The following is a 130,268-nucleotide window of genomic DNA, read 5'->3' as shown; positions in this document are numbered from 1 at the left end:
CCGATCCCGAACCTCACTGTCTGCTGAACTTGCTCAGAAACATCAAAATAGACATAACCAGCTTTTTAAAATTGTTTTGAAAACTCGACTAGCGCTAGGTGGCGTCACCTCGCCCCATAGGATCCATAACAAGCCGTATTTAGAGCTTTTGTTAAATAAATGCTTCGTTTATAATAGGAAGGGCGTCTTAAGCTATGAAACTTTGAAAACGAAACATTTAGACTATTTTAGCACAAATTATGAGCTTATTTGCATAAATTAAAATATAATAAAAGTTTCTTTTTTTCTGTTTTTTTATTTATTTTTTTTGAAGAAAAGTTTTGGGTGGTTCTGTTGAAAAGTGGGTAGTCCTAAGCCCGTCAGGCCCACCCATAACGCTGTGTCTGGTCTGACGCACCAACCGCTAGCCTAACATAACACAAAACATAACATGTAGGCTACACAGGAAAATGTCGGTGTTATTTTGGCACTTATTGGGAGCAGTATGCTACCTGGAGCCATTTACCTCCAGTCTTTGTGCTAAGCTAGGCTAGCGGTGGGTGCGTCAGACAGAGTTACGGCACGCACGGAGATGAAAAAGGTATGTATGGACTTATCTAATTCTGGGGGATACGGAGTGTTCCTTTAAGAATACAGTAATAATGCTGTGAAAACGACAAAATCTACAATAACATACTGTCAACAGCTTATACTGTAGGGAATTGTTGAGAATACAGTAATATTACTGTGAAAACAACAAAAATAATTTATAGTGTATGGTAGCGAAAATAGACTAAGGGCCCTATCTTGCACCCAGCGCAATTGACTTTGTACGCTGACGCATGTATCATTCCTATTTTGCACCCGCGCAAAGCGCGCTTTTCCCTCCACAGAAGCACGTCGCTAAACTAGGGAATGAACTTGCGCTCCCTGGGCGGTTCAGCGCAAAAAAGGAGGCGTGTTCCGGCGCAAACGTTCCTTCATGCTATTTTGCAGGTTTAGAAAACAATTGCGCCACTAACCAGGAAAAAATAGTTTAAAGTCAGTGGCGCGTTGCGCATGTTATTCATATGCTATTTTAAGGGCGCATGCTTGGCCATAATGAATGTAGCGTGTGCACAACGCGCATACACTTTGATTCTCTCATCTACACAGAAGCAGCAGTTTTCATTTTTGCAAATCATACATTATTATGATAGATAGATAGATAGATAGATAGATAGATAGATAGATAGATAGATAGATAGATAGATAGATAGACAATTTATTATAAAAGCATACATCTAGCTTACACATTTACCCAAATTATCATACACCTTTTTAACCGAAGTTAATTTGGGTGGGTTTCTCCATCCCCAACGTCCCTGACGAGAGCGTTGCTCTCCTTGGCTGTGAACCGCTCCTGGCGCGCGCCTGGCAAATCCGCCGTTATAATAGGAATCCGCTTTAGAGCAAAGCGCGTCTGCTCTTAAAGGGAATGTGAGATGACGCTCTGATTGGTTTATTTCACGTTACGTCCAAACCACACCTATGAATAATGAAGCTACTTCAGACCAACCCATTTTAGATTTGCGCCTGGCGCAAGAGTTATTTATTCCGCTGGGAAAATAGCAACAGCGCCAAGACCCGCCCACAAAGTTACTTGCGCTTTGCGCTTTGACACTTGCGTTTCAGATCGTTAAAATAGGGCCCTAAATCACATTTTGAAAGTAACTTGACGCTTCAAAGAAAGACTGTATCAGTTGCTAAATTACACCGGTTGGCGACAAGTGAATGTTAAAAAAAAAAATATATATATATATTTTCATTGAATTATTCAAGAGATTCATTCAAAAAATCATTCAGTAATGCAACAATTACATTTATATTTAATAATTTAAATGTACCACAAAACCACTTACAGTTACCATCACCTGTTTTTGCTTGACTGCTGCTTCCTAAAGTCTTTATGAGTCATTGAATCAGTAAAATAAAAATAAAAAAATCTTTTTTAAATACTCTGCAGCAATTCACATTTTGAACCTCTGATAAATTATATTTTATTTAGTTGTCTAGATTTCAGAGAACTTCCTCTAAAAGTTCAGCTCTTAGGAACACTGCCAAAATGAGTCTGTTCTTAGACACAGATGTTGGCTACGCCAAAGGAATTTGCCAGATTTGCCAGATTTCTCTGCCGCTAAAATCAAGAAACATTGAAAGAGAATCAAATTACCATGAACTAACTAACCTTTTTTATCTCCTTCTCAGACTGATGGGGCTGCATCAGGATAAGCCAAAGGGAAATTTGAAAACTATTCTTTCTTTCTTTACCTCCAAATCAAGAGTTGCAGATGCAAGTGAGGATTAAAATTAAAGTATTGAAGTTTAATGCCATTGCATGGGCAAAACATTAAATTATATTTTCAAATCTCTATGTCACTTCTTGTATTTCCTCATATTAAAATTTGTCAAATAAAATCTGCTTAATTATCACGGCAATATGAGTGTCAAATGTGTTTTGGTTACAATAGTATCACAGAGGTCAGAGGTTATTTGAACGCAGAGGAATATACCAGTGGTTGTGGTAAATGGCAGAGATTTCTACCCCTTTTCTGATGTGCGTCTGAGAGCAACTCGTTTTGGTGCGGTCTCTTTAAATACAATTGAGACACTTCATACCCCGCCCCCTCTCCAGTTTGCAGAGGTGACACTCGGTTCAACTCCACCCCGTTCGGCCATTTTTGTAGTTTGATAGCAGAGATACGATTATCTAGCGGCACATAAACTTTTAATTCACACGTTATTAACAAAATGTCAACAACGGAAGACTTGTCCAGCCAGCCTTACATGTTCGAGTCAGAGTCGGAGCCATGAAAATGAAGACGACGAACCTGCAGAACAACGTCTTCATGGATGTATCGCAATGGTGTGTTACTGTATTTACACATGAAACTTTGGTCTTCCGACCTTTTACCACCGTGTCGATTTATTTTGATTAATATGTGCGAGGGAGAGAGAGCAAGACAGCGTCTAGTTTGGAGACGGTGAAGTCTTGTTTACACTTTCGCCTGGCTCCGAAGAGAGGGAGTGCGCGCGCGTGACCGGCTCTCTCTCTCTGCTCGTTCTTTCAGTTAAACATGCGCCCTGTCACGCGCGGCAGTTCATCTACATTAGACGGTGTAATGAAGCGTGTGGGTTACAACATCCAACAACCGAACATTTTAACTTACCCTCTCGTAACTTATGCATCCTTTAGCTTGGACTACAAAATTGCAGCGAGAAATAAAAATGACGGATTGCTCGAAGTGTTGGGCCGGAAGTCAATGTCCTTATTTGGCAGTTCCTCTGCAAATACTGTGACGTAATAGTTCAAAAAACGTCATAGAGAACAGAAAAATCGGAACAGGGTGAAAAATATGACCAAAACAGAATATGAAGATATCAACGAAGCACCTGAAGAGAATAATTTCAACTTTTCTGTACTTCTAAACACTCCAAATATACAACAACATGCATTTAAGGGCTAAAAAAGTGGATTTAGCATGATATGTCCCCTTTAAGAGGCAGTAACTGTGTATGTAAATGTATATGTATACACACACACACACACACACACACACACACACACACATATATATATATATATATATATATATATATATACAGTATATATATATATATATATATGGGTGTTTCTGCAACTACGGGCACTTTTAAGTCCCAGGAGTGAAATTTTAGATATATGTTAAAATTTGTCATTTGATGTTTCATAAGTATAAACGTAGTGTCAATACACACCTTGACATAAAAAATAATGAATAAATAATATGATTTAATGTAAAATTATGAAGCATTTATAGGTCCAAACACCATTTTTGCTCATGTCCCACACCCGTGGTTTCAATGTTGAGATACTTAAAATTAGCTCATTCTTTTACAATATGACATTATTTCAAATGGAATTGTTTAATATACAGATTCATTTACTGCATCTTAAAATTCTTTGTATTATTTACTGATCATTTTTATGATTTTTTTAACTAAATGTACCTGTCCCACACTTTTGAGTCCTTACCGCAACAATGAAATAAAGCTTTTATTATGAAATTTTATCGAACACAAACAAGTCTAGTTTCTATGGAAACAGAAATTATCACTTGAGCACATTGCTGACAGACTGGGCCACCACACTACCTCACTCACAAGATACCAAAAAAATAAGGTAAACATCATCTTTTCTGCTCTAGTATTTATTGTGCGTCCTTACCATTCAGCTTAATAATTGTGTATTTTTGAACTACATTTTAAAAATAAATGTATATTACTGTTGAATTCATGTATATTAAGATGCTAAGAGTCAAAACTAATGTGGTAGGCCTTGCTAGCTGCCAATTAGCTAAAATATTAGCAAAAATGTCATTTCCGCAACATGTCTTTACCGCAGCAAATTTAGGTGTTGCGGTAAAGACCTTGTGTTGCGGTAGAGACAAATTCAAGGTTTACTGTATATTAAATGACAAATATTCAGTATATTATTAGTACTGAAGTATATATTAGTATATATATATTAGTATATATATAAACATGACATTTTTTACATAAAAAAAATTTTTTTGTCCTTACCGACACAAGATGTCATTACCGCAGCACTGCTCTATTTTCATTTTTTTCACATTTTCATTTGCAAAAAAATATTTTTACACTTAAGTTGAGATGATTAACACATTGAAATTGCAACATCTGTCATAAAAAGTGAATTATGTTATCTTTTGTGTGTATGGAAACAATTGACATCTAAGGTTACTGTACATTTTTTACATGGCATAGAAAAAAACATGAAATTCCCTATTTTGTATATTATTTTTTTTATATCAGTATTTACAAAACTGCATCAAATTTGAAAAAGCTATTTAAATACATTAAATTTTTTAAAGAAATTACTAAAGAAAAATTTATAAAATGAACGTTATTGTAACATTGCGGTAAGGACACTTTTTAAGAAGATGACCCGAAAAACATAAAAAATAAACATGTTCCAGATTAAAATCTTAACAGCTACATTCTATTTTGTGTACATTTTTATATGTATTATAGACTGTGATGGTTAAAATTGAAATTCATAGAGGTTGATTTTTAAAAAATTGGGATAGTCAAAAGTGCCCGTAGTTGCAGAAACACCCATATATATATATATATATATATATATATATATATATATATATATATATATTATAGTCTGCAAAAGTTTTTGCAGTTTATTTAAATTAGGATAGTTTAATTGTACAGGTTTCGTTTGGTAGCTGTAGCTTTTTTTTGTTTGTTTTTTCTCTCTCTCTTCTCAGGTGTGGCTCTGTTTTGGGTTTTCTGGTTTTCTTAAGGCTGAGAATTGGTACCTACACTAAAACCTATTTAGGCCCACTGCAGATCCAGTTATGGGTCAGTAATTGTCTGAGACTCGGGACAGTTATGGCTCATGTGTGGCCCATGTGTAGTTCTTTAAGTATTTAGTCAAGCATCTAAGCTGATTGGTCAAGTGCAAAGTTCACAACGTGAAAATCGTCATACTTGCCGAATTTCGACTCCCTTTGATTCCAAATTATTATTATTTTGGGCATGTCAGATTACTCTCTCAAACTTGAGCGTGTGTGCAGGATCTCTGAGCAGATGGCGCTGTGATGTTCTCCTCCATCTCTCGGTGAGTGTGTGTGTGTAGGCTACAGAGCTGAGGTCTGTCCGCCGAACACACACACGGCTTCAGTTCTGAGGCGTTTCTTGTGTTTACGCGGCTCTCTGACGCGCGCACGCGCCTGCCAAACAAACACAGGTGCGGAAATAACAGGGATTTCTGGGATTTTTGCGGGCTACCGGTGGAAAGACGGGAACAAGGCGGCTCTCTGTGACACCATCAGCCGCAGAGTGTGTGTGTGACGGGATAAATAGATGCAGTGAGCGAGCGATCGGTCACTGCTGAGGGTGTGACTGTTTTAAGATGGAAGGTTTTACCTGTAAACCGTTAAAGACAGCGCTATCAACATGACCTTTGAACTGTAGCGATCTGGATATCAGCCATTAGTTACTCAATTATCCTGTCAGCACTAATTGCTATACCACACTGCAAATATATATATATTATTTATTTATTTTTTCTGTAAATAAAGTTGTAAAAAAATAATGTTGTAAATAAAGATTATTGGAGTAGCCTATGTTTTACAAGAAAATAGTAGCCTATTGAAGACTTTCTTAGCAATTTCTATGTGAACATTGTTTCTTATTTATCTGCAAATCTCTTATCAGATTATATTATTTGACATCCAGACTGGCATGAAATTTATGATTAAAAAATCACTAAAATACTTTTTAGATTAAAACAGTTTTATAAATAATGATACAGATGTTTGCACTGATACATTCAAGAAAAATATGTTTGTAGCATAATAAAAATATAATAGAAAGTGTCTTAAAATTAAACTTTATGAAAATGAACTTAAATGTTTTAAACCATATAGAAGCACAAAGCATAAAGATTAAGTGTCTAATAACATGATTGTCAAAATGTTTTCCTCTTCATCTTCTCGGATCTTCGTATTTGGTATTGACCCCTGAAGGGAGTCACAATAATAATCATCAGACCCTCGCAGGTCATGTGACACTTCTCTGTGTGTGTGTGTGTATAAGGGTGTTTCCGGCGCTGTCAGGTGTGTGAGTGTGTGTGTTTAGGGAGTCAACACAGCAGTTCCTGTTCTGGGTTAAAAATAACCTCAGAGACTAAAATTCCTCTCTCTCTCTCTCTCTCTCTCTCTCTCTCTCTCTCTCTCTGCTGGTGTGGAGCAAGACGGTCCAGCAGTGTGTTACACAACCTCCATAATAAACCCTCTTTATCTGAACCCTCTTCATTTTAACAACAATATTTGGCTTCATAGCATTCTTGAGATGTGATATGTGGATATTTCATTTCATACTCTTCAGATCAGTGTTTTTATTAACTCTCCATTACGCTGTGCCTCGCTTACAAAGTAAAATGCTCAAACCAACATATAATTCTCATAGGCAAATGTCAGCCGTTAAGCAATTGAACGCCAGTGGCCGAGGCCTATGGTGTGATGATGTATAACTATTGGTTGATGTCTTGCTCTGGATGGGCATATGCAAATGTATTTTACCAGTGTGACATCACAGATCCCACAATATCAAAACGAGCTGTTTTTGGAGTTTGATTAAATAAATGCTTTGTTTATAATGAGGAGGACGTCTTAAGCAATGAAACTTGCAGGATGTTTTAATGAAGACCTCATATGTCAAAAGAACAAGACAAATTAGATTTCTCGTGTCATTTAAGAAAAATTAATAAGTTCATTTATATCACGCATATGCAGAAGACTTGTGTACAGATTTGCACATGAAGTACTGTATAAATATAAATATGTGGTAACACTTTACAATAAGGTTCATTAGTTAACATTAGTTAATGTATTAACTAACAATGAGCAATACATTTGCATTTATTAATCTTTGTTAATGTATAATAAAAATGCAGCTGTACATTGTTTCTTCATGTTAGTTCACAATGCATTAGCTGTTAACTAATGTAGTTAACTAATGAACCTTATTGTAAAGTATTATCAAATATGTCTTTACACATCAAGTATCTATTGCATAAGTATCAATAATGACATCAGATAATAAAATATTTGTTGGTTCTAAGTGTATTTGATGTGTTATGTGATGAATACCTGTATGGAAACATTTCATACACTTTCTTTCCCGTTAATTCTGTCGCTCTGTGTTTGTTTTGCTCAGTCTTTCCCTCCGGTTCTTACACTCAACCTCTGCCCTCCATCTCTCTCTCTCTCTCTCTCTCTCTCCGTCTGTTTGATCTGGTCCTCACATTCCTCCACCCACACCTTTTTCCACATCACTCCATCCATCTCTCTCTCCATGTGCAGCGTGTTGGACATGCTGAGCTTTTCCACTCCTGAGGAAACGACTCAAAACACCACCTGACCTGAAATATCTCAAATACACCCTATGGTTTATTTATATTCAAATGTATATTTATAAATTCTAGAAAGAAATATATATATATATTTTTTTTTTTTTTTTTTTTTTTATTATAGCAAATAATTTTAATGTTTATTGTTCTTTGTTATTGTTATATTGTATATATTTTTCTTGTCAAGACTTGTTTTGTGCATATACTGCTTTGGCAATATTGTATGTAAACACAATCACAATCAATCAAGTCCTTTTAAAGTCAAATTGAAAATTGATAAAACTCACAAAAACATTGAAAAATTAAGTGAACGTGAGGAGGCGAAGGAAATAATGTGATGAATCAGGCTTCGCTGTGACTTCTGTTTAATTCATCTGATCCATCTCTCCATCAGTCTTCTCAAGCAGGAAATCTGGGGCCTGTTTCAGAAAGGAGGTTAAGTGAAAACTCAGTATGTTAACCCTGAAATGAGGGAAACTCTGAGTTTTCTGTTTCAGAATGGGAGGTATGTTAAACCTGAGAAAGCAGAGTAAGTCAAGCCTGTTTCAGAAAGAGAGGTAACTTATACTCAGAGTCAGTTACCATGGTAACTTACTCTGTGAACCTAACCTGGTCGGGAGCAGGTTTTCTTCAGTAAACCCAGAGTTTCTTTCGGTCTCCTCCCATTTTTTAAAGAGGAAGTGGTGTTTAAACACCTCATTCATTCTTTCAGTACATTTTTATTAATAAAATTAATCTTTTATTAATAAATAAAATATTGCTATTTTTTTTTTTTTTTTTAAATAAGATGAAGTCTATATAACTCCTTAACTGGCAACTGAAAATACAGTAGTAGATTAGAGTTACATAATGTAGTTCTAAACAAATTCTACAGAATTAAACTGTGGCATTTACTGGAAATCACTGAACTGTTCATCTGTGCAACAGAAGTTGATGGACCGTCCTCCTGCTGTTCTTCCACACTCTGGGGGAGGGGGGAGAGATAAGAATACCCGTTTATACTTAGATTTAAACTTAGATTCTATAGGCTACTCCACATAAAAATGTGAAAAAATGTGAATGTGTAGATTGTTTGATGTGTAGACACATAATGTTAACATTACCTCTGTAGGCCTCTCTGTGGCATTTGGTTGAGAACACTTTATAACACTATTTGTCATAATTTCTGGTGTATTGAGTAGGCGACTTACAACTGCCTGGGGTTCTGTTGGGACAGGAGGCTCCAAAAGACAGATATTACCATCAGAATCTGTTGGGACCAACAAAAATCCTAACCCAAAGTAAAATAAAGGCCCTTGGATCTTTGGGACTGGCTCTGAAGTCCGTCCAGGAATTCCCTCAGCCAAAAATGCTGCTGCACTGCTAGACACTGTCACATGTTTGTAAAGTCAGGTAGCCTACACCCATACTATGCTCAAGCCTCACTTGACTGAATTATGTTTTTATATTTAAATTTCAGCAGCTGCCATGTTCTTTTAATGCCTGCAGGATTGCACCTTCATGAAAATTAAAATTAGGTTTAATAACATACTGTTCTTCCAGTTTCACCTCTGATATTATAACAGTTGGGCAAGTTACTTGTATTACTAACTACAAATGACATCTTCAACAGTGTAATTAGATTAATGTAATATGACTATCTTTAGAAATTATTGGTCTACTTATTACTAATTGTCAACCTTAAACACTTACAAGGAGAACAATTCAAGGAGAGACAAGAAACAGCACTTTTAATGCTTTCAAATAAACAATATACAATTGCATGAATTATTATTGAATTGACCAAAGTGTGTAGAGGGAGAAGGTTAAATTAAAAATATAACTTTTAAAAATGTATGTTAAATAGCCTATAGCCTACAGAATTGTTCTATAGTCTAATACAATTACATCAGATTTAACTTTAAATTACAGAAGAATTAAGAGTAATCCCTTTAATTAAATTACAGTATTTAGATTACTTGGTAATTAATTACACCCATCACTGTATAACAGTAATTAAAATGTGAAGAAATATGAAGACCTCTTTTTGTCTGGCGCTGTTGCCATGGTGACTCATAATATCTGTGCTCCATTGATAATGGCTTTTTATAGTTGTGGTGCACACGCTTAACTCAGAGTCAGTCAACTCAGAGTTGATTGAACTAACTAATTTCAGCTGTTCTGAAACCAAAAACTCAGAGTTTCCCATCTCAGGGTAAGTCAACTCAGAGTTAAAGTTTTAACTCAGAGTTGGTTGAACCTCCTTATTGAAACAGGCCCCTGCTCTATTAATGCTGCAATTTGCAAACATCACACAGCTGAGTATATTTATCTTGCCTTGCACAAAGCACACAGCGGACAGAGCTGTGCGTGTGAAAGAGACTTTAAAGCATCCATAATATTTTTATTAAAACTTAAGTCAATAAACAGCAGACAGCAGCTCTTCTCTGGAATGGAGTCGTTTTTATGAATGACTGCATTCATCGCTGGCCACGCCTACAATCCGCCCGGATGGCTAAGCCACGCCTATTTATAAACGTATCCGCACAGCCGCGTTCTGATTGGCCGAGAGGGCGGGACTGCGATGATATCACAGCACAGCCGTATAAAGATTCACTGCAGTGTGAAAACAAGTGTTAGAAACTTCTGTGCTCGACTCACTATCTCGTGCTGGAATAAACGCGCCTGTCTGGATTATTAACGCTCGTCTGTGAGAGTTGACCTGTTTTGTTTCGGTTACAGTTTCACTACATCGTCCGTGGACATTGAATGGTTTATTATGAAGATGAGGGATTTAATGTGTCTGTTGGTGTTTGTACTGATCATCTGCACGTCGGTAAGTCACAAGAGTTTAATGTAAACAATGTGTTCCGCAACAGTTCGTTTCATCAAAAAAAAAAAAAAAAAAAATATATATATATATATAGCCTATGCTTCATTTATGTGTGTGTGTGTGATAGTAATAAATTGTATGTTTTTTTTATAAACCTTAATCAACTCGCATGATCATATATCGATTAATCGCATTAATATAAAAGTTTTTGTTTAGTTTTTGCAATTAATCGATTTGACAGCACAAATATATATATATATATATATATATATATATATATATATATATATATATATATATATATTCACACAATATTTTATATTAAAATTTTATATATATTTGTTTTATTATTATTATTATACCGACATTTGAACAATATTGTGTGAATATTGTAGTGTATATATATATATATATATATATATATATATATATATATATATATATATATATATTAGCATAATTGAATAAAATATCAGCACAATTGAATAAAAAGTGAATTGTGTGTGTATGTATATATATATATATATATATATATATATATATATATACAATTCACTTCTTATTCAATTCACAATTTTATATACAAATATTATTATTCACACAATACTGCATAATAAGATTAATCATATTTATAATGTCATTTACTATCAATATATAGATTGATATCTATTTTTAGTTCCCTTGTCATTTCTTTATGTCTTTAGTCCATTTTAGTGCAAAATCAATTCAGCTTAAAAGTCCCACTGAAGACACAGTCTGTGATCCATCATAACTAGAAAACATTTGGACTTGGATTAGTCTAGTCGTGTGCGTTTGAGGCTGGAGCTGTTGCCTACGATCTGTCTGTAATCTGTACAGACTGTATTCTCTTTATGGAGTATGAAAGCAGCACGATGTTCAATGTTCAATTTATTTATAAAGCACATATTAATACAACAACAGTTGACCACAGTACTGTACATGGATCAAAGCAAAATAATCATAAATAATAATAATAATAATAATAATAAAATCACATTCAAATTCTATATCATTACAACACAGTCACAGATAAAACCAGAAAATCAGCACGATGACACCAAGGAGCCGCTCAGAGGTTCTGGCCCTGTTAATGAGACTCAGATCTGCACACCTGAGAGACTCAACCCATCCTCATGGCTCCTGTGGATCAGAAATAGACCAGCACAGGCTCAAAATAACCCAGGCACAACAACCCAGCCCCACATCCCGCTCCATTGACCCCTGCTCCAGAACCGGCCCCGACTTATGCTTTGATCTCAGATCCACATATGGGTCTCGAGTGACTCAAGAGCTCGTCTCCTCCGGTTTTAAGATGCCGGGCGTTCTCAGAGGACTCGGCTGGGTATTTCACAGAGCCATCGGGATGCCGGGGAAACAGGTGCAGCGCTTTAGGAAGTGATCCAATGGAAATTGGCTTCAATGGAAAAACCCTTCGGAATGACGTGGATCCCGGACAGGGAAACACTCCTTTGAACCCGATTCACCTTGACTTTACGAGAGCCGATCGAATTTCTAGCAGCCGACCATATCACAGTGTATGCTAATGCAAATTTATTATACATTTAAATTATATATTTAAATGTATAAAATCACTTTAAAAATGCTAATGAAAATTTATTTAAAATTATATATTGCTGTTTTTATATCAATATTATGTTAATGCAAATTAATAAAAACATTTTTACTAAAATACTTTAATATCTAAAAATCATACATTTGAAATATGTGACCCTGGACCACAAAACCAGTCACATGGGTCACAATTTTGAAATTGAGATGTGTGCATCAAATGAAAGCTGAATAAATACGCTTTCCATTGATGTATGGTTTGTTAGAATATGACAATATTTGGTCGAGATACAACTATTTGAAAATCTGGAATCTGAGGGTGCAAAAAAATCGAAACATTGAGAAAATCTCCTTTAAAGTTGTCCATTTATGTTTTTTTTATGTCCATTTATGGCGATTATGCTGCATCCACTCACAAAAATAAATGTTTTATATATTTCCAGTAGGAAATTTACAAAATATCTTCATGGAACATGATCTTTACTTAATATCCTAATGATTTTTGGCATAAAAGAAAAATCGATAATTTTGACCCATACAATGTATTGTTGGCTATTGCCACAAATATACCCATATATATAGCAACTTATGACTGGTTTTGTGGTCCAGGGTCACATATGCTAATGAAAATTAAGTTAAATGTAAAAAATGAATCATATATTTAAATAAATGTTTATATATAAAGAAAATGTATTTAATTTAATAAGGTATATTTTTATCAAAGTTGAGTCAATTTGCAATATCCTATATTGTGACATATACACTAATGTATTTTTTTTAAGAACTCAAACATTTTATAGCTATATTTAAAATAACAGACAGACAGGGAAACACTCCTTTGACCCCAATTCATCTTCAATTTATGAGAGGCGATATACACTCACCTAAAGGATTATTAGGAACACCTGTTCAATTTCTGAACAATTATCTAATCAACCATTCACATGGCAGTTGCTTCAATGCATTTAGGGGTGTGGTCCTGGTCAAGACAATCTCCTGAACTCCAAACTGAATGTCAGAATGGGAAAGAAAGGTGATTTAAGCAATTTTGAGCGTGGCATGGTTGTTGGTGCCAGATGGGCCGGTTTGAGTATTTCACAATCTGCTCAGTTACTGGGATTTTCACTCACAACCATTTCTAGGGTTTACAAAGAATGGTGTGAAAAGGGAAAAACATCCAGTATGTGGCAGTCCTGTGGGCGAAAATGCCTTGTTGATGCTAGAGGTCAGAGGAGAATGGGCCGACTGATTCAAGCTGATAGAAGAGCAACTTTGACTGAAATAACCACTCATCACAACCTTGAGGCGGATGGGCTACAACAGCAGAAGACCCCACCGGGTACCACTCATCTCCACTACAAATAGGAAAAAGAGGCTACAATTTGCACGAGCTCACCAAAATTGGACAGTTGAAGACTGGAAAAATGTTGCCTGGTCTGATGAGTCTCAATTTCTGTTGAGACATTCAGATGGTAGAGTCAGAATTTGGCGTAAACAGAATGAGAACATGGATCCATCATGCCTTGTTACCACTGTGCAGGCTGGTGGTGGTGGTGTAATGGTGTGGGGGATGTTTTCTTGGCACACTTTAGGCCCCTTAGTGCGAAATATATATATATACATATACTATATATTTACAAACTTTTACGTTAGATGCGATTAATCGATTTGACAGCACTAGATTTGACAGCACATTTAGATTTTCAAAAAATACATTCTATAAACTTAAATTAATTTTATATTACAGCATTTGCTTATGCAAATTTATTTAAATGTATAAAAATGTGCATTATCATACATTGTGTCCAAATTTATAAGAAATCAAACGTTTTCTACATTTAAATGAACAGGCATCTTAACGAGAGGCGATTTCATTTCCAGCTGTCAGCCATCCTGATGCATTTAATTCAGATTAACCACAATTATATTCATGTATTAAAAAAAAAAAGTAAAGTTATAAGAATCAACCATTAGACGTATGCAGAAGTTTTATGTGGCAATTCATTTTCGCCGAACCTGATTAACCACAATTATATTAATGTATTTTTTTTATTAAGTGAAGTTATAAGAACAACCATTAGATGTATGCAGAGGTTTTATGTGGTTGCAACATTCAGTTGCACCGAGCTCAATCTGAACCCCCTGTGTGTGTGTGTGTGTGTGTGTGTGTGTGTGTGTGTGTGCAGGTTTGTGCGAGGTGTCCTAAGGTGTGCCGGTGTCCGGGTGAGCGTGCCGTGTGCCCGCCGGGTGTGAGCGCGGTGCCCGATGCCTGCGGATGCTGTACGGTCTGTGCCGCTCAGCTGAACGACGACTGCCACGACCACAGACCCTGCGACCATCACAAGGGCTTGCACTGTAACTATGGCAACGATGTGGCCAGTCTCCACGGAATCTGCCGGGGTGAGTCAACAATACAACACAGACACAAAACAATATTTGATTTCTGGGGATTTCTTAAAAAATCATACATTTTATACGTGTAAAAAAGCACGATATATGCTAATATAAACTCACGATATATGCTAATACAAACTGTTTCAATTTTATACATTTTTATATATATATATATATTAGTAAAGCTTTCAATGTGTAAAATGTATGATTTTTATATAGATTTTCATTAACGTATTTAGATGTTTAAAATTGATACATTTTATAGATTTAAATAATGTAAAGAAAATCAATTTGTATGCAATTTCATAGGCACATATATAACAATACAATGCTACTACCAATTAATGTAAATTTCTATAATGTATAATTTTTATTTACTGAAAATTCATTAAAATTAAAACACTCTATTCTAATTCTATGTTCATCAAATGTATTATTCCTGAATATATTTATCGAAAATTTGTACATTTATTCAAAGGTTTGAATGCATTCACGTATCAAACCTTTCAATAATTATCATGAATAATTAATTTAAAGACTAATTTTTGAATAATTTAACTCTACTCGGGGTTTACATAGAGGACTGGTGTAGTCTGGCCGCCCTCTGCTTGGGGTTCTATCTTTATTAAGACATGCACATTAATTTCCTCACATACAGAGGATATTTTGTGCACTGGGGTAGTTGCTATATTAAGGCAGGTATTTGGGTTGGACTAAAGGGGGGTTTAAGGGGGCGTCTCAACACACCCAAAGACCATCTGACGCTCGACAGCATTGTAAACAAGTCAAAATTCCACTCGGCCCTAAACATAGAGCCTCTCTCATAAAAGCAGAGGATAGAGTGTCAATCTCTGTTTAACCCCTGACTGTCACCCTGTGCAGGTCATCTTCTTTCAGGATAATAACTCAAATCATTCAAGCTTGAACCCTCTGTAGGAGGTCAAAACAAATGGCAGTTGATCTAAAGGATGTTTAGATAAGCCCGGGACACACCAAGCCGACGGTCGGCCGTCGGGCAGTTTTTGTGCGTCAGCCGACTAAGTTTCCTCAGTGTGTTTTGCACAGTCGGCTGAAATTGGTCTTCGTCTGCGTTTTTTCAGCCGATTCGACATGCTGAATCGGTGTCGGGCCGTCGTTGAGAGAGAGAACTCTGATTGGCTGTTCAGCTTAGTGAAGGAGTCACTGCTCAAGAATAATAGCAAAACAGCGAGCAAAGAAATCAAAACGGTACAGATAGACGCTGTTCTAATGTTACGTTATCTTACCTGAGTGTTCCTTTGCGAATATTTCAATATTAACACGAGCGGAGTGGAATAAAGAAAGTATTTAGCAGGATTGATATTCAAAACGGTAAGCACACACTGCTTTGTTTACGGTTTGTGTATCGGCAGCCTTCAGCGTCGGTTTCCCTTTTTGAATGAGGAATATAGACGAATATATCAGCAGAAATAGACAGTTGTCTCATTTACACGCAGGCGCAGAACGCGGATGCTAGCTGACAGTCGGCTGTAGTTCTCTCGGTGTGTTCAAGTGCAGCTTTTCCCCGACGCAGACGACGCGAGGCGACTACACAGTCGGCTTTCATAGGCACTAGTTCTTTGGCGTTGGTTTGGTGTGTCTCGGGCTTAAGATATTTTTACTGGAAAACAACACACAAAACTCCAGCTAACACACATATGCCCTAAGAATGTTTTGCTTATGTTCCCATTAAGTTATGCAAAAAACAAACAAACAAACAACAACAACAACAACAACGTTATTTCTGAATATTCTCTGAATGTTCAAAATGTCGAGTATTTTTAATGTTTCTTGGTTATGCAAACTTTAGGCCAACATTCCATTTTATCATTCTTCCGTCCCCATTGGTAGATATTTTTTCTTGTTTAAAGCAAAAACTAAATTTATATAAAATAAAAAAAAATCAGAAATCAAGATTAGGGCCAGATTTACTATCAGCTTGCTCCAACGCAAACCCTCTTTAGCCGTTTAAAAAACTACTGACACGCAGTGAAGAACGAGCGCTGAAAAGGTGTGGACACAGTTCTTTTTTAGCTGACCTTATTGCATATTATGCATTTGTGGCCGTTACCATTTCAGATGCAAAATGTATGGGAGGAGAGTATTTAAATTTATCATGCAAGCTGATTTACTAAGGTTTGCGCTAGTCAATTTACTAGTATTTGTGGCATTATTTACAGCCCCCAAAAAAGCATGTCTTAAACCAGACGCTAATTTTGGTAGATTGTGTTGGTTATTAATATGGAAATGATCCGGTTGCATCTGTGTTCTTCAATTTGAGTAGATCAGGCGCTGAACTTTCCACTCCCATCAGCGCTTTTATGGGGTCGTCTCTCACGCTAATTTGGCCTGTTTAGTAAATCTGGCCCTTAATATTTTGTGTCGTTTTGCATCTGAAGTAAATGTATCTGTTTAAGAAAGTTGCCATATTTGTACTGGAAAACAAGATAAAAAGTAACACATTAATTTTTGCAGTGTACCAATAATGGTAGGACTTTATAATAAGGGGTCATCGGATGCAAAATTCATTTTCATAGGGTGTTTGCATTTAAATGTGTCTTTGCAGTGCGTGGACACAACTATACAATGAAAAAAATCCATTCACTCCTTTTTTTTTAACCCTCAAAAAGCCTAAACACTCTCAATAATCAGGCCGTTTGGATTTTCTGATCAATATGATGTTATAATGCTCATGCTCCGCGACCACTGACGGACTGTCCCGTATTAGCATATTTACGGCCATTAGCATATTTCTGCCCTCAGCTATTTGTATACTGTCCACCAAGGCATCACTTTACGTGTCTTGTGTCGACACCCCAATGGAAGAGAGGGGTGGGGTGAGCAGTTGCTCATTATCATTTAAAGAGACATGCACCGAAACGGGTCGCTATGAACAGAGCTGTTTTTGAGGAGGTAAAAAGGGTGTTTTACACAACCATTGATGAATTTTAACCAAAGTATGTTACAAACTTTACATAAAGACCCTAAAGAATCATACCAACTTGTGGAAAATGGGCGTCCGATGACCCCTTTAACATTAGTTACATTAGAACTAACAATACTTCTTGTTTTGGAGAGATTGAATGTAATTGTAATTTCCAGTTCCCTACTTTCCTTTCCCGTCTTTCAGCTAAACTGGAAGGTCGCTCTTGTGAATATAACGGCCGGATGTATCAGAACGGAGAGAACTTCCACGCAGGCTGCAAACACCAGTGCACTTGTATCGACGGGGCGGTGGGCTGCGTGCCCCTTTGCCCCACAGACATTCCCCTGGCGTCGCCGTCCTGTCCCGCACCTCGACTGGTCAAAGTCCCAGGCCAGTGCTGCCTCAGTGTGGACTGTCACGGCGAGTCCTCGGTCCTGCCGCCCGTGTTCAGGCGCCCACGGCTGCCCCCATACCTGTTCCCTGACCTGCACGCCTTCAAGAAGCCCCGACCCAAGCCGTACCCCTACAAGCCCAAAGACCCCCTGAGCAACGAGCTCACAGAGGTGGAGCACAAGTGGGACAAACCGCGCAGTCGAAAACACCTGCCAGGTGAGGGCGCTGTTCTGGTCTGTGTCCCCAAGTTTTGTAACGATCACTAGTTTCCTTGGTCAACAAGTGTTGTCATTTGCATGTCATAATCATGACTTGCACCAAACCAGCAGTGTGGACCAGCATGTAAATGCATGCATATTTAAGAGGCCAATCTGTTAAGACAAGACATTACAGGTAAAACCATTGTTTGTTTTTCATGCACTGGTCAGTTTTGAGATTTGGCTTACGTAACTTCTTTCAGACTAGTGAAAAGAAAACACATTCAAGTGTTTATTTTCGTCACTTTATCCATTTGTGTCTGTAGATTTCAACTATAGTACATATCTTTAAAGTTTGTGAGTTTTTTCCAGCACTTCAGCATTACTTGCACACACACCAAACTTTACAGTTTTATTCCTGTCTATATTCTGAAGGCTTTTACTGAGGGGTTTCTTCATATATCATTCATCTGATTTTATGCAACATTTTATTCCTAAAACATGATGAAAATGTATTTTCTTCTGTCCGTTGACAGTATTTTCTGATTTATGAAGTGATAAAAAGAGATATCCAAAATCCCTTCTGTAAAAACCTTTAACACGAATAGGTTAACAAAATAAAACAAGAACTTTGAATCTGGCTTCATCCAATATTCAGATTAATCTTCTGGATTTTTTTTTGTGCTAATTAATGCAAAATTAATTAGAAAATTCCTCATTTGAACATTTCAGAAAAATTGTTAAACAAAAACAAACTGTGGTTAATCAAGTATGGTGATAACTATTGGTTAAAATGTTTACCAATTCTAGTATTGTTTTATTCTAGTATAATTGAGGTACTATTTTGTTTTAAATATTTATTTTTGCATTTTCCATTTTAATTTTATTTAATGTTTTAGTAATTTTATTATGTGTTTTTGTCATTTTTTATCAGTTTATTGTTTTAGTTTTTTTTTAACTGTCTATAGTTTTTCATATTTTTATTTGTTTTTTATTATTATTTTATTATTATTATTATTGGTGTTATTTTAATACATCAATTTAATCAAAATGAAAAATGGAATGTTTTTTTTTTACATATATATTTAATTTATTTTAATATAATAACCCTGGCTCAGGATGTATTGCTGCCGTCATAGACGTCTGATTAGCATATGTTTACATAAACCAACAATTAAGAGTATTGCAGCAGAGTGCAAGAATGTGTCCTGTGTGGGTTTCGGTTCAATTAACAATCAGTCCCAATGTGAGCTGTGGCGGTTTCTTCTGCATGCACTTCTGTGTGAGTGTTTGTGTTTAGCAGCCCGCCGCTTCTTTCCCAGTAGATCCTTGTGAACCAGTCCCACACATGCTCCCTAATCACTTTCTCTGTGCGTCAGTGTTCCCTGTTGGGTGAATGGTGCCTGTGTACTAACTTACCCTCTCTCTCTCTCTCTCTCTCCCTAGCGTGGAAGCAAGCTGGACGGCAATGTGTCGCTCAGACGACAAGCTGGACACCTTGTTCCCGCAGCTGTGGGATGGGCGTCTCGTCTCGGGTCACCAATGAGAACGCTCAGTGCAAACTGCTGAAGGAAACCAGACTCTGCAACATTCGTCCCTGTAGTTCTGTGGCTGTGCCTATAAAGGTAAAGATATCAGAAAGCATCTGCACATTTACCACACGATCCCACTAAACAGACCAGTATATCTCTGCATGAAGAGCTTGAGAAATCTTCATTGCTTCACAAAAAGAGAAAATCAGCTTCTGAACAAGTATTTTGTCTTGTTTTCCAGTACAAATATCTCAAAAAATTCTTACATTAAGATACAATTACTTGAGAAGCAATATTACGCTGTTTTCTGAAAAAAGGAAAGAAAAAAATCAGTTAAGTGACTTTGCACTTAAAGTTTGCTAGAAAAATATCTGCCTATTAATATCTCTATTTTTTTCTTACCCTATTGGCACTTTTTTCTTGTTTTAAGAATAAACAAAAATTTTCAGAAAACAAGACTTAATATCTTAAGTAATTTTGCTTCTTAAGTAAATGTACCTTGGTGTAAGAATGTTCAGATATGTGTACTGGAACACAAGAGAACAATACTGAGAAATAAAAATTTTTTTGCAGTGTATCTTGGTCCATCACCTACAGCAGAACCAAACTTGTACCAACCAACTAAAAACATTAATTAAATTAAATCCATAAATTTAAACCATGCAATCATTATTTGGCCTTTGGCTCTTTCTTGCCAAAATCATAAACATCAGCTTAAAGTAGAAAAGGAAGCCCAATAGTTGTTTACTGTCTTGAGTACTTCTTTTTCTAGTTATAGTATTCATAACTAGCACAGTCTCACAATGCGAATGTTGTTCTTGCAACGTTTTGCAGTGTGTAAGCAAAATGCTTCTCCACGATTATTTTGGAGGATTTTTTAAAAGCCTTGCTTGTAAATGAAAATGATTAGGAATCCGGTATTAGAAGCAAGCAAAATACAACAATAGTCACATTAGCAGTACTTTAACCCTGAAGTACATAAACTGACTACAGAAGCAACACTGCATAAGAAATTAGGACTTGTTTTAATCTACAAAAGTGTATTTTGTCTTTCTGCACTGGATGCTTTTTCACATGCGCAAGACTGTCCCAGGTCTGAAAAATGACAAAGCGCTGTACACTTAACTCATAATACATCCGACTTATCTCTATTAGTGCTTCAGAGCACTACTTGAGGCTAAGGCCCAGTTTACACTAGTGTTTTTTTTCTCAGCAAAGTCACATTACTAAACAAAGTCACAGGCAGTTCTGTCTCCATGTTATTGTTACATGGTCGTCGAGGCTGGTCTGTTATTGTTGTGTTCTGGTATAGCGTAATGTGGGCAGCCACGCCTTAGTTTTCAAAAGTATCCGTTTTGGTCCATTTACACTGAAATGCAACCCTGGAGTTTTCAAACTAAAGCATTTCCTAAAGTCTCTGGTTTCGAGGGTCAGAGAGAGAAGTGTAGACACTAAGTGTAACTGTAGCAAAAGTTATGTGTTTTAAAACGAAAAGGCACTAGTGCAGTGGTTCCCAAACCTGTCCTGAAGGACCCCCAACACTGCACGTTTTCTTTGTCTCCCTAATCAAACACACCTGATTCAACTCATCAGCTCATTAACCCATGTGATAATGAGCTGATGAGTTGAATCAGGTGTGTTTGATTAGGGAGACAAAGAAAACGTGCAGTGTTGGGGGTCCTTCAGGACAGGTTTGGGAACCACTGCACTAGTGTAAACGGGGCCTAAGTGTATCCCGTTATTCCCCAGGCAGCAATATAGAGTCGGCCTAGATCCGGCCCAGCGACACTGTTGCTTTCTGGGTCATTCTTTCGTTCAGGAACTTGCATACACTGATTTTGCGTCATGTCTAGGAAAACTTTCCAGTGCAAGTTAAATTAATTAGATGTTACATATTGGTGCAGAGACTGCAGAGATTATATGAATTTTGTAAAATGTTTGTAAATGAATCACCACAGTCACACGCTGAAGTGAGGTGCTTAAAGGATTAGTTCACTTCAGAATTAAAATTTCCTGATAATTAACTCTCTCCACGTCATCCAAGATGTTCATGTCTTCTTTCTTCAGTCGAAAAGAAATGAAGGTTTTTGAGGAAATCATTCCAGGATTTCCATCCATATAGGATGGAATATAGATCCATATAGTGACTTCAATGCGGTCCAACGGTTTGAAGGTCCTAATTGCAGTTTCAGTGCAGCTTCAAAGGCTCTACACACGATCCCACCCGAGGAATAAGAGTCTTATCTAGCCAAACCATCACTCATTTTCAAAAAAAAAAATTTTTGGCCGATGGTTTGGCTAGATAAGACTCTTATTCCTCGGCTGGGATCGTGTAGAGTCTTTGAAGCTCCACTGAAACTGCAATTAGGACCTTCAAACCGTTGGACCGCATTGAAGTCCAGTATATGGAGAAAAATCCTGGAACATCTTGGATGGAACATCTTGGAGCTAGTCCCATTGAGTAAACAAAAGTCTTAAAACTCTTGCTGTCTTCACGGCCACGGTATTCTGCAAATACATAATTTAAGTAGAGAAGTGGTGCAAGTGCAATGACCACAAGTGTGAGTATTGGGACAGGGACTTAGTGTTTCAAAAATATGGTGCACGCTGCTAAACTGATGTTTCCTCATGAAGCCCATTGAAGTCATCACTGCACACTTGCTTTCCAGTGCAGATGTGAGTGTAACCTGCCTTGTGTTTGTCCAACAGAAGGGGAGGAAGTGTTCCCGTACCCAGAAGTCTCCCGAGCCTCTGCGTCTACGCTACGCCGGCTGTCGCAGCACGCGCCTCTATCGGCCCAACTATTGCGGGATGTGTCTGGACGGGCGATGCTGCTCCCCCCGCCGCACCCGAACGGCCCCTGTGCTCTTCGCCTGTCCCGACGGCGAGCGCTTCGAGAGGGCCGTCATGTTCGTGCAATCCTGCAAGTGCAACGACGAATGCGGGCACCTGAACGACGCTGCGCTCCCGCCCCAGCGCTGGCTCTACGGGGACATGCACAAGTTCGTCGATTAACGGCTCGTTCCTCTGAAGACCTGACCCTTTTGTCCTTCCCCGTCCAATAGAGTAGCGTTTCGAAGTGTAGACGCCAGGCCGAGGCCTCATTATAACGCAAATCCACGTGGAAAAGAAAGGGCCGTTTTGGTTTCCGATCCCTTGTACCAAGACCCTTAGAATAGATGCGCTTTCCCTGAGGATCTGGGACGGGACGTGTCCCTTGTCGTGAATATATACAAATACAAATGGATTTTCTGGTCCTCACCATGAACAGTGATGCATTATGGAGCACCTGCACAATCTAAATGAGACTTTAAGCAGGTTTGGAGAATAAAAACAAAAACAAGATTAGACACTTAAAACATGGTGGGACAGACTCTCAGCTTCGCAAGGGCTGGTCTTTACTTCTTTTTGTAGTGATTGCTTTGCCTTGACGTTCAAAGAACCACCGGCAAATACAAGGGGAAACTCAACAGGGAGTCGTTTTAAGCTTTGGCTCGGCTGCTTGTGGACTCGACGCTGAGCCATTTTGTGAGCGCATGACTCCATCAACTCTCCGAGGGATACATGCCAAGCGCCGCAGCTCCCTGGCGTCAAAACGTCGGCTCCTCTGCTCCCAGCTAATTACAATCCTCTTCTATTGGGGCAGAAAGAAACCCAGTAACCCTCTGGTTTGCAATAAAAATATGTTTAAAACACCAGCATCTGATGTAAACATGTAATTTGAAAGTAATGGGTGGGACAGTTCTCTCAAACGCTGCTCCAGTCTGGTCTTTAATCTACCACGTGATGGCAGAGCCTCGTGCAAACGGCACTGTTGTCGGTGTGTTTTATGATGCAGCGCTCTCTATTTTTGCCTGGCATTGGTGCATGAACTGACAGAGGTGATGTCGTGCCATCTGCCCTGAAGAACAAGGGTTTGAACAGGCTTTGAGACACAAATAACCAAACTTCTGAGGAAAAGAGAAGCCATGTTGTCATAGAATGATTGTGATCTTGTTTGCTAAGTTATGTTTCTCAAACATGTACCTCAATTAAGTAAAAAATAATAATAATTTACATTTTTACATGTCTACCATGTTCGTTTCATCAGCATTTCGGAGAATGAAGTTGTGGAGAAATCTGCTGACTGAATGAACAGCATAAAATTGGAGTAGCCTACAACATGTAAAGTGATGAAATTGAACGGCTTTCTGTTGTTTAGTGTAAATTAACTATATTAATTGCCTCATCGGATCAATTAAGTTATTAAGGTGCGTAACATTTACCGTTCAGCGAATTTTCGCGGGCAAAATCCAGTCAGGAATCTGCGCGTTCGTATTCACGGGCAAAATATTTCCACGTAGATTTCGCATTTATAAGGTAAAGTTAATCACGTGTTAACCCCTTGTTTTATACAGTCTATGGTTAACCCACAGAAATATTGTTGAACATGGTTCAAATGACAGGTGCAACTAGTTAATTTCTGCAATGCATCGTACGGTTAAGCAGCGAGTTTTTAAAACGTGTTATTGTCTAGCTGGATAAAGTTGTTAGACGATTACAAACCAAGCATAATTGCAATCGATCTGATTTAATTTTAGCTGATGTTTGTATGCTTTTATTAAAACGTATTTTTGTACAACAAAAAACAGTCTTTATAAATTTATATAGGCTACTCAGATATACTGACAGAGTAGCCAATATGTGATTAATGCTTCATAAGTACCACATCCATCATGCTACACACTTATTCTATTGAAAAAAATACTTACCAAGGTTTGGTTCTGGTCTAAGTTTTGCTCTAGGAAATTCCTCTCGTTTGTGTTTTACCTCTGAAGACTGAGGACAACCACTCACCATGTTTCAAATAAACTGGCTTGTAAAAACTCACTGCAGGCATGTGATTTTTTCTAATTTGTTATATTGCAGAACAAGTATAATTATAATAATATAGTTTGTTAGATTGCGTAATAGCCTGAATTAACTTTTAATTTAAAAATGGCAGTTTCTAAGTGAACAAGACATTAAATAAAACTATTTAATGTGAAAAAAGCAAAAAGTTGCATCTTATGGTCACCATAATAAATATGAATACATGTAAATATTATATAGAAATTACAAGGATTCTTCAGTTTAAACAAAATTTTAAGAGTAGTCCAGTCAACTAATGATTGGATGGACATTGAAATCATCCTGTTATAGTCCAGGCATTTTAAGCCAAAATGGGGGTCAACCTTGAACAAATTGCAACAGAAGCAAACTCAACTGATCTTGTATCCTCAATATGTCCTGAGTAAGGAAAAAAAAGCCCCGAAGAATCCCATTAGGGGAAGTCTCGAAAAAGCCCCAAATATACCCTATTCATTATTTTTCTCAAGTGAATAAGGTAAACATTTTAACCTTTAGATGTCACCATGAAAATTACTGAGTTGATTACTTACATCAAGACAAAAGAAAAAAAAAAAAAATATTACAAGTTTTTTGAAATTGTTAATATGGACAAACGGTGCATAATCTAATTCCGTATGTGCTAATTTGCATAAATACCACAACAGATCTAAACATTGGGTATAGCCAGGTGAAAATGTCTTGACATAACAGTAAATACTTAATGTTAAGGTCTGAATGTAACCCATTTAGGCTACCCATGAGCATTAATACAGAGGCAGGAAGAAGTACTTTAGAAACTCAGGACATAGGATACAAATCAGTTGAGTTTGCTTCTGTTGCACTTTGTTCAACCTTTTTTCATAAAATGACTGAGTATTAGGACACTTTACAAAGATGACTGTTTGGAAATAAGAAAGGTTCATTTTCTTTGCAAAAATGTTGTTTTTATTTTGGGTTGACATGACCCAGATACAATTAACAGGAGTAAAACAATCAGTTAACCTCAAATAAATGGAGGTTATGACACTGGCCTGCAAGTTTCACAACATCCAGATGAAATATTTTAAAGCAAGGCATTACTAGAAACATGTACTAAAGAAATTTGGAAACCCAATAAAAACCACTTTCAAAAACGACACTCGAGAAGACAAACCCAGCCAGCCAAGGTGTGGTATATAAAAAGTTTTAATTTCATTAAAACCCAAAACAAAAACATGATTTTATGACAAAATCAACACAGACATCTAGCCCGATCCTCCGACGAGAAGCGGTAAAAACAACTGTGGGTTTGAGGTAAAAAGGAGGCTTTAAAAACAGAGGTTTGTCGTCCTGCCGCAACCAAACAGCTGCGGTTCTGGAAACGCCAAGACCTTCATCTGGACTGTTCAACTGCACAGAGAAAGAGAAAACATCACTTTACACGCAAAATACCACATTCTTTGGGTTTGAAAAATTCAGAAGCACTTGCTAACAATGGGACGCACCAAACTGGGAAAGATAAACCAGTGACACCAATATCTGGGACAACCGTTTTAATTAGTTTAACACTTAAATTTGACCGATCCACTGAAGAAGAAAATCATTTTATTCTTGGAAACCAACAATGCCAATAACCTCAAAATATCCAATAACCTAGCCTCGGCTTTAGAGACCGCATCAGCGTCCGCCAATATTACAGTTATCAATTCATCACACCGCTCGGGTTGCATTCAATTTGGAAGCAGATATTATCAGGGTTCATTCCTTCATGCTCAAAACACAAGACCGAAGACTCACTGTAAGTGGAAATGTCGATCTCCTCGGGTAACTCGGCCACGTTGACCTCGAATCGGTCCTGCACGTCGTTCAGGATTTTGGCATCGGTTTCATCTGACACGAATGTGACGGCCAAACCCTTGGTGCCAAAGCGCCCGGCACGAGCCACCTGAGAATGAGACGAGACAGTGTGAGACGCGGGTCCTCAGAGATCTGAAACATTCACACACGCGGTTGCACTCGTACCCTGTGGAGATACGTGTCTGAGTCCTCTGGCATGTCATAGTTGAAGACGATGTTGACCCTCTCGATATCCATTCCTCGACCGAACAGATTCGTGGCCACTAGGATCCTCCGCTGGAAGTCTTTGAACTGCTGATACCGGGACAACCTGCGAGCAGAGATTCAGACAGAAGCATTAAAACATCCAGTCCTGAAAGAGTCTGAGCAGACCCTCGCGTTTACAAGCTCTAAACAAAGTGGTTCATCTCATTTTCTGAGCTCGTAAAGAACATTTAAGGAGACAAACAAAATTTCTGTAATAACAGCAAGTAGGCAATAATTATATAGAGACGTAACAAGCAATTAAACAATTAGAGGCATTAATTGCATGTTTTGCGTCTTTCAGGACTGACTTTAAAAACAAGGGTTTCATAAAACTGGGGTTCATGAGTTCATAATTTAAATTAAAAAAAAAACTAAAAACCATAATTTAATGATGCATTTAACAGTTTACCATGAAGGAACAGAGACTGACAATGAGGGTCTGAGGACTCCAACCATGGACAATTGATAATTTGGCATTCAAATGATTTATATAGATTATATAAATGTTATGGTAAATATTCTACAAATGTCACTTACCTTTTGTGTCAAGTTTAAAAAAGTAGAACTGTTATTCAATACATACAGTGTAAATGTAATTTGTCAATGTCATAAGATTAATTGAATAAATACAGTATATTGTAACCCACAAAAATCAAACTACATGAAAAATTAGATAAGTTAATTATATTGTAAACCAAAAAAAAAAAAAATTATATATATATATATATATATATATATATATATATATATATATATATATATATACACATTTGCATGTTCATTGTTAAAATATAAACTTTTAAAGATGTTTGGGCTGACAAACACTTGGGAATGTCTGGTTTCATGTGTCAATAACCGCAGTGAATCAAAGCACACACACACCTCTCTTCCTGGGCCATTCCTCTGTGGATGGCGATGGCGGGGAAGTTCTGCTCCACCAGTAACTGTGAAAGAGCCACACAGCGCTGAACAGACTTCACGAAGATCACCACCTGCAGGACAGACACAGAATCACCCTCAAGAACACAACCTCAAGCACTTCTGACAGAAACCATAATCTACAGGAACCAGGGAGAGTCTCGGATGGAAAGCCAATGCATTTAGATGGACATCATAAAAAACAAACTTTCTTTGGGAACAACGAAGAATCACAACAAAATTTGAGTAAACGGGGTCGAGTTCGATCAGAAGCATCTGCTAAATGAACAAATGTGAAGACTGGAATGAGCATGAAGTTAAGTGCTCACCTGGTTGAACTCCAGGACGTCGAGCAGGTCGAAGAGTTTGCGGTTCTTCTCGCTGTCCTTCAGTTTGCAGTAGTACTGTTGCAGACCGTGAAGAGTCAGCTTCGTCTCGTCGTCCACAAACACTTCCATCGGCTGAAAACACCACAACACTTCAGACTATGACGAGTGAAGAGCATCCGGTCTCAACCAATAACAATCATCACGGCTAACGCAGCGACAAATACAGTCGGACAACTTAACGCTACATTTAATAAACCTGCCACTGCACCCAAAAAGACTCAATTCTCAAAATACAAGAAACCAAATTGTAGTTAGTGGCATTTTAACTAGTGTTGTTTGCTTCCTTGATTCGGTTAAAATGATTTGTGTTTTTTTATCATAAAATGGATAGTTCCGTTCCCTGATTCTGATTGGTTGAGCCAAATACAAAGCCATTGTAAATTACACTACAAACACACAACTGTGACCTCGTTACATCAAATATTAAAAATAAATCTTTCTATGGTCTAACCATTTTATTACAGCAATAAACCCTGTGAATCCGTGGCTTACAGTGAATTTCATATCGCTTTATTAAAGTGTCTATATATAGTTTTAAGTTTGTTATATTAGTACAGAAATGAATATAATAAAGTTGCCTTGGAAATTGGCTGAAATAAGTACTAAAATAACACTTGAATTGTGTGTGTCCATATAGTTAAGTTTTCTATATTAGTACTTATTTCAGCCAGTTTCAAGGCAACATTTATATATTCATTTAAGCACTAATATAACAAACTTGAATTGGTTAAAGTGCTGTGTCCATTTAGTTTTAAGTTTGTAATATCAGTAATTAAATATAAGAAATGTTGCCTTGGAAATTAGCTTAAATAAAGTACTAATATAACATACTTAAAACTATATGGACACAACAACATTTGAACCATTTCAAGGAAGAGAACTGCACAAACGTTCACCATGTGATCACCAAAACAAGGTAGCCTCACTAAAACGGACAGACGTCACTCACGTCCTGCATGAACTTGCGGCAGACGGGGCGTATCTCTTTGCTGAGGGTGGCGCTGAACATCATGCACTGCTTCTCATGAGGCGTCAGTCTGAAGATGTCCTGAACGTCACGCCTCATATCTGACACAGAAACACACATATGAATCGTCAAAGACTCGGTTCGACACAAACGCACATCCAGCGCACTTCCTGCAGACGCTCACCGAGCTGCTCCAGCATCTTGTCACACTCGTCCAGGACAAAGTGCTTGACGTTCTTCAGGTTGAGGGTTTTGTTGCGCACCAGCGCCAGGATTCGGCCCGGCGTCCCCACCACGATGTGAGGGCAGCTCTTCTTCAGCACGTCCTCGTCCTTCTTGATGGACATGCCGCCGAAGAACACGGCCACCTTGACTGTGGGCATGTACTTGGAGAAGCGCTCGTACTCCTTGCTGATCTGAAAGGCCAGCTCACGCGTGTGACACATGACCAGCACCGACACCTGCACCACAGGAACACAACCAGCTCAGAGTTAAATTAAAGTTTGGCACGTTACACTCCTGTAAAACCGTAATTAGGGCCACTTGAACACCAGCATTAATAACTGGCTGACAAAACGTTTGGTAAACCTTCACAATTGTTCAACCAAACCCCAAATAATTTAACACCTGCATGTTTACGGGTCTGTTTATACACACGTCAACGTGATCAATAACTTGCATTAAAAAAAAAAGTTTTCATTTTGATGGTTTTGTCTTCAATATTAGAAATGATTTATTCCTTTTAAATTTACATTATGATTCAAGCAGTTTAACTAAATTAATGGTCACATGACATGCAAAAAAAACCACTTTAAATATTTTTTTCATTAAAAAAAAAATCTACAACAGTGAATATTTTAATTATTTAACACCACAAATAACATGATCAGTTTGTTGATTGGTCACATGAAATCATATGAACATGAAACAAATTGAATATTTAAAAGGGCCTAAATCAATGTAAAGTTAAAGAGACTGCTTCAATTATTAGACAGGTGCTCTTTTTAGTGTTTTAATAAGTGAACAAACTACAATTTATACACTTTTATAAAATGTGTTTAAATTTGGCAGAGACAACATTTCAATAGTTAACTTGCACAAGATACAAGCAGACAAAAACTATTTCAAATGTAATAAATTAAAAATTTACACATTCACCAAGTTTAATTTTAAAATGATGCATTTAACTAACTTTGATTAAATTCAAGTAGTCACATTTTCACAGATATATTAATTCAATTAAAGTCTGTTATGCAAAAAAGTATTTTAGCGAGTCTCTAAATAAAATGTATATATATTATGATTTAATTAATCAGTTCAGTTTAATTATTAATCAGTACAATTGTACATTGTAATTTTAATTTAATTGACAAGGTGCAGGCAGACAAATTTCATATATAATAAATATTTAATTTAAAGAAAAAAAATCAAATTTTACATTTCAATTTGGCATTTACACGTGCACGGTTTAATTTTAAAAAGATGAACTAACTTTGATTTCACATTTATATAATTCAATTTATTTGACACATTCAAACTATACGTCAATTAAAGTTAATGCTATGCAGAAAAAAAATCTTTTAGCGAGTCTTTAATGTAAAAACAATTTTAATTATTTAAAACACATTAAATATTTATTTTAAAAGGACTTCAGTCAACATAAAGACTGCTTCAATTATTAAACATGTTCAAGGTTCTTTTTAATGCGTTTTAATAAATGAATAAATAATATTTTTATAAAATGTAAATTTAATTGACACTAAATATTTCAATAATTAACTCGCACAAGATGCAGGCAGACAAAAACATTTCATTTGTAATATTTTATTTTAAAATTTCTATTTAGCATTTATACAATCACATTTCATTGTAAAATGTTACATGCATTATTTAAATAAGAAATCAAAGTTAGTCACATGTCCACAGCTATATGATGTCACTTAAAGTTCAAGTTATGCAGGAAAAAATATGTGAGTCTTTAAAAAAAAAAGCTGATTTTTTTTTAATAAAAAGTATTTTATAATTATGAGTATTTTAATTTAAATGTTTTGTAATTATTAATCCGCTCCCTGAGTTAGTGATTTCAAACTCGTACCTCCGAGTCCTAATGTTTCATCTCTAAACAGAAGCGTCACACACACTAACCTGTCCCTCCACCGGCTCGATCTGCTGTAGAGTTGCGAGCACAAACACGGCAGTCTTCCCCATACCGGACTTGGCCTGACACAAGATATCCATGCCGAGGATGGCCTGCGGGATGCACTCGTGCTGCACTAAAAACACAAACGCCATGTTTACCCTCCGGAATAATCAACATACACATCAATGCCAACAGAAGCAGTAGGGCTGGGCAAACAGTGATTTTTCGATGAATCTTTTTTTTTTTTTTATGTGGTCGACTCAAAATCAATTCTCAAAGCCAATAAATCAATTTTTTCCAATATTTAGTTATCTATCACCCAAAAGCTAGTTTTTATGTTAGTTTTCCTCCACTGTTCATAGGCTTGCTGCCTCCATGTTACATCTAATGCTGTGGGATTTTATGTTTGTTTTCTCTTAAACATAATAACCGGATCCTGCTTGATCAAGGCATGCGACTGTTCTGACTTTTTTCAGCATCAATTTTTCATCTCGCATCAAAATCCTGTCTATTCAATTTATGCATTTGAAATATAGAGTTAGGTTCTGTGTTAATGCACCTAAAATAAAGGTTTGTGGCTTAATTTTTTATTAATTAACCAATTGTAAACTTATGTTCACTGTTCTTTTTTATAAATATAGGACTTGTATAAATTCTATATTCATTGAGTCGAATAAGGAATCGAAACATCTGAAATCGATAGCCCTAAGAAGCACACGTGTCTGACCTTCAGACGGATGCTCGAACCCGCAGTCCACGATGGCCCTCAGCAGCTCCGGCTTGAGCAGGAAGTCCCTGAATCCCGAGCTGTGGATGGAGACGTACGAGCCCTTCACCTCCTTCTTGCCCACCGGAGCGACGCTCTCCGGGGCTCCTTGAGGCTCCTCGTCCTCTTCGTAATCCAGCAGCTCATTTTCAACATCATTCTCAGCCATTCTGGAGACAAAAGTAGTGAGAAGACTGATCATAAAGCAGCAGGGCATTTAAAATCACACCTTCACCAGATTCACACTTTCACGGTTAGCAGTGAGCCATGAGGGAACACATGGACAAGAGTTAGAAAGTCCCACATAAACCCACACAGGACAGAAACCACGTAAACAAACCAGCCTGATCACTACTGAGTGACAAAAGTACACAACTGGATGTTTTAAACATTCACAAATAATGATTTCATAACATAATAGGACCAAATGCTGTTGGAATATATTGAGGTGACAGTTACACATTACTACATGTAATTACTATAGTAATAACATTGTTTTGGCATAAATAAATGTAACGAACCCTAAACAGTAACTCCAAGTAAACGAAGTTAATTTGTATTAACGTGCATCTACTGTAATAACAGTAGTTTATGCATAATTAAATGTAACGAACCATAAACAGTAACTCTAACGTTATAGTAAGTACATGTAGATAATTATGAAATGGCACTTATTTGAGCAAGTACAATGTAACTACGTCACATCAAAATAAAGTGTAACGTATATTTTTGTTAACCGATTACATGGTTCATCGACAAATTCAAAAAGCCAAAGCAGAGCAAAATAAACATCGTAATATCGCGGTGTCTATTGTTACTACGCAGCGAGTTCAGCGAAACTGGACCGGGCCCCGGTTACAAACCATACGACCATTCACGTCAATGTTATGAAGACTTAGTATGAAATTATACGTTAATATTCAAAACAATCACGTTCTCGCTTTTGTGTTGCTGAGCAACAGAGAAATCTAAATTAGTCTAGATGTGAAACTCCTGTAACTAGCGTTTAGTCGCGAACGCGCGGCGGACAATAAAGCGGCGTTTACTAGCATATATTAATGACGGAGACGCTTAAAATTGACTAAATCTCACACACGGGCTTATGTTTAATGCGGCTTACCAGTACCAAAGCCGCGAAACACTCAAATATCTTGAAACAACGGAAAAATAAACTCTCGCGCGTGCTCTCTTCCTATCGTGCGCTGTTGTTAGCACGCGCAGCTAACATGCTAATGGCATCGCGCTTCGATCTCATAATAAACTTCACTGTTAAATACAACACAGATATGTATATGTATCATAAATAAAGCTATGAGGGGAAACCATGCTAGGTTTAATTGAGAAATCATCTTACATTACCTGTATGTGACGGTGCGCGAGGAGTACGTATGAAGAAGCACTGCTGTCTCTCAAACCACACGCGACGACAGGCCGCAGTTTATACTACCGCCCGGAAATCCCGCCTCCTGAAGAACAAGCGCGCCCATTGGCTGGCGAACGCGTCAGTTTCATACGCGTTAAATGAAACCGTGTCGTGATTGGATGTTGGAACTTGAACTTTGGGGCGTTGAAGTCGTGCTCGCGTTGGGCGCGTTTGAGGTAGGCGGGATTTTTGTAGCTCTCTTCTGAAGTTTCTGAAGGTGATTGAAACGTTTGATTATATTTGCAAGTAGTTTACGAAGGAATATTAATATAAATGACTTAAAACAGTACATGTATGCTATTAAATGATTTATATCTTGCGCCATATTATGGAAGCACATTTCCGCTACATAAAAAATCATAACTGTGATATAAAAGTCGAAATGATGACATACTAAACCAAAATTATGACTTAAAAGTCTTGATTTTGACAAAAAAAAACAAAAAACAAAAAAAACATCGAGATTATGGCTAAAAAGTCACAAATATTACATATTGATGTAATAACATGATGTAATTGTAGAAATTATAGGCCTATGACATTTCTACTTTTTAATCTCATATGACTTGGTATGTCATAATAATGACTTAGTATGTAATAATTTCGCCTTTTTATGCCATTATTTAGATTTTTAATCATAATTATCATGTCGTTTTTTTAATAATTAAGATTTACCAAAACAATGTTTTTCTTTTTGTGGCTTCCATAACTAAACCAAATCAAATCAAGACTAAAGAAAGACTATCACAGATGTAGGTACATTTCCAAAAAATACATGGTAATACCATGGTACGTTTTAGTTACGGTAGAAGTTACGCAAGAGTTTTGTGTGTTTTGACTACCTTTATCAATTTTCTAAAGTGTTGAAGAAGTATTTTAGTATGAGAGACAAAATAAAATGTTAGGTTGTAGACTATACTGTACTTAAAACCTCATCAGATGCTTAGCGTGTTAATTGATAGTGTAAGGATGAAAACAAACAGCATCTTCATTTTTTATTTAACAAGATGCTATAGGAAACTAGCCAATTTTTCTACATCATGACTAACCTGTTAACCTCACTCACTTGAGCATAGACCTGGTTTGAGTGATCTTAGCCATATATTACCAATACTGTTCACATACTACTATTTATGAAGGAGACATTGTATTTTATGCTTGAATTCAACATCTAACATACGTAAAAAGGACATGTGGAAAGCAACCAGACATGCATTATAGTTTGCATTGAAGACATAATGCATCATATCTGTCAATATTTCTTTATATTTTAAACATTTTTAGACACAAAACTAGAATGTGCATCACTATTTCATAAAAAAAGGTCTGAAATCGCCTTATGACTCCGATTAGTTATCACAAATTAATAAAAAACAGTCACCAAATATGAAAACTTGAGTCGTAAGAGCTTTAAAATGATAGCCTATAGTTTGTCAAGATTAGAAAGGTTTACAAGGGGGTTAATTGGGCCTCACACATTGGGTCAGTGACATCAACCTGTTAATTAAGGTAAAATGTTTTTAATTTTGTCAGTCGTCACATCAGTTTATCCATAGATTGGCTCTTCCTTAGTTTAGTAATATAATAATAATAATAATAATAATATAGGAATAATATAATCTTAAAGGTGTATTAAAAAAAAAAATATATATATATATATATATATATATATATATAATACTTTCAGATAATATAATATTAATGAAAAAGGCCACTTTAGTGAGTGAAAGTAACTTTTCTTTAAGTACAGTTTAAAAAAAAGTTCTGTAATAAAACTTAGTAATAATGCCAAATTAAAAGTTTAAGTTCAAAGTACATTTTAAACCATTATGCTTTGATGATCTTGTCATGCTTTAACAAAGTACACTTATGTAGTACACTTCAATTGGTTTATCTATAGAACTTTAGGGTTCTTGACCCAATTTTAAAGAAGCCTTTAGGCCAAAAAGGTTATATAGGGAGAAATTATTGCATAATTCTTTCATGTTTACAGGTTATTTAAATTTTGCCTAGTGATAAAGTATGTGTAAGAACTGTTTAATTCATACAATTGAATTACAATTAAAAATGAATAAACAAATTAAAACGTAATCCATACAATGATCTCATGATAGGAACACATAAAAGGTTCCAAAAATGATGTGCCTGGCATAATCCTTCAAAGTTCAATATAGAACCTTTTCTTCTCAGTGCACACTCATTTCACACTTAAGTATATTCTTTTAAAGAATATACTTGTTTAATAATATATTTTTCGCCACTAGAGGTCGTTTATTCAAAACCAAGGTGTAGCTTGATGAAGCCTTGATTTCATGGAATCATAGGAGTTGTTGTCTTCACCTCTACAGAAATCATATTTATGGATGACCGGTAATGTATTAAAGATTTATTAGCGTTATGAAAGCCGTTTGAGCGAAACGAGGCCGCTGTAGCGATTGCTAATGAGAGACAAGTGCAACACACAACCGTTTCTGCTTCTTCTGGTCATTCGTATGTGGAGTAACGCAGCGCTGTTTTATCATATTAGATACATTTGAGTGTGTTGAAAGTTGTTATAATGCTACTTTGTGCATTCGCTCGACGGCTACTATATGAGACACTTGTTGCACACTGCAGTGAGCTAAATCGATATTAGGCATGGTAAATATGGCAGTTGCGGTAAATCAGAAAACGAGATTTAAACAAAAAGACTAGGCTAAGCGTGTTGAGCTGTATAACAATGATTCGTTTTCTGTCGATGAATGTATCCAAATAGTTGCTCACCTGTCTAATAAACACATTATATTAAAGCGTCTTTGGTGTTTCCATGGTTTCTATGAAATAAAACTGGAAATAGAGCGTTACGCAGGTATGATGTCTTTGATAGGCGACGCACGGACATAGCTCGTGTCCTGGTTAAAACTTCTAATTTCTCTGTATTTAAACATTCTTAGAAACATTTGGGATAATGTAAGTACACAAATCAACAAAATATGTAACATTGTTCTAGTGGTTTTTTTATATTTTGATCCAAAAATCTTACATAGTATGCCTTTAAGTACTCTTTTTAAAGGTATACTAAAGTGTAAGTGAATCCATTGTATCAACAGCGCTCGGATTCGCTTCCATGGTGCTGTCAAGTACGACTTGCAGTCTGTGAGGTAAACTAAATGCTGTTGGCTATTTGAAAAGCTTCCTGTTTCAGTGGGAATTACGTCAACGCATCAAACAAAGCTTCAAAGGCACTTTAAGTATATTATTTTATAAACTTAATCCATAAAATGATCTCATGAAAGGAACAAATTAAAGGTTCCAAAAATGATGCACCTGACATAATCTTTCAAAGTTCCATTTAGAACCTTTTCTTCTGAGTGCACACTCATTTCACACTTAAGTATATTCTTTTAAAGTAAATAGTTTCCTTAAGTACTGTTTTTAAAGGTAAACCCAAGTGTACTACTTTTCCCACAAGGGCTGTTAAATATTGTTTATGAAAAAACAAACCCCAGAGTCCGTAAGTTCACTTTGAAACTATCGTTTTATATCCGAGATTCCAGTGCGGAGTGAAAGCTCCACTGCGCCGTTGAAAAGTTAGGAAAACAATCCGAATTGGGTCGTGACGGAGGTTCAGAAGAGCCGGTCTGCTGCAGGACGTCCCTGACCTGTCGAGGTAAGGTGTGCATCAGCCAGTTTTCCGCAAGAAACCCGCCTCCACGGAGCCCAAAACAGCACCCCAGCTCGACGGGAAGCTCCTCCAGACTGTTTCCCCGCACATCCAGACGAGACAGCTGAGTCAAGCCGCCCAGACCTGCCGGCAAAGATCCCAGCGAGTTATTCGCGACGTTCAAGTTGCGAAGTTCTACGCAGCTTCCAAACAGCTCTTTGGGAAGGCGTTCGAGCCGGTTAGCGCTGAGGTCCAGTTCGCTAAGCAGCGTCAGAGCGCCGACCTCCGCCGGAAGCTCTTCCAGAAGATTCCCGGCCAGCAGGAGGCGTCGCAGTCTGCGTAGCGTAAAGAGAGCCGACGGTAAGTTTCGCAGCTGATTGTGCGCTAAATCCAAGAGCTCTAGCGAACGCAGCACTCCTACACTAGCCGGAAGAGCCAAGACATGATTGCAAGCAAGTCGTAAACAAGACAAACGGCGCAGATGCTGCAATCCCAACAGCTCCTCTAAGGTACGCAGGCTATTGTGTTGCAAGTCCAAAATACGCAGACCTGTAAGCGCTAGCAGCGCTGATGGCAACCTTTCCAACTGGCATCCGTTCAGCTGCAACTCTGCTAATCCGGTTAAGCGCCTCAGTCCCGTAAGAACCAACAACCTAGTGCCCTCATTGTATATCTCCAGTTTTAGCAGACTCCCGGCTAATTCGCTGAGCTCCCCCGGGATTTTCTGGAGTGCGCCGCGCAGCACCAGGACGCGGAGGTGCCGCAGCTGTCGGAGGCTAACGAGGGCCCAGCCGCGCCCCATCCCACCCTCGCTGCTCAACCTCCCGCTCAGGTGCAGCTCCTGCAGGCCGCGGAGGGAATAGACCCAGGCCGGGATCTCGGAGGCGAGGGTGAAGGTGAGGTGCAGAGTCTCCAGGTGTTCCTGAAGGTGTTGCAGGGCTCCGGACTCCACTGAGGCAGTGCAGTGGTAGAGGTGCAGCTCCCTGAGGAGAAGACAGGCCTCATCAACTCATACAGCAAACTCTGATCTTCAGTACATCTCAGAAATAGTCTGTGTCAGAGTCTTTAGTGCTCATGTCACATTATGTGGAGTCTATCTATCTATCTATCTATCTATCTATCTATCTATCTATCTATCTATCTATCTATCTATCTATCTATCTATCTGTCTGTCTGTCTGTCTGTCTGTGTATCTATCTATCTATCTATCTATCTATCTATCTATCTATCTATCTATCTGTCTGTCTGTCTGTCTGTCTGTGTATCTATCTATCTGTCTGTTCATCTATCTACATGTCTGTATGTTTGTCTGTCTATCTATTTGTCTGTCTATCTGCCTGTCTGTCTATTCATCTATCTGTCTGTCTGTTTGTCTATATATGTCTATCTACCTGTCTGTCTGTCTATCTATCTGTCTATCTATCTATCTATCTATCTATCTATCTATCTATCTACCTGTCTGTCTGTCTGTCTGTATCTACCTGTCTGTCTATCTGTCTGTCAATCTACATGTCTGTCTATCTATCTACCTGTCTGTCTGTCACTCTGTCTATCTATCTATCTATCTATCTATCTATCTATCTGTCTGTCTGTCTGTCTGTCTGTCTATCTATCTATCTATCTATCTATCTATCTATCTATCTATCTATCTATCTATCTATCTATCTATCTATCTATCTATCTATCTATCTATCTATCTATCTATCTGTCTGTCTGTCGTTCTTGCTCTGTCCGTAAGGCCTATAAACTCCTTTTTTTCTAGTTAAACTGTTTACTAGAAAAGTTTAATTCTAAATGAATTTAATTCCAGTTAATTTGAATTCTACTTCCTTACGTTCAAATTTGAAATGCAACTGGAATTTGAAAAGCATTCTCAATTCAATTAAGCAAACCCTAATATCAGCTTATGTATATGTGCACTTTTCTATCTAGACATTGTTCTGTGCCTAAAGCTAAAGGCAGTCTTGTGTATCAGCATAAATACCCACCTGAGTGCGGTCATGTTAGATATCTGTGCTGTGAGTTTGGCGTCTCCGATCAGCTCCAGCTTCAACACCTGTAACTGGCTGAGGGTGAAGAGGGCCGGTGGCAGGCGAGGAAGAGCCACGAGCTGCAGCAGAGATTGCCCCTGCGTGTCACTCGTGATCATCGACCGCAAGCGCTCTGCTCCCCAGCGCCGCTCCAGGCTTTCCTCCAGCAGGCGAGTCTCGCTGACCGGAGACAGGAACACAGACAGACGCTGGGACAGCAGAGGGTCGTACTGGTCGGCCATGTGCAAGAGGAACGCCAGGTCATTGTGAAGGTCAGGTGCGTCTAGCATGGGTCCTTTCTCACGTAGACTCTGGAAAGAGTACTGCCTCAAAGACCTGAGGATTAGGCATATTCAATAAGATTTCATCATAGTTTCATCTCAAACCATTATAGATTGCAACAGTTGGGTTCAGGAAGTAAAAATGGGAAAAAGATTTGTGACATTGACTTATTAACCTTTATGAACCTGTAAGTTAATCGATGGTAAATGCTTCTGTTGAAGCCCTATTTTTAACAGTGGAATTCCTGGTGCAAAACTGTACATTACCCATAATGCTGTACAGAAAATTCCACCAATCAGAGAGTCGCTGTGAGCAAATTACGCCAAAAGAACTCTTTATATTTTGCAATGAGCTTGAAATATGTTGTTTCTACAGATATAATGAACTATTTTAAACTCAAATATATTTTTGGTAAAAGTTTGTAATGTTGTGATTCAGGTTTTGTTAATGGCTTATAACTTTTAAACTAAAGAGTCTGAAATTTTCGTAGGCGTTTTTTTCGTATTCTACATTGTCAAAACACCTCTCAAAATGCTTGCTACGGATGCGAAAAACGCAGAAAATCGAACCCGATCCAATTTTTTTTAGGACGGACGAAAGTTTCGGAGGCAGTGTTTAAACGTGATTGACACAACGTGAGGTCGTATTTATTTTTTATCAAAAATTTCGGACGAGAACTTCAGACTTTTTAATATTTCTATGGAAAAAATATTTTCTGAACCAATGCCGCTGAAAAGTGGGCGGGGCTAATGCACTCCATTTGCATTTAGAATTTCTTAGAACACAAACAGACACGTTGGTTCAGTCACCAGAATCTCTCGACACTCACACATGGAGACAGACTACAGACTACATGGACACAGTCCTCTCCTGTCTCAGGACACCCGTACTTGTGGAAGATCCAGAAGAGGGCGTAGACACCCAGCAGACCGAACAGAAACAGCAGCGAGATGTAGGCCTGCATCAGCTTGCGCAGGACGGAGGACAGCGAGTGACTGCACTGGAAGAGGCTGTAGCCGGTCAGAGCGTGAGAGTGTAGCTGGCAGACGTGACTGAAAGAGATGGAGCTCAGGAGAGGAGTAGCGTAGCTCACGATCAGGATGAACTTCAGGACCTTGAACACCGTCTGAGCAGTGTACACCTACAGGAGGAGGTGTGAAACGTGTTAAACTTGTTGTTAAAGGGATAGTTCACTCTACTCTATTATATTCTACTCTGGTCTATTCCACTCTACTCTATTCCACACTACTCTATTGTATTCTACTCTGTTCTATTCTATTCAGTATATAACAGTATTTTTTTCCACACTATTGGGGACCAGCAACTGTCTGAATACCCACATTCTTCTTTTGTGTTCAACAGAACAAAGAAACCACATTTGTGGCTGGTAACCAAAAGTTGCTGTTTTGAGTTTAACAATGACATGAAACTGAAACTAATTCCACCAGTGGTGATAAAGAAAGATTATATATTGTACTCTGTTCTGTTCTACTCAACTATATTCTATTCCACTCTATTCTACTTTATTCTACTCTGCTATATTCCACTCTATAATATTCTTCTCTGTTCTATTCTATTTCACTCTATTCCTCACTACTCTATTCACTCTAATTTATTATATTATACTCTGTTCTATTCCACTCTATTCTATTCTACTCTGATATAATACAGGTTTAGAACAATTTAAGGGTGAGTAAATGATGACAGCATTTTTACTTTTGGGTGAACTATCCCTTTAATGCAGTATTTGTATTATTATTATTTTTAAATAAGTCTTAATATTCTTTAAACTATAGAAGCTTGTTTCAATGATGGAATAACAAGGTAATTGTGAATTTTTTTTATCTCACAATTCTGAATTCTCAATTGCAAGGAAAAAAGTCAGAATGAAAAATAAATTCCCAGAATTGAGAGATATAAACTTGCAATTTACGCAATTTAAAGTATCGTCAAGTTATGTTTACCACAGATCTTATTTTACTCATAAATTTAGAAACCCATAGGAAAATCTTGAGGGAAACATTAGCGAATTAGGGTCTGCTTACATGACACCATTTGCAGAAGATTTTTATGCGTGTTGGTCATTCATTTGCATGACAACAGTGTTTTGGGTGCCTGAAAGCGCAAACTTTTGAAAACAGATTTCAAGAAGAAGTGCAAGTTTTTGAAAACGGTCTCTGTGTAAACAACAAAAACACGAATTTCTGAAGACGATGACGTCATGCACATGCGTATTATGTGTTCAGTCTATAGTGTTTCATCGCCATCTACTGGCCTGACAGCAGAATACAGCTTTTTAATCGTTTTCGCGGATCTGTGTGAATGGGAATCGTTTTGACAACGGTGTCGTCTGCACGCGGAAAACTCAAAGGAAAAACGTCTCTGTTTTAAGCGTATTGTTGTCGTGTAAACGTACCCTTAGTCTTCCTTGTTTTCCCATCACCTCTTTAATAATAAGACAAAACTGTAAACGTGATGAACTGACTTATAGGTTACCTTATAGATAACATCCGAACTCTCACAGTGAGTGCGAAACCTGCGCACTCTCTCGAACAGCGCTCTGGCCTGCTCCCTGTCGCTGCGGTCCAACGTGGCTCCCGGTCTGGACCCATCCGGGACGACTTGCGCCGGCAGAAGCGGCTCCTTGAGCGACCGAGCAGAGAGCGTAGAGCAGTGGGATAAAGTGGAGGGACATGGAGATGGTTGCGTTGTAGTGGATGCACTATCAGTCCTTGCCAGCAGAGGGCTGTCCGTCCCAGAGTCCAAACTCGAATTGCGTGTTTTGTACGAAGATGTTACCTGAACTTTGGGTCGCGTTACTTGCTCCACCTCCGAAAAGCGAGTGTCCAGTTTGGCCGTGTGCGAAAGCGCTCTTGTCGTCCAGGGTGATTCGCAACACTTGGCGAGGAGCGACAGGAAGTGCTCGATACGAGCAGACGTGAGCGGGAAGTGGAACCAGAAGCAGCCGCTAGCCAGCAGAATCAGCGTGTGGAGCAGAGTCACGTACGGTAGAAAGCGCGAGAACCAGGGCAGCGCCTCGTGATAGCAAACCTGGCTGATGTAGACGTACTGCTGGAAGTCCAAGTTGGTACGTCGCCCCTTTGCCGGACTCCCGAGAGACTGTTTTATGCCTGTGTAAACAAAATCAGACATGGGCTCCATAGGAGAGCTGTAGTTGGTAGAGAAGGAGTGTACGGGGACGCACACGACTCCGTCCCGGGACAGCAGAAGAGTCCCGGCGAGGATGGACACCATTAGCATTAGCACCAGCAGGTAGTCCATGAAGACTTCCCACCACGGCTTCAGCAGCTTATAACTGCCCTGACGCTCGTTGCCTGACCATAGCTCAGACAGCGTGAACATCTACAGTCGGAGAGAGAGGAGAAACCACATTCAATCAATTCAACACTGCATCAGATCTAAGAATCTAAAAGCAAACAGCAACTGTTTGTTTAAAATGTCACATTCAAAAATCACTCTATCGATGCTCAGGTTTTGTTAGTGGTTGCCGGGGCATTGCAATTCAGTGGTTCTGAGTGTTTGGTAGGCGCTGCTATGCGGTTGCCAGGGTATTCTGATTGGTTGTTGGTGTGTTGCTATGTAGTTACTAGGGTGTTAATGTGTTTCTATGCAGTTGCTTTGATGTTCTGGGTGTTTTTAGTGTGTTGCTATGTGATTACTAGGGTGTTCGTGCATTGCTATGCAGTTGCTTCAATGTTCTGGGTGGTTGTTAGAGCATTGTTTTGCGGTTACTAGGGTGTTAGTGCATTGCTATGTGGGTACTAGGGTGTTAGAGAGTTGCTATGCAGTTGCTTCAATGTTCCGAGTGGTTGTTATTACATTGCTATGCGGTTGCCAGGGTGTTCTGATTGGTTGTTGGTGTGTTGCTATGTGGTTACTAGGGTGTTAATGTGTTTCTTTGCAGTTGCTTTGATGTTCTGGGTGTTTGTAGTGTGTTGCTATGTGGTTACTAGGGTGTTAGTGTGTTGCTATGCAGTTTCTTCAATGTTCTGTGTGGTTGCTAGTGCATTGCTATGCGGTTACCTGAGTGTTAGTGCATTGCTATGTAGTTAGTAGGGTGTTAATGTGTTGCTATGTAGTTTATTCAGTGTTTTGGGTGGTTGTTAGTGCGTTGCTATGTGGTTATTAGGATGTTATTGTGTTGCTATGAAGTTGCTTTGATGTTCTGGGTGGTTGTTGGTGCGTTGCTATGTGGTTACTAGGGTGTTAGTGTGTTGCTATGCAGTTGCCAAGGTGTTCCGATTGGTTGTTGGTGCGTTGCTATGTGGTTACTAGGGTGTTAGTGTGTTGCTATGTAGTTGCCAGGGTGTTCCGATTGGCTGTTGGTGCGTTGCTATGCGGTTACTAGGGTGTTAGTGTGTTACTATGTGGTTGCTTCAATGTTTTGGGTAGTTGTTAGTGTGCTGTTATGTGGTTACTAGGGTGTTAATGGGATTTTATGTTCTATATGTTGGTCTCTAGAAATGAGTCCCTCCTTTAATGTGCATCTGTGGGTTTTGTCAGCTGTTTTCTGGTCCAGCAGGTGTGAAAATACAACATCTGATCACTCAGTAAAGTAACAGCAGGACACTCAGTGTGATAATATTAATGTAATGTATAACTCAGTAAACACCTCTAAAGGAGCTTCTAAAGTTACGTTTAGTTATGTAGTTTGCTGTAGACTATTGAAATGAAAATGTTTTCTGCTAATGCATTTATAATGAGATCTGATTCGGCACATAAAGCTGAGCGCATGAATCTAGAAACCCAAATCCTGCAGAATCTCATCACACTACATCATCTAACCTATATGCCAAAAATACAAAAAGTTAGTGAAATGCACTTACTGTGATGCACTGTAACGTCGTCAGAACCGAAGCCACACTTCACGGAGTCTTGAAAGGCCCGGTCCGGTGCAGGCTGGTTTGTTCTCGCACACTAACTTTCCCCTGTTCTCACACACACAAACACACACACACACACACACGGGCCCCAAAGCAGCTTTCAGGTCTCCATGGCAACCTGCACACAATGGGCTCATTCACATAACAACATGACAGAGAGCCGCTGGATTCACAAGCAATACACAGAAATAACAACATGAAATAGCATGTAAATATCAGGTTTTCTGTATTTACTCAAGACTCTTCTTCAGACCTTTGAGAACTATCTTATTCCTCTCAAAGCAGTGCAGCAGGTGGCGCTCACGAGTCACTTTACATGAGTTTGGACACATCAAAGCTTTGAGAAATTAATTTACTGTAGTTTTATGAGTCACAGGCTTTTGTTTGGAAAGCTAAAATTATGTCCTGAATTACGTTCAGTCAAATTTACTTAAAATGATAGATCTTCGTGTATAATTTCAATCACAAGGCCACTTTTTGAAAGTTAAACTTACATGTTTGTTGAAGCAACTTGAAAACTTAAATAAATAAAAAAACTAAATAAAAATATAGAATTTAATACATTTAATTAAATAATACATTTAATTAATGTATATGCAAATAATGTAGTTGTGCAGGAAACCCCCGATTCCCCGAATATCATCTTGTCACACATTTTTAGCTATCTTGCACCGGGGATTTACACAAAGCCCACACATCAGATTGAGACACACGCTGAAAGATTTGTGTGAAAACTAAAAGGATTCTCAGATAATATTTCAGAAAAAGAATGATGCCGTTTTAACCAGTCAATAATCAGGAACATACTTTTCAATTAATATTTTTAGAAGGTAATGCAAACATTTTTTGTATATCATCTTTAAATTAAAGGTTGAAAGATACAAAGAAAAGGCTGGTTTTGGGTGGATGCTGCAGAGCACGGTGTCATATTTCATAAATAGAACAAACAGACATATATATATAGAGGAATTTTTTTATATATTTGATGAGCTCACGTGAATGATGGAAACACTTGTGAATTGTTAGAGCTTTAGTTCTTAAACTCTTTGAAGAAAAGGTTCTATATGGAACCTTAAGCGTTTCGTCAGACACATCATATATAGAACCCTGGGGGTTCCATCATGGGATCATTTTATGGATTCATTTATTTAAATGAATTAATTTATATTATGTTTTAATTTATTCATTTTGTTTGAACTATTTTTTTTTTTAATTACATTTTATGAATTAAGTAGCTCATAACACTTTATAGCTAGAAAAAAATTAAATAACCTTTTAAACATGAAATAATTGTGCAATCCCTTAAGAAATGTTTCCTTATATAGAACCTTTTTGACATAAAGTGTTCTTTAAAATTTAGCATTTTTCTAGAGGTTATATATGGGCTTTCTGGAGGTTCTGTTCAGTGTTTTCACACACATCTGCAAGTTTTCATGTTAAATATTCAAAGTGATACTGAATGAAAAACTCTTCTTTCTGTTCTTAATTCTTAATTCTTTCTGCATCACTCCAAATGTCAGACAGGTCAAACATGTTTGGAAAGACATGAAGGTGGTCATTTTTATTTTTGGGTGAACACTCCATTTAATATTCAAATTCATGCAGTTGAACATTGCTTTTTGCATTTTTTTAATATGCTGCCACAGAAACATAATTCTCTTTTTCACTTGTTTGTTTTTTTGAAGTTGACTTTCTAAACTTAAGCACTACAATTTCAACTTTCTTAGCTTTATCAATTTAGACTCATTACAGACACATCACTTCACATTTAGTTATGTTCTGATTACAAATCTATCATGCAATCTGATCACCATAACTTGAAATGGTTGTGCCAAAGGCCTGAGTTGACATGCCGTTTAGTTTGGTGATAGTTCAACTTTTTCACCTTTGTTGCCATTGGCTTGGCTTGCTTAGTTGGGGACATTCAATTTAACATTAAATTTAATATTCAACAATATTATTGTTCTGCCTGCATTGACACCATTATATGAGCACTGAACTGAGCTGGACGATGACATCACTGTTTTATCCAGAGCGGCTATATATATAAATGAACTAAATTAATAACTTTTTCACAACAAAATTAATCATCACTGAACTTACCTAAATGAACATGCCGACTTTTGGGGACTTTAGCTTATTCACCGTATCCCCCAGAGTTAGATAAGTCCATACATACCCTTTTCATCATGTCTGACGCTGCACCGCTAGCCTAGCTTAGCACAAAGACTGGAGGTAAACGGCTCCAGCTAGCATACTGCTCCCAATAAGTGACAAAATAACGCCAACATTTTCCTATTTACATGTTGTGATTTGTATAGTCACAGCGTGTACAAATAACAAGGTCACATGAGACACAGCCATCTTCTAACCGTATACATACTGGGAACTATATTCTCAGAAGGCGGAGTACTCATTGCTAGCTGGAGCCGTTTACCTCCAGTCTTTGTGCTAAGCTAGGCTAGCGGTGGGTGCGGAGTTACGGCACGAACGGCGATGAAAAGGGTATGTATGGACTTATGGGGGACACGGTGAATAAGCTAAAGTCCCAAAAAGTTGGCGTGTTCCTTTAAGTTGGACCGTGACACTATTTTCTTCTAGAAACAAACTTTGTTGCATTATTTTCCTGTTATCTCTGTAAAGCTGCTTTGAAACAATCTGTATTGTAAAAAGCGCTATATAAATAAAGGTGACTTGACTTGACTTCAGCACAGATTCATGAAGCCTGAAATATATGATCAGTCAGTCACACACATGAATGTTTCAGCATTAATGTTCTCATGTTTGTATAAACACATATCTGTGAGAAATGATCTGCAGTGCGCGTGTTTGTGTGACAGAAAAGCGTCCATCTCCATGCCTCTCGGACGTGTGGTTTGACACCTCTCGACTCTCTGAACCAGCAGGGTGTGTGTGTGTGAATGGGCAGGACTGCACACACCCTGCTCTGCTCCAGGCCTCTGGGGCTTTTAGAAGAAGCCCCTGGTATTAATAGAGCAGGTCTGCGGTTTCCCACGCAAAACCTGCGTCCAATCGCCCCGCCTGAGATTCACATCAATCCTGCATGGATATATAGAGGTTCTGTAAGAAACTATTGAGATTTTTGCTTGTGTAACCAGACCATCTTTGGCTGTGATGCTTTGAAGAACGTAAACTCACAATCACACACAGCAAGACTCATGAGTCCACCAACAATAGTTTTGTGTTCACTGTTCATTCAGCTCATGATTTCATTGTGTTTGATACTTTTATGTGTTGTCTGAATGTTTTCTATACTTTCAATTGCCTGAAATGTTTTGCACACATTTTATTTTCTTTAAAAGAAAAAAAAATGTATATACATTTAGATTTTTATCACTAGAAATTACATATTTTCATTTAAATGGCTTTATTTTATTTTATATTTTTATTATATTTATACTTTCTTTTATTTCTTTATTGGTTGGATTTAAGTTGCAAGGGAAGATATGCAAAACATTTGAATAAATATCAAACTAGAACCATAACCATTTTTGTTAGGCTACTTGAAATAAAACAAATATTAAATTATATAAAATATAACATAAAAAATAAACATTTTATTTCAGATAGTTGCCAAAGCAACATTTCTCATATTAATTTATTTTTTATCTTTATGTAAAATAACTAAAACTACAACTGAAATAAAAATTATAAGAATAGTATCTGTGTGTGTATATATATACACACGCACTTATTTTATAATTTTTATATATACATATATATATATATATATGTATGCATGTCTTATAAGTCTTTATCTTAATGGTAAAATAAACACTGTTACAGTGAATTTTTTCAGCTTATCATATATAAATGACCTAAAATGTCTAGTAAAGAATCATCTTCAAACTTAATTCTGTTTTTGTTTGGTTTCATCAGGCAACATGATCACACCAGTCTGAAGTGGAAATGTCCCAGCTGAAACTGTCTGATGTGACTCTCTGCGAACACAGCGCCAGATTTCCATCTTAGATGGCAGAGAGTGTGTGAGGCGCAATGATGTCATCGCCCGGTGCCTGCAGTGAAACTGTGAGTATCTTGAGTACGGTCGAGCAGTGCGCTTCACACACCTCCATACACACCTACTCTAGTGCACTCGACAGACAACAGAAAGCCCAAAAGAGCGAGGTGGAGTGAAGTGATGCCAGGCCGAGGAGGTCGTGGGTCACGGAAAAGGCCATTCAGTTCCAGTCATTCTGACTCTGTGACACGCCGAAAACACGTGTGGGGGGTTTTCAGACGGTCTTATGAAAGTGTTCTCATGCTATATGTCATCTTTCATTACATTCACCAAGGTATCATCTGGTTGTCTGCTTTTATTTGTTCAAAATAGATGTTTTATGTGTCATACATACATACAGCGCTGACACTGAAATCCCATCTGAAACGTCTCTATCAGTGTAGAGAATCACTATCAACACCACAAACACAACACTGACTGTCCTCATGTTTAATATCTATTGTGTTAGCACTTTAAACCAACAAATGTTTTGCTTGTAAAGTGTGTATGTGCTTCTTTCTTCATTACAAACGACACTTTCAGTAACAAAATGTGCCATTTTCAGACTATCATCTGATCATTATCTTCTCTGCATCTGTATTTAAAGGCTGCTATTTAGTCAACACACATTAGGCCACCGACAGTTTTTGAGAGAGGTGGGTCGTGAGAAAGTTACACGTTTGTTTGTCACCCTTCCTCTTCATTTTCTCACTGAAACCACAAACAGGTTGTAATGCAGAGCAAGAGAGACAGTGAGGGAATGATATTACACAGTCCAGAAGGGTTATGTTTTTGGATGAATTTCTATCTGTAACTTTCGCAGTTTGGTGAGGTTAAACATGATTTGATTTTGTGCTAATGAAAATTGCGGTTCACTTTAATTCCTTTGCTGCAAATGTGTTTGACAAACACACAGCAGCCAGAAAAGACAAACATATATTAAGAGTTATGATCCCTACTAATGGAAACACTGATCACTGTTATGGTGACTTCAAATAAAACACATTAGAGTTAAACCTCTGTTAATTCTCAATAACAACTTCTGTAGACGTCTGACAGAGATAAAGTCAGTCTGGTTAGTAATAAGTGAAGCTGGTAATGATGTTTGTGGAGTTGTTTAATCCTCCTCTGCTGAGATCTTCACAGATTTAATGTCTTCTTTTCTCTTCAGTTGATTTCATCTGAGGCTGTGTCTGAAGTCAGTTGTAGTTCTTGTGTTTCTGCTCGTCTCTTTTTCTGTTCTCTTCTTTCTTTCAGTGATTCTGCTTGTTAACAGGCTTATTAAAGCTGAGATGACTCCATATTTAATATACACAGATTTTGTGGCTCAGATAAGGTCCAGTTGTGGTTTATTTCTTTACTCTTGGCTGACATGTGGCATTGCTATGGCCTGCTTGTGGCCCAGATCTGGCAAACAGGAGTGGGTCACCCAAGTGCCGTCATTCCACGTTGCATGTGGGCCAGATCCACATTCCACAAGTGCCAGATGTGGGCCGGATCTGGGCCGACACAATGTTGCTATCTGGGATGTATATATGCATGCTCATTATAAAAATGACGATAATTGATAACAATATCTATAAATAGGCTATATTAGCGTCCACCACACCAACAGACAATAACTATGATGATAACAATAACAATAAGGCTATAGCATCCGCAACTGAGATTTTTTACCAAAATTATGTCGCGGGGCTGTGCCAAAAAAAATATATCAGAAACTCTAATAAATTAGCATAGCAAAACATTACACTCTACTAAATCTTTCACTTAACATTAATCTCGCACACCAAGGGCGTAGGTTTGATTTTGAAATTGGTGGGGATGGGGACATCCCCAGAAGCTGAGCTGCATCTGTCATTAAAGAGATCGTTTACCCAAAAATGAAAATTCTGTCATAATTTACTCACCCTCAAGTTGTTTAGAACCTGTATGAATTTCTTTCTTCTTTTGAACACAAAAGAAGATATTTTGAAGAATGTCGGTTCAGCAGAGGAAAGAAATGCATACAGGTTTGAAACAACTTGAGGGTGAGTAAATTATGACAGAATTTTCATTTTTAAGTGAACTATGCCTTTAACGGAAATGAACTGTTGGCATATTTGTTTGACATCAATAATGTCCAGTTTGTCCTGTTGGACATGGCACACAGCAATACTGTTAAAAAAAAGTTTTTTCCACAAAAAAAAAAAAAAAAATTCCCCACAAGGACAAGTATTTCAGATATTGCCATCTTTGTGGGGACATTTTGTCACTATAACTGTTGATTTCTCCCTAGCTTACCGCATCTAGGTTTCCTTCGGAGGAGCATTGCCGCTTCACACAAGAGCCTCTCACAAGTTAGAAAGAAAAAACAAAGCCAATCAGTTTAGCAATGTGTGTTAAGCAGGCGGGACTCAGATATATATTAACCGTTTGTGTGAATTGGTAAATTTTTCTCAGAACGCTTTTGTAAGAGATTTTAATCTAAATAAGATGTTTTCTGATTAAATAAAATAAGCCTAATACATAAAAACCACAAGACACAACCGGAAAACAGTGGTTATATATAAATATATTTTAAGTTTTGATCGAAATTATTGCTAGGGACATATCAGTGTCACTGGATATTGGTAGGAACACGTCCCTAGCGTCCCTACTAAATTCTACGCCCCTGTCGCACACACACACACACACACACATACACACACAAAGAAACACATTATTTAATACTTGATTTGAGCACTTACTCTCACTTTCAAATGCCATGGCAAATCATGCTGGGAAATAGAAACCCCAGCCCAGTTTCAGTTAAATTTAAGTTTGTCTAAATTAAAAGAAACAAGTTCATAAAACTCAAAACAATGAAACAATTCAGATTACTAACATGTTAGTTTTGTGAACTCAAAATCAAAAGTTTATCCTACTCAAACCAATTAATTATTTTTAGCATCATGGTTTACTGTTGTTACAGTAGGCATAGTGATGTGATTCTCTTTAGGTCACTTTTACCAATGTTCAGCAAATTTCAATGGAAATCCAAGCGAGATTCATTCCCCCCCCCCCCCCAGATTTCGCGCGTATTCAAGTTCACACTGATTCTCCATTGTTAATGGACCTTAAGCCCGCGAAATTTGACGGTACACTTTAACGATTAACAAAACTTTATCATTATTTAATGTTGTAGTTATAGTCATTGATGTGGCGACCTCAATGCAAGGTTATACAAGTAGGCCATTTTAATGTGTATTTTACACAGGTGTTTCAAAATCATTTAAGATCACAAATGACTTGTTAAGCACGGTGTGTTTTCTTTCCTGACCCGCACAGCTGGTGAATCTCACTCAGATGAAGCTGAACTAGATGAATTTCCAGTGTTCAAATCCCCCGAGCCACAAACCCTCAGAGACTCGCGATGCTTATCGCGACTCGTTCCCTCGGCGGGCGCGTCAGGAGCGTCGCTCTGCGGTGAGCGCGGCACGTCTGCAGACGCAGCAGGTGAAGCGGTGGGCTTGTGGTGGGTAAAGACGAGCAGGAGCTCCAGGGGGAGATGGAGGGACTGGTGGGCTTCTTTGTGCGCAGTGATCTCTTAGTTTTTCAACCTTGTCTTCTTTGCATCTTTCTAGGAACTCGACAGAACGCGCTTTGTGCGCTTTCTTGAAAGTGGCTTTGGTAGGAAAGTGTCTGCAAGTGAAAACGAATGTAAAGTGAGGCGAAGGAACATCTTTACAATGTATTGTTTTAATGTTCCCCTCTCGCTCTTTGCATTACATTAGGCCTTTATGAAGTTGGTTTTAAACGCCATTTTGAAAGGTGCGAGTTAAAGCATGTTTTGGTATAATCAAAGTTTACAGTAAGGTTCATTAGTTAACTACCTTAGTTAACATGAACTAAGAATGAATAATACTTCAACAGAATTTATTAATCTTCATATTAATTCCAACATTTACTAATGAACCTTATATATATATTGTGTTTCCGTGCTTTACATAAAAATATTCACAACATGCAATTCAATTGATTAAGAATAATATATAAAAACAAGAATAAAAGAGAAAAATGCATAAAAAAGATTTTACAGTAAAGATTAATATTTAGCCTATTATTATTATTATTATTATTAAAACGCTGAGTTGTTTCAACTCATGTTTGGGTCAAATATGGACAACCCCAACCGTTGGTTTATTTAATTTATTAAACTAAAATTTTAAACCCAACTGTTGATTGAAGAAAATCCAGTACTTTTTATTGTAGTCTAACAAAAAAAAAATCTGATTGTTTCTGCACTGTAAAAGATCATATGATCTATAAGTTATGATATGGTTTTACATTGCTTTAACTCATCAAAATATGTCAAGTAATTTTCAACTTTTTTTTACAAGTTATACAAGATTCAACTAATTTTTAAAGTCATTTTAATGCAATTTAAGTTGAAATGTAAACATCCAAGTTGATTGAACTTAAAAATTGAAGGCAGCTAAAACATTTTTTACAGTGTGCTGTTCTTCAATTTTCTTCCTGTTTGGTAGTTTGTCTTCCCTTGTTCTGCTGTAGATGTTATCTAAAATCTGCAAAAAAGTAAAACTACAATGGCTTTGTCCCTCGGCATGCTGGGTAATGTCCCTCAGTCCTCTGTACACACAAACGATGAAATCACAAACCAAATCACACAGTGGGTCGTTGTGGGTGCAGCGTTTCACATCTCTGTGGTCTCAAGAAGTTTCTTTAACCCAGCGTCTCTCACAGCTGCTAAATATTCATTGTTTTTTTAATCATCTGATCGGTCATATAAGTACAGAGAGGAGTTGAAGCTCGTATGAAGTCCTGGAGAAGTCAAATGATCTCCCAGAAGAACACTGTATTGATCAGAGGTTAGTCTTTCATCTCAATGGTGTTTTAGTGTCAGATGTTTGTTTCTTCCTCAAAATGACCCAAATGGGCCAATAGTGTCTAGTTAGAGTAAAGAGCTGTAAAATAAACGTGGAGAGCAGGTTTGAACTCATATTCACTGCCAAAAGTAGGGGGTTTTTTTTGTCTTGTTTGCGTGTAAAATGATAAGATAAGATGTCTTGTTTTCCGAGAAATTGATCAACATGATGTGAGTTTATGCTTAAAACCAGAACAAATATCTGCTAGTGGGGTCAGAAAAAGAAGCTTAATTCAAAGGGATAACACTTATTTTTTTTTTTTTTACCAATTTGGTAAGATATTTTTTCACATTTTACGCATTCAATTTGGATAGTATTTTCTTATAATTTGTCATGTTGCATCTCATGTAAATGTACACTCTGGAAAATAAAGGTTCTTTATTGGCATTGAAGGTTCCATTTGGAACCTGTACAGCACATGGAATCTTTCCATTCCACAAAAGGTTCTTTATAGTGGAAAAAAAGTTCTTTAGATTTTTTTTTATGTAAATGTTCTTCACAATAAGAAAAAAAAAAGGTTATTTTAAGAACTGTTCACTGAAAGGTTGAGGAAAATGGAAAAAATGGAAAATGGAAAAAAGGAACAAAAAAATGGTTCTTCTATAGCATCGCTGTGAAAACCACCTTTTGGAACCTTTCTTTTTAAGAGTGTATCTTGATTTAAGGATGTTTCAACAAGAAAACAAGACAACAAAACTGAGAAAGAACATCTCTTGAAAAGTCAATTTCAAATGATCTGAGCTGCTCTTCACATTCATTTTACAGCTGTATAGACTCTTAGTGGCTCGTTTGAGTCCGTTTTATTTCTCCTGAGGAATTGTAGGAGAAACCTCTGATACTTTAATATTTAACTGAGAACATCTATGAGACGTAATCTGTTATGATGCCGTATGAATTTGACATGGATTGGCTCTTTTATCCTGGATGGCCGTGTTGCAAAACGAGCAGATTTATCAGGCGTCCTGATTTGAAGTCTCGTGAGGACACACGTTCACACTTCCTGTGAGGCCGTTCCTCTCGCCTGAGTCTGGAGAAGCTTCACTGAATCACAACTCAATCAAGCAGACGCGTCTTCATCGCCCGGACGCCCACCGGTGAGTCTGACGCCGACACACACACACGGCTAAATACTCATAGAAAGACGAAAATAAATTTAACATGGTTGCACATCTAAATTCTTTTGATTTTAAAGAGTTTTTTCTTGTCATTCTCATTTTTTGCAATTAATGCCAACAGTGTCGCATGCATTAGTGCATCAAAGACAACTTTTAATTAGTGCTGTCAATCGATTAAAAAAATTAACTAGACTAATCACAGATTAGTGATTAGTCATGATTAAAACACGTTTTATACGTTTTTAATATATTTTATAATGTAATAATTTCACAGTTAATTTCCAAATTAATGTATTTGTAATATATTTTATATACTCTTGTCGTTCTCGTTGTTTGCGATTTAAGGTGTCGCATGCATTAGTGCATCAAACACAACTTTTAATATGTGCTTACTGGTTTAGTTTAGTATAGTTTTATCATGAATCATATCATATAATCATTTTTTGTGTCATAAAGTGTGAGTGGTTTCTTTTATTTTCATGATTTCTGGACAAACACACACTGTCTGTGAGTTTCTTTGCAATTACAGATGGAAATTACATTTAAATTGAATGCATCCTGAGAGTGTTTATGTGGTCCAGAAACAGTATAAATTATACCTAAATGAGACCTTAAATGATGCTGAAAATATGTCCACAATGGCCACATTTGAACTAGTTTTTAACCTTGTACGGAGGATCCATGAACATCTATATCAGACGTGCAGAACACGTCAAAAAAAGACGTCATGAAAACTTTCATTCTGGCTCCTCAGTGGATGTCTTTTCAACGTACGCTTTTATGTTCAAAGACGTCTTTTGAACATAATATCGCTTAGTTGGTAAGATTCAGTTTATGCATTTAAACACTATGTAATGCACCTGTTCAGAGTAAACTTGTCAAAGTGTAGTGAGTTTTAGTTATTAATGAGATGAAAGTTAAATAAATTCTACGGAGGAGTTTCAATAAGTCAGAAAGCGTATGATATTAGCTGCAGGTGAGTGAGTCGGCGCAGGTGTTTCACGTCTCTAAACCTCAGATTCTGTGGTCTTTAACTGAATTCACTCTTCGACAGCTGCAACACACTCAACCACACACACTGAACACTCAATCTGTTTCACTAGATTATACCTGTTACTGCAAAACAAGACTCGCATACATCTATATCAGGATCACATGTGTATATTCTCACAATAATTCACCATTTCTTTTCGTTTATTGGTTCATCCTTATTATGATTTGGAGAATTTGTCAAAATAATATGCTGATACTAATTATTATTATGAATAAATGTATATATTATATTCTGACAGTTTCTACATAATCATACTTTTTGTATTCATACATATATATTATTACTTGCATGAAATTTAATAGTATTTACTTTCATTTATTGGATCATTTATCTATGATTTGGAGAATTAAGCAAAATAAAAATACTGATACTAATTATATTTTGTATACATGTATTTTAGATTATGTTCATTAGGATAATTTCTATATATATTCAAATATTATCTATAAATATTTTTCTATATAGTCATATTATATCAATATTTTATATTTCAAAATAACAATACTAATTATTATATTAAATTCATTTATTTTGTTTATTATGATGAATACTTTCTATTTAATGATAATTTATTCATATATTAACATTTTTATATGCATTATATTATACTATATTTTTATAGTATTTACCTTCATTTATTGGTTCGTTTATCTTCTGATGTGGAGAATTATTATTATTTTTTTTAAAACAGTACGGCTATTAATTAATTGGATTATATTTTGAATAAATGTATATTATAATATGTTTAATATTATGAATAATTTCTGTATATTCATATTTGTCCTATGATATTTTTTAAAGTATTTACCTTAATTTACCTTTTGACAATATAACAGTACAACAAATAACAATACTGATGCTAATTATTATATAATATTATGAATACATATATATTAAGCCTATATTATATTATATGATATTATAGGATATTATAGGCTATTATATTATAAAATATATTATATTTTAGGCTATTATATTATATTATAGAATATTATAGCCTATTATATTATATTATATTCACCATTAGTAAAATAGCGCTTTTTACAAAACAGATTGTTTCAAAGCGGCTTTACAGAGATAACAGGGAAATAATGCAATTAAGTTTGTTTTTGGCTGTACAGTATAATTATATTATATTGAACTAATTAACTTATTAATAATGTATTCATAATAATAAAACTTTTAGGATTTGTTGTGCTTTCATTTCAGATTGTAATCTGACCTCGCCCATTGTGGATTCATTCCCTCTGATGAAATGCCTCGCTCGTTTTTAGTGAGAAGCAAGAGGGCGGGGCATCACTCCACACGCCCCGCCCACTCTCAGCCTCCTGACCAATCAGAGGCCCTGGAGCTGCTGCCCGGTTCCTCCTCCGCCAGCAGCCGGCCACCGGTGTGCTGGACCGATAACAGCACTGATGGAGCTGAAGCCGAACGCACACCAGGTACACAAACACCAGATCAACACCAGCAGTGACTGCAGCACTGGGGCAGATACATCAAGATATAAAACACTTCCATTGTGGGAGTTTCTAAAGTATCTAAAGACACTCATAATGAAAATAGGATCTGAATTACAACTTTTAATCATGAGAAAATTAGCACTCGTGGCTCATGAGAACTTATCATGAACAAATCTCCCATAAATGACTGCCATGAATTGATACAATCATGACAACTTGAATGAGTCATTATGATCTTTTTTTCATTAGCCTAACTAAATACCTCACCACTAACTATTCTTTTCTATTGTGAATAAATCACACCATGTCTCAGCGTGACGCCTTGATATTATGCTGTTCATCTTTAAGAGTACATTTCCCATAATGCCTTGCAGAGAGAATTAATAGGGAAGAGGACTGAGTGAGTGATTCAATGAATGCGCTGCAGAAATGATTAAAGGCACACTATGCAAGATTTGTAGATTTGTAAACGAACTCGTAGTAGGGCGAATCATCCCGATAGCAAAGCGGGGACGGGGGGGCGGGGGAGACGCTGCTGGCAAAACCAGCAATGCAGGTTTGAGAGGTGGCGCCCCATCAAAGCCGGTCGGAAGAGTGCAGAGACGGCTCTGCATGAGTGGTATTTACGACAGTAATGTTAAACACAAGTACTCCACAGCGACTCTAGGGGTCGCTGTTTGACAAAAACAGAAACTGCATAGTATGCTTTTAAATCCTTGTCTAATACTGCTCAAAAGTTTGCCAAACAGTGTGAGGGGTGAAACAAAGCTTTTTCTGCTGTTTCCAAGCGCTCTAAACACCACAGGCTGGCGCCACCTGCTGGTCAAAACAGTGTAAATGCAACAAAAACATGTATCTTCACACCTCTTACAAACCAATTGCACATTTTCATGAAAGTGTAATCTATTAAATGTCATACAACTAATTAAATATGATGGTTCTGTAACATTATTATTATTATTTTGTAGTGCTTGTTTTGTCTGTTATAAGTCAGGGCTTGGCAAACTAGGTCAAATCAAGGTTCGGGCCAAATGACGTAACAAAGCCCTGTTTGATGAAATCATGTGACTTGGCGGGTTTGAAACAAGCTCTGAAACGCTGACTGAAAGCAGATTTCTAAATGTTTAGAAGCTTCATGAAGCACTGTTTCGAAAGCACCCATCACCTGGCTCGTAACATTGTTTTATTTTAAGTCATCATAATTGCATACTAAGAAGAAAACACAACTTCTTCTATTCTGTTGTGTGTGTGTGATAGCAGTGAAGCAGCCTGATGTTTATTCGTCTGACCTGTCGTTGTCTTCTGCTGCTGTGGAGAGGCCGAGCGATCTTGAGCGTCTGATTCAGGCTTTACTCAGTCACCATCAGATGACCAACGTCCAGACGCCGCTGTGCGAGTGTCCGCTCTGTGAGAAGGTGAGGAACTGCTCCTGCACGTGTGTGTGTGTGTGTGTCCTTTATTGAACACACCTGACTGAAATCATCAGCAGAGAACAAATGAACAAATACATTCAGGGAACATTTACACGACAATGATATGCTTAAAACTGAGAAGTTTATCCTTTGAGTTTTCCGCGGTCAGACGACACCATTGTCAAAACGATCCCCATTATTCACACGGATTTGCGAAAACGACTAAAAACTGTGTATTCTGCTGCCAGGCCAGTAGATGGCGATGAAACACTCTAGACTGAACACGTAATACGCATGTGCATGACGTCATCGTCTTCAGAGATTCACGTTTTTTGTTGTTTACACCGAGACCGTTTTCAAAAACTAGCACTTGAAACCCGTTTTCAAAAGTTTGTATTTTCAGGCCCACAAACACAACTGTTGTGTAAATGAACAGCCAAAACGTATGAAAAATTTTCTGTTTTTAGCTGCAAAGTGTGTCGTGTAAACGGCCACTTATTTATTCAGCAGATCGAGTGGGTCACGAATGGAAAAGATACAAGGCCGAAGGGATTTAACAGAGGAATAAAGTATTTCTAGAACACTAAATTATATTTTATAAAGCAAAATATAGAATAATAAGAGTAAAATATAAAGATGATGTATAATTGATTAAACTGATTTTCCCATAAGATTTGATGATGCTCTAGTCCTGATCTGATCACCTGACATGATTTTCACACATTTACAACTAACTCAGAATCACATGTGGTTTTTGTGTGGTTTTTGAACATTTCATGTGCACATGCACGTTTTAAACCTCAAATGGGATTTGCATATGATCACATGAGATTGTGTCGCATTGTTCTGATGTGTGTTTCTGATCAATGCCATTTCCATCACTGGTGATATTGTGTGATATATTAGTATTACTATTACTGTGTCTTCTGTAGGTCCTTTCCTCTGCTGTAGGTTTGACATCTCGCTTGTGCAAGTCACATGTCACCAGGGCTGCTCTCCCATTGGCCGGCTCCACGAGCCACGTCCAGCAGCATTATGGGTACAGACATCCAGGACCCCTCAGGGTGAGAATACGTACTAAATAAACTTATTTTAAAACTTATTTTACTTCAGCTAGTTACCCAGGAAACATTTGTGTAACTTTATGTACTTAAATAACTAAAACGGAAAGACAAAATGAAGTAATATATGAAGAGTTCAGATGCAAAAGCCTCTAAGTGCCATCTGAAATTTTCTTCTAGAATGATAATTTTTATCAAGCTTATATATTTAAGTTCAGTAAATTCACTTAAATGGCAATTAAAATGACCTATTAATTGTAATTTAAGTGTAATTACTGAACTTAAATGTAGGAGCTTGATAAAAATGATCATTCCAAAAGAAAATTTCAGATGGCACTTAGAGGCTTTTGCATCTGAACTCTTCATATATATATAGGCTAATTTTAAGTTAAAAAAAAGTAATAAAAATGAAAAAAAAAAAAAAAATGACTAAAATTGTAACTAAATTTAAAATGAAAATATATACTACTTACTATTTTTTTAAGTACATTAAGTAGTAGCAGTATATGTTTAATTCAGCGAGTGGCTTCTGGTTATCATCTCTGAAATAAAAAATAATATGTTAGTTATTTATTTTTAAAGGAGCTGTATGTAAGAAATGTATTTCAATTAATCATAAAATGGCCCTGATATGTCACTAGACATTAAGAAATCATGTTCATTTCAAATACTTATATCACTGACAACAGTAGTACGGCCATGATATTGTCATTTAAAAAGTGAAGTTGCAGCCCTCAACTTATGTTGATGTTGTCATGTTGTGTTTTGGCCTGAAGCGCCACCCTCCACCTATCTACCAATCACAAAGTCAGTAGTGTTTCTGCATCCGGGTTGCCAGCTCAGCTCTAGTTTCCACAGCTGCAGCTACGAACGTTCGTGCTGGATTCTGCAGCCTATCTGGCAACCTCGAGTCAGGGGGGAGGGGGAGGGGATACACTGTTCTACAGTCATTTTAAAGTGATTGCAGTACCAGTTTTGGCCACAATCTTACATACGGCTCCTTTAATCAGATTTTGTGTAAAACTTCGGAAATCTTGGAAGTCTGATCAAATAATACTTAGAGTCCTTAGCAGGTCATCCAGATATCATTCATACAGAACATATACACAATATACTGCATAAATGAATATAAGAGCAGAATGTAAGCTGTGTGTTTGTGTGTGTGTTTCAGGAGAGGAGTTTTGGCTGTAAGGTTTGTGGGAAGGTGTTCAAGAGGTCGTCGACTCTGTCCACACACCTGCTCATTCACTCGGACACGCGACCGTACCCGTGTCCCTTCTGCGGGAAGAGATTCCACCAGAAATCTGACATGAAGAAACATACCTTCATACACACTGGTAAAACACACACATAATGAGCTTTCCATTGACTTCTAATGCTTTTACTCTAAGCTAATGATATTTTCTTTGTAACCGAATATTGTTCACACCATGTCCCAACCAGACGCGACCCAGCGACACGATAAAGGCCATCTTTAATCATTTTTTTTTTGATACATGCGACTATTTTATTTTAGAAACGGTTATTTCTGCAACGTCACACTGAAACAACAACAACAACAACAACATATGACGTAGGCAGGCTACGACAATTATCTAAAGGTATGATTATGTGCTTTACTTAATGGTCAAAAGAATATATTTTGTGAATATAATTTTGTGTGAACTACTAACTTTTCCTTTAAAATAAATTAAAGGAAACAAAAACGTTCAAACTGTGAGCACAATGTTAACAAACAAGTGTATTCTACAACAGAGATCTTTTCAGACACTCAGTAATAATGCTAAAATGGTATAATAATTATATATTAGATTGGGTTTTTTTGGGTTTTTTTTTTTTTTGCATTTTCAGGCCCACAAAATAGCCAAAATGAATAAAAAAGTAGATTGGACTGAAACCTTTATTTATTCAGCAGAGCGAGTGGCTCACAAATGAAAAATATAGGCTACAAGCCGAAGGGAGTTAACAGAGGAATAAAGTATTTCTAGAACACTAAATTATATTTTATTAAGCAAAAATGACAGAATAATAGATTAAAATATAAAGATTATGTATAATTGATGAAACTGATTTTCCCATAAGATAATTCAGATTTGATGATGTAGCCTAGCTAGCCTATATGGATAACTCACCTCAGATCTCGAAAATAAATTAAAGGAAACAAAAACGTTCAAACTGTGAGCACAATGTTAACAAACAAGTGTATTCTACCTCAGAGATTGTTTCAGACACTCAGTAATAATGTTAAAACGATGTAATAATTATATATTTTATTATTTACTTGTCTATTTCGTTGCGAGTGTGTAGTAAATGCTTGCAGAGAGGCCCCGCCCACACTCACTTCTGATTGGCTGTGATTTTTTTCAAACATTTCGTTGCGTCTGTTGTAGACAGATGATCTTGTCGCTGGCTGGATTTTATCGCATCGCGTCTGGTTATGTCACGGATGTTATCAGTTAGCTGCTAGCTGCCTGTGTAGAAAGTAGACAGTAAGGCAGAGCTAATGTGTGTGTGTGTGTGTGTGTGATCTCTCAGGTGAGAAGCCTCATGTATGCGTGGTGTGCGGTAAAGCGTTCAGTCAGAGCTCTAATCTGATCACACACAGCAGAAAACACAGCAGCTTCCAGCCGTTCAGCTGCCCGCACTGCTCACACACCTTCCAGAGGAGAATGGACCTACAGCGCCACCTACAGACTCACTCAGAGAACCACAGCGGACTGTATCACGGGACCTGAGCAGCAGACACACACACACACACACATCTGGTGTTGCTAAAGTTCTCTGTCTAATGTTGTCGTAGCCTACAAAACATTTGCTTTTGTGTAACTGCACACCTTATTGCATTGTGAAATGTTAAATGAGTCTGAATAATTTGCTCACATCACATACTGAATAGCTTTAAGGCCTGTTATAATTGGCTCTTCATGTGTCATGTTCATGGTTGTGACGTCATAGTCATGAGGAAGAACCTCAAACTCTGATTTCAAAATGATCAAGAATCATCCCGATATCCATGATATGACTTTTAATAACGAATACAGTAATGCAACTAGGCTTATAAGAACATCAACTGTAAAATCTCAGCTTTGTGACAGTACACTCAAGGTGCTTCTGTAGGCTATTCTCATGTTCTCAGCAGAAGTTTATATTTAGTTTTGTAAGTGATGTACAAATGATAATTAAGATCCTTCCCAACCCTTACTGTCTGAGCTTATTTCTTTAATAGTGACACTTAAAAGACATATGTTAACTACAACACACTACAATAAAAACAATTAAAGGAGTGAAAATTAAATAAAGAACATTTAAGGGGCACAAGATCGTTTCACATAATGTGTTACTTTAGCAGCAAAACAAAAGCAGCAAGTAAAACCATTGCGCCTACATATGAAACTTGTTTCCGCCACAAAATTGCGATTTTATATCTCTCAATTCTGACTTTTCCCTCACAATTCCGAGTTTATTTATCAACAGAACTGTGAGATAAAAAGTCACAATTACATTTTTATTGTTTTATTCCGTGGCAGAAACGAGGATCCGTCGTTAGGCTACAAGCACCTCAGAACAATGATACACAAATTCAGCTGTAAACAAAAGCAGAAATCACATGATAGCGCTTTATTTCACATTGACGGTCGTGTCGTATCTTTAGTTGGCCTGGTGGAAACTGGTTTGCTCCATCAGTGTCGGCGGGTTTCTGAAGCCGTGTTCTGTCCCGATGTCTCCATAAAACCGGCTCTCTGGGTCAAATCACGCCTCCCTGACAGTGACAACCAACAAGCGCGTTTTTAATGGCCAGCCGTCATGTAGACAAACGATCATTTTGTGTGAGGGAGGGGGGGTACCAGTCTGAGTGTAGATGCACCACAGCGCCCCCATCAGGAACAAACCCAGCACAAACGCAGCGAACACGACCGCCAGCACAGGACCCTCGTCTGCATCTGAACACAAGCCACAGCGTAAGACATTCTCTGTAAAATACAATTGAGTGAGACATTTTCCATCTATGTATTTTAAAAATCAAAATTCAGAAAGTCTGATCTGTTGCAAGAAAGTATTGTTGGTGAATATAATCCATTAATAGCAAATAGCCACTTTTGGTCAGGTATACGATTAGTTAATTATTCTACATTATGATTATGAAATCTATATCACCTGATCATCTTTGTTTCTGGCTTTCTTTGCAACAAATTATGCATTTTGGTAAACAGTGTTACAAAGACCATAAGCTCCAATTAAAAGCTAAGAGTCACACTGTCCAACTAAATGAAACACCGATCACCATAATGGTGAACTATTTTCACCACGACATCAACATCTAAACCTCTGTTAATTCTCAAAAAGAACTTCTAGATGAATCACAGAAATAAAGTCAGTCTGGTTAAGTAATAAGTGAAGCTGGTAATGCTGTTTGCTGGGATCTTGAGAGTTGTATTGTCTTCTTGTAGCATTGATTCAATACCATTACCATTGATTTTTTTCTGAAATTTCAACATATTTTCAACATTAATTGCGGGGGCAGAAGTGACGTTGATTCAATGCACTTAACATTGACACAATAATATTGATTTAACATTGTTTTTCGATGGTTGCTTGCTATCTGTTTCCCCCCAAAAAAAACATTAGTGAACAGTTCTTAAAATAACCTTTTTTTTCTTCTTTTTTTTTCAAATCTAAAGAACCCTTTTCCAATATAAAGAACCTTTTGTGCGTTTAAAAAAGACTCCATGGATGTCAAAAGGTCTTCATGGAACGAGAGATGCCAATACAGAGCCTTATTTTTAAGAGTGCAAGTAACAGAATAAAGGAGGTGTAACGCACCGCTGTGTGTGGGAGTCTGTCTCGACATCTCAGTGAGTTTACCTGAAACACACACACACAGAACAAACACAAGTGTTAGCAATGCAAAACGTTTGTGTGAATGAAAGTTCAACGCTGCATTGATGTGTACAGACCAGCAGGGGGAGCCAGAAACCCAACAGGATACGTCACCAACACGGGCCGAGACAGATTTCTGTCCTCACACTGTAAGAGAAAGGTGAAAGATAAGAATCATAAAGATTTTAATAGTTCTGGTTCCAGTGTCATTCCATTCTTTTAGTAAATTTTACATATATTTGATATATATATATATATATATATATATATATATATATATATATATATATATATATATATAAAATATATATATATTAAAAAAAAAAATATATATATATATATATATATGAAGAGTTCAGATGCAAAAGCCTCTAAGTGCCATCTGAAATTTTCTTCTAGAATGATAATTTTTATCAAGCTCGTATATTTAAGTTCAGTAATTTCACTTAAATGACAATTAATAGATCATTTTCATTGCCATTTAAGTTAAATTACTGAACTTAAATATACAAGCTTGATAAAAATTATCATTCTAGAAGAAAATTTCAGATGGCACTTCATATACATATATATATATATATACATACAGTCAACCCACAATTTATTCAGGCACCTTCAACATTTCTCACATTATCACAGTTTATTCTCTATAGTTTAGAAAATTGCAATAAAATATGACAAGAACTCAGAGTTATTAAATCAGTTGATATTTCACTGGTTTTGTCCATCCTTCTGTTAGACTGTCTCACAAATGAATTATGTTGAATATCTGTCATCTGTTAAATTTAACTACGCAATTAGATAATATCAATTTAGCTCAAACAATGACCAAGCAATGCTTCATTTTGTTCAGTCTGTGGTGTAAAAAGGTCGCATTAGCAATTAAAGAAAAAACACTTAAGCAAACCATGGTCAGGTCAAAGTGTCTGAATAATTTTTGGTCCCAAATGTTTATAAATTTTACAGATAGTAAAAAAAATATCAAAAATTATATTTGGTGTCTGAATAATTTTTAGTCTGCCTGTATATATATATTGATGTGATACACCTTTACACTCAAGGTATTTAAAGTTTCTGGAACTCATTACTAACACGTTATGTTTTAATATATCAGATAATAATGTTTAATCTAGTTATTCATATTATATGAACTATATTATGATATATACAGTATGATATTTAATATAGTTGAGGTTGACAGTTATCAAAAATATGACAAAGAGCTTGCAGCCATCAGTTTTCTATGGGTAATGACACCAACAGTACCTGTTGAGAAGCAGGAGTGTGTGTGAGAGCAGGAATCCGAGGCCCCTGAGCACAGACCCGAGCGTCGGCCCCTGAGGGCCCCTCGTCCGCCGCACACAGGCGCAGCCGGCAGTGCAGGAACTGAATGGAGTTATTATAGACCGGCCGCAGGATGAAGCTGAAGCGCAGTGCGTGTGCGCCCTCGCGCCCGTCATCCCTCCTCCTCCGCCTGCGCTCCTCAGGCTTCCTGGCTCTGACTCTGTCGGGTCTCTTGTCTTTAAACCGTCTGGCCCTCTCGTCTCCACTGCGGGCCCCTGTGTGTCTCCAGCGAGGGGTCAGCCGTCTCTCAGGCTTCTCCTCGTCCTCCTCGTCTCCGTCGCTCTCACTCTCTGGGCTGTCTGTTGGTTCCTGGGCTTCTCCGTGGAGAAGTGTGAAGGACTGGTCTGACGGGCAGGAGTCTCTGATGATGGACCAGCCGCTGTGAGCCTGTGGGTCTGAGAGAGGAGAAACCAGACACGACTGGAGCTCCACGGCCTCCGCAGCGCCAGACGCCACCGAGATCTGACAGACACACAGAGAACTTATGTTAATCAAACACTGCACCCTATAAACCATCTGGAACACCCCGGCAACCACACAGCAACAGCCTAGTAACCACCCAGAACACCCCAGAAACCACATAGCAACAGCCTAGCAACCACACAGAACACCCCAGTAACCACATAGCAACATCTTAGCAACCACCCAGACCATCCCAGAAATCACATAGCAACAGCTTAGCAACCACATAGCAACAGCCTAGCAACCACCTGTAACACCCCAGAAACCACAGCTTAGCAACCACACAGACCACCCCAGCAACCATATGGCAACAGGTTAGCAACCACCCTAGTAACCACATAGCAACAGCCTAGCAACCCCCCCAGAAACCCACATAGATGCTAAAGTTCACTTTTTCTTAAGAATTATTTTTGAGAAATTATATAATACAGCATTGTAACCTCCCAAAAAAATCACATAGCAACAGCCCAGCAACCTTCCACAACACCCTAGCAACCCCATGGCAACAGTCTAAACCCCACCTTTCATGTTTTCTTCAGAAGATCACTAATATTATAAAATTGAACACTAATATTTGTATATGTTTAGGTTTAGTTTTCTTAATTACTCATATTTAATAATAGTATGTCACTGAATTAGTTATTTTCAGTTGAATTCTTGTTCCTAGGTGTCGGTGGTCTGCAAATTCAGCCGATGTTGAACGATAATTTTTGATTTGTTGGCATTATTTGTATATTTGACTTCACATGAGTTTCCTCATATAAATTCAGCTGCACACACACAGTCAGCCTTGACTGTAAGCTCCACATGGCGACAGGAGTCTGGGGTCCTTGAGCGGGTTTAATCCCGTTATCGACTCCAGCGGCATCTATCAGCAGCTCTGGCCTTCAGGAGGAGCCCAGCCAACAGCACCACAGACTGAGATGGACGCCGCCCCTTCACTCTCTTCCATTGGTGAAAAGTGAAGCCGCCAAAGTCTTAACATGGCACTGACATTTTGCGCTGATTTGGGACCTGCTTCTGTGCAGTAGTGAGCGTGAAGTGGAGCCGCGATATCAAGGTCCCGCCCTCACTCCCGCAGAATCGGTTAATACAAAGTTTACTGCAGAGCAACTCATTGTGTCAGTGTGAAATAAACAGTTATGGACATGTAGAAATTGAAGTTGAAGCTCCAATCTCCTCCCGAAAATCCCCCAAAAAGTCTGTTGGTGCCTCAGTGACACTTCGTTTAGAGAAGCTGTCAATCACAGCTGTCAATCATGACGTCACATTTCCGTTTTTATAGCATCAAATAACTAAGACCAAACTTATTTAAAAAAACAAACGCTTAAACTTACATCAGCGTGATAAAACTACCTAAAATGACAGAAAACATCTTTGAAAAAACTGTATTTGAAGTGTAATTTGATTGTTTAGTTTCCCTCGTGTCCATTAGACTTCACAAGGAGGGCGGGGTTTATGAGCTGTACTGGGACCAGCCACCGGGGGGCGATCGAGCCTCTGGGTTTATGAGCTGTACTGGGACCAGCCACCGGGGGGCGATCGAGCCTCTGGGTTTATGAGCTGTACTGGGACCAGCCACCGGGGGGCGATCGAGCCTCTGGGTTTATGAGCTGTACTGGGACCAGCCAACGGGGGGCGATCGAGCCTCTGGGTTTATGAGCTGTACTGGGACCAGCCACCGGGGGGCGATCGAGCCTCTGGGTTTATGAGCTGTACTGGGACCAGCCAACGGGGGGCGATCGAGCCTCTGGGTTTATGAGCTGTACTGGGACCAGCCACCGGGGGGCGATCGAGCCTCTGGGTTTATGAGCTGTACTGGGACCAGCCAACGGGGGGCGATCGAGCCTCTGGGTTTATGAGCTGTACTGGGACCAGCCACCGGGGGGCGATCGAGCCTCTGGGTTTATGAGCTGTACTGGGACCAGCCACCGGGGGGCGATCGAGAGTCACTTTCAGCACTTGTGCGGCACACTTGAACAGCACTGACCTGCACATAGAGCCGGTCGTACGCGCTGATCACGCAGGGCCCCACGGGTCTCCTCTCGAGGGCCTCGGTCACAAACAGCTTCATGGACAGCAGTGGGACCCAGGGAGGAGCCGCTGCCGGACTGAGACGCAGAGCTTCCTCGGGACGGGCCGACGGAGTCACGTCTGATGGACTCACCAGAGTCGACAGAGTCGAATCACAGCTGATCTGAGCACAAACACACCAGAGGAAACCGCATCATACACACATTTACAGCAGCATTCAGCTGATCAAAAGTGAGCGCAAACAGTGAATCACAATTTGTGTTATTCAGTACAAATATCAAAACATTCTTGAATCAAGACACATTTACTTAAAAAGCAAAATTACATAAGTCTTGTTTTCTGAAGAAAAAAAATTGTTTAAGGGTACAATAAGGTTCATTATTTAACTACCTTAGTTAATGAACTAAGAATGAACAATACTACTTCAGCATTTATTAATCTTAGTTCATATTAATTTCAACATATACTGATACGTTATTGAAATCAAAGGCTGTATATGTTAACATTGTGAAGTACCATGAACAAACAATGAACAGCTGTATTTTTATTAACTAACATTAACAAAGATTAATAAATACTGTGACAAATGTATTGATCATTGTTAGTTCATGTTAGTTAATACAATATCTAATGAACCTTATTGTAAAGTGTTACCAGTTTAAGTTTAAAACAAAAAAATGTCTGTCAGTGGCGTCGGAAAAATAAACTTAATTTAAAGAGAAAACAAGTTTATTTTTCTGACCCCAGTGGCAGATATTTTTTTCTTGTTTTAAGCCCAAACTCTCTCTCAGAAAAAAAGACAGTCATTTTGCATCTCAATTTACCACATAGCAACAGTATCTTGACTCAGTAATGTATAGATATCTGTAGAAAACAAGACCAACATACTAAGAAAAAAAATCATTTTTGCAGCGAAAGATTTCTAATAAATAGATTTAACCCTTTCATGCATGAATTATGAAAACTTCAGTCAGGATTCTTTTCCTCGATGTATGTGTTTTATTGCTCTTAGGGCATGAAAAATAAGGTCAACTATTTTTCAAAGAGATTTTCAGATGGACAGTATACATTTTGGGTTTTAACTGAAGAGACACTGTATTAAACATAATACAGTAAAAACACAGTAATACTGTATGTATTTATCAAACCAATTAATAAAATTATATAAAATCATGTGAAAACTATAAAATATATATATAAAAATATAATACAGCTTCAATTATTACAAACGCAATTGAGTTTGATCCTGTTCAACCAGCAAAGTTGAACTTCGCCAGTCTTTGAGATCAGAACACGAGGACGTGATTACACCAAAGATCTGGTGAAGGAACATCTCTGAGGAAACCCAACTCAGACTATGTAGAAAACCTTCATGTTCCCTCCAGTCTACCAGAGTATGTCGATGTACACTCAAACTGAAATCAACATTGATCTATTGATGTTTTCAGAAGGTGGGGAAAAACAACAACTAGTTTTTAATTTCATCTGAAATGAGCAGTGTTGGGGGTAATGCATTACAAGAAACATGCATTATGTAATCAGATTACTTTTTTGAAGTAACGAGTAAAGCAACGCATTACAAGTAACAATGCATTACGTAATCAGATTGCTTTTTCAATATAACAATGCATTATCAGTAACATGCATTACGTAATCAGATTACGTTTTCGATTTTTACAAGTAACGCATTACACGTAACATGCATTTTACATAATCAGATTACTTTTTTGAACTGCAAATTACATTCTAATAACACAAATACATTTATTTACAACCAAAAAAAGATACTGCATATGAAGTATTTGCAAGAACAACAGTCACAGTAATAGAGTGAAATGAAGCTGAAATATAGCTAGTGATGCATGATGTCCAATTTAGAATGATTAGAATTAATCCGAATTTCCTCCTAATCTAGAATCAATACTTGGAAAATGTATCAATGACATGACTCCTTACATGTTACTTGATGTTACAACTTTTTTTTTAGCCTGCAAGAGTCTCCTAGGATAGAAGGAATGGATGGATATTTTGGAGTAACTTGGCATTTCTGACTGGTCGTCGGCCAAAAAAACAAAAACAAAAAAAAACACATACAAAGGCTTACCACTTGGTGGCAGTGTATATGATGATGCACTCGTGTCCACTGTAGTGGTTGATGTGCAGTTGTGCAATCAAAACCCATGCATACGGCAAGAAATGGCTTTTTTGAATAGCTGTCCACTGTAAGGACCTCCAAGCGTGAAAGGGTTAAAATAAAAAGTTATTTTGAACTTTGTATTCATCAAAGAATCCAGAAAAATAATATGTTTGTGAAAACCATGATACATTTTAAACAGCACAATGCATTGTATTACATATGCATTATATATTTATTTAACCTGATTTCTTCATTATTTAATGTATGCTTGAATAAATCTGTCATGAAAAGAAGTTACTACAGCCATCGTTTAAATGAGATAAAAAATACATTTCAGTGCATCAATAGAATTCAAGAAATAAATCAAAAGTCCAATGTTAATAGAAGTATACAAACATTTTTTTAAAAGTTTTTGACCCAGAATTTCAACTTCGATGCATCAGAAATAATAAGAAATGTTTCTTGAGCAAATCATCTAAGTGACCCAAAACATTTGATAAAAATAATTCTGTCCTCATAAAATCAATTATGAGGTTCCAGTTTCCATCACCGTTTGAATTCTCCCCATTTAGTGCACTAGGGTTTGAAACACACTCACATGAACGGCCAGCAGACTCGTCCCATCCGAACCCTCCCAGTGCGTCTCATTGTTCGAACCCTCCGATGGTTTTTGTTTCCACAGGAACACCTTCAAACACAATTAAAGTATATTCAGGTAAGAAATGGACCTATTTTCTTTTGAAGATGTTCCCATCTCCACACCTGATAATGCTTTGCTCTGCTGGATTCGGTGCAGTGTGACCCGGGTCATCTGTTTTTGTGTGTGGTTACAGCTTACACGGTTATGCCTTAATATACAACCACACAAACAAACGACGTGACCCAGGTCAGATTTAATTAATCAATTTCTTTAAATCAGAAATAATCATAACGAAATGCTATTTTATGATAATTTGATGGATCTTGACAAATCAGTAGTCACTATGAACTGACACTGCATTAAACTGAATTACACTTTTTCTGTTGTATAACAGAATTTTGTGCTGAAAACCATAGAATTACATCAGCTATATTAATATTACAATCATTTTAAAATTCATTTAATCATATTATAATTATGTTTATTATTTTTGTGTCTTTATATCTCTCTCTCTCTCTCTCTCTCTCTCTCTCACCGTGTTTGTGTAATGAACTCTTCCATTCGCTCCATCCATTTCTCCCTCCGTCCCGCAGGAAATGACTGGGAAAACCAACAGGAAATGGCTTCCGTTGAATTCGGCCTTGCAGTCGCGATCCCGCAGGGTCACTGTCGTCACTGGCGAAATCTGTGTGTGTTCAAACAATCCAATTAGTCAAACTTGGTGATATGATACTCAGTAAAAGATTTTAATATTTTTGAAAGACTCTCTTTAGCTCACCAAGGCTGCATTTAATAAATCAAAAATACAGTAAAAACAGAAAAATTGTATTACAAGTTAAAATAGCTGTTTTCTATATGAATATATGTTAAAATATAATTTATTCCTGTGATCAAAGCTGAATCATTACTCCAGTCTTCAGTGTCACATCCTTCAGAAATCATTCTAATATGATGATTTGATGATCAAGAAACATTTATGATTATTATCAATGTTGAAAACAGTTGTGCTGCTTAATATTTTAGTGGAAACAGTGATTTTATATATATATATATATATATATATATATATATATATATATATATATATATATATATATATATATTTAGATGAATAGAAAGTTCAAAAGAACAGCATTTATATGGCATTATAAAGGTATTTATAGGAAGAATAATCATAAAGAACATTCTAAAGGAAGCTTGTTTCCACCATGGAATAAAAAAAAAATGTAATTTACTTTTTCCAGAATTTGCAGATATAAACTTAGAATTGCAAGATATAAACTACGAAATTACGAAGTAGCATATCGTAAATAAAATAAAGTTATATTTTTTTATAAAAATAGTTTTTTTAATTTTATTTTATTATTATTATTATTATTCCATGGCGGAAACAGGCTTCCATAGTTTCCTGTCACTTTTGATCAATTTAATGCATCCTTGATGAGTAAAAGTAAAAAAAAAATTTTTTTGCTGACCTCAAATATGTTTTGTGACACTAGTACTGTTTTCACTTTTATAAGCATAAAGAAAGAATATGTCGGTGAGTGTGTGTTGTTCACCTGCAGCATGTGTGTATCCACAGAAACAGAAAGAACTCCACCGTCACACTGCCATCTGAACGCCTCTCTGCTTCTGTCCGTCACGATGAACTCTTCCTCGTCTGAAGGCCTCGTCTCAGAGCCTGAGCATCACGACGAAACCTCAGTCACAAACCTCGCTGTCTACAGGCAGCTGAACACTTTTATCAATATGGTCTGTGAATGTGTTGGCAATATGTGATGATAAATGTTTAATACAGTAGTATGCCACATTAATGTCACATGAGCTCATTATGTTTTTTGCGAGTGATGTCCAGTTATCATGTCAGAAATAGTTATTTTGCATTTGAATATGACTTTTTGTTTAGAAACTCTGATCAAATAATCTGAGTCAGAAGAAAAATTGTGTTTCATGCATCACACTGGGAATAAAATAACAAATTAAATACATTTCAGGTGAATATGGTTACAAACTTAGCTAATATACATCACTATACATCCGCAGTTGATTGATTATATTAAGAATTGCAACAAAAAACAATGTTGTATTACAAGTTTTCTGATAAATTATGTTTAAATATGCAAATGAGCCACTTTCTAATTACCTATGCACTAATTTGCATACATTTCCAGAAGATAAATCTGAATATTGGATAAAGCCAGGATCAAAATTCTTGTTTGATTTTGTTGTCATATTAGAGTTAAAGATTTTTATCGAAGGGATTTTGAATATCTCTTTTTACGGTATTACTCTATAAATCAGAAAATACCATCAACAGACAGAAAGAAAACACTTTTCAGCATGTTTTTAAGAAGAAAATGTAATATAAATCAGTGTGAATGATATATGAACAAACCCCTCAGTAAAAGCCTTCAGAATATAGACAGGAATAAAACTGTAAAGTTTGGTGTGTGTAAGTGATGCTGAAGTGGTGGGAAAAACTCATAACCAATATATAAAATCTACTAAAATAAACACTTAAATGTATTTTGGTTGTTTTCTGAGCTCTAGTCTGAAACAACACATTATGAAATGCCCAATAACACGAAATCTCAAAATTGACCAGTGCATGAAAAAACAATGGTTTCCCCCATTCATAAGTAATAGGAGTGAACCGTCTTTCTATGTTCTTTGACTATACTGCACATTTTTGAACATTTTATGTTCATATGATCAGATAATACACATGTTGCACACGTTAAAAATGTCACTCACCTTTCCCACCTTCTCTTAACTTGATCATGAAGCGATTGGCCAGATCAGCCTCGGTGTATGAGGTCACTTTGGGAAAGCCGTTCTGATAGGCCCAATCTAGAAGGTCGGGGGTGCTGTGGAGGTCAGAGGTCACGGTGTTGGTCACGCTGAGGTCCGGGGCCTGAGTTCTGTACGGTAGACTAACGCTGTTGGACGACTGAGAGAAACACAACTTTAGAAAGTGTTTGGACAAGCGCACAGGTTAGAAATACAGATTGATGAAGTTCTGCCTTACATAGACCCTGACGTGACCTCTGACCTCTGGAGCCACCAGAGCCCAGTTGACTGAAACTGCACTGCTGAGGATCAGAACAATCCTGTGGTAACCTGAACGAGCCACAGGGGGCAGCAGAGAGACCGACACCTCCACCTGCAGAGACCTGAGACAGAGATGACGTTACGTTCATGATGTTTTCATCACTTTATTTTCCACAGCATCTGTGATGGGTTGTCAATTATGACAGAGAGACATTGCGAGTTTGTTAAATAATAATGGAAAACAGCAATCCTATTATGATGGAGCACTGGTAGGGAATTAAACAGTTTAAATGCTTGCTTTTTATTCAAATGAATAGAAATGCAATGCATTATTTGGGTTATTATTACAATAAAACATTTATTTTATTATTGTTGTCATTTTTATGTATGCCTTTTATTTTCATTTCCCCTTTCATTTTAATACATTTATCAATGTCTTCCATTTTTATTTCTTCCATTTTATTGTTATTTATTTATTTATTTATTTCTATTAATGTGCCTTTTTATGAGTATTTGAAAAAATATTTATGTAATTTTATGTATTTTATGTGTTCATTACATAACATAATTTTATCAATGTATTATGTAAAGTACTTTGAATTACCCTAAATGTGTTAAGTTAATGTGTTAAATATATATATAATTTGGGGTTGGAGAGCTGAACTGACCCGCACAGGCCGGAGCCCGAGGACCACAGCCGGATGATGTGCACCTCCGTCTCCACCGGCTCGTCAGTCGGCGTGCAGCCGTGAACCTCCTGATCCTGAATCTCTGAGGACAGATAGTTCTGCGACAGAAACAGAGACTGCAGGCGGCACTCGCTCGGCATGCTAGGATCTGCAGGCGAATTGGGAAATGCATTAGGATGCCCCACATGAAAAAATACTGTAGTATATTATAGTAAAATTACTCTATACTATAGTGTTTTTGAACCATATGGTAAACTTTGGTAATTTTACTACAGTGAAATTACTCTGTACTATAGTGTTTTTGAACCATATGGTAAACTATGGAAATTTTACTATAGTACAATGACTATATGGTAATTTTACTATATTAAAAATTACCATAAGTAATTTTTACCATAATAAAATACCATAATAAAATTGCCAAATGGTAATTTTACTATAATATACTATAGTATTTTTTCCTGTGGGTGGGTGAATACTATCACAAAGTACCATTCTGCATGTCTGTGTTTGTTCTCACCCTCTCCCAGATGAAGGTACACACGGTTTGCGCGGACAGTGTGTGTGAGCGACGAGAGGGTGGCGTGTCTCTGGAGGATCCAGCGCAGCAGGACTCGAGGACGCCGCGGCAGAGACCGAACCTGAGCCACGCGGATCGACAGACTCGAAGACTCGACCGTGGAGTTCAGAGACACCTTTGACAGCAGTGTTGGGGAAAGTTACTTTTAAAAGTAATGTATTTCAATATTACGTTACTCCCTAAATAAATGGAAAGGAATGCGAAAAGTTATTTTTGCGTTGCTTTTTCTCACCTGGGCTGCACTTGCTTGTTTGTTAGTGAATAACAGAAAAAAACAAAAGTTCTGTTTTTGGCAAATGTAAAGGCCTTTCACTCTGAGGGCCCTATCACACACCCGGTGCAATGCAGCTCCAGGCTCGACGTAAGTGTTTTTTGCTAGTTTCAGCCTGACACAATTATCATTTTCACATTCATCGTTTTAATAGCAAATGCATTTGCGCCCATTTGTGCACCCATGGGCTGCTGGTCTCAAAACCAGGTGTGTTCAGGCGCATTGTTGGCGTGTTGCTATATTTAGAGGCAACTGAAATAGACTGCGAAATTACTTATTTGAGAAACTCAGATATTTTGTTGTAAATGTAAGATTATTGCAGTACTTGATTCGCTACTTGAAAAAAGTAATCAGTGTTTGGTTTAATGTGTTACTCCCAACACTATGAACACCTAAATGATTTTTTTTTCATAAATCCATAAAGTTTTCTAAACAGTCAAGCGGCGCCCTCTTGACAGAAATCCAGCGTCAAATAGCTTACATTTCTGTCCACTTGGACATTTCTGTTTTATTTGAAGAAGTTTGCATCATTTTTACTGTTATTTTTACTGTTTATTACTGTGAAGCTGCTTTGAAACAATCTGTATTGTATAAAGCGCTGTAGAAATCAACGTGACTTGACCTGACAGTAATAAACGGGAAAATACCATCAATTGCAAAATCCATCAACTATGAAATGACTTGAATTTCAGCTGTTAAGCAGCTATACAGAAGAAAAGTGTCTTATTCAACTCAATTCAGTTCAATGTTGATTCAGTTCAATTCAATAACAGTGTACAATCATGAATTCGATTTCAAAAATAAAGCAGCTCTGTCTCTGTTGTAGAAACAATCTGCACTCAGAAATAGCTAGTAGATTATACAATTAACTACTACAAAGAAATGCAAAAATAAATTAAATGTGAAGTTTTGTAGAAAGTAGAAAGACTTAAATAGTATTTTCTTGCAAATCGTACTCCAACAGTGTCATCATTCAGCTCAGTTTCCTATTAGCCTATTGATTCAGTTTAGTTCAAAAACAGTCAATGTCGCAAAGTTGCGCATCAATTACGCAACAAATTCGATTCAGCTGTAGACAAGACAATAGTGTCCTTATTGAGTTTCAATTCTGTGTCAGAGCAGTCATATTATTAACTGTCTTTTAAGCAGTAACTGAGCAAGCCAATTTGACAAAATTACATCCAATCAAAACATTTAATAAACTAAAAATATTAATACAAATAGCATAAATAATAAATAGTATTAGCAAAATATTATTAGTGTCAATACTGAGTTTCAATTTAGTTCTCTTCCGATAGTATCAGTGCAGTAAAATCAACAATTTATAAAATGACACCCAATCAAAACATATTTATGTAATAATAAAATTAACAAACAGTAAAAATATTAATACAAATAGCATAAATAATAAATAGTAGTAGCAATAAATATGAATAAAAAACTCTAATAAACAGTTATGTGATTGAGTGAATCACACACACACCTGCACCAGTACGTTGATGTTCTGCGGGAGTCCCTCGTTCTCCAACACCCAGCGCACGGCATGCTGGGAGCTCAGCACCAGAATCACCGGACGGCTGACGGGCCGCGAGGGGGTCAAAGGTCTCAACACCACCGTCACCTGTGAACAGGACACCTGAGCGGGACGTGTGCACATCGACGGGACCAACGAGCGGACAGACAGAGGACTCCTACCTGTGTATTGGAGGCTTTGCCTACAGAAATCACATGGGTCTCTTTAGCTCCGCCCTCTCTGGCGGCACAGCCCGTTCCCGCCTCGAAGCGCTCCAGCTGAGCCTGTACCGGGTGCAGCGCCTCCACAGGCCACATGGAGCACTGCAGCTCCCTGCTGGACACTGACACACAGATCAAGGCAAGGCTATTTATACAGCACATTTCATACACTATGGCAAATCAAAGTGCTTTACACAGAAAGGAATTGAAATAATCACAAAATAAAAGCAAGGAAAACTATTGGACGTCTCCAATAGACCAGATTTTTCCCTAACATCACACTTCAGGATCAGATCACTGACCCACGGGTTCACACACGAGGCTTAAGCTAGTCCCAGACTAACATGCATGTTGGAGCTGAACGCAACTTGCCCAGTGCATTTCTTAAAATATTTCACTGCCATTGTTTCGTGTCAAGATGCACATCAGTAATGTTTTTTTCTGAGGCATGTTTATAAAAGCTATTTGACGAACATCCCTCTGATGAACACTAAATTTTAAAAAATGGTTAAAAAATGAGTTTCGGGTCAAATCTCAAGACCCTAGGACTTTTGTCACACTTGAACAACGAATACACAAAACTCACCACACCAATTCAGTGAATGAGGATTATTAGGAGGCCATGATTGGCAAGGGCCATTGGAGGGAATGTGGCCAGAAACTGGGGTTACCGGGGGACTACTCTTTACGAGAAGTGCCATGGGATTTTTAATGACCACAGAGAGTCAGGACCTCGGTTTTATGTCTCAGCCGAAGGACGGAATTTTGTGGTTGAAATTTAAAAAAGTAACAAATCCTTCGCTCGCGGGTCAATTTGACCCCCATAGGAATGAATGGAATGTGAGAAATGCTCAAAATTCAAACTAAAAATGCTGAAACTTTGTCTTCATGTGTATCTGAATGCATACTGAAGAGAAACTGACTTCAGGACCCAGAGGAACTGCTGATCTGTTCCATATAGAGCTAAAAGGCCTTCAAGAGTCATGAAATATCATGTTATATTATTATTTTTCCACAAGAGATCGGCAAAGACACCCAGTGTAAGATATTTTGAGCTGAATTAAAGGGGTTATGCATGAAATTGTGAGTTATTTTGAATTTAAGTAGAAAGAATGTGAGGAATGTGCTTAAATTACTATTTATTTCTTATTTATTGATCAAATCTAGTAATTTAAAGGTAAATAAAATAAAAAATAACAAAAAATCTCCAAGATCTGCAAGATTGCATTAAAAAAAGAGAAAAAAACATGACCAATATGAAATAAAATAAGCTTTCTGGAAAAACAAACAAACAAAAAAGTATAATTTTAGGGCTTCAGGTCATTTTGACCGGCAAGGGAAAGATGTGTTACGAAGTGCGAGGGAAGGATGAGGGTTAAATATTTTGAAGGCCTAATCCTGGTTTAATAAGTTTGTGAAACCAAGCCTGAATTAATTAAAAACACAAAACATTTCTGGTGCTGTATTTTCTTTCACTGAAACAGAGAATTTGCTATCATTGGTAATATGGCATTCTTACAATATCTCAGAGTACAATGATACGTAATTATTAATACGATAATTCATGGTACCACCACTGTACTCCAAAACACACACACGTGCTAATAGTCACTCACACTTATTTAACATAACACAGCTTACGTCCAACTCAGAGACGCAAATGAAACTCACAGTCCCGTCATACACAGCGCAGGCCACTGTTAATGCATTCACTCTCTCTCACACACACACACACACACACACACACACAATCACCACACGTCTGCTCAAGCTTTCACATGCACCCTTGAGAAATGTGTCTGGCTGCTCTCTCTTTCACCTGCATCACAGAAATAATCTCATCTTTATAATCTCTTGTTCTGCGTGTTACCCAGAGGGCATTTTAAAGTGTGTTTTACCTGCAGTTCCCACCACCGCCTGAAGGAGGCAGAGTAGAGCACAGACCGTCCAGGGCATCATCCTTCAGCACTTCACAGACTTCAGACACAGAAGAGTCTTACATCGATGTACTAACAGATAAATGAAGAGAGAGAGAGAGAGAGAGAGAGAGAGAGAGAGAGAGAGAGAGAGAGAGAGAGAGAGGGGGGGAGAGAGAGAGAAGCAAACACAAAAAATTATTAAAGCCCACAACGCAATATTCAGATTGAGTTTTTTTAACTACTTCAATTTCTCTTTTTTTTTTTATCATAAGCTCGTAATAGTCATAAATTAGCCTAAAGCGTTTTCAGTATTGCAAAACTAAGTGAAACAGATGCAAAAACAAGAAATTATTAAAGCCTGCAATTTGTAATGACTTAAAGGGACAGTTCATCCAAAAATTCTGTCATCATTTCCTCAGCCTCATGTTGGTCCAAACCCTGAGTTTCCTTCTTTCCTGCTTAACACATAAGATATTTTGAAGAATGTTGGAGACCAGAAAGTGGATACTAGGCCGAATTGACTTCCATGGTATTTTTTCCAGAAACCGTTTGATTATCAGCATTTTTCAAAAAATCTTCTTTAGTGTTCAGCAGAAGAGAGAAACTCGTGCAGGTTTGGAACTACTTAAGGGCGAGTAAATTATGACAGAATTTTAATTAATTTTTTTTGGTGAACTATGCCTTTAAGCCATTTTTCCCCAATCATGAGCTCATAATAATCGTAAAGGTAATAGGTAATAGTGTTTTTCAGTTTAGTAAGTAACACATTGTCCCCCTTCTGTGCCCATCACTTGTTATGCAGATGACTTGTATCATAACCATACAGAACTGCAAAAACAACACACACAAAAAAAAAAACTTTAAGATAAAATACATGATGAATGTATATATAAATAATTTTTAATGTTTATAATAATAATAATAATAATGTTTAAAAACAACAACTCTAAACACAACAGACATAAATAATACAACTGAATATTCATCAGCAAAATACATTTACATGAAACCTTTCTGATTCATAGTTTCATATAGGCTAGTTTTATATAAGATACGATTGTTTTATTTAATGCCATCTCAGCATCTAAGGCTATTTCCATGGCAAAAATTAAATTACAAAAATACAAATATCACATAAATACAATAAAACCAAGCAAACAAACACAACAAATCATATTACACAATTTTATTTAAATTACATATGATAATAAAAAAATCAAAAACCTTTTCAGGCATAATCTTACTAAATGAGTCCTTAAGTGAAATAACTTCATAAAAGAGCATTCTACCTGTATTATACCCAGGACAGTCCAATAAAATATGTTTCTAGTTTTATAGCCTACATTTTCGCCAATAAATGCATTACTAAATAAACGCCTAAATAAGTGCAAAAGCTCACCTGCAGCAAGTCTGGGACCTGAAGGACATCACCGAGGCGCTCACCCGTGGGACCCCCAGCAGAGGACAGGACAGGGCAGGACAGCGGACTCTTGAATGGACCGTCAAGCCCCGCAGAAGAGCTCGTATAGGTGGATCCGTGTCTTCTGATCGGGTGAGAAAAGTTCGGGTCAGCTGATGTAGTGCGGAGGGGGCGGGGCCGAGACGCGGGAGGCGCGAGGAGGAGAGAGAGAGAGAGAGAGAGAGTTCCCGCGCGCTGAACAACTGTCTGAGGGAGCGACAAATTAAGAAGATACGAGCGTCGAACAACAGGTAACGTTAGATGAAGACACAGAAGGAGTCAATTTGGCGAGATTTTAAACAAATTATAAGTTTTTGTCCGTGGGCTAACTTAGAAACCAAAAGTGAGAGACTTGACGTTTTTCTTCCTGACAATAGCAATGGACCGTTTCCACAGTGATGGCGCGTTTTAACGGTCACCAGCATCGTAAATCCTGCAAAGTTGTTTATATTTTCATTTAAAATAACATAACTCTGCATTATGTGAAGTCTTCTCTCTTCTGACTGCCGCAATCTCTCTATTTTTTTCATCTCTTTGAAAGTTGGGAGTTTTTTTCTTTTGCTATTATTTTGAGTAAATTGTAACACACACACAAATATAGATATATTTAATGTAGTCTCTCATTCACTGCTAGAAGTTTACCCAACTATGACTCAGAAGCCAACTATGGCTTCTGAGAAACCTGGAAATGTGAAAAGGATCAATGGCATTTTGGTATTAATGTATGTAACAGTGGTGTTAAATATACCAACCATTATTTTAGCTAATTGTTACAGTTAATTCTGCGCATACTGTGATACATAAACACATTTTTTACAAATTAATTCATAATTAAATTGGTTTCAAGGCATTCATAATAATTCACCTAACACACTTAGGCTCAATCATCTTGTTTGGTTTCTGACAGGAAGAAAAAAATTAACTTCTAAATAAATAAATCCAGCAATGGACTTTTCTAATTGTTGTTTTTAGTTATTTTGTTTTTGGTCGTAATGACCTGTCTATAGATCAGGTGAGGTTCGGGCGCCACTAAAGTTTCCTAAAGTGAACCTTTTACCAAAATATTGCCTGCCCTTGTCTCCATGGTAACTGTATAAAACTGAAGCACTGCCATAGCAATAACACAATGTTGGTTCCACATTTGGTTTCCAAAAAGCACTATAAAAGCCTTTGCCAAATAAATGTAATCACAACCATGTCCGTCATGAAACATTACAGTAACACCACAAGTCTGTTCTGTTTAAACCCTTTCAAAGCCCATTTCAGTAACTTAAAACATACTTGTATGATCAGAGTATCAGATTAATGCTTCTTGAGAAACAAATTAAGACTAATTTTTCCTAATCGTATGGCAACAGATTATAAAAAAAAAGTTTTTAACTTGATAACATGCATCAAATCTCCTCCATGAAAATGTTTAAAGGGGCATTCCACCCATAGGAACATTGTTTTTTATTGAAAGTGAGTCATATATGTAGTCGAAATGTAAAATAAATTTTGAATTTGGTGCCTTCGTGACCGAGGAAAGACAAAAAATAACTTCAGGAGGCATTTGTATGAAAGACAACAACTCCCACAATGCACCACATTGCACAGCTCCACAAGCCACTCCCACTAATCCAGAACAGCGCATATCTGCATATTAGAGAAATCACTCTTCCGTCTACAAGGCTAGCTACCACCAGAGCTTGAAATTCATTTCACACAAAATGTCTAGTTAGTTGGCGAACTCATTAGTGCATTACTCATCGTTTGTATTTCTTTCGAAAAGGTGAATTATTGCATGGTACCGGGATGTTCAGTCAGAACATATGCGGTGCGAAACTAGGATAGTTCACGACACAAACGTCCGTGTCCTCGTCTGATTCAGAGATTTCGTCCAGGAGAAATTGTCATCGTTGGAATTCTTTGCCGCAGACGGACTCTATCTCTGTGTTCGTAGCGGTTCGTAGTTGCATAGTGAGATCACCGGCGCCACCAGTCCGCCCTAACTCGAGCCAGTCTGGGCTCCTCGTCCGCGGCAGGTCTTCTGCCTCGGCTGCTCTTCGCTATAATGCGGCTTGTAGAGGTAGCCACAAACACCTGATTCAAGCATCAGACTTCCGAAATCCTCTTCTTCTATATCATATTGAGTACTCTCCTCCGCTATTGTCATAACTTTACATCTGTCTCCACAGCGCCTGTTAGCTTAGCTTCAAACAAGATGGAGGATATTGCTTTCAGTTTCAGAGAGTAAAGTCCCACCCACTGATCTGTAATAGGTCTGTAGTGTGAGCGGGTCCCGCCCCCTGGGAAAGATGAGGAACGAGTGTCTGTAGTCTCAACAGAAATCCCCCCCTCTTACACTTACTCCGACAATGACGCAAAATGACGATTTTTGCGTCATTGTGGGAGGAAGTGTAAGAGGTAAATAACGGATTTCTCCCGCCTCAGGGGAAAATGAGAGAGTGTTGCACGACCATTCAATAGTATGACTGGGTTTCTAACAATGCAAAGCTTAGTGCAAATGGGTGGAGTGTCCCTTTAATTCTGGTTGGGGTTTCAGACACCAATATAAAACATAAATATAATGCATTGTATTTCCTTTTTTTTTTTCATGCTAAGATTGATTGATTCAAACACTGTAGAAATGTACAAAACCACATTACTGAACAGAATAATCACGGTTAAAGTTTTAATAATATCTGCCTACTGCGTTTGGGTTTGATCAGAGGAACAAATTAAATAAATCTGATGGGAAGATAAGAGGTTTAGGCCTATATAATATTACTATTACTATTTTCACTTGCACATTCTCTGAGATTTTAACATATAAAACAGCTTATTTTAAAGTAGAACTAAAGGGAATTGTTTCTCCCTGTGAGTCTTTCCAAAATGAAAATAGTGAGAAAATCCCATCGTATCCCACTAAGTGTGGCCAAGTTATTAGACAATACTGAATAGCAGAAATATGACTTTTGAATAACATGGTTTCCTAAGAACAGAAATGGTAATTCTGAACTAATACTCATTCTGAACGGGTAAAGCTTTGTGAAGAAAATCTTCTCTGTTTTCACTTACAGACATAAACAAACACTGGTTTTCATTTTACACACACAAATCTTTGTGATGTTTAAACTAAGAAAAGCTGGATATTTTCAAATTTGGAGATTTTTCATCTCTTTCTGTTATTTTTCTCTGGATGCAGAAAATACATTACTGTGGGTTTCATTCTGGAAAAGCATCACGGACGTCATGAAAATATAAGGTACTGTCAGTGTTTTATGTGTTTTGGGGGGGGGGGGGGGGGGTACATCACACCTACATTTTTGCTCACTCATTGGGTAATCATAGGGTAATTTTGTTGCTCAAGAGTTTACACAACACAATTGAATTAAATTGATAAAAGTAGCACAAATAAATACAATAGAATAAAGATATAAAGAGAAATAAAGAGTCAAGTTTTTTGGGTAGGTCTAACAACAGTATTCAGGTACAGAAATACTACAGAAACTGAATAAAAAGGAATCAAATGTAGAATAACACTGGATAGTCTTTTAGTCCTGTATAAATTAAATACATAAGCTAATAAATCCTGATTCCTTACATTTAAAGCTCTTTTGTTGTTTTATCAACATTAATGGCAGACACATATTAGGCTGCTGTCACTTTAAGAGCTAGTGCACAGATCTAATATACTGTTACACATGCGTTTTCTTTCTCAACTGTTTGTTTGTTTAAGACATAACCGACTGTGTTTACCAGGATACTCGCCGAGACAAGAATTTTTACATCATTTTGTGTGTTTTTGTCCATGAAATCGCTATAATCTGCGAAAAAGAACTCAGTTTTGTTATTTGCGAGCTGTTTGTGAGGCGGCGAGAACAGCATCTCTCATAGTACTGAATAGTTTAAAATCGCTTGAATGTTTAAATTAGTAAGACCTAAAAAGACATGCAAATGATAAACTTTAGTGACGATGCAACGCTGGCCCGATTGTACAAGTGACAATTTCCGTCAACTGTCCCGACTCCCAAAACGCCAGAGTCTAGTATCGCCGTCTTGACACTTGAATCACTCACTGTTTGTAAAATTACTTCTTGCAGAACGTTTTAAAATGACTGTTTTGATCTATAATATGTGTGGAATAATTTACTCATACAACCTACATGCTAAAGTGAATCAATGTTTGTGGGATTTTCCCGCATTATAAGCGTGAGACCTGCTGGAATGATTAAAATTATGCGCAATACCCACGGCGAAATTCGAGCCCTGGATTCTGATTGCCGTGATTTGCGATCAATTGAATTTTATAACGCAGTATTTTGTCTCGTTCAATGGAAACGGCCATTGCTTGTCGCTGCACTCTTAAAAATAAAGGTTACAAAAGGTGGGGATTTCATAGTGATGCAATAGAAGAACCATTTTTTTGGTTTCCCAAAGAACCTTTTAATAATGTAAAGGAACTCTTTCCACCATAAAGAACTTTTCTGGATTTGAAAGGTTCCATTGATGTTAAAAGTTCTTAATGGAACCATCGATGCCAATAAAGAACCTTTATTTTTAATAAATGGAATACTGGATAAGACACTATAAGAACTCAATCGACTTTAGTCATATTCATTAACTAACTAAATTATAAACCCGGTGTTCACTGTTCAGAATCACAGTGATTTTACAATGTAAAGAACATTTGTAATATTTTCCAGTGTTTTAGATTAGGCAGCAGTTATTTAGGATCATGGCCACAGTTTCTCCCTAAAGTCAACAGTCTGAGGGAATCTGATTACTGATTGGCTTTGGAGAACTCAATCTACAAGTTAAAGACAAATGATGTAAACACACACACACACACACACACACAAGACACAAGACACTAACAGAAAGAGATATTTTGAGGAGTGTAAACAAATATACCAGATATAATAAAACGGGTCATATTTTTGGAGTCAGTGAAAGACAGACTTATCTGTTATCTTCACCTTGGGCAAGAAACAAGAGAATACATGATGGAACAGTGAGCTCCCGTCTGCAGATTAACAGATTATTCTACAGTTAAGAGACACTCAAATCAAACATCTTGATTGTCAAAAACTCAAACACACTGTTTTGAAAAGCATCTCAAGGAAAAACAGTGTTTGCTAAGAAAACAACAACCCTCTTACTTAGGTTTAAGAATATGAACAAACCATTAATTCAATTCAATTCACATTTATTTGTATAGCACTTTTCACAATACACATCGTTTCAAAGCAGCTTTACACAAAATGCATTTGAGTCCACATTACAATTTAGAGTCTGTTATCAGAGGAAACTAAGTTATGTATTTCTGAAATTATATACAAAATCACAGTTAGCGAAAAATGTATTAATTTAAGCAATGTAATAATTTAAGGCAGAAACAATGAGCTCATTGAAGCAATGAATACTTGTTTGTTAACAAATGATTATGACATTTAGAATAATGTAGCATTAAGCCTAATCTACACTCTTAAAAATTAAGATTCTTTATTGGCGTTGATGGTTTTATGAAGAAATTTTAGCATCCGTTGAACCTTTCAGATGCACAAAAGGCACTTTATAGTGGAAAATGGTTCTTCAGATTATTAAAATGAGAAAAAAATAATGGTGACCTTCACTGAAAAGTTCTTTGGGGAACAAAAAATGGTTCTTCTATGGCATTGCTGCTAAAACCCATTTATGAAACCTTCATTTTTAAGAGCGTAGTTCCAAACATTAAAGTACAAGAAGTTGTTCAGACAAAGTGTACAATATGTGTAACGAGTTCAGCGAAGATACTCTCCTTCAATCAGGGATCAACAGTGTGGAAAAAGTTCAACTCTATAAAACATTTTATGAGATGAGAGCGGAGCACACCTGAGCCTTGTGAATGACCCCGGCCCATGTGACCCGGCGAATCTGAACCAGCTGCTGCAATCAGTGAGAGATGCTCTAAAAAAAGCATGCCATTTAATTACTTCTGCGGTAAAATTGTCTGGTCTAATGATGTTCAATTATTGCATGTCAGATGTTTTGGTTCGTCTGGAGCGAGATCATTTGAACTGTGCGTTTTTTTCCTTCTGTCTGAGTGGCTTTCTCTGCATTGGTTCATTGTAAACTACCTGGAAAAACACAGAGTGGAAAGTTGAAAGATAAATGTTCCCTATATTATCTTTCTACTCTCGCATTCTCCACAAGGTTTCTCAAACTTTTTCTATAACCCCTTCTGTTCATCATACTTCCAAAGGGGCATGAAATGAAAATTCTAAATGCATGTAATTTGGACGTACGTCACAATATGGAAGAAAATATGTTCCGTTGTACAGCGACTTTAAAGTGGTTTAAATGAAAAAAATAATATTATTATTAATACAAATAATATTAAAATGTATTAAACTTATTTAAATTTTTTTTTTACAGTTCTTAGTATTTCTGGAATCACTAAAACTAATTGTGGTTAATTAACATATCAACCCTCCTAGTTTCTGTTGATATAAAAGTTGGAAAACGCGCAGCCTCTAGAAATGCTAGAGGAAATGTCTTACCCCGTATATTGGGGCCTTTTTATAATATTGTGTGAGACAAAAGTTGAGAACCACTGCTAAAAATGAAAATTCATGCTGGCCAAGACAGTCTTTTCTTTCCTGAATTAATGGGGAAAATGCTCTTCAGATGCAGGATGACATCTGTTTATTTGTTGGATGATCCTATCACAAGTGGTCAATCGAGACTTGTTTATTAAGCAAACTCAAATAACTTTCCATTGTCCATTATTTCATAGAGATTTTCTAGGGAAGGGACTCTGATTTTGTGACTACAAATAAACTTTTAAGACTGGTACGGTGATTGAAATAACCTTGGATAGCTTGTACATGTTAATACACATGTATTAACACGTGCATCAGGATGCATTAGTTGTCAAATGAGACGTGGCCTTATGCATCACTGACTACCTGCATAGTCTGAGTAATCAAATCACAAATACCTTCAAGATGATGAACTGGAACCTGCTTTATATTTATCTTGTTAAAACTTGGTTTAAAAGGCCATTGCACAAGACACTTAACCCCAAAGCAACTGAAATGAATGCATTGTTGGCCATAAAAATACATGTTACTAGAGTTTAGTGCAGTGTGACTTGCTTGGAAAAGGCCAAATTATGGAAGTACGAAGCACAGGAGCAATATCAAGATCAGATAAACAATTAGTCATTTAGGCCATGTTCAGACTGACAGCAAAAATATAGATGGGTTTTTGAAAGTCTGGAAAATACTTTTTCAAACATGATTTAACCTTCATCCTTCCCTCGCACTTTGTAACATATCTTTCCCTCGCCACGAGTCGCCAGTCAAAATGACCTGAAGCCCTAAAATTATACTTGTTTTTTTTTTTTTCAAGAAAGCTTATTTTATTTCATTTTGATAATTCTTCTGTTTTTTAATGCAATTTCTTGGAGATTTTTTGTTATATTTTATTTTATTTACCTTTAAATTACTAGATTTGATCAATAAATAATAATAGTAATTTAAACACATTCCTCGCATTATTTCTACTTAAATTTAAAACAATTTACAATTTCATGCATAACCCCTTTAATTCAGCTCAAAATATCTTACACTGGGTGTCTTTGCCGACCTCTTGTGGAAAAATAATAATATAACATGATATTTCATGACTCTTGAAGGCCTATATGGAGCAAATGAGCTGTTCCTCTGGGTCCTGAAGTCAGTTTCTCTTCAGATACACATGTAGACATTAGAAAAAATGTTTTGGCAACGTTTTTTTTGTGTGCATTTTTAGGTTTTTCTATGTGTTTTGAAGCATTCCTCGCATTCCACTCATTCCTAAGGGGTCAAATTGACCCGCGAGCAAAGGATTTGTTACTTTTTTAAATTTCAACCACAAAACTCCTCGAATCCATTAATTTTTGTTGTTGTTGTGTGTATTCGTGGTTTAAGTGTGACAAATGTCCTAGGGTCTTGGACCCCTCTGATGAACATTCGAAATGGAGGTCGTTTGAAATGCGATTCCAATATGATTTTTACAGGTGCGTCTCAAATCGGATTTCAATCTGACTTTTGCATAACACTTAAAGCGATACACAACGAAAACGTTAAAACTGGTGACGGAAATGCCCGCAGTATTCATACAGTGTTCAAATGATATGTCCAAAGATCTGCACCACGACTAGACAGGCCGCTTTTTTGGAAAGAGAAGGATAATGCACCTCCATTTTTCCTGAAAGCCTACGTCATTACCAATGCAACCCATGCTGATAGGTTTGTTATAAGACATAGAAGTGTAGTTTGTTCACAGGACATCATGACCCTTTTTTAGCAGCTCCATCATTTGGTCTCCATGGATACTTTCTTCTTTGGGCAATAATGAGACATGATCTCAAACCATCCCTCCATCATGTTTTAAGCTGTGAAGTTCGTCACAACACTGTTTCAGCACTGTCTGGTTTACTCTTGCTTGTACTGCCATGACGGATCATGAGCATGCGAGTGTTCACATCTCTTTTACATTTACATTTGTTTAACAGTCGTTTTTATCCAAAGTGACAAATACTACAAGCGACTCATCTTAGAGAGGCAATAAACACAATAGTGCTAGTAATACAAGGTTTCAGATCGTACCTTTCATGTGTGAGACTGATCTCTTAAACTTCTGTTCATTTTCATAATCATTTGTTAAACAAGTATTCATTGCTTCAATGAGCTCATTGTTTCTGCCTTAAATTATTACATTGCTTAAATTAATACATTTTTCGCTAACTGTGATTTTGTATATGTACTTTTCTGAAATACATAACTTTGACAGTTTCAGACTCTAACTTGTAATGTGGACTCATGCATTTTCTGTAAAGCTGCTTTGAAACGATGTGTATTGTGAAAAGCGCTACACAAATAAAAAATGTGAATTGAATTGAATTTTCATCCTGCACTGCTCATAAACTTCAGGTTTTGTCCTGCTTAATTTAGGTCGCTTTCCCACTTTAATTAAATTATATTCCTCAGGTCAGTAATTTGTTAATTTTTCCTCTCTTTTTTCTGTTTAATTATATAAAGAAAATTAATTTTATCAGAAAAATACCAAAATCGTCCAACCTCAATTGCAATTTAAAATGTCAAAACGTTACATTTATTCAAACCTAATCTCTTTTATGGAACGTGTGCATGTGTAGTGGAATATTAATCCCAAAAAAACCCAAAATAGTTGAGTTGTTTAATATAGTAATTTTCAGGCATAGCTTTTCCACATTTCAGTCAAGTTTCAGCGGAAAAAAAACAAACAACAACAGCTAAATAATCTCTACAAATACAAATATAGCAGTTGACGATGCTGCAGACACTCATTTCATTAATGGACATGCTCATACTGACACAGTAACAGTGTTTCCACAGCTCTTTCAAACTCTCTGGCGCCCTTGTGTGGTTAAAATGAGTGTATTACAGAAGTAAACAGTCTCTGGACCATGTGTGATATACAGATACAATGGTAGAAAAAGAAGACGGAGGCAGAGCGATGAAGGGAGAACCGGGGTCAGTGCCATGAAACGAATTAACATGCTCCCAAAAAGCCCTCTATTGATGATGTATTTTTGTAGTTTAAATCACCCTGGTTCCCTCCACAAAAACTCGATAGGATTTTTCCATGGACTTTTAGATTATTGCAGAAAATAAGCTCTGTGACCAACACAAAGTTTATGATTTGTCTACGTTTTGTTCATTATGATAACCTTCACAAATCGGCAGAAATAAAAAACTAAACGTAGGTTAATAAAAACTACACCACGGTCACATGACTTACGACATCACCATTAACTCTCCCCACCATTGACGATTAGCCGACATTTATGACACAACGCTTCCCCACCATAGAACAGTTTTTCCGGCAATCGATGTTTTCACTTGCCACGTTTCCATTTCAGATTTGAGCAAAACATTATTTTCATTTTTTCAAAATGTCGATAAAAAACTATTGCTAAATTACAGCGTTTCCATTAACTGATGTTATGCCACTAAAGCATCTTTTTTTCCTCTCGCTAAAATCTTGGTAACGGATGTCGGTAGCTTTACGAATATATCGCAGCCACCGCACTAGCCATTATTTTTAATGGAAGGAGACGTAGGCATGTTATCCAAGCAGTAATGGCAAGGAAAGACCCTTCCCAGCTGCTTCTCACTCATATCTGCTTCAAGCTCTTGATAAATTGTGGCATTTTATTTGTTTAGAATAAAGTATTCCTGTAATTCTTTTGTCTTTTATGAGTTTAATAAAGAACTCTGTCTCGTCTTCTGTCAAAACATACTGTGCCATCTTTAAAGAATGGTCATGTGACTTTTACGTACGTCAGGTGACCTCTAAATGCGAAAAAAAGAAGAAATATTCCTTTTTTGAATTGCCTGAAAAAGAACTTCATGTGAGCGGAAAACCTTTTTGCGATATATGGGAGTTTTTGTTTCCATTGGGCGTATTTTCGCACTTTGAAGGGTAATGGAAACACGGCTACTTACTTACTGAAAACAGTAGCCGTTACTGTTACACGCTAAGGATAAATTACGCATCTTCTGAAAGAGTACAGAATCTCTGGATCCGAAAACAAGCGATAGAAGCATTGCTTACACACAAGTAAACTAACGCGATCAACAAACATAAATCAAAACTAGGTTACACTTTATTTTAAGGTGTCCTTCTTACAGTGTAATTTTGCATTTTAACTACTTGTAATAATAATAATACATGTAATAATAATTAAATACACATACTTACTATAGTTTTTTTTTTTAAAGCAGAGGCTCAGTTATTTCTTTTGATATATTGTATGTTCAGATATTCATACACAACAAAATATTTTGGGGGCCATGAAAGTTTTGTGAAAATTATCAAAAATGCTGGTGGTGACTGGCAACTTAAAAAAAAAAAGCTAGCGGGGAAAGAAAGAGTTACACTTCCGACAACTCCTTCAGTCTTCATTTAAAAAAAAATGAAACTTTTCCCTGAAAGTTGATTACCACCCAAGAGCGTGATTATAAACACAAAACTAGTGAGTAGATGAGTTTACCTGTTCGAGATTATGTTTAATGTCCCGACAGCCTCTGTAGTCCCATTAAGACGCTTGTTAGCAACTGCTTTATTTGAAGACGTAAAAAAAAAAAAATCATCATTTTATGTATTATTGATGTATTAAATGCCGCAGCATAAAAAGTGAAAATATCATTAAGCTTGTGTTCACCACAGACCTTATTTCAGTCAAAATCCATTAAAAAAAACCATTGACTTGGAACTGAAAGTGCTAAAAGGCTTGTTTCTGGGTTTTGGACCACAAAAATACATCATCCCAGCAGCAGTCATGAGATCCCAGTCGACTACTTGAGCGTCTGGTACTAAGGATTTTGGGAAATGTCATGAACAAGCCTGACTGACCATCTGAAAATCCCGCCAAATTGGACGAGAAAACATCCTGGCCACCAGCTTTCAGATACACCACAGAGCTTCACATTATTTGGGTTCTTGAATCTCTTCATGTTTGATGTACCTTCTACAGTCATCAGAGGCGTTTAGCCTGTCAGCGTCCCTGTTTCACTGAGTGAATCCTCAGGATACGCACCCTTGATGGGAACTAGGGTGCGAGAACCACGCTAGGACGTTATCTCCCACTCCTAGCAGCCTCAGTTTGCACCCTTGTGCCCTAGCAGAAGTCCGAGACATAGTCGAAGTCCCTGAAGTAGTCCTGGTCTTTGCGCGAGAGGTTCCGGCGCTCGCGAGGAGGTGTCAGCGTTGGAGCCTCGTTGGTGAACTCGGAGTCGAAGTTACTGACGTCTTCTTTCCCTGTCAAGGCGGGAACGAACGGAGGAGGAACTCGCCGCTGCAAAAGCGCATCCCACTCCATACTCTGCGGAGAAAGAGAGAAGATGGAGCCACACTGTCACTAAGATCGCAACTTTGGCTTTATAGACCCCTTTTCAGTTAGTAAACATGTGACGTTTTTTTGTGGGCGGAGCTTAGTTGGAGGCAGAACGATTCCCCTGGCCACTTCACTAACGCTAGCTAGCAAGTTTTGTTAGCTTGTTCGTTAGCTTTGTTAGCTTGTAACAATGACTGGAGAAAATCCAATTTTATCTGAATATGAAAGGTCACTCACTGTCTGGAACCACGATTGTTATTTGGAAAAGCGGACAGAGCCAGATTAGTAAATTACGTGAGAATCACTTAACTTGTTCCCCAATTTCTAATGGTATCTCTTGGTGGCCATGCATGGGAAATCTTTAGACACGTAACCAAACCATAATCCATATCAACAAAAAACAATAGTTTATTGAAATGAAGTGTGTGCTTCAAAAACATGAGCATTTTTGATGATCGTTTTCTGATCGTTTCTAACGCCGTGACGTAATTGTGACGTCGGCGCAAAAAGGGTCTATTGTACGGAGCCCCTAAAGGGACATGGCGATGGAGAAAAATGTGTATATTTTAATGCTTTTGCGTTCTCTTGCAAAACTTTTGCATTCCCCAATTAACATTGCATTCTCTTGCAAAAGTATTGCATTTCTTCGAGAAACGTGCACTGAAATACAGTTTGAAATAGTTTTTGAAAAGCACAGAAATATAGTTTTTGCGAAAGAAGGCAAATGTTTTGCGAGTGAATGCAGTTTCTTTGGGGAATGCAATAGTTTTGCAAAAGAGAGAAAATGTTTTGCAAAAGAACACAAATGTTTCACAAAGTTTTTTGGGAGAAAGTCAGTATTTTTGTGAGTGAGCGCAATTGTTTTTAAAGGAACTGTAGAAGTTTCTTTGGGGAATGCAATAGTTTTGAGGGAGAACACAAATGTATTGTGAGAAACAAAGTTTCTGTAATGGTTCCACTGAAGCAGAGTCAGTTCGCTTTCAGTCGCTCACATTCGACGTCACGTCGACGTTACGTCTCCCGTTCCCTCCTTCAGGGAACGAGGGTTACATTAGTAACCGAAATGTTTTCTGAGTCCAAATACAGTTGATTCCACAGTAGTGTATCAACAAAGCAATAACTTGGAAATCAACATAACTTAAATATAAACTTGACTAAGTAAAGCATGGCATGGACATGAAACAAAGCAGTGGACTACAGCATCAAAAGATGACAAAGCTAGACAAACACGCATGGAAAACTCAGGGCTATAAATACACAGACTACTAATGAGCAACACCTCAATGTAATGAAACCAATAAACCAATGAGAACAACACAAATGAAAGCAAAAACACATGACATGAATGCAAGGGAAACGTGGGGATCACATGACACAACAAAACAAAGAGCCCACCCAAACAGCAGCCTTACAGTTTCACTGGGGAACGCAATAGTTTTGAAAGAGAACACAAATGTTTTGTGATCAAAAAAAGGGGAATGTCGTAGTCTTTCAAAAGAATGCAGATGTTTTGCAAGCAAACGCAAAGATTTGGGGTTTTTTTTGGGGGGGGGGGGATGTGACAGATTTGTGAGCAAACACACCTTTTGCAGGCAAACACTAATGGTTTGTGAGCAAATGCCAAAGTTTTGCAAGCATCGCAAATATTTCTTGAGCAAAAGTATTGAAATATACTTTTTTACTCCCATCTACTGTATTTTTTTTATTTTTTTTACCATCACCATGTTCCTTTAGGGGCCCCATATTATTGTAGCAAGTCAAGCCAAAAAGTCAAAGAATTCTTCATACTCTAAAGAACGGTTGTTTCCTTATGTCCTCTGCGTCTTTTTCCCCGGAGCCCAGCCGTCTCTCAGGATTACGCCTCAGCAGCTACCAATAGAAGACAAGAAAACATTTACATTATAGTTTACTTTAAAACCCCATAAGTCAAATTTTATATGCAATTCAAATACATCAATCTTAAATTAAGACCTAAATATTTAATTTGAGTGAACAGACTTACTCGTCTCATGATGCCAATGGCCTCGGTGGAGAGAAATCTTGGGTAACGTACTTCATCATTTACAATGCTGTCAAACACCTCCTCCTCGTCGTCCCCTGGGAACGGTGACTGAACACAGATCATTTATCAGGATTTTGTCTGATACTTAAGTCTTTACTTAAGAAGTATAACGGCACACTGTAAACCCAAATAAGTTACCAGAACTCAAAAAAATTGAGGCAATCGATTGCCTCAAATTGTTTAAGTTGATTAACTTAAAAGTCACAATTTTCCAGAAAATAAGCTTATCACATATAATATATTGTGCACAATATATTATATGTGATAAGCTTATTTTCTGGAAAATTGGTTTCTCGTTTTAGCAAACACATTTTCGGTCTTGTTTTCCAGTATAAATATCTAAACATTCTTAAATCAAGATACATTTACTTGAGATGCGAAATGACATAGGATATGACGTCTTGTTTTCTGAGAAATTGCTCGAAATGAAATGAATTTTTGCTTAAATTGAGAAAAAATTGGCAATAGGATCAGAAAAATAAACAATTCCAAGTGTAGTTGGCACATTTTCCCCTCATATTAAACAAACACACTTCATTTTTATAAGCTTCTCAGAAAACAAGATGCCATTTTGCATCTCAAGCAAATTAATCTTTATTTAAGAATGTTTAAATAATTGTACTAGAAAAAAAACAAGGCAAAACATATTTTGAAGTGAACTTTACCAAATTTTGTTAGATTTATGCTTAAAGCAAGAAAAAAAACTATTTTAGTAGGAAATAATATAAAAATTCTGAGCAAAAAGTGTGCAAACACACACCTCTCCGACCAGCATCTCGTAAATGAGCACGCCGAGACCCCACCAGTCCACGGCTCTTGTGTAGGACGTGTCAGTCAAAACCTCTGGAGCAAGAAACTCTGGAGTCCCACAAAATGTGCTGGTTCTGTCCCCATGACCCATTCCTACAGGACAGAGAGAGTGGGACAAAAACAAGCGTTGGATAGACAGAAAGAGAAAGCACAAAGGACATTATGCCTTCTTTTTTGCAGTAATTTCTAGCGTTTTTGGTTACAAAATTGTCTCAAAATGCAAAAGAACCGGTTTTATGTTCAAAGAAATGAATGATTTTATTCAGCAAGGATGCATTAAATTGATCAGAAGTGACAGTAAAGACGTTTATAATGTTACAAAAAATGCCAATTTTAAATAAATGCTGTTCTTTTGAACTGTATTCATCAAAGAATGAACAAACATCATGTTCTTAGTCCATTAACTCCATCAAAATCAGGACAGTCTGTGACTCACCCTCTTTACAGAGACCGAAGTCTGCGATTTTCACGTAACCTTGAGTATCCAGCAGCAGGTTATCCAGCTTCAGGTCTCTAACACACACATAGACACAATAATTAACTTACTAACTTAACAGTTTTTGAAAACTGTGCCAGTATGTAATTTTATGCTGTAATTGTGCATGTACTCACCGATACACAATCTTATTATCATGAAGAAACTGAAGCCCCAAAACAACACAGGCAGAATAAAACCTGCATAACACACAAACACACACATATATGAAGACTACAGTAAAATCCTCACTGTTCACTCTTAAAAATTAAGGTTCTTTATTGGCATAGATGGTTCCATGAAGAACCCTTTCACATTCATAGAATCTTTCCATTCCACAAAAGGTTCTTTAGAATTTTAAAATTCATTTTTTTTTTTTTTTTTTTTAAGAACTCTTCACTTAAAGGTTCTCTGGGGAACCAAAAATGGTTCTTCTATTGCATCACTTTGAAAAACCCCTTTTGGAACCTTTATTTTTAAACACATAGTTCCAGGAAAAACACATCCAAAATGCACACTTAACACCTACTAGTGTAGCACATTAACTAGATGAATTACACACACTTACACAGAGCGTGTTTCCGAGAAGACGTCGGCGTGTATGTGCATCATCAGGTCACCGCCAGCCGTGTACTCCATGACAAAACACACGTGTTCTGGCGTCTGAAAACATGCAAACAGGTTCACCAGGAACGGATGCTGCGCGCTGTTCACCGTCTCGAAGATGCGCTTCTCACACATCAAACTGGGAGAGAGAGAGAGTAATATGTGAGAGAGTAATATGTGTCTTAACCAGGTCAAGCTATTTTTCTGTCTTTATGAAAGCAAAGATTCTGCGTGCTGAGAAGACGGTCCGATAACATGTGATCTAGTGATGCACTGAAATTCATTTTATACCAAAACCGAAATTTAAGTTTTCATTCAGCCAAAAGAGAAACTGAAAATAAAGTTTTCATTCAGCCAAAAGAGAAACTGAAAATAAAGTTTATTTAATAATCAACACTAAAATAAAACCGTATAAGTTGCATATAAGCAATTTACATTGCACACAAGTTAGCCTAGTTTTTATTTCAACTTTTTAATGATACAGTGGTAACACTTTACAATAAGGTTCCATTTACTGACATGAACTAACGTTGCAAATACTTTTAAGGCATTTATGAATCTTAGTTAATGTTTATTTCAACATTTCAAAAGATTAATAAATGCTATAACAAATGTATTGCTCATTTTTAGTTAATATTAGTCTATGCATTAACTAATGGGACTTTATTGTAAAGTGTTACGTATATTTCTATTACAATTCGCAGTTCAAATATACATGGTGACTGTAATAAGACCTTGTTTTCATGACAGATTTATTCAAATATACAATATATAATGAATACAACAGGTTGCTGTTTCTTTCAACATTCCTTCTGATGTTCATATATGTATACTGTATTTTGTGCTATAACTAGTAGTAAAGAGGAAGAGATGACCGGTTCTCGAAGCGTCTACTGCGATCTGTCACGCCACATTAAAGAGCAACAAAACCACATTTATTGTTTTGTGATCAAATTCACAGAATTTCACAGCTGAGAATTTTTTTTTCATATCAAAAGCATCAAAGTACAAAACTTATTGTGATTATTGGATGGCAGGCACGCTACAAATTTTGTTCATGCATCAACTGAAAACAGCACAGACTGAAATACACACTGACACAGTTAAAATGCACAATCGGAGAAGCGCTAATTAAACGTCAGTCTTTCTCTCACTTTTTGGATGAAACAGAAAATTCATTTTCGGACGAATATTTTTCGGTTGCCAAAATTTCGGTGCATCACTAATTTAATATGAAGCTCTGTGGGGGAAGATTTCAGTAAAAGTACAAGCCAACCCAGTGACAAAATATCTTTTCATGCAATGTTTATAAGGAAAAATACATCCTAAAAATACATCCTAAAATACATCCTAACGCTCACCTCTCGACCTCGTCCCGCGCCACAATGTCCCCTTTCTTCAGAGCTTTGATGGCGTACATCTTTCCTGAGTGTCTGTATTCAGACAGAAGGACCTGGAAACACACACAAATCATACTCAATGTGCACATGAATCTTAATTCACACACTGGCTCTTTGTGTTTCTCAACTGGTGTGTACCCTTAATAGGGAAGAGAAAACACTTCTCATAGCTTTTGTCGTTTAATCAATGTAAAACCGGAGTTCAGAAGCAAAACCACTGTTGTAAAACATGAACTTTCTTGTAGAACTCACTAGAGTTGTTATTGTAAGCTAAAACTATTAAGAAACATTTCTGATAACTGAAATAAAATATAAATATTAGATTAAAAACTTAAAGTAAATGAAAATTAGAAATGTTTCCTTGACAACTAACTGAAATAAAAAAAAGTTTAAGTGTGAAATACTAAAATCAAAATGAAATAAAAACTAAAACTGAAAAAAATACATAAATTTAAGCTAGAAACTGAAATGTTAAAACACCAAAACAAATAAAAAAAGACTTAAACTTAAATTAAAAAGAAAACTGAAAAATCTGAAAATATTCCAAATACAGTAAATATTCTAAATAAAATTAATATTTAAAATAAAATAAAAACATTTAAATTTTTAACAAAATTGTTAATGCTATGTAAAATCTGAGTTCAGAAGCAAAACTGCTTTAAAACGTTTGTTTTGAGTTGGGCTTGTTATTGTCGTTGTTTTTTGTTTGTTTGTTTTTTGTAAACTTGATTTAGTTTTCTAATATGACATTTGTTTTTTCTGAACAAAGATCCAAAAAAGAAACAATAACACGGTATATCAGATGTGTAAATATAAGGGAACTCTAGGTACAGATTATTATCTTTGATACATAAAATAAAGCTGTTCCGTACAGATCACAGCGGTAACATCAGAAGGGTGTGGAGGAAAAACAGAAATATAGAAGAAAATAATAATAATGTTATTGTTGTTGTTGTTAATTAAAACTATTAAAATACATTTTTTGTCAATTTAAATGAAATAAAATAAAATGCAAATATTAGATTTAAAAAAATGTGTTGATTCTGTCTGACTAGTTGCTGCAGTTTATATTTTAAGACTGAACGTGTTCCAGTTACCTTGCCAAAATGTCCCCGGCCGAGAACTGCGATCATTCGGAAATCCTGAAGACACAGAGGGCTTTTGGACGACCTGCACACACACACACACACACACACACACACACACACACACAGGCCGGATGTAATTAAACTGAAGGTAAGAGCTGGTGTGAGGTCAGAAACTACATCATGAGTGTGTGTGTGTGTGACGCTGTCTCTTGGCCTGGATTGGAAGACATATGTTGTGCTGGTAGGACGTGTACCTGCGCTGGGAATTATGGGAAGTGATCCTGACAGCTTTCTCAGGAGGAACAGGATCAGGAGGAGAGACCGGCTCCGGCACCAGCCCAATGTCCACCTGACAAATTATTATCATCAACACATTATTATTCCCTCTTTTGTTACTTTCATTCATTACTATTCTCTTAGTTTACATACATCTTTTCTTACTTTATTTTGCATGTATTGTTTTACTTGTACTTTTTTGCCATTGTACACAGCAAATGCTGTCAATACAAATGTATGGTTCATGCCAATAAAGCACATTGCAATTAGAATCGAGAGCAAGTTTTCATTCATTGTAAATAGTTTTCCCAAATCAGTGCAAGTCATTTTGTGCTGCTACACTAAATATACAGAAGATAAAATATCAAATTCTATATTAAAGAAATTTGTTTGCAAAATTAACTTAAATCAATTATTTAAAGACATCAAACTAAACCTGTGGTGTAATCTTTAATATATAATATTTAAAAAATGTACATAAAAATGATGCATAAAACATTAAGACCAAGCAGAAGCTTCTACAAACCATTTGTAAGCTGTAAATGCAGTATGACTAGCAGCCAGAATTAATTTAGCAAAATTAATTAAGAAGAATATGATTATGGCTACAATTGCACAGTATTTGGGATTGAAATATTGAGGATCATATCGTCCTGTTTGTCACAATATCCGCTCAGATATTCACTGATATGATGTATGAACTAGTAACGTCATAGATTTTCCTTTAAATTATGTTGTGAATCCGGAAAATCACTCCTGTCAATGATCCATATAGTAAATATGTTATTAAATATTATTGTCCATATATGAAAGCGTGTTCCTGATTTACCGTCTCAGACGTCTGTGTGTTTTTCCTCGTCACAGACGGAGGAGAGTCGTCGTCCAGCTGGATCTTCTGAATGGAAATCTCGCTGTGGAGAAACGCTCAGAGTCAGTCATGTTGGTCAGGATGGATCACAGGTGTGTGTGTGTGTGTATGCTGTGTGTTACCTGCTGTTGTGTGTGTGGCTGTGTTGTGTGTAGCTGTGTGTGGACGAGCCCATGGGAATGGCGTTCTTCAGCAGACGAACCCATGTGGCCATGTCTACGTTCATCTGTTTAGCGCGCAGGAACGCTTTCCCTGAGTCACAACAAACAGGACAAAAGTTAAATACTGTAAAAACTACGTCACAATATTATATCATGTTATATATACTCTCGTGCTGTTCAGAGAGTTCAAGAGTTTTTTTGAGGACTAAAATAGATGAACTCTCTATTGACCTCAGGCTAATTTAAAAAGGCACAATTGTAAAATTGAAAATTAAAAAGATAAATTAAATGTTTTTAATTAATTGTGAATTTTAATGTGTGTGTATATATATATAACCAAAAAAGAGCTTTAATAAAAAAATGTATTTAGTTAGTGTATATAGTTTTTTTTGGGGTCTAAAATAGATAATCATAAATTATATATATATAAAAATGGCGTCCAAACTATCATTCAAGTTGTTTGCTTCTCCCTGCCCTCGTTATCTTACGGGTGGGGATACACACGAAATTTGTGTGATGTGTTTGGGAGCAGAGCATGCTCTGTCAGCCTTCGAGAGGGCTGACTGTGAGCATTGTGAGAGGCTGCCGCTTACGCACTCTTTGAGGAGGGTGTTCAGGTGAGTGTTCCCTGCGGTTCGGGCCCCGCTGGGGCAGCACAAAAGCTCTTAACGTGGGGATCGCAAATGGATCTTACGGTGGGGCTTGAGACGGGCCCCGCCCTTTCTCAGCCTTTACCTGTGGGATCCAGTGCTCTCTCTCCGGAGTCGGAAGCCCGCCCCGCGGTTCCTTCCACCCCGGAGGTGGCACCGGCGCTTCAGCTGTCTAGTTCCGAGGAACTAGATGTGTTGAGCGTCGAAATGGGGAAAGATGAAACGCCAGCTCTTTCCCCAGCGTATGAGGAGCTGGTGGAGGTATTGTCTTGTGCTGTGTCTAAGCTGAATATTTAATGGCGAGCTGAGAAACACTGAGGAGGGTCGAAAGTCTGTCAAATCGGTCGTTTCCTGCCAGTATGCTTCAGGTCACCGAAGTGACTGCTCTTATTACACCAGAGGCCAGCCTCGAGAGGCGAGAGGTGGACGTTTAGGGAGTTTATGGCCAGGCACAGGTGGATCTGTTCACGTCTCAGGATACGCCGCACTGTCCACTTTGGTTCTCCCTCACGCATCCAGCCCCATTGGGACTAGACGCAATGGTGCAGACGTGGCCGAGACAATGGGATCCAGTTAACTGCACTGTTGGTTCAGTACTTGAGTTCCTGAAAGATCGTTTTGCTTCAGGGTTATCTCCTTCCACACTGAGGGTTTATGATGCGGCCATTGCAGCCTACCATGTCCCCCTTAGGTGGTCTATCTGTTGGAAGAGATCCTCTTATAATACGTTTGCTTCATGGCACCCTGAGGCTGAGGCCTGCAGTTTGTACCAGACCTCCAGCTTGGGATCTGGCTCTTGTTCTAGAAGGTTTATCTCCCGCTCCATTCGAGCCTCTTGATTCTGTCTCAGAAAAGTTTGACCCTCAAAACTGTGTTCCTTCTAGCCATTTCCTCACTAAAAAGAGTGGGAGATCTTCAGGCCCTATCGGTATCTCCTTCGTGCCTTGAGTTTGCACCCGGGATGGCCAAAGCGTTCCTCTATCCGAAACCTACCTAAGGTTCCAACCAATGTTCCACGGCCTATCGTACTGCAGGCGTTCTGTCCTCCCTTTAAAGATCAAGACCAGGAGAAATTGAACCTCGTCTGTTCAGTGAGAGCACTGGACACTTACGTCCTGTGGAGAAAGTCTGATCAGCTGCTGGTTTGCTTTGGGCCCCCTAAAAAAGGCCTTCCTGCATCCAAACAGATGGTTAGCAAATGGATAGTCGAGGCTATGTCTCTTGCATATTTTTGGGCAAGCCTTCACCTTTGGCCACTAGAGCCCATTCTACAAGGGGTATGGCGGCCTCCAAGGCCCTAATTTCTGGGGTGACCCTTCAAGAAGTTTGTGGTCCAGCGGGCTGGTCTTCACCGCTCACGTTTGTCAGATTTTATGACCTAGACATGGATGCCCTTGGGTCTAGAGTTCTAATGTCGTGAGGTTCTTGGCCGTATGGCATTAGGGCATTCTCGTTCCCAAAGCATCATCGAGGCAGTGCAAGTTCCCTCGAAAGGGTCGTCACTTTGCCATACTTCCTACATCCCTGTGATTGACTTGCTTCGGCCTCATCAAAGCTAACGCCGGTCAGACTGGATGTGCTTTTATCCTTTACTGGTTGTGACGTCACCCACCCTTGACTTTCACTCTCGCCATTGTATTAGTTGACGTGCTTCAGACGCAATCACGCAGGGGCGTTCCCAAAGCGGCGTCTCGTTCCCTACTCAGGGAACTAGGGTTAGAGTCGTAGCCTGAGATGTTTTCTTTCCCAGCATGCACTGCAGGTAGCTAACAGGTAGTGAGTTTTACCCTGCTGTTTAGAAAACACCTTCCTCTGGCGCTGTAGACGTGGACCTCTCTCGATCACGGGGTTGATGAACATCACCTGTAACACACACCAAATTTTGTTTCAAATCTAAATTTCTATCAAAATCAGGATATGCACACATTTTCTGGTCATATTAGTTCAAAATGACAAGTGAGATGGATGCTAAAACTTGACTGTATGCAAATGAACATCACGTTAGGAGTGTTTCTGTGTGATTGGCACCTCGGCCAGCAGAAGTCCCTGTGGTTCCAGCTCCAGCTGTATCCGGTGTCTCTGGTTATCCAGGAAATCCTCCAGCTTCAGATACTTCAGAGCGCAGAGCGAGCGATAGTCCCTCCAGTACACCGCAATCTCCATCTCTCGGGACTGAACACAGGGCATTAGACCATTAGTGTGTGTGTGTGTGTGTGTGTGCGTGAGAGTGTGTGTGTGTGTGTGTGTGTGTGTGTGTGAGAGAGCGAGCGATAGTCCCTCCAGTACACCGCGATCTCCATCTCTCGGGACTGAACACAGGGCATTAGACCATTAGTGTGTGTGTGTGTGTGTGTGTGTGTGTGTGTGTGTGCGTGAGAGTGTGTGTGTGTCTTTGTGTGTGTGTGAGAGAGCGAGCGATAGTCCCTCCAGTACACCGCAATCTCCTTCTCCCGGGACTGAACACAGGGCATTAGACCATTAGTGTGTGTGTGTGTGTGTGTGTGTGTGTGTGTGAGAGAGAGAGAGAGCGAGCGATAGTCCCTCCAGTACACCGCAATCTCCATCTCTCGGGACTGAACACAGGGCATTAGACCATTAGTGTGTGTGTGTGTGTGTGTGCGCGTGTGTGTGTGTGTGTGAGAGAGTGTGTGTGTGTTTGTTTATATTACATTGTGGGAACCAAATGTCCCCACAAGGATAGTAAAACCTGAGATCACCTCCATTGTGGGGACCAGCCAGCGGTCCCCATGAGGGAAATGGGTTAATAAACATACTAAATGATATTTTTTTGAAAATGTAAAAATGCAGAAAGTTTTCTGTGATGGGTAGGTTTAGGGGTAGGGTTAGTGTAAGGGGACAGAATATACAGTTTGTACTGTATAAAAACCATTACGTCTATGGAGAGTCCCCACAAAGATATGTGCGCCTGTTTGAGTGTGTTTGAGTGCGTGCATATTTAAGTGTGAGTGTGTGTTTGAGTGTGTGTGTGTGTGTGTGTTTGTGTGTGTGAGACTCACTCTCTCCAGCTCCAGAGTGAAGCTCTGATTCCAGGTCTGTTCACCAACACTCTTCCAGCTCGTCTGTCCCACCACACAGTTCTCCAGCTTCAACACCGCGCTCACCTCCCCTACACACACACAAACACAACATCAGACCATCATTCAAATACAATAAAAACATTTCAGTTAAATACCGTCCCGAGAGTGAACTGACCGGACAGATCTTCACTCTTGCTGGGGATCTTCAGGCTGAAGCTGCTGGTTCTGCTGCTCAGAGTGAGTTTGAAGGGGCGAGCGTCTCCTGGACCGAAGTGAGGCAGGACAAGCGGGGACGAGCGACTGCGACCCGGGACCTGCTCCAGGAGCCCCACACACCCCAGCAGACGCACCTGCAGCGTCCCTGAACCACAACAACAACATTCATATCCGGCTCGGTCACGACACACTGAAACTACAGCCTCAAAAACACATTCATGCTCACATTTCACCCAAAATCAGACACAAAAAATTACACTTGGCAAAATTAAGCCTAATTTTAGTAGGCATTAGTAGGCTGTTGCATTGTGAAATTTTATCCCTAATTCACGTTTCCGTAATAATATTTTATTTCTTTTGATTTTAATAAGAATTGCTACCATGATGTATAAATGCTTTACAGTTTAATCAATATATGTGACCCTGGACCACAAAACCAGTCACAAGTCGCACAGGTATATTTGTGGCAATAGCCATTGTATGGGCCAAACTTATCAATTTTTTTTATGTCAAAAATCATTAGAATACCAAGTTTACAATAAGGTCCAATTGGCTAACGTTACTTAATGCATTAACCTAAATTAACAAATTAAATTAACCAAATTAACACGAGGACGTGTTTGTGTGTGTGTGTGTGTGTGTGTGTTGTGTCTGGCGTACCGGTGAGCAGCGAGGGTTTGTACTGGTTTGGTTGTGGACATAGGGGGCGCTGTGACGGGAGCTGAAGGCCGAGGACATGTTTGTGTGTGTGTGTGTGTGTTGTGTCTGGCGTACTGGTGAGCAGCGAGGGTTTGTACTGGTTTGGTTGTGGACATAGGGGGCGCTGTGACGGGAGCTGAAGGCCGAGGACATGTTTGTGTGTGTGTGTTGTGTCTGGCGTACTGGTGAGCAGCGAGGGTTTGTACTGGTTTGGTTGTGGACATAGGGGGCGCTGTGACGGGAGCTGAAGGCCGAGGACATGTTTGTGTGTGTGTGTGTGTGTGTTGTGTCTGGCGTACCGGTGAGCGGCGAGGGTTTGCACAGGGTGCTGTACTGGTTGTGGACGTAGGGGGCGCTGTGACGGGAGCTGAAGGCCGAGGATGACGCCAGCACCAGCTCCTCTTTAATCAGACATGCTTTCGGGTGTTCCTCCGGCAGATCCCCCAACCGCTGCTCCAACGACACCCGCAGCAGATCCAACCGCTGGGACGCTTCACTCAGACGACTCTGAGCCTAGACACACAAACAAACACTTAACCAACCCGCCACAAGGAGCAAGCAAAGGTCTTAGACTGTAAACTTATAATAAACTTAGACTGCAGTCACACCTTTTCTATGAAGGGACAATATTTGTCCCATTAAATAGATTTTCCTGTGCATTTTTTACCTTTATTTTATCTTAAAAATGCAAAGCTTTTTCTTATCCTATTAAATGTATGTCATGTTTTATGCCTAATTGTAAAAAAATCATTTAATTTAATGATTAATATAATAAATAAACAGGGATGCACGATATATGGGCCACCATATCGTTATCGGCAGATATATGTTCATTTTTAATGTTATCGTTATCGGCGATAAGAAGATTTGGCCGATATATTAAAGCTGATAAATAATGGATTATTTCCTTCAGCTGAGAAACTATTTTCTCCTTAAGACTGCAGTGAACCAAAGACAGTCTCAAAAACACGGTTTGAAATCGCTGGTGTTTCTGAAGTCACAAGCTACCTTGTAACCAATCAGATCAACATGTGATCATCAGTGTTGGGAGTAATGCGTTACAAAAGTAATGTATTACAGTAACTTATTACTTTTTGTTATAACGCAGTAGTGTAAGGCATTACTAATCAATTTTCAGTAATATTTTACTCGGTACATGTTCAGTAACGCATGCGTTACAACACACTTTTAGCCCAAAAATTAATTGTTCAAAAACATTAAAAAAAATAAAATAAATACAGCCAGACCGCGAGACATTAACAAATGAAAAATGCAAGTTATTACCTGTTCGTGGTCAGTCAATAGCCGTGCGTGTGGTGTCCAAGTTTGTAAATAATGACTAAATGACAGCTTCTGATATATTTGTAAGGCGATTTATTTCATTCATCTCCCTCTTGCTGGTGTACCTTTGTATTGTGTGACATAGTCCAGCAAAAGCGTGTTTAGGGCAGGTTTTACAGGAGTGCCGCGATCATGATTTCGGTCTCTGTGCTCGCGCTGGCCAGTGGAAAAGCGGTTAATGGGAGAATATGGTAGAAGAAGATGATGGACGTATGCGCATTACTCTGTTTGCTCTTCTGTGTTTTCTTTCTAACCAGAGAGCAGTCCGTTTTCTTTCGTTTTGAATTGTTCTGTTTAAAAGTAGACATGTCTGACTGTGAGTGAGGCAAGTAGACGCTGAGTTTCGGTTCATTTATGAGACGCCCGCGCCTCCGTGTCCTGGTTATCTCTTATCTACTTATATTTCTTCTTACTTATTAAATCCAGGCAATTGGTAGATGAATCATTGATTAAAATTAAGATACAATTAATACAAAACGAAATTCACTTTAAAGAAAGGCTTTGTGCTGTTTGAGGTCTCTGTGAAAGCTTAAGCAGTCTTTAGTGCCGCTTTCAGAGCGGTCGCGTCCGTCCGCTAAAAGTTAAAGATTTTTTGTGTCACGCTATTTCCCTCATATTAAATATAAAATGCATGTGTGTATATTTTTCTAATGTCTGGACTCCTTTATTAAGGGAGTAGTCTATGGATGTATAAACAGACATTTCAATATATTGGTATTAAATGCATTTTCTGAGAATTTATATTTCAAGTTTTTACTGCAAATGTCACGTCCATAATGCTGGAATTGCCCAATTTTAAATAATTTATTCTAGGGTTGCGCGATATGCTCCATTTTCATATCGTCCTATCGTCAGCCTGTGAGATCGGCGATACACGATATTATCGTGAGGGGGCGGGGCTTACTTATTTGATTATTAACTTGCTTATTTACTCATCAATTTGCTTGTTTTATTACTTCGTTTTAAATGAGAATCTTTTTTCTATTTTGCTAGCAAAGGTGGAGTGTTTATTAATAGGCTAAATCAGGTTATTTCCTGGTATAGTGAGGTAAAAAAAAGATCCTAATCATTCTTGTATCTGACTCGGAGTATTTCAACATGTCAGCGGGAAATTTACGGACACACATTATCCTCTCATGCCGTTACAGATCTGCAGCATTTTGACTGTTTGACGAGATGTGAACACGTTTTAATTTCTTGATTCAAGAAAGAGTCGGAGTCTGCGATATATGTCCTCCTACCAGTGCTCTCTCTGTCTGGATGCACTTCACATGCGCACCGCACTTCAATAACGCAGGTGTTTTAAATGCCAGGAGAAATCAGAGGCAAAAATCTAAAAGTCGATCGGTTATACGCCGACTTAAACTTATGACTTGACTCTGATAAAGGAAAACGGGTTAATCCGTTTACATGACCACATGCATTGTCAGTTTATTCAGCATAATCGAGTTAATAACGTGCATGTAAACGCGCTCAATCCCTGAAAACGAAAGCAGAAACGGACTGAGCTTTCGCTGCATTAACAGCACGTTCTCTCAGAGTCGACGGTGGATAACGGTAGGCTACAGCAACTATCTTAATTACTGGCTGAATATTTCTCTTGTGGACTTACATTATTGACAGCGAAAAAATTAGAAGAATATTTCTTGTTAAACAAGTTTGAAGTTGCTTGTGATTTTCACAGATGGCAGAGTTTCACAGATGCTTCGTGAACTAAAGACTTTATTAGGCCTAGGCGGCCTATATCATTTTATTAATATAATTATTATAATTAATATTTTGTAATTGTATTGTTTTTAGTGTTATTCGTGTCATTAAATATTTTGTTAATGTGCTATGGAAACAAAATACTGACGAACAACGATGCCGCGTCTTCATCTAGGCTCTGTATAAAAATTATGCATCTGTTAAAGCACTCTTGACAATTTGTGAATGGATCACCTTGCAATGAAATTTCGTTTTGGGATGTAGTTTTTGTTTTGTCTGTTTTAAAAACATTTTCTTTGAGGAGTCCTCATACGCGCGTGATATGGCGCAAGTGTGGTTATGTGGTGATGTCGTTATGAATTTAGGCAAGGCATATAATTGTAGTTCCTAATTAATTTAATAACTATACTAGCTTCATAATAATAATAATGATTTAATACATTAATGGAAAAACGAGCCAATTATCGTATTGATATCGTCAAAGGCATCTGCCATCGGCGATATCTCTGTCTATCGTCGATACACGATACTATCGTCTATCGGCACAACCCTAATTTATTCTCAACTAGTTTTGTGGTGTAGGTCTACGTATTTTATAATGTTAATTTCAAATAATACTAAAAGTAATTTAAAGATGTGGTAGCTTTGGATCTGGACGTGTGGGGTGTGTCGTGATTTTGCCTTCTCACACCGCACACCGACACAGGTTCATGAATCTGAGTGTCGCGGTTTCATATCGCATATCTTTACAGCCCTAGTCATTTTAGAATGTTAAGTTCTACTTCTGTAGTTATTTTGGTTAAAGTAACTCAAAAGTAATACAGGAGTAATGTAACGCATTACAATTCTGAGACAGTAATATTGTAAGGTAAAGAATTACTTTTTAATAACAGTAACAAGTAATGTATAATGTATTACAGTTTGGAAGTAACTTGCACATCAACGAGTGGATCTCTGAGCTGCTGTGAGTAAGTGGAGGCGGGGCTCATTTGCGTATTGTGAACTGCGACTACTAAATGAGGCAAGGGTGTCCAGTTATATTCAAGCTATTTTAACCCTCTGGTGCTCTTCCTGTGTCAGTCAAAAAGGACCGAATTTTTTTTTTTTATGTCAAATAAAATTACAGTACAATATTTTAGTTACATAATGTTTTTATTATAATTGTATGGTTCTAAATTATATTTACGCAGTATTTATAATCCATTTATTCCCTTTTTGAGCATAAACCTGAAAATTTAATTTCCAACTTAAACTGTCGTAAATCTTGAATGCTTTAGAGCAGAGACTTAAGTAAACTTACGGCTTTTCAAAGACGGCATTTGGCAGATTATATCTGAAGTGAAAAAAGTTTTAAAACGTGAACTGAAAAAAGTTACAGAATTGTATGTTTATTGTTATGAAAAATGCACAAAAATACTATTTTCAATTTTTATATGAAATATATATTTTCACGTTTTACTCTAAAACTGCGAGAAAATCAAAGGCATAAATCTAAACAAGTTGTGTTCCAAATTTGAGGTTGATATCTCAAAAAAAATAGCTTTCAGTAAGATTTTGTTTGGCTGCAGTACCAAAAGTTTCCACTAGATAAATTCATCTCCCATTAATTTCCAGAGCGCTAATTTTTGACCGCTAGGAGCACAAATGTGACTATTTATATACAGGACCTTTTCAAATCATGTCCATAATTTTGTGTGTGTGTGTACACACAGCAAGTGCCAAAACCTTTACCAAGTTTCGTACCATTCCAATGAAGTAAAAAATTCGGTCAACAATTTTTCGATCAAGATTTATTTTTAATTTTTTTCAAGGAAAAATGACTAATTTTTAGTCAGACTAACTGACTAATTTAATAGTCAGTAAAATTTGTTTAAATACATTTTGGTGATCAAAAATGAGTTTTAAGCAATAAAATTATTGACTACAGGGGGACTTTAAATCGATCTCTATGCGCAGTCTATATTTGTTCTTCATGCTAATAAGTGTTTAATCCCCACCTTTTTATTTGATTTATTTTTTTACAAAGGTACATCGTCGAGAATGGCAGTAATGTAGTGTGATTGCATATACTCTGCACACATCCTATCATATGCTTCCTGCTTGTGTGGATACAGTCAGTTTTGACCACAAAAGATGTGGTAAATTGATTGGATGTCATGTATTTGACCTTTTACCACACTACCATGTTCCTGTTTATTTATTAGAGGCAGAATTTTGCCTATTAGAAATACTTGCGTGGTTTTAATGTTGGCATACCCACTGGCAACCATATATTTCTCACACCTCAGCAATGGCTTTCTTGTCCTGTGCTTTCCCAGCTCCCATAAGTCTCAGCATGTTTTTGGCTCCCTCGGCCATGGCGTGCTCCACTCGGTAATGATGCCAGAGCTCCTCGATACGCAGCTCCATCCCACACAGATCCGGCTTACCTGCTGAAACACACACACACACAGGTTAGATCCTTCCGGGCGTGCTATACATAGACAAACACACACACATACACTCACACACACACACACATGTTAGATCCTTCCAAGTGATGACATACATAGACAAACACACACACACACACACACTCTCACACACACACACACACACTCTCGCTCACATACACAAACACACACACTATTTATAAGTCCTCCATCACTGAGTGAAAATCTGTGATGAGTTTATGTTTGTTTGATTGTAATTAGGAATGTTAAATAACTTAAACATGAACGGTCTGAAGGCACTTATTTAATTTCAATTAGTTGTCTAGGCAACATTTCTAATTTTCATTTAGTTTAAGTAAAAATTACATTAAAAAACTACAACAAAAACATAATCAAAGTACTAAAATGAAGATTATCGTTAACTGAAATTAAATAAAATGTAATACAGAACTAAAATTACTAAAACTAAACTGAAACTGAAATAAAAAAATACACATAACAAAAACTAACAAAAATTACACTAAAATTACTAAAAATAAACGTTAAAATAAACGTTAACTGTAATAAAATAAGATAGAAAAAAGAACTAAAGAGAAGAACTAAAATTAAAATAAATGTTAACTGTAATAAAATAAGATATAATAAAGAACTGAAGAGAAGAACTAAAATGACTAAAACATAAAAGTGGAGTCCTTAAATCCCCTCACAGGATGTCAGACGTCACTCCTAGGAGCGTCCCGTGGATCTCAGCGATGGCTGAGGGCGGAGCCACATTAATAAATCTATTCTTAACCCTCCGGCCTCGGGACACGAGACATCAGCGCCGAAACACACCATTAGGGTCCATTAGAGCCGCAGATTCAGCTCGCCCTCCATTTCCTCCCTCTCCATCTCTCATCTTTCTCATGTCTTTCTTCAAATCTGTCTCTTTCACTCTCTGCATTCAGATGTAGTTTTATTAAAGGACAGCTTATCCAAAAGTTTAAATTCTGTCATTATTACTCACCCTCCTCATGTCGTTTCAAACACGTTTGCTGTTATTTTTTGTGGAACACAAAGGAGATTTTTTTGCACATCTTTTATATACAACAGCCAAAAGGAACTTCAAATATCAAGCTCCAAAAAGCAAAGGAAACACTATAAAATACCATAAATCAGTCCATACGACTCTATATGCACATTATTATAAGTCTAATGAATTCATATACTGAAACTACAAGTCATGTAGGAAATTCATTACACAAATAAACTCTTATTCGTCACAAGTCCAAATATTTTTTTCATGTAAATCACTTCATAATACAAGCTGCAGCTCGTTATAGATGATAAAAATCGTGAGTTACATTCTAGATAGATAGATAGATTAAATTTGGGTTTAGGTCTGACTATCAGATAAAATTGAGATGAATGACACTAACTTTGTAACTTTGACACTATTAATGAACTGAACTGAATCAACATTGAACTAAATTGATCTCAATAATGACACTTCTCTTCTGTCGAGCTGCTTTACCATAAATTCATAATGAATTCTGCCACATTAACACTGCTATTTTTCAGTTTATTACTTTGAAGCTGCTTTGACACAATCTGTATATAAATAAATATAAATAAATGTAACTAGACTTGACAAAGATCTCAAATAACTTTAAAAGACTTGGATTATAGCACTTTCTAACACTTTTCATCAATTTTGTCACTAGCATTCATTGCATAGACATGTTTAAACGTTCTTCACAATGTTTCCTTTTGTGGTCCATGGAAAAGTCGTACAGGTTTGAAACAAATAATGACAGAATTTGATTTCTGGGTGAACTATTCCTTCAATAATGTTGAGCGTGTTAATGTATTAATGTTGACGCCTCGGAGACCTTTTGACAGACAAACAGCAGGAAAGACAGACGCTTGTGTCACTGGACAGAATTAGACTGTCTGAGGAAACGACAGCAGACACCAGTTCTGTTTATGAACCAACCATTTCACGCAAACATCCACAACTGCATCATTCCTGGTATTCAAAACATGCCATGAGAGTTCATGTCCTCGCTATATGAAATGTTACAATTTGTAAGGATGGAAATCATATTAGTCGTCTTATATCACAATATCACTATTTAAGTCAGTGGTTCTCAATTCCAGTCCTCGTGACCCACTGCTCTGCACATTTTGTATGTCTCTCTTATCTGACACACTCAGTTCAGTTCATGGAGTCTCTCCTAATGAGCTAATGATCTGGTTCAGGTGTGTTAAATAAGGGAGACATACAAAATGTGCAGAGCAGTGGGTCACAAGGACTGGAATTGAGAACCACTGATTTAAGTGAACCTGAGCTGCAGTGTGGACAGGACTAATGCTGATGAGGTCTGAGATAAGACTACCTCCATAGAGTCAAACAGAGAAAAGTCCCAGCAAACACAGTACATCAATGTGACGTCAGGAAGACGTCGGACTCCAACTAATCCAACGTCAGTCAGGCTTCACATTTTGGTTGAAAATGAAAGTCGGGCTGATGTCTAAACCCAACGTCAGACAGATGTTGAATTTTGATTGGAATAAACACCGCACTGCAAAAAGTGTGAAATGCATGGCAGTATATTAAATCTCTCAAGATCTCAGCAGAGGAGGATTAAACAACTCCACAGACATTATTATCATTACCATTTTAACCACAAACAGCATTACCAGCTTCACGCATTACTATCCAGATTGACTTTATTTCTGTCAGACATCTACAGAAGGTCTTATTGAGAATTAACAGAGGTTTAGATGTAGGATGTTTTATTGAAAATAATAGTTTGGTTTGAAGTCACTTCATTGATTATGGTGATCAGTGTGTTCCTTTAGTTGGGTAGTTTGAATCTTCAAAACTTCTTGATGCTCAATCCCTCAGATTAGTAAACTGCTGGACAATCACAGGACTATTACAATCAATAATTTGAAATAAAAAGATTCTGAATATGATCAGTGAATCAAACACTACATGATGATCATATCTTTATCATCATCAAGTAGTCAACATCATCTGTACGCCATTTCTTTTGCAGTTCTTGCCATAACAAACACAATTACAGCAGCAAGAGAAAAACTAATGTTAAAAGTCAAGAGTCAAACTGCACAGCTAAAGCAACACCGATCACCATAATGGCGACTTTAACCCTTTAAAACCGGATGTGTCGTCGACGACACAGCCAACCAAGCTGTATTCATGTCACTGTAACTCTTCAACCGTTTGCACTATCGGATGGCCGTTACTCTTTCACGTATCTAAGCATGTAGTGCGTGCATGTGTATGTGTGCGTGCCTGTGAATGCGTGCATTTGTATGTGTGCGTGTATGAAAAAAAGTGTCCTAAATGAAAACTGTGCAACCCAATGTCACAATAAAGACTTGTATATATGTATTATAGTTCATTTTTCAACTTTAAAGTGTTAGTTTCTTTCGTTCATGATTTTTTCTGTTTTTTTTCTAAATAAAAATCTGTAAATTTATTCTAGTTTTTATATTTTTGTCTATTTAAATTCTATTTACAAACTCACCACACATAGTAATGGTCAATAACTGTAATTTGTTGAAAGCTTATCTTTTTCTGAAAAAGATGACACCTTGCACATGAAGATAGCACATTGTTTTAGAATTTTACTGTCAAAAAAACAAATTATGTGAAAAACACCTATTTTAGCTTCAGGTTCTAAAGGGTTAAACTACACATTTTCAATAAAACATCAACATCTAAACCTCTGTTAATTCTTCAGTAGACATCTGACAGAAATAAAGTCAATCTGGTTAGTAATATTTTTTATTACAACCAAAATGTAACCCAACATTGGAGCTTGACGTAAAACAAACGTTGGATTTAGACGTCAACCCGACTTTCATGTTCAGGATCTCTGCTATTGCCAGGTTATTGTTGAAATTAAGAACTTGTTCTTAAGTGACTTGCCTGGTTAAATAAAGGTTAATGCTGTTATTAAGCCGTTTAAGGATATCTATGATGATGTTAAGTGGGTAAACGCTCATTTCTATGAGACAGAGTATGTTAGTAGCACCAGCACATTCAGTACCCTGAGTGTCGTCGGTCTGTTCGGTGGCCTGCATGCCTTTACGGATCTGCATACGGATGATGTCGATCTTCGTCTTACTGTCCTGCAGCATCTGCTGAGCCGACTGGAGCATCTTCTTATCCTGGAGGATCGAGAGATGGACAGATGGAGATAGTCGGATGGATGGATTGATGGATGTATAGTCAGACATACATTTATATATAGATAGATAGATAGAATGAAAGACAGATAGATAGACAGATAGAATTATATATAGACACTGTAGATGAATAGATGACGGATAGATAGATGACAGACAGATAGGTAGATAGATGATAGACAGGTGGATAGATAAAACGATAGATGATAGATAGAATGATAGGTATATAGACAGATGACAGACAGATAGGTAGATAGATGATAGACAGATGGATAGACAGAATGATAGATAGGTAGAAGATAGATAGATAGATAGATAGATAGATAGATAGATAGATAGATAGATAGATAGATAGATAGATAGATAGATAGATAGATAGATGGACGTTCATTACCTTGGTAACCCCATTGGCGTAGATGGGGATCATGTTCTCTGCCCCCTGTTTGACCTTCAGTTCAATGTTGAGCTGTCGCTCCAGAGCCTTAATCCTGTCCTGATTGGCTGAGGAGCGACTCGGCGACCCGAGAGACTGAATGTCATCTGGGGGTCAAAGACAGGGTCAAACATTCATCCAGGGTCACGGTCTAACAGGTCTTATGAGGACTTTAAATATATACATCAGTTTCTTGTATGCTCACAACCAAACACATCATCCCAGAAGATTCATTAATAATGAGGAATATAATAGGGCTGGGCTGGGATTTTTTGATTCATTGTTTTTTAAAATGTGGTCGATTCAAAACTGATTCTCAAAGGCCACAAATCGATTTTCACCCAAAAGCCAGTATTAGTTTTCCTCCACTGTTCATTGGCTTCCAGCCTCCATGTTACAGATAATGCTGTGAGATTTTATGTTTGTTTTCTCTTAAACATAAAATAACCGGATCCTGTTTGATCAAGGCATGCGACTGTTCTGACTTGTCTAATTTTCAGCATCAATTTCATCTTGCATCAAAATCCTGTCCATTCATTTTATGCATTTGAAATATAGAGTTGGATTCTGTTTTAATGTACTCAAGTTTCCCTAAAATAAAAAGAGTTTAATATACAGGTTTGTTGCTCTTAATTTCTTTTTATTACAGTTTTTCTCCATTGGTTTGGCTCATTTCTTGAAACAGAAATGACATTCTCAAAACAACATGGACAAACCTCCAAACCACTTGGCAATTTTTCACAACAGAATTGAATTTCTCATTCATTCCATCAAATTGCAAATGTCTAAGTACATGTCTCAATGTTTTAGTACATCTTTGCAAATGATTAAGTACAGGTAGCCTACATTTAGCACAATTTCCAAGTGAATAGATCTTGTTGATCTAAACTGATTGTTGATTCTCAGTCTAATGGTTGTTCGCTCCAAAACATGTCAGCGTCATTTCATTGTATAAGTCATCATGCACAATATTCTGTTCAATTGTCAAAATTAGTCAAGAACATAATACCATGAATACCATATATGTGTGTGTGTGTATATATATATATATATATAATATTATACCATATACCGTATATACCCGAATATAAGACGACCCTGAATATAAGACGACCCCCCCATTTTCCAGACTTATTTTTGGGGAAAAAATAGATTTTTGTGGAAAAAATCTGGTTTTCAACAGAAAATAATTTTATTTGAAAATTCTAGTGATAATTCATTGGAAAAAACATTTTAACACCATTCATTAAATATTTGGATTCATTTTTCACAAAATAAAGTGCACTCTGTCAGTTCAGAAATTAATGAATGAGTGACAAAAATGAATAACCTTTTCACAAAAATGCAATAAATATGTAGGCCTATGTATGTACGTAATTGTAGTACTGTGAAGATAGACAGAAAATAACCATCTGCTTTTAATCAAACACATCTGATATTAAAGTCTCTCTAAACAAACCAAACTGTGGGGTTGCAATAAGAACAGCAGTGCAAATAGGCCTTTATGCTGCACATTAAACTAGGCCTATTCCTCACAGAGATCCCCTGCCTCGCTATGCTCACTCTCACTGTCATCACTATCATCACTATCATGATGCTCCACGAGCCCCTCCCACAGAATGTCATCCTCGCACCCATCAAGGGCATTTGATATGCAGCATTTCTTAAATCCATGAATGATGCTCTCCTGGCTTATGGCATCCCATGCTTGGAGGATCCAAGTACAGAGCAGATGCACTGCTGGCTTCTTAAGTTTTCCAGTACGCGTCAGAGAGTGATCGTCTGACAGGAGCCACTCAGTGTACCTCTTGCGCAGATTATCCTTGAATGGCTTGTTGACGACTACATCCAATACCTGTAGCTGGCTTGTCATCCCCCCCGGTATGATCACTAGATCGCCGTTCATTTTCCGCAACTGAGTTTTGACGGGCTCCGTCAAGTGTCCGCGGAATGCATCCAAAACAAGCATATTTCTCTTCTTATGAAGCGCACCGTGACGCCTGCCCCACACTACCTTGAGCCAGTCCACTACCAGGTCAGTGTCCATCCAGCCCTTTTCCTGGGCACGTACGATAATGCCAGCTGGCATCGTCTCCTTCGGCATAGTCTTGCGTTTCAAAATCACATATGGGGGGAGTTTGGTTTTTTGAAATTTTTTCATTTCCAGTAGATCGCACAATAACTGATTTGTCCCCTTTCTTGGCAACAGTGACAGATGTTGGCATGTCAAAAAACACTGGTGTTTGGTCAGCATTCCCTATCTGATCCAGGGGGTATGAGTGAGTTTTCCTCAGTTTAAGCACATATCGCTGAAAAGACAACAATTTGTCCTCGAAGTCTGAGGGCAGGCGCTGTGCCAGACTTGTTCTACGACGCAGTGTCAGCCCTTTGCGCCGCATCATTCGTGTACACCACCCAGTGCTAGCTTTGAATTCATTTGTCGCTATGTTCAGCTCCTTGGCTATCTCCAGAGCCCTTAGCCGAATGATTTCTCTTGTGATTGGCATCGCATCCCGACGTTTTTCTATCACATATTCATAGATTCTATCATCAAGTTCTGCAAACTTGCCACTTTGAGGTCCACGGAAAGCTTTCCTTTGGCTGTTGGTATTTTTTAGTCGTTCTTTTTGTGCTCGCCACCTCCGAACGTTGCATTCTGTGACTCCAAATTTTTTGGCAGCTTTGGAATTATTAGATGATTCCGCCTCATTCACAACCATAAGTTTAAAGTTGGTGTCATAACTGTTTCGAACGTGCTGGTTTATTTGACCGACTTTTGAAGCTCTTTTCTCAAGATGATCTCTTGACTTCTCCATGGCAACACTTTACTGTTTATTTAATTCATAACACTGTGACTAATTACGTAGCCTATCGTGTTGGCGCCATCTACTGTTTCCCCCTGCTTTCTCCCTTTCCCCCCGTGATTTTGTCTATATCGCGAATATAAGACGACCCCCAATTTTTCAGCCTATTTTTAGGACAAAAACCTCGTCTTATATTCGGGTATATACGGTAATATTATTGGCCTATTGGCCACCAGGCCATGGTGGATGTCCCAGGCCAGCGAGGGGGCAATATAACTATGTGTGCTGCCATATCTGAGAATGGTGTGGCCACTCACATCCCCAGTCTTGGCCCATACAATACACAGAAGCTCCTCATCTTCTTGGACCGCCTTCATTTTGATTTGATCCCTGAAAATGAGAGAGGTCTCTGAGGGCCTCACCTACCACAATATGTCATTGTATGGGACAATGTGAATTTCCACCGTGGCCCGCTCATCAAGGCCTGGTTCACTACTCATCCAAGGATGGTCATGGTGTTCCTACCACCTTACTCTCCTTTCCTCAATCCTATTGAGGAGTATTTCTCCGCTTGGAGGTGGAGAGTGTATGAGCATCGGGCTCAAGATCAGAGGTCCATGCTCCATGTGCGGATATTACAGGAGCTCAGTGTAGGGGATGGTTACGACATGCATGCCGTTTCTTCCCTCGTTGCATCGCAAGGGAGAATATACGCTGTGATGTGGACGAGAATCTGTGGCCAGACAGACATCAGCGTGTGGATGGCCAGGAGGGTGAGGACGGTGGCCAGGAGAGGGAGGGTGAGGACAGCGACCAGTGAAGAACTTGTGAAACTCCAGCTTTATTTACAGCACTGTAGGCTGCATATAATTTTCATTGTTTTTTGTTTGTGTGTTTATATTAGAGTATATTATGCTGTATACATTTTCTTTTTACTCTGATGTATGGAAGTTACTTTATGTGTGTGAATGATAATGGTTACAATTTCCTTGGCAGTATGAGTGCAATGTGTGACATCAAACCTTGGAGGCTACTCTTACCCTAAAATCCTATTTCTTTCTCTTTTTTTTTCAGTTTTATACACAATTGTATTCTGTTAGCTAGACAAAAAACAGTACAGTAACCACTGTCAATGAAGGACTGGGTTAAGACTGAAAGGTGGACAAGAGGGATATTTCAATGGTCCTCTGCCATAGTGACAAAACATCTAAACATTTTGACTTGAAGTGCTTACACAATGCCAAAGGGACGAAGCATTTTGGGGGCACTGACTGTTTAAATGAGAAGGAAATTTAGTTTTCACACATGAGTGAATTGTTTTGGGAGAGGTATGAGCTTTTGCAGGTGAACCATGGTGTTGTGCCGAACCATCCACGTTATTTTGGCAAAAGCACCAAGAGTGTTGAGAATGTCCGGTCTGTTTCAAGAAATGAGCCACAGCAATTGAGAAGGATCTTTGCCATTTTCGTGGCACTGACTCTTTATATGGGAAAGGAATTTAGTTTTGAAGTATGAGTGAACAGTTTTGGGAGAGATATGAGCTTTTGCAAGTGAGCTATAGTGTTGTGTTGAACTGTAAGACTGTTCTGCCAAATGATGTTTGAGTTTTGAGAATGTAATTTCTGTTTCAAGAAATGAGCCAAACCAATGGAGAAAAACTGTAATTAACCACTTGTAAACTTGTGTTCACTGTTCTTTTTTTTTTTGTTATAAATATAGGATTTGTATTAAATCTATATTCACTGAGTCGAATCGGGAATCGAAATCGAAAATCGAATTTAGAATTGAAAATCGAATCGAATTGGATCATTTGAATCGATACCCAGCCCTAGAATATAATCATATTCCCTAAAGATCCCATATTGTACACCTTTCTGGAGTTTTATAGGGACGTCCCGCGTGACGTCACGCCATTTGGAGCAGCCATCTTGACGGAATAGAAGATGCTAAACCGCGGTTGATAATACAGCTCGTCGCGAAATATTCATCTCTATCATGCCCGAGCGATGCTGTGATACCGATAGCCTGCTAAGCTTTTGTATGCTTTTAATGAAGCTCCGGTGTAACGTGATGAGAAGTGAATAAGGGAACGTTAGCTGTAAATGTCACCGAACTCAGGAAGTTTTTCTACACATTAAATGCCTGTAAAAAGAACTTGTGGTGCTTCATATGGATCTATGATTCCTAATTCCTTTATCTTCCTCTTGTATATTTCTTTTTGTGATGACATGACGTGAAGAGTTAGCTGACGGTGCGCTAATAATAGATAGTGGCAGTGTTCGTCTAAACCAGTGACCGCGACGCTGAAGTGTGTGAGAACAAATGAATAACATCAGTGCTAACCACGAACATTTATTTATTTGGATTAAATATTTAAATATTAAATTTATCATTCTGTGTCATTTTTCAATGTCAATCTTTTCACTGTTTACATGTTTAAGCCCAAAATGCTATACTATTCAAAGTAGTTGACTGTAATTCTCCTCTACCCTGTGTACATTATAAGCCTAGCTTATTTAACATCGTTACAGGCACCTCGCGAGCATTCATTCATTCAACTATTTTAAAAGACTGGAATAAACACCAGCACACACAAGCAATCTTTTTTTATAGTCAATTTAATTAAAAAATGTAAACCCAACAGGTATGAAATGTCAGAAAGAGAAAAAAAAACTGTTAATGGGAAGATGAGCTGCAGCTTAGTGGATAAATATATTTAGCCTATTTTTATTCAGATTGCACAGTTGGAAAGAAAATATATTTATAGGAACATTTCAGCAGGCTCAAGATAATTAATACAGTGACCATTATTCATTATTTTAATCAATTCGCAGCCATAAAACATGTGATAATCCGCATTCTCATGTATGTAGGTGCGCTGAAGTATTCCGTCAAAATGGCTGACACGCGGCTAGGGGTCACGTGACTGGGAGATCCCTATATTAGGTTTTGATGTCCTTAAGAATATATATTAGAGGTATAAGTACCAAAAACCATCCCAATATATTTTTACAGCTCCTTTCTCAGGAGCTCAGCTAAGAACAGGTCGATTTTGGCCTCTCTAATTAATATTCATGTAAATATGAATATTAGGTAACTAACCTGTGGTTGGCCTGTCCGTGCGTCACTCAGAAAACAACAGGCCAATCAGAAGAGAGGCTCATGAATATTAATTGATGGTCATATATGCTATGGCTTGGTGATGCTCACAAGTAAGGTCAATAAAACACCTGTAATGATGGACATTGCTGAGGGAAATTGTATCTGGCCTTACTGGACAGAAGACAAACAACCACCTGCTTACTTTTGGCGTTATTGTAAGAGTATTATAATTACCATTACATCAATGCTGCACGCAGATTTAACATTAACGCTAATTGAAACTGTCTGTAAACAAACTCAGACTTTTGAAATAGCATTACCCATGCAAGTACACTAAACATGTTAGCAAAACAAAAGACACAGAGACTGAGTCTCTTTAACTCAATAAAAATAACAGACACCAACAGGGCCGGTGTCTGTAATTTAAGAAAACAAACAACGTATTTTGTCTTGTTTCCAACAGATACTCTATCAAAGCTTGTGGCAACCATAGACTGTACAAAACAACACGTCAGCATCAACTTAACACGTTAATGTTGCATATCCATTTACAGACTATAATTTCAGACTATGCTCACTCCATAATGTAACATAAAATGTGTTTATTTTTTATTTCATAAAAAAGTTTATTTATGGGTTGTGAATTTGAGGTCGGATGGACAGGCCAACAATGTTGGGACTGCAGCATCTTTGATGAGTAGCTTCTTTGAAAAAACGGCATTGAACTGTGCCTGATTGATGAAGCAGTCGCTTGTGAAATATGCAGAACAGACGGTAGGCAAGCTGTGTGCATTTGTCTGTGGTTTGACTGTTTTGAAACATATATGATAGTTACATAGGCCAGACCTCTGTTATCATGAAAAAAGCCAAGAAATTTCAGTTTTGTCAATATGGGACCTTTAAGCATTCACTATGCCTGTAAAGGGGGTCGCACACCGGACGCGCAGCTCAGCGCCGCGCCACGTCTAGGACAACTCTCACCTGAAAATCCGATAACATCAGCAAATTTTCTGATTTCTGTAAATAAATATAAAACTAAATGTATATTGCAGCACAGACTACGATTTGAGACACATAAATGTACATTTAATATAAAACTATGTAAATGGCGCTCTGTGGCGCGGCAGGATTTTGAACACGGTCCTGAGCCGTTGCTGGGCGCCGCGGACAGACGCTGAAAGGCGCCGCCGGTGTGTGTACACTCATAGAGAATAATGTGTTTGAATGTAAAAGACGTGGCGCTGTGCGGCGCGGCGCTGAGCTGCGCGTCCGGTGTGCAACTCCCTTTAAGGTGAGATAATAACATTGACCCCTGACCTTTGCTGTCGTCGTGGCCCTTGATGACGATGTGTGCGTCCAGCTCCTGCAGTTGAGTGTGGAGCGAGTCCAGTTTGCGTGTGGAGCTGCGTAACTGGCTCTCCACCTGCTGGGCGTTGCGTTTGTCAGTCGTGGCCCGTCGGAGGTTCTCCGCTCCCGCTTTGATCTTCAGCTCTTTCCGGATCTCCCTCCGGATCCTCTCGCGCTGCTCGTCCAATCGCTGCTGAACGCTGGAGTCTGACAGATCTGAGTTCTGGTCCAAACCCAGCTGCTCCAGCACCGACAGGCCATCTGAGTCCTGGCACACACAGGTCAGGGGTCAAGGGTCAGTGCAGGATACACAGACAGACGGATGGATGGATCGACAGATAACGTCAGACAAAATGACAGATCGATAGATAGACAGATCGATAGATAGACAGATCGATAGAGCGACATAAAAACAACAGACAGAACGACTGTCAGATAGAATTATACAGTAGATAGAACGACATACAGAACAGAAAGACAGAAAATTACAGATAGACAGACAGACAGACAGACAGATAGACAGACAGACAGACAGACAGACAGACAGACAGATAGATAGATAGATAGATGCGTCTATTCTACATAATCTGGATTTGCATCCAATAATAACAATAATTTGAAGTGACTGAAAACACAGTGGAATCTACAGTTCTGGTTGTGATGATCTAGTTTACCTGTTCCTCAAAACACCTCTGAACATCATTCATCTGCAAATGACTTACATCTCGCAAACTCACAGTAGCAGTGCACAAAACAGTGTTTCCTTGTGGACTGATATAAAACAGAAGAGCAAAACGAAGAGTGTGATGTGTGAGTCTGAGACAGGGTCAGTGACGGTGTTCATCATTAATAACTCAGAAACACACCACCTGCTCTTACACCAAACACACAGACGTCTCAGTGTGTTTGAGTTCTGACTAAACTTGTGAACATCATTCATTAGATCAAGCGTATCTGCGGTTTTAAGTGCATGTATGAACTCTGAACTGAACTTTTAATATCTTTTTTTATTTTTTAGCACTTTATACAATACAAATAGACAGAGAAGTATGTTTTGTTAGGGATGCACGATATATCATTATAATTTTTGTTGTAAAAAAGTTATTAATTTAGTTATTAATATATATACAGCCGCTCTGGAGAAAACCGTGATGTCATCGTCCAGCTCAGTTCAGTTCTCATATAATGGAGTCAATGCAGGCAGAACAATAATATCGTTGAATATTAAATGAAATGTCCCAAACTAAGCAGCCAATTAAGTGCAACACATTTTAAGCCTGTAATTCAATCAATTCCAGCACTTTAGTTTAGTTGTTAATGATCTGAAATGAGTCAGCAGAAGCAAAGGCCAGCTCTGCGGTTCAGCGCCCGTGCAGAGGAAGTCAACAACTTCAAGAGAAACTTTATATAAACTGTAAACTTACAGAACTTCTCTTTTCCGTTTTGTTTTTGTTGTCATAAACTGACACAAGAGACACAGACTGAGCTGAACTGCAACCAGACTGAAATATAACACTTCACACAGCCATTCAAAGACTAAACACACGTCTGACAGTGTAAATAGAGCAGGTACCGAACTCGAGACACCGCAGAAACATTCATCCACAGTATGTTTCAGAGCGAACACACACACATGAACACTGTGACTCAATAAGGAAGTTCTGCTGCGAGCAGCTCACTTACAAAACACACAGCAAAAGTCACTTCAGTAAGAGCAACACACACATAAAACACCACCACAACCCGTAGGAAAGAGGAATCGCAATAATGAAATCTCTTCAGAATCTCAACTGTTTCCCTGAAAACGCTTCTCAGATGTTTCTCCTTTTATAAAAGAGCCCAGTGTTTCTCTTCTGGAGTTTCAGACCAGATCTCAACAATGTCAGCTTTCTGAAATAAAAAGTCAGATTTCAGCGTGAACTGATTTTTCGAAATAAAACAAAGGTAATTGGAGTACGTTCAACTTGTTCAACAAAATGTCATGTTTCAATGTGTTAATTGTAGATTCTTGGTAATTATTATTAGTGACATTTACAAGAAATTCCTTGAGTTTCAAAGTAAATTTGACACCCTTTTTTCTGTGTATACTTTGGATGACAGCTAGTGACTCATTTGTGCCTTTATTTCTCTCCAAAGGAATTATATATGAATCATATGTTTTTAAATACACATTCCTCGTCTCTGAATGATTCATCAGTGCCCAATTTTCTAAAGAAAAAAAAAAATGTCTTTATACTTTCAACTTTCTCCTCCTCCTTTTCGACTGACTCCATCGATCCCTCTTAGAGACTCTTTCAGCATCCAATCAATTTATCTTGAATAAAATCAGGATCCGTCCTCATTTGATCTCACTGCATATCCAGTTTGACTCAGAAACACGTCACGTCACGGAAGTAGGATGGGTGGTGAATATCACTAAAGCTCTGAGATGCATTAGTTTCACTACAAACATCAGAAACACAAAACCTGACAGCTATAAACCATCATCATCATGATCTTTAGCTCGCAAGGGTTCGGCTCGCCAAAAATATCAAATCATTTACTCACCCTCATGTCGTTTCAGACTTAAAATACATAAAAGAAGATATTCTTTTTCAATGTCAAGTCAATGGGGTCCAAAGATGTTTGGACCAGTGTGGTAAACGTTAAAGATACTGAAAAACATTATGTTCATTGAAATGAAATGAAATAAAAACATTCTTAAATTTTATTTCGGCTGCCAAAGCTAAAATTTAAATGTTCATTTAATTGGAATAAATGGAAAAATAATGAACAAAATTGGTAACAGTGCTAACAGTGAGTGATACATTTGTTAAAGTAATTATTAATCTTTGTGAACTTTTGTTAATAAAACCGCAATTGTTCATTGCTAGTTCATTAAATAATATTAAATACATTTGATTTTAATAATATATTAGTAAATGTTGAAATCAACAAATTAAGATTAATAAATGCTTTTTAGAAAGTTCATGTTAACTACGGTAATATAGTTAAATAGCATGGAACCATTTTCATTGACATTTTACTTTTAGTTTGTTTTATCAATTTTGTTGTGCTTTTCTCCCTTTTATTAGTTTTTGTTTTATTAAGAGCAAATTAAGATTTTACGGCAGCACTTTACATTAAATAAAACATAAAAAATTTGAATAAATATTACAAAAGTAGATTAAATGATACTAACATAACCCCAGCGTTCTTCAAAATATCTTCTCTTCTGTTTCACTTTATAAAAAAAGAAAGTCAGCTACAGGTTTGGACCGACATGAAGGGGAGTTTTGGGCCCTTTAACAGACTGAAGAACAGTGACATAGAGCAGGTTTTGAGATCCTACCACATGTTCGGTCTCCACCGGGCTGGAGGGAACGTCCTCCAGAGAACAATCTCCCACATCTCCTTCACTATCCATCGCCACACACTCCTGTTGGGTCTGCTATCAGAGCCTCCGACACCATGAACATGAAGAGCTTCCGCTCAGAAAGAACGACAGCAACAGCTTCCTGTTCATCTCGACACGACACATGAGAGATGTTTGCCGTTTACACAGACACACACACACACACACACACACACACTTATACATGGGCACGTGGATGGATCGCTTTTGAAATCTCTCAACCAACTTCCGGTTCAGAGACGAGCATTTCAGTGAGGTGTGTGTGTGTGTGTGTGTTTTAATACACAGGATGGCATTCGTGAACACTTGTGACAGCCAAAGAGGAAATGAAACTGTCCAAAAAAGAAAACACACACACACAAGTGCAACACAGAGTTAAAAAGACTGTAAAGCTTAGCAACAACTAAAATACAGTTTCTAGAATAAATAACACAAGGAATAATGTTCTTAAAGTGTGTGTTTGTCCATATAAAGGCACAGGACTCGTGGTCTCTGCTGTCCTCAGATGGTTTGGGCCACAAGATCTCATGGTGCAAAGCAGAGAAGTTGAGTTATTACTGTATCAAGCTAGTCTAAAGAAAGAGTATGTGCTGAATCTAAACATGATCTAATTTACGATCAGTACTGTAACGTCACGCCTCTTTTATCTCAGGTCCAAATTCACCAGGTTAAACAGAGAGACTGCATTCCTAAATGACAGTGGAAACTGTCCTGTGATGCTTTACAGGGTTTATAAAACTTGCCAATAACTCCACGCTACCAGATGCCCCGCCCACAATTCAACTCCGCCCATAACTCTGTCCCGCCATTAAGCCCCGCCCACATATCACCCCACTCGTTATGCCCCGCCCACAACTCAGGCTGACAGTGTAATGCTCAGCCATCCGACCACTATGTTTACAGACAACATTTCACACAAACCTGAATGACAACTTCACATCACTGAATCACAGATGGAGTGAAGCAAAGCCACTGAGGTACACGGCCTTTAAAAAAAAACACTAAACAGTTAGCAATAGCAATAATCTATAACACCTAGCAACCACAAGAATACCTTATCAACTGCCTAGCAACTATATAGCAATTCCTTAGAAACCACCCTGAGCATTTTAGCAACTACCCAGCAACGCCCTACCAACCATCTATAACACCTATCAACTATCTAGCAACCTAACAGCAATGCCTACCATCTGTAATACATAGCAACCGGCTAGCTACCACCAATAACACCCTAGAAATCATATAGCAATGCTTTAGCAACCATCCTGAACACCCTAGCAACTACCTAACAATGCACTAACAACTATTTAACAGCTAACATTTTCCAAGCAACCACAACTACTTAACCACAACTACTCAATGCCATAACCAACATCTGTAACACCTAACAACTGCCTAGCAACAACAGAGTAATCCTATAGCAACCACCAAGAACACCATAGCAACTGCATAGCAATACTCAGAGCACGATTACAACTGAATAGCAACACTGTAGCAATTTTCTGAACATTCCATAGGAACTACATAACAACGCCCAAGCAACCACACAGAACACCCTAGCAATGCCATAGCAACCACCTAGAACACCCTAGCGACTTATTATTATTATTTTTTATTTTTTTGTAAAATCAGCAACTGATTTTTTTTGGGCAAAATATTCTGTAAAACCTCAATTATAATTCTAAATATTTATTTAAAATCATGTTCTATTAAATATTAATATCATTCTCCTAGACAGGCTGGCCTCCCTTGGAGTTATGGGCACCTGTCTTCTGTGTTCAGAAGAGGGGCACCTTCTTTAGATTGTATTTTTCTGGTCATGCTCAGTCCGGCAACTCAAAAACTTCAGATCTAAGCCATTGCAATTTACCACTGGTGTTCCCCAAGGCTCAGTGTTGGGCCCTCTTTTGTTTATTATCTATTTACTGGCCCCATGGACATATTTTTAGGAAGTACGGTATTCATTTCCACTGCTATGCAAACAACGGCCTGTCTTCCATGCCTACTTCTGTTTTCCCTCCACTTTCTCTGTTCAGCTGTTTATCTTAAATTAAAAACTGGTTTTCATCTAATTTCCTTAAACTGAGATTCTCCTGGTTGGTACAAAATCTACTTTATCTCAATAACTGATAGCTTATCTGTGACTATTGACCAGTCCATAGTATTTCCATCTACGCAGGTTAAAAGTCTGAGTGTCATCCTTGATAGCACCCTATCTTTTAAAGCTCACGTTCATACTGAATATTTTAATTTACCAAACATAAACACATAAACATACAGTATGTTTACGGACATATCTTCGTCCTTCTCTGACAACGAACAGCACAGCGCTGCTATCCTTGTAAATGCCCTAGTTACATCGCAGATAATAGCACTTCTCTTCTCTTTGGTCTTCCTTCTAAACATAAACTGCAGCTGGTCCAGAATCCAGCTGCACAAATTATTTCCAGAACCCCTCCCATAGAGCACATTTCTCCTGTTCTTTAACACTCTTGAAGTTTTTACTTTACTTCTATTTTATTTATTTATTAGTATTTAGTATTAGTATTTGTTTTGCTTCCGGGAAAATATCGAATTGATTTCAAAATCTTGAAGGCTCATAATAATCTAGCTCCTTCAGGTCTCTATGATCTTCATCAAATTTATATTCCTGCCCGTACCCTCAAATCCTCTTTATCAATCTTTTTTGTCTTACCTAGGGATGCACCATACATAGGCCACCATATCGGTATCAGCCAATACATGTTCATTTTTAATGTTATCGTTATCGGCCAGATAAGAAAATTTGACCGATATATTAAAGCTGAAATATAATGTATTATTTCCTTCAGCTGAGACACTTCAGATGCCACTGTTCAACATGATGGTTTTGCATTGCTTGAAATATGATTGGAATCACTTCAAAAAAGGGAAATACAGTTCAGTGCAACCTGTGCAGCGCAGGTCTGTCATATCGGCAACATAAAATTATGAGAACATCATAATTGTGTTTGGGACATGGCTTTTAATGGTGAGACTTTTGTTTTTGTAACAAGGCTCTCAAAAATTATATAAAAATTTGGATTCAGATTTATCAGCCAGTATATCAGTTATCGGCTTTCAAACATAAAGAATTATCGGTTATCAGTATCGGCCAAAATGTTCATATCTGTGCATCCCTATTGGTACCACGGATAGGGCTTTGAGTTATGCTGCCCCTTCCCCTGGACATTCGTAACAGCGACAGTCTTCACAGTTTTAAATCTTGTCTTAAAACTCATTTATTTAAACAGGCTTATTTATGATTACACATGAATTGAGCAAAATCGTACTCTTCAGTGTCTTAATGTATATTATAGTATGGTTTGTCTATTGTCGATATACTGACGATTTTAGGAAGATTTGTAAGGTGACCTTGAGTGGCATAGAAGGCGCCTCTTAAAAATATTATATACACAATTCTGTTATATTGCTGCAGCTAATAAATGCTTCTATATGATGGTCATCTTCACACACAGCAGGGAACTCACAGAAATATATAAATAAATGACCATCAGATTTTAATGGAGATTGAAATCGGATTATAAATGATTTTGAGAGGCGGCCTGATAAACATGATGATTATCCTCAGTTACATCAGCTAGCGTGTTTGTGTGTGTAAGTGTGTGTGTGTGTGTGTGTGAACGTAAACTAGAGCACTGGAAACACTGAGCGTGTGTTTTGGCTTATCTTTGCTGTAATGGCCTTACTGTATGTTAGCAAGAGTTCAATCATGTCTGTGAGACTTTTTTTTTTGGTTGCATAAAAACTAAAAGCGGGTCTTTAGTTCAGCAGATTGAGTTTGAGAATACATACATACTGATTTCCATTTTATACTGTACAAACTGTATATTCTATCCAACTAAACCTACCTATCACACAAAACTTTCTGCATTCATATATTTTAAAACATTTTGCTTGGTTTATAAACTGTTTTGCTCATGGGGACCAAAACAGGTTTTTTAATTGTACAAATATTTCACAATATTACTGTTTTTACTGTATTTTTGATCAAATAAATGCAGTCTTGATAGCAGAAGAGAAACACATACATTAAATATCATGTATACATGATAGAATATGTTCATTTTACTGTTTATTATTTCATGTATTGTTTTGTGTGAGGAGATCTTATTTCACTGACACCGAGTGAAAACTACACCTGAGCGCTCTAAACATCTCCACAACCGATCAATGAAAGACACACACACAGACGCTTACGGACGTGAGACAGAGAGAGAGAGAGAGAGAGAGAGAGAGAGAGAGACAGGAAGTCATTAATGAGCGTTGAGTGGACTGATCCATTTCTCTTAGTGCTTTGGCAGAAAAAATGAGCACTAATAAAAATTTAATTAGCAGAAAGATTCATCCTGAGAAGGACAAAAATCTTGTGAACTGATCTCAGAAAACAAACCAAATCCCCCTCGACTCTGATTAATGCACTTCTGAAGCACTTCTTACACCAGTCGTTGTGTGTTTGCCAATCTTTAGCAGTCATTCAGCTCGGTTTACACAGACTCAGACACAGAGACAGAGATTATGTTTGTGAGAAAACACACCATCATTCAGTTCAAGAGCTTAGAAGCACAGTGTGTGTTTGTCTAAGCTCACCATAAAGCTTCAAACTATTTAAAGTCCCCCTGTGGTGAAAATCAAGCTTTTAATGTTGTTTATATGTCTATGTGGTGTTTTTAATATGCTTCAAGACAAACCATGTGCAAATTCATAAGTCGACAGCATTGCTGAGTATTTTCTCTTTAAAACTGCAGTGAACCAAAGACAGTCTCAAAAACACGGTTT

General features: G+C 37.7%; 6 protein-coding genes across 9 annotated transcripts; 2 read left to right on the top strand and 4 right to left on the bottom strand.

Annotated features, from left to right (window-relative positions):
* Window positions 1-10,542: 10,542 nt before the first annotated feature.
* On the top strand, window positions 10,543-24,704 carry LOC311080647 (CCN family member 1). Its single transcript, XM_084110721.1, has 5 exons — window positions 10,543-10,763; window positions 14,537-14,750; window positions 17,893-18,297; window positions 19,725-19,903; window positions 22,520-24,704. The coding sequence occupies exons 1-5, from the start codon at window positions 10,707-10,709 to the stop codon at window positions 22,823-22,825; spliced, it is 1,161 nt and encodes a 386-aa protein (XP_083966847.1). The 5' UTR covers window positions 10,543-10,706; the 3' UTR covers window positions 22,826-24,704.
* A 1,144-nt stretch (window positions 24,705-25,848) lies between these two features.
* ddx39ab (DEAD (Asp-Glu-Ala-Asp) box polypeptide 39Ab) lies at window positions 25,849-33,423 on the bottom strand. Its single transcript, XM_084109983.1, has 10 exons — window positions 33,301-33,423; window positions 31,903-32,111; window positions 31,181-31,308; window positions 29,220-29,496; window positions 29,018-29,136; window positions 28,009-28,140; window positions 27,644-27,753; window positions 26,681-26,825; window positions 26,456-26,603; window positions 25,849-26,068 (listed from the first exon to the last, which is right to left on the bottom strand). Exons 2-10 carry the CDS (start codon window positions 32,108-32,110, stop codon window positions 26,052-26,054), a joined length of 1,284 nt encoding a protein of 427 aa, XP_083966109.1. The 5' UTR covers window position 32,111; window positions 33,301-33,423; the 3' UTR covers window positions 25,849-26,051.
* Window positions 33,424-35,079: 1,656 nt separating this feature from the next.
* LOC311078293 (volume-regulated anion channel subunit LRRC8D) lies at window positions 35,080-44,231 on the bottom strand. The gene is made up of 5 exons (XM_084107021.1): window positions 44,167-44,231; window positions 41,816-42,682; window positions 40,210-40,460; window positions 38,996-39,373; window positions 35,080-37,990 (listed from the first exon to the last, which is right to left on the bottom strand). Exons 2-5 carry the CDS (start codon window positions 42,680-42,682, stop codon window positions 36,883-36,885), a joined length of 2,604 nt encoding a protein of 867 aa, XP_083963147.1. The 5' UTR covers window positions 44,167-44,231; the 3' UTR covers window positions 35,080-36,882.
* An 8,654-nt stretch (window positions 44,232-52,885) lies between these two features.
* Window positions 52,886-62,454, top strand: LOC311081380 (uncharacterized protein). Of its 2 annotated transcripts, none has more exons than XM_084111922.1 (7): window positions 52,886-53,094; window positions 54,100-54,245; window positions 56,530-56,762; window positions 58,041-58,195; window positions 59,125-59,256; window positions 60,425-60,590; window positions 61,789-62,454. In XM_084111922.1, the coding sequence occupies exons 3-7, from the start codon at window positions 56,576-56,578 to the stop codon at window positions 61,986-61,988; spliced, it is 840 nt and encodes a 279-aa protein (XP_083968048.1). In that variant the 5' UTR covers window positions 52,886-53,094; window positions 54,100-54,245; window positions 56,530-56,575; the 3' UTR covers window positions 61,989-62,454. The 2 variants fall into 2 exon arrangements, with proteins under 2 accessions (XP_083968048.1, XP_083968047.1); XM_084111921.1 differs by having other exon boundaries at window positions 58,038-58,195.
* On the bottom strand, window positions 62,453-80,546 carry engl (endoglin, like). 2 transcript variants are annotated; one of them, XM_084107134.1, is made up of 17 exons: window positions 80,392-80,546; window positions 78,972-79,082; window positions 77,035-77,195; window positions 76,823-76,960; window positions 75,009-75,183; window positions 74,468-74,636; window positions 73,777-73,921; window positions 73,503-73,698; window positions 72,308-72,429; window positions 71,284-71,433; window positions 70,707-70,796; window positions 67,928-68,134; window positions 65,398-65,937; window positions 64,209-64,278; window positions 64,075-64,116; window positions 63,099-63,194; window positions 62,453-63,013 (listed from the first exon to the last, which is right to left on the bottom strand). In XM_084107134.1, exons 2-17 carry the CDS (start codon window positions 79,030-79,032, stop codon window positions 62,934-62,936), a joined length of 2,442 nt encoding a protein of 813 aa, XP_083963260.1. In that variant the 5' UTR covers window positions 79,033-79,082; window positions 80,392-80,546; the 3' UTR covers window positions 62,453-62,933. The 2 variants fall into 2 exon arrangements, with proteins under 2 accessions (XP_083963260.1, XP_083963259.1); XM_084107133.1 differs by having other exon boundaries at window positions 62,593-63,194; window positions 80,392-80,542.
* A 9,098-nt stretch (window positions 80,547-89,644) lies between these two features.
* On the bottom strand, window positions 89,645-125,619 carry pkn1b (protein kinase N1b). 2 transcript variants are annotated; one of them, XM_084106639.1, is made up of 22 exons: window positions 125,388-125,619; window positions 122,027-122,324; window positions 114,765-114,910; window positions 114,232-114,352; window positions 110,022-110,170; window positions 104,990-105,203; window positions 103,951-104,136; window positions 103,755-103,864; window positions 102,766-102,909; window positions 102,525-102,600; window positions 100,049-100,178; window positions 99,888-99,969; window positions 99,037-99,131; window positions 98,792-98,864; window positions 97,656-97,747; window positions 96,257-96,433; window positions 95,826-95,888; window positions 95,650-95,726; window positions 95,164-95,306; window positions 94,344-94,451; window positions 94,130-94,210; window positions 89,645-92,329 (listed from the first exon to the last, which is right to left on the bottom strand). In XM_084106639.1, the coding sequence occupies exons 1-22, from the start codon at window positions 125,460-125,462 to the stop codon at window positions 92,126-92,128; spliced, it is 2,844 nt and encodes a 947-aa protein (XP_083962765.1). In that variant the 5' UTR covers window positions 125,463-125,619; the 3' UTR covers window positions 89,645-92,125. The 2 variants fall into 2 exon arrangements, with proteins under 2 accessions (XP_083962765.1, XP_083962766.1); XM_084106640.1 differs by having other exon boundaries at window positions 110,022-110,167.
* Window positions 125,620-130,268: the final 4,649 nt, after the last annotated feature.

This window comes from Abramis brama (assembly GCF_963993115.1).
Source record: "Abramis brama genome assembly, chromosome: 1".
NCBI lineage: Eukaryota > Metazoa > Chordata > Actinopteri > Cypriniformes > Leuciscidae > Abramis > Abramis brama.
This window is presented reverse-complemented; position numbering and strand designations above follow the sequence as displayed.

Coding starts and splice junctions, on each gene's coding strand:
- engl (XM_084107133.1), bottom strand. CDS start 79,032: ATGATGCCCTGGACGGTCTGTGCTCTACTCTGCCTCCTTCAGGCGGTG. Junction 73,699..73,776: donor GAGGTCACGTCAGGGTCTAT/GTAAGGCAGAAC, acceptor TGTTTCTCTCAG/TCGTCCAACAGCGTTAGTCT. Junction 72,430..73,502: donor GTTAAGAGAAGGTGGGAAAG/GTGAGTGACATT, acceptor CGTGATGCTCAG/GCTCTGAGACGAGGCCTTCA.
- LOC311081380 (XM_084111921.1), top strand. CDS start 56,576: ATGCCTCGCTCGTTTTTAGTGAGAAGCAAGAGGGCGGGGCATCACTCC. Junction 59,257..60,424: donor GACATCCAGGACCCCTCAGG/GTGAGAATACGT, acceptor TGTGTGTTTCAG/GAGAGGAGTTTTGGCTGTAA. Junction 60,591..61,788: donor ACATACCTTCATACACACTG/GTAAAACACACA, acceptor GTGATCTCTCAG/GTGAGAAGCCTCATGTATGC.
- LOC311078293 (XM_084107021.1), bottom strand. CDS start 42,682: ATGTTCACGCTGTCTGAGCTATGGTCAGGCAACGAGCGTCAGGGCAGT. Junction 40,461..41,815: donor GTTCGGATGTTATCTATAAG/GTAACCTATAAG, acceptor CTCCTCCTGTAG/GTGTACACTGCTCAGACGGT. Junction 37,991..38,995: donor TCTAACATGACCGCACTCAG/GTGGGTATTTAT, acceptor TCTTCTCCTCAG/GGAGCTGCACCTCTACCACT.
- LOC311080647 (XM_084110721.1), top strand. CDS start 10,707: ATGAAGATGAGGGATTTAATGTGTCTGTTGGTGTTTGTACTGATCATC. Junction 10,764..14,536: donor TACTGATCATCTGCACGTCG/GTAAGTCACAAG, acceptor GTGTGTGTGCAG/GTTTGTGCGAGGTGTCCTAA. Junction 18,298..19,724: donor CAGTCGAAAACACCTGCCAG/GTGAGGGCGCTG, acceptor CTCTCTCCCTAG/CGTGGAAGCAAGCTGGACGG.
- pkn1b (XM_084106639.1), bottom strand. CDS start 125,462: ATGGATAGTGAAGGAGATGTGGGAGATTGTTCTCTGGAGGACGTTCCC. Junction 99,970..100,048: donor AGCCACACACACAACAGCAG/GTAACACACAGC, acceptor GTTTCTCCACAG/CGAGATTTCCATTCAGAAGA. Junction 95,727..95,825: donor GATAATAAGATTGTGTATCG/GTGAGTACATGC, acceptor TGTGTGTGTTAG/AGACCTGAAGCTGGATAACC.
- ddx39ab (XM_084109983.1), bottom strand. CDS start 32,110: ATGGCTGAGAATGATGTTGAAAATGAGCTGCTGGATTACGAAGAGGAC. Junction 31,309..31,902: donor GTTCGAGCATCCGTCTGAAG/GTCAGACACGTG, acceptor TTGTGTTTTTAG/TGCAGCACGAGTGCATCCCG. Junction 26,604..26,680: donor CAGACACGTATCTCCACAGG/GTACGAGTGCAA, acceptor TCTCATTCTCAG/GTGGCTCGTGCCGGGCGCTT.